The sequence below is a fragment of the Scomber scombrus genome, chromosome 21, assembly GCF_963691925.1.
Source record: "Scomber scombrus chromosome 21, fScoSco1.1, whole genome shotgun sequence".
NCBI lineage: Eukaryota > Metazoa > Chordata > Actinopteri > Scombriformes > Scombridae > Scomber > Scomber scombrus.
Genome location: NC_084990.1, coordinates 9,506,630 through 9,627,645, shown reverse-complemented (window position 1 = coordinate 9,627,645; position 121,016 = coordinate 9,506,630). Strand labels below are relative to the sequence as shown.

At 40.4% G+C, this 121,016-nt stretch overlaps 11 protein-coding genes across 13 annotated transcripts; 4 read left to right on the top strand and 7 right to left on the bottom strand.

The window, feature by feature from the left end:
• Positions 1 to 8,871: 8,871 nt before the first annotated feature.
• Positions 8,872 to 39,610, top strand: LOC134003209 (cytohesin-3-like). Its single transcript, XM_062442341.1, has 13 exons — positions 8,872 to 9,009; positions 21,896 to 21,978; positions 22,414 to 22,478; positions 23,722 to 23,788; positions 23,965 to 24,083; positions 27,678 to 27,758; positions 27,860 to 27,972; positions 30,817 to 30,965; positions 31,138 to 31,249; positions 35,619 to 35,695; positions 37,452 to 37,523; positions 37,658 to 37,812; positions 39,538 to 39,610. The coding sequence occupies exons 1-13, from the start codon at positions 8,991 to 8,993 to the stop codon at positions 39,608 to 39,610; spliced, it is 1,185 nt and encodes a 394-aa protein (XP_062298325.1). The 5' UTR covers positions 8,872 to 8,990.
• A 2,814-nt stretch (positions 39,611 to 42,424) lies between these two features.
• Positions 42,425 to 52,031, bottom strand: usp42 (ubiquitin specific peptidase 42). Its single transcript, XM_062442818.1, has 17 exons — positions 51,724 to 52,031; positions 50,046 to 50,295; positions 48,579 to 48,785; positions 48,294 to 48,404; positions 47,952 to 48,051; positions 47,234 to 47,301; positions 47,069 to 47,139; positions 46,840 to 46,922; positions 46,611 to 46,722; positions 46,326 to 46,466; positions 45,958 to 46,058; positions 45,574 to 45,736; positions 44,769 to 45,476; positions 44,590 to 44,672; positions 43,308 to 44,423; positions 42,875 to 43,170; positions 42,425 to 42,780 (listed from the first exon to the last, which is right to left on the bottom strand). Exons 2-17 carry the CDS (start codon positions 50,284 to 50,286, stop codon positions 42,707 to 42,709), a joined length of 3,675 nt encoding a protein of 1,224 aa, XP_062298802.1. The 5' UTR covers positions 50,287 to 50,295; positions 51,724 to 52,031; the 3' UTR covers positions 42,425 to 42,706.
• A 320-nt stretch (positions 52,032 to 52,351) lies between these two features.
• eif2ak1 (eukaryotic translation initiation factor 2-alpha kinase 1) lies at positions 52,352 to 62,486 on the bottom strand. Of its 2 annotated transcripts, none has more exons than XM_062442949.1 (15): positions 62,123 to 62,486; positions 60,256 to 60,423; positions 60,002 to 60,138; positions 59,573 to 59,616; positions 59,380 to 59,479; positions 59,199 to 59,279; positions 58,997 to 59,090; positions 58,830 to 58,878; positions 57,888 to 58,248; positions 57,563 to 57,671; positions 57,239 to 57,345; positions 53,637 to 53,751; positions 53,452 to 53,531; positions 53,053 to 53,286; positions 52,352 to 52,733 (listed from the first exon to the last, which is right to left on the bottom strand). In XM_062442949.1, the coding sequence occupies exons 1-15, from the start codon at positions 62,271 to 62,273 to the stop codon at positions 52,608 to 52,610; spliced, it is 1,956 nt and encodes a 651-aa protein (XP_062298933.1). In that variant the 5' UTR covers positions 62,274 to 62,486; the 3' UTR covers positions 52,352 to 52,607. The 2 variants fall into 2 exon arrangements, with proteins under 2 accessions (XP_062298933.1, XP_062298934.1); XM_062442950.1 differs by lacking the exon at positions 62,123 to 62,486 and adding an exon at positions 60,664 to 60,764.
• Positions 53,925 to 57,228, top strand: LOC134003687 (ankyrin repeat domain-containing protein 61-like). The gene is made up of 5 exons (XM_062442951.1): positions 53,925 to 54,626; positions 54,942 to 55,036; positions 55,400 to 55,571; positions 55,910 to 56,110; positions 56,516 to 57,228. Exons 1-5 carry the CDS (start codon positions 54,444 to 54,446, stop codon positions 57,143 to 57,145), a joined length of 1,281 nt encoding a protein of 426 aa, XP_062298935.1. The 5' UTR covers positions 53,925 to 54,443; the 3' UTR covers positions 57,146 to 57,228.
• A 703-nt stretch (positions 62,487 to 63,189) lies between the features above and the next one.
• Positions 63,190 to 68,954, top strand: pms2 (PMS1 homolog 2, mismatch repair system component). Its single transcript, XM_062442154.1, has 15 exons — positions 63,190 to 63,410; positions 63,721 to 63,863; positions 63,968 to 64,054; positions 64,126 to 64,228; positions 64,325 to 64,508; positions 65,222 to 65,389; positions 65,654 to 65,751; positions 65,844 to 65,943; positions 66,031 to 66,115; positions 66,208 to 66,360; positions 66,466 to 67,363; positions 67,612 to 67,779; positions 67,871 to 67,971; positions 68,096 to 68,265; positions 68,548 to 68,954. Exons 1-15 carry the CDS (start codon positions 63,397 to 63,399, stop codon positions 68,689 to 68,691), a joined length of 2,616 nt encoding a protein of 871 aa, XP_062298138.1. The 5' UTR covers positions 63,190 to 63,396; the 3' UTR covers positions 68,692 to 68,954.
• Positions 68,955 to 69,146: 192 nt separating this feature from the next.
• On the top strand, positions 69,147 to 75,329 carry rsph10b (radial spoke head 10 homolog B). The gene is made up of 18 exons (XM_062443193.1): positions 69,147 to 69,298; positions 69,513 to 69,588; positions 69,838 to 69,906; positions 70,109 to 70,282; positions 70,382 to 70,467; positions 70,556 to 70,676; positions 71,007 to 71,183; positions 71,362 to 71,673; positions 71,757 to 71,946; positions 72,028 to 72,136; positions 72,401 to 72,480; positions 72,652 to 72,803; positions 72,964 to 73,068; positions 73,458 to 73,640; positions 73,835 to 73,894; positions 74,072 to 74,162; positions 74,459 to 74,675; positions 75,254 to 75,329. The coding sequence occupies exons 1-18, from the start codon at positions 69,147 to 69,149 to the stop codon at positions 75,327 to 75,329; spliced, it is 2,430 nt and encodes an 809-aa protein (XP_062299177.1).
• A 184-nt stretch (positions 75,330 to 75,513) lies between these two features.
• On the bottom strand, positions 75,514 to 82,055 carry dlgap5 (discs, large (Drosophila) homolog-associated protein 5). Its single transcript, XM_062442024.1, has 19 exons — positions 82,034 to 82,055; positions 80,872 to 81,119; positions 80,500 to 80,684; positions 80,080 to 80,148; positions 79,929 to 79,968; positions 79,741 to 79,833; positions 79,552 to 79,650; positions 79,327 to 79,401; positions 79,181 to 79,215; positions 78,858 to 79,081; positions 78,558 to 78,731; positions 78,212 to 78,300; positions 77,837 to 77,997; positions 77,624 to 77,725; positions 77,269 to 77,521; positions 76,540 to 77,180; positions 76,277 to 76,442; positions 75,893 to 75,936; positions 75,514 to 75,748 (listed from the first exon to the last, which is right to left on the bottom strand). The coding sequence occupies exons 2-19, from the start codon at positions 81,113 to 81,115 to the stop codon at positions 75,641 to 75,643; spliced, it is 2,802 nt and encodes a 933-aa protein (XP_062298008.1). The 5' UTR covers positions 81,116 to 81,119; positions 82,034 to 82,055; the 3' UTR covers positions 75,514 to 75,640.
• A 708-nt stretch (positions 82,056 to 82,763) lies between these two features.
• ccz1 (CCZ1 homolog, vacuolar protein trafficking and biogenesis associated) lies at positions 82,764 to 93,457 on the bottom strand. Of its 2 annotated transcripts, none has more exons than XM_062442025.1 (17): positions 93,307 to 93,457; positions 90,908 to 90,980; positions 90,721 to 90,817; positions 90,502 to 90,599; positions 90,095 to 90,188; positions 89,873 to 89,953; positions 89,730 to 89,777; positions 89,489 to 89,572; positions 88,558 to 88,733; positions 87,809 to 87,890; positions 87,625 to 87,686; positions 86,444 to 86,555; positions 86,057 to 86,090; positions 85,754 to 85,871; positions 84,347 to 84,505; positions 83,441 to 83,589; positions 82,764 to 83,317 (listed from the first exon to the last, which is right to left on the bottom strand). In XM_062442025.1, the coding sequence occupies exons 2-17, from the start codon at positions 90,919 to 90,921 to the stop codon at positions 83,262 to 83,264; spliced, it is 1,464 nt and encodes a 487-aa protein (XP_062298009.1). In that variant the 5' UTR covers positions 90,922 to 90,980; positions 93,307 to 93,457; the 3' UTR covers positions 82,764 to 83,261. The 2 variants fall into 2 exon arrangements, with proteins under 2 accessions (XP_062298009.1, XP_062298010.1); XM_062442026.1 differs by having other exon boundaries at positions 83,441 to 83,568.
• Positions 93,458 to 95,076: 1,619 nt separating this feature from the next.
• Positions 95,077 to 97,878, bottom strand: pvalb9 (parvalbumin 9). The gene is made up of 4 exons (XM_062442231.1): positions 97,818 to 97,878; positions 97,106 to 97,238; positions 96,129 to 96,238; positions 95,077 to 95,102 (listed from the first exon to the last, which is right to left on the bottom strand). Exons 1-4 carry the CDS (start codon positions 97,876 to 97,878, stop codon positions 95,077 to 95,079), a joined length of 330 nt encoding a protein of 109 aa, XP_062298215.1.
• A 3,765-nt stretch (positions 97,879 to 101,643) lies between these two features.
• pvalb3 (parvalbumin 3) lies at positions 101,644 to 103,047 on the bottom strand. The gene is made up of 4 exons (XM_062442131.1): positions 102,987 to 103,047; positions 102,384 to 102,516; positions 101,871 to 101,980; positions 101,644 to 101,778 (listed from the first exon to the last, which is right to left on the bottom strand). Exons 1-4 carry the CDS (start codon positions 103,045 to 103,047, stop codon positions 101,753 to 101,755), a joined length of 330 nt encoding a protein of 109 aa, XP_062298115.1. The 3' UTR covers positions 101,644 to 101,752.
• Positions 103,048 to 107,605: 4,558 nt separating this feature from the next.
• LOC134003046 (parvalbumin, thymic-like) lies at positions 107,606 to 109,766 on the bottom strand. Its single transcript, XM_062442153.1, has 4 exons — positions 109,706 to 109,766; positions 109,399 to 109,531; positions 109,042 to 109,151; positions 107,606 to 107,781 (listed from the first exon to the last, which is right to left on the bottom strand). The coding sequence occupies exons 1-4, from the start codon at positions 109,764 to 109,766 to the stop codon at positions 107,753 to 107,755; spliced, it is 333 nt and encodes a 110-aa protein (XP_062298137.1). The 3' UTR covers positions 107,606 to 107,752.
• Positions 109,767 to 121,016: the final 11,250 nt, after the last annotated feature.

Sequence of the window (121,016 nt, the reverse complement as noted above, 5' to 3'; positions counted from 1 at the left end):
TTTACAAAAGTATTGCATTAGAATTACATGAATTTCCTGGAGACTTACCTTAATTCCAACCATAACCACTGCTTGCTTAAACTTAACCCCTGACCTTAACCACTGACCCGTAAATCAGTATTTTACCTATTTTGCACTTTTGCAAAAGCCATCCCCAATCAACTCGTGTTAAGTCTCTATTGTCCCCCCCCCCATACACACACACACACTAGTAACCTTGACTCTGGATTATGTTATTGGAGGATTTCTCAAGCAAACAACACATTAATGGGATAAAGTCACAGCTAAATGGGGGGTAAAAGCAGTGGAGAGAGATTAATGAAGGATAAACAGGCCTGTCACCGGCACATCAGGGAGGCTGTAAAACACAGCGGTGGGAGTCTCACCACAGGACCTCTGGATGTCAAAGACATTAAAGGGAGGCTCTGCACTAAGGAAGGAATCACACATACTCAGGGGAAAAACATATTGTAAAATTTAGCAAGTCTTAAATGGTTTTCACAAACCTTTGACATATATAGTGCTACAAAGGTTGCACTATAAATGTCTGCAGGAAATAGTTACAAATAAATTAGCATTTGTCAGCCCTCCATCTACTGTATTTTCCCATCACATCACTGCTGGTCAGCATTTTATAAATTATAACTAGTTCCTCTTTTTAGTGCAGTATATCTGTGTTTGGCATTTGCTATCTTTATTTTCCATGCTGCCCTACTGACATATTTATTAATTTAGCCATTTTTCTTTTTAATGATGCACCTGAGCACAGTTTGGCTACAGTTGATTTGGTCTCTTTGAATCTATCTTCAGTGTTTCATTTTAGCTGGAAAACTCATCTCAAAGTGTGTCTTGCCAGGCCGATTTTACATCTGAAAAATGCTGCTTTAACTCTCTTTTAACTTAATATGACCCAAATATGTAGCATGTTTTTGTGTGATTAGGTGACTTATTTTTTATGAGCCACTTAGATTATTTTGTACATTAAAGTGGTAAAAACATCAAAGCCCCTGAGATATAATTCAGACAATCAAAGCTCTATACTCTGGTGACAACTGAGGATGGCATAATGTACGCAGACAATAGTCAGTTTAGTCATTTGATTATTCCAATCCTGGCTTTCTTTATGTTCAATTGGAGATATTTTTTATGCCTTTAACATCCTGTTTTTGAAGAGAAACACAGGAGCTCTGAGTTTGGTGTTCTCATGATGTTTTTGGGAGAATGATTGGAACAAGAACTTCACGTCAGCAGTGGGAGGAGTGGGAGGAAAGAGGAATTCACAACCACTATTGTTGACGGCTCACCTCCTGCCTCCTGCCTCCAAATACATCTTCCCTCAAACTGCGGTTCAGAGAGTCATTTCATCACATTATGTACGACCATTAGTTCTCTAAATAATCACCAAGATTTAATTACCCCTATCACGGCACTCTCATTTGCGTGGGAGTAAGATTGACAGTCTGCAGGCAATCAGAGCTCAATGTTCTCCGTAATGGGGAGTCCACCGGATGTCCGCTATCACATTAGTCAAGAAGTAAAGTAACGAGAGAGGATTCATAAAATATTGCCTAAAATTCATCATTTCAGCTGAACTGAGCACATAAAGCAGATGGCTGAGCCCAGCTGAGGCTTTGGCTTTTACATCGCTGCTATCTCTGGTTTCCACATGATCAATGCAATCCTATATACAGCAGTAACAAGATCCTGTAGATAACTAGCATTGCTATGAATCATTCAGTAGCTCAAACTGTGACATCTGATGATTTTCTTTTCTGAGAATTTATTCGTGGAAGCGAGTCTGATAAGGTCGCTGCAAATGTGCGTCTCTGATCTGATAAAATGAGTTTCATAACAATGACTTTTCATGTCACAGCTGCATGAAAGAATAACATTTTGCCATGCATGGAGACCTTTCTGTCATACACACCTACTCACTGTATGGCACCTCCACATATAGCTACACTAAATCTGTATATATGGCGTCATTCACATGATAACACAATGATTTAAAACTAAAAATGTCTCAGCTATGGGATTTAATTCTTTTTTTATTCTTTGAAAGACTGCCTCCAGATGCTCCCTGCAAGCTTCCTTGAACCTCTTACTCGACTGCATGTTGAGCTTTGACATAGGGATGCTTTCAGGCAGCTCTGTGCAGCTTGTTTATTAACCAGTTGAAGCAGATGTGAAGCTCCCTAAAAATAAACTGCACTTTTGAAGAAGTCTTCACTCTGCACGAGCAGTGGCACGCAGCATGTGAGGAGCTTCACCCATTAGTCATTAGATGAGAGGGGACTTCGACGTTATTACTTGTGTCCAGTCCCATCTTGTTACAAAGCTTTGCTTGTCTGATGACAAAATGGCTGGCACTCTGGCAATCAGACATTAGTCTTTTTTTTTTATCAGATTCGATCAGATGTAATGGAGCTGTGAGGTGAGTCAGATGCTGCTGTGGTGGAGGTGATTGGAAGTTTCCGGCCGCTGGGTCAAACAAATGCAAAAGGCAGCATTTTTCTCCCAGTTGTCCCACACATTTCCTTTGTCCTCCCACTTATTCTGTGTGTGTGTGCATGTGTGTGTGTCTTTGTGTGTGCGTGTGTGCATGTGTTTCTCTTTCTCCAGTTTCTTTTCCATTCTTTGCCTGCTTCACTCTCTCAAGCATTGTGAGAAAGGAAGTGTGTCATATTACTTGTGTGTTTGCATTAGCAGGAATGTGTGTGGGACTGTTCCTGATGGGTTTCACAGGATTCCTCAAAAACTGACCAAACACTTAATATCTATCCTCTTGAGCTTTTGAGTATGTTTTTCCTGGATCAATACACATTATTTCTCAATTAAACTCCCAACAGAAAATCTCAACAGTCATAACCAACAGTACACTTTCCTATGGGATAATCAAGAGCTGTGTTTTAAATGACTGTCAAACAGACATATAGTGTCTATTTGGAGGCTGTGCTTACTCTACGTGGCCAGGTTATCTCACTGAGCATGACTCAGACTCTTTCATACAGTCAGCTGAAAGTCAGTTGTTTGGCACAACATGTACCTCATTATAACAGTATGGGTCATGAAGCAGGTTAGTCCCCTTATAACATTGCTGTAGCCAGGACATGCGCTGGATGAATCCGGTTCCACGCAGCACACAAGGTTATTTCCTTGATGAGTGCAACAAAAGTTCGGGGCATGAAATTTAGGATGAGGACATCAAAAAATGATGAGGTAGTGTGCAGAAATGTCATCCAAAAATATGTTAGGACAAGAGACATCCTTTGGAACAGATCAGGGTTGGGGTTAGGAGGTGTTTTAGATGTGCCTTTGTGTGACGTAGCAGGTACAGTACCAGTCAAACATGTGTACAGACTACATATTTGACTGCTACTGTACCTGCATGTCTCTGTTTATAGTAAAAAAATTTCCAAGAATGCCTTGACAATAACTCAGGAAGAAGATCTTGTTGCTCTTGATTAGGGGTTTAATTTTAATCACAGAGTAAATGTAGCAGCAACGGCAAGATTTTTTCTCCCTGCTGAAAATAAAGAGTCTTCAGATGCTGAAATTAATTAAGGAAATTAGCACTGACTCTACATCGCAGCTGAACTGCATGAATCTCAACATGATGTAACATTTTCTGTGATTGGCCACTAATTCATGGGGATTAGAAAAACACCCAAATAGTTCTTTTACTCTACATTTTAAGCTATGATGGTGTTTTTTCGTTACAGGCAGCCTAATATGAAGCAGGTTTATTTGCCAGTTGAAGAAAATCAGTAATTTTCCACCATCTTTTTTTTTCTCCGAAAGATAATTATTATCAAATTGATATATCAGCCTGATTAGCCTAACCCCCAGTCTTACATGCATGTATGCAAAACACTTGAGCTCTGTGACCCTCACTGCAGCTGACATAAACACAGCACATGAACATGGTCGTCCTTAACCACCCAGCAATACTCTGGGTCACTTCATCCACTTCCTGGCTCTATGCGTTACATGTCTTAATGTTGCTGACATTTGCTGGCTTGTAGGAACCCGCTTCCAGTTAAATATGGAGCATACCCCCCCCCCCCCCCCCCCCCCCCCTGCTGGCATGTAAATGAGGAAAAGATAAATATAACTACATTTCAGTGCAGGCAAAGATGATATAAGACTGAGGCCAAATTTATGGTTGCATGCAGAGGTTGACTCTTACAGTTTTTGTTCTTTTCACTCTCACAAGATATTTTCTGGCATACAGCAAGTCCTCCGTCATTGGAAAGAATATGCTTCATATCCAAATGTTCCTAATCCTGGTACACATTGTGACCAGCAGATGAATTAACTCCAGTGTTCTAGCGATTACAGGGAAGTAATTAAATTGAATGATCAAGAGAGCTTTCACTAAACTCCACCCTGTTGGTTCCACTCAAACTGGAAGTGGGGCCTCTTCCTGTGCTGGTCCGGACATCTGCACTTAACACAGGAATTATTCCGAAAACTGACGGCCTTCACTTCCATTACACACTGACTGTATGTGAGGGAGAAAAATTACACATGGTAATGAAGATTTCATGCGTCCAATCAACTTCTCCCCTAAGTGTCTCTGCGAAGACTCACATGAAACCCACTCTGCTTGGTTGCTGGCTGCAGGCGGGGCTCTGGGGGCGTGAGAGAGGGATTTTATAGGCACATGCTGCAAATTAATTGTAACTACATATGCTGTGGAGTCGGTTTTTGTTTATGCCTGGGGCATTTTAGAAAAAAAAACAACCATGAATTTTCTATTTTAGGAAAGAAGGGAAAGTTGGTTTGACAGTATATGCTTTCATCCATTTAGCATAGAACATTAACAAGTGTTCTCATCTTTATGTCTCCTTACGGGTCAGTGTTTGTATCAGTGACATGTGATCACATCATAAGACTACCGCTCTTTTTTGGACACTGAGTTAATCAATATTTAAAGGCAATTAAGCCATGTCAACTCTTTGACTTTTAACAGTTTGATCATTTGACCATGCAGGCTAGTGAATTTAATGTGTTGTTGTATACTTTAAACACTGGAATATAAAAAGTATAACTATAACATATGGAGTAATAAATAATAAATCTGCCTTTTCACAAGATACATTCAAAACACAAACCTTGAAACAAATTAAATTGAGTCGAAAACTGAAAAAATGTTTGTTTCTTGGTTTATAAAAGACTGCTTTTTAGATGCAACACTACAACCTTTATGAGTATGTGTATGTGTATCTGTAATTGTATTATATCATAAGCATTTTTTAAAACTTTTTTTTTTGCTTAACCCATTCCAGTAACAGTGAGGTCATTCTGTGTAAGAAACAATGGATACATGCATCAGGTGTGTCGGTCTGGCCGTGCTGCCAGTAGACTTTGAAATCAGGAGACGGGTATTGTGATCGTACCATAGAAAGAAAACTAAGAGTGAGACTCAGAAGTACTGTACAATTTCCCACTTGTTTCCCGTACTTGATACATAACAGTTGAAGCTTCTGATTGAAGAAAAGGAGAATATGACCAATTCAAACTGTCATTGTGTAACTCACAACAAAAAGCCTGTATGGTGAAGATTTAGCATACATGTTAAAATTGTCCCCTTGCAGGAGTTAAAATATATGAGTGAATGAATCTATCTTATTCAGAGGAAATTATGAACATATTGCACTATCCAAAGTTTAGGCTATCATCACAAGTTAAAATCTTACATAGGCCACCTTTAATCTATTCGCATTGATTACAGTTTGGATGCAAATACATCAACTACAGAAGGCATTGTTATTTAATGTTACCTAAAATGATATCTAGTTTTATTTTTATATTATTTTATATTGTGCTCCTGTAGTGTGTATCCTAAATTAGGTTGTGTGGAATCAAATTACCCTAAACTAAGAAAAACTGCTCCCCCTAATTGGTTAATTTTGTTATGCCAGTAGTAATTATAACAGTTTATAATTACACCCTCAAATGTAAATTTAAAGTGACACGGGTCAGATCACATTTCATAACACTGTGAGGGTGGATGAGGGCAGGCGGATCACATCACTTCCTCTTCTGTAACTTTCTTCCATTGTCTCCTGCAGTTTGACACAATGAGTCCTCAGCACAACTCCCTTCCTGAATGCTGGACTGCTTGCTGAGTCCTGCCTTCATGTTCCTCCCCGCAGCAGATCAGTGCTGGTGTGTGGACCTTCCTCCCTGGAAAAGCCTAAGTGAATCATGAGCTCACACGGGCAGGGACAGATGGGAAGTGCACGAGCCGGATTCCTCTGACCATCAGCCTTCATCGTCATACCTGCATCATCAGTAAGGGATGAAGGGTGTGAAGACAGAGAAGCATTTTTAGATGCTGCAGTGGTTTTTTGGAGGGCCTTTTGGTACAGTTTAACAACAGCATGTATTATAGTTGGGGAATACAAAATGAACAAAACAATAAAATCATACACACCCAAAAACACCAATTAGCAAAGGTCTAAGGTTAAAGGTTTAGGAGTTAAAACAACTACAACAGTACCCTATGACCTCATTGAATTTAAGAGCAACTACACACAGCCTGAAATATTTAATGTGTTGAAGAGAGTCTCTAGATTACAGATGGTTCCACTTCTTTGCTTCTTTTTGCTGGTACTGTTGAGAGGTTTTCCTTGCTTGTTCTCTGTGGTAATGATGTAGTCTACACTGACGTTTGACTATGTCCGCAGTCGGGTTAGGTTTAGTTCATCTTATCCACATACAATTCAGGCGCTGTGTCCTGACTTGTTTGATATCTTCAATTTAAATCACAAATCATGTGCTATGAGCTTCTTTAAAATGCTACATTGAGATTGAAAGTTCATCTCGCCACAAACTGTCCAGGAGCATTCAATCGTATCACACAGCCTTCTTCAGCAGATGCAGTTGTTTGGTTGTCATGCTAATGTTCTGTGAAATGTTGGATCCATGAATCAATGAATCCATGACATCAAATGGAATAAACTAAATGTCTCATGCAGCATTTCTTACATCTTAACAAGAGGGCCAAAGAATTCTTCAAGCATTTTTCTTTCAATGAATTTTCTTTTTTTAGATTCTTGTTTTTCACATTGTTACTATTGGTCATTATTATTTCCTCCAGTAATAGCAACATTTTACCTTTTAACTGGAGGCCTGACAACATTGCTTCATCAATTAAGGCGAGCCACATGAGTGGCCAAACAATCGATCAATCCACCCCCAGTTTCACCCAGTTATATAAATCAAACTGGAAATTAGGTTGAACAATTGATTTACATTTACAATGGATGGGCTGTAATTAACATTTGCCTTTATTTTAAACATACAAATAAGTTGTTTACACAGTATCCTAAAACAGAGCATTTATTTAAGATGTGTTTATTTACAAGATGCCCTGTTTAACTCCTCTGGAATAAAATGTTAACCCAGCAGAGATGTTTAAACACATATAAAAATAATCTGCTTTCAGTGATAATTTGTGTCTAATATGGATTTTCCACCAAAAAAAGCTCAGTTGCCTTGTTAAAATCCTTAAAATAACACCAACTCCTTCTCCCTCGCTTGAATAATCCATAATTTATAAATATGCAAATATATTTTATTCAGTGTTTGTGCCCTGGACCATGACTGGCTCCAAACTAGTCACAGATCATGCACATAGGACATGTCTTAAACTGAGATTTTCCGTGAGCACAGACAAACTTTCCACTTTCAGCAAATGAATGCGAAAAGAACAATAAACCAAACGTGTTTTTGAGTGGAGGGAGACTTTAATGTTCTTAAAATTCTTCTGTTTGTCCCTCAGGATAACAAAAATGTTTTCCTTCAAGACCAGAGCTATACTAAGGACAACAAGGACATATTCTCAAGTGTGTGTGTGTGTGTGTGTGTGTGTGTGTGTAGACCAGGTATTCCTCATGTAGTGGGGATTCACCTCCATTATGGGGACAAAAAGCAAGTTCCCTTAATGTAAATCATACATTTTCGGGTAAAAAGTTAAGGTTAGTTTAAAATGATGGTTAGGCGTTAGAAAAGTAGTGGTTATGGTTTAGGTAAGAGCAATTTTCCAGGAAATGAATGTAAGTCAATGTAATGTCCTCTGAAATTATGCAAGCACAGACTTTGTGTGTGTGTGTGTGTGTGTGTGTTAGGGTTTTTTTTGGTCTATCATAGGTTAATTTTGGAGACAAATTTCAGACTGGTGACCAGTTGAGTGGGAACAGCTTGTCCAATTGGGAAAGAGCTTATTTTGGGTCAGTGGTTAAGGTTAAGATTAGGCAAGTAGTGGTTATGGTTAGAGTTAGGGTACATCTCCAGGAAATGAATGTAAGTCTATGTAAAATTACCATGATCTGATGTGTGTGTGTGGTCTGTCATAGGCTACTTTTAGGGGCATATCTCAACTTGTCAAATTGGGTACAAAAACTATGTCCTCAATTGGGAAAGAGCTAATTGGGCCAAGTCTCCAGGAAATTAATGTAAGTCTATGTAATGTCCCCAAAGCCAAGAGTGACCATGATCTGACATTTGTGTGTGTGTGCGTGTGTGTGTGTGCGTGCGTGTGTGTGTGTGTGTGTGTGTGTGAGTTAGCAGGGGAGGGGCTTGATGACGTAGGCACGGTTGCAGTGGGGCCAATGTGAATGCAGACGGAGCAGCTGAGGATGGAGCAGAGAGGGAGAAGCGCCGCCGCTGTCTCTCATCGCAGCCAGACACTTCTTTTAAAACATCCCAATCCAAATTAAGGACCTCCTTATAATTAACAACCAAACAGCGGCCTCAGTTTTTCCCCCCATTTTTTTTCTTTCTCTCTTAATTTCACCGCTGATTTCCACTTCACCCATCTGTCTGTCAACCCACCGCCGGCTTCAACTGTCTGTCAGCGGGGAAAGCAGAGAAGACAATCCCGTTAAAAAAAAATCATCCAGAAAAAATAATACATTTTCCTGGAAGCTTGTTGCCGGACACACCTTCTGCTGGACTACCCTGTCACCGCTACAATCAATATGGATGAGGACAATCACGGTAAGCCTGTTTTTTCCTTTCCCCACATTGGTTTCCTTTCCCTCTCAGCCCGTGTGCAGGGATGGATGGATGGATCATGGATGTATGGATGATGTGTGTATCTTAGGGTACGGATATGAGGGGATAGCGGTATTTCAGAGATGGGATGTTATGCTTTTTGCAGACCTACAGTACATGTCATGATTTAAAACCAGCTTCGTCATTTCCATGCATGAGAGTCTGACCATTCCTCTCTCCTTGGAAATGGTGAAAAACAAAAACACTGCATTTTTTTCTTATTCGTTCATACACCTTTTCCATCTGTTTGATGTCTTGCTGTGAGACTTTGAAGTTGCTCTTTCTAGCCTATCTGGTTGAAGCCTGCAAACTGGTGGAAATTGATAAGATAGCTGACTGGCAGGCATCCATATGGAGGGTATACACTGCAGACTAAAAAAACTAGTTCATATTGTTATATTACATGAAGTTTAATAAAACTCACTGTTGATATAAAATAAGCCATTAAAACTTGAACATAAGCTGCACATTTCTGCAAAATATAGAACTGAATGCTATACATGTGGCAAAATATCACAGAAAAATCACATTGAATGAACAAATTAGAATAGTAGAAACATGAATATTAAGAGAAGAAATGCCCTAGAGTATAATAAGATTGCATATACACTCTTTAGTCATATTAAAACTGGTGGTGGAAGTATGATATGTTCACATTTGGTGACACAAGCTGTAAGTGTCTTTCTTAATGTAAAAATGATGATAGAAGAGCAGCTCAAATAAGAAAAGTGGATATTTTTCTCATACCAGGTCCCAGACTGTGTGATGCTGTGATAAAGCTGAATGAATTGAACCTGTACAGCTGCATGTGCAAGCCAGATTACTGCTCACAGCCCCCCGTATCAGTTATAGTATGATAGCGTTAGAACACACATGCAGTATACCTCTGAGCTGATAATCCAAACCGCCCTGTGTGCCGAAGGCCTTGAAGGCAGTGTAGTGTAAACAAATGGCTATAGTCTGATAACGGTTTGTCAGTTAAACGGTGAGAGATTAGCCGAGCCAGAAGAGACCCTCACCTTAACTTCCAAGTTTTTTCCCTACATCCGGAACCAAAAAGCTTTCCTTTGAATTGGAATGAATGTGGGAATGACCCAGTTTGACCTGTGCCATTTAGCTGCGTAAACGGGTTAGTGTGGCAGCAGAGGCCCATCCTTAAGGAGGAACTAATATTGTGTTTCTGCCATTATTAAGGCTACACGAAACTATTATTATAAATTGTCAGAAAATGGTGAAAACATTGGTCACTGTTTCCCAAAGCCAACAATGCCGTCCTAAAATGTTTTCTTCTGTCACAACAACACAGTCCACAACTCAAAGATATAAAGATTCCATAAACTCTGCAGTGCATATTCATGATCCCCAGAAGATGAATCCCAGGGTTTTTGGTGGCCGCTGATATTTCTTTTGGTACCACCTTTTGGCAGAATTTGTACACATTGTAGAAATGTCACTGTGAAACCGGCTGAGCATATTCATGATCCAGTGGGGAAGAACCCTTTTCTATTTTGGACTCTCACTGAGATTTAGTCAGGTAAAAAGTCAACTTTACACAAACAGCATCTCAGTTGATCTATTTGAGGTTTTAGTGCAAGGCTACAATGTGTCATCTTGGTCTAAATTTGACCTGTAACGTCTTTGTAATCTAAACTATGGGTCGTCACTGGGGGTCATATCATAACCATGAAGGTCCTCTCTAAAATGAGTAAATCACATGTGCAACAAGCGTACCGCCCCTAGCTGAGGCCAGTGAGAGAGATACCAGTTACCTCATCATGTGACAGGATGCCAGAGAGGCACGCTGCCTGTCTGTGATCAAACTGGAGAGGTACGACACAAGCACGGAAAGAATACGTGTGCAGTATGAATTATTAAAATAACTTACCATAAATGTTAAACTAATTAAGAGCTCAGCTCTCGCCCGCTCACTCACACTGTCAGCCGCCTCTGGCTGTTTTGCACGCATCACTTAACATTGTTCACATGCACACCTTGATATGCTCCTATCACAGCACTTAGAGCTAAATCTGTCTCCACCACTGCTGAAGTCAAAGTTACATCTTCATCAGGAGCAGCTTGGAGCAGACTGTAACAGTGTAACATGTTGGGAGGGGTTAGAAGTTTGTTGGTTTGCATATCTGCTTCGAAGTCACAGTAATTTAAAAATGCCTTTTTCTCCATGAGTGTATGTTCCCCTATTGCAACACCTTTGTCCAAAAATTTGTTTTTTCTTGATTTAATGTCTATAAAATCTTGTGGACAGGGTATCTTATGGAATACAATCCTAGATTTTGGGATGACATTTCCGCTCAATCAAGTCTTAATCGAATCCCTAATCATGCTTGATGTCAAAAATCATGTGACCACGTATGAATCTCATGATGTCAAAGCCATTTCTTGGTACCTTTCAGCCCTGAGCCTGTTGTAGATTACAGGTGTACATTGAAGCTGCTATAATCAGTGATTTTATATGATCAATAGTTGCTCATAGTGACAAATCCACAGGGAATTAAAAGACTCCCCTCAGCTCAACGGAGTGTTGTTGCTACGTTTAACTCATTCTTTAGTTTTCTTAGAGCATGCAACTTTACTGTTTTGGTTTTATTTCAATGCGTTGTCTCCAGACACAGCAGACAGCTGATGAACTACTGTGGCTACCTGCCAAGCACCAAATTAACACAGTCAGCAACTAGCTGATGAACATATTCATCTACTAAAGATGCAGATATTTCTCTCAGGAGTTGCTAGAAACCTAGCAAAAGACAGTGAATATTGGACTTAAATTGTTGTGGGGGTTCACACACAACTCTAAACGAATGCTAATGTTGCTCCATATCTGCTCAATGTGTGTTTGCTAACATATTTTGTTGTTGCATCATCCGCAAAGTGTCCAAAAAATGATTAAATGCAGGTTTAACAAATGTTTCAGTTAAGACTTGAAGCAGGATTTGGTTGATGTTAACAGATAAAATCAACGTTTCTCAAAAGTGTGGCAGTACTTTGTTATATGAGACAGACCTCACCATCATGAATTGATTTTAGAAGCATAATTCCTGTACAGACAAAAAACAGAAAAACAGAACGGGATAAAAAACCTTTCAGGTCTAAAAGCTGACATTTCATTAATGTCAATAATGGTGTTGTTGGAAGGGGAAAGGAGAATCCTGCTGCACTCATACAGTATTTCTTAGATACACTTTGCTACACACTAAATTAAATTGTAAATTCTGCACTGGCCATTGTTTGTGGGGATCAGCTTGTAGTATGGGATTCATTTGTACATTTTACTGCATTCCCTAATCAGAGTTGGCGCTTCTCTGCTCAGTTCACATCCCACAGAGCAGACAGGGCCAGGCCTCAAAATGGATGAAAATCAGCAACAGGCTTGAAATCCTAAGTGTTTTTATTACTCATGTGTCTATTTTTAGCCTCATCGTATAGCTGGATGGAGAAGTGGAAAGAACACAGAAGCAGAAATTGGCTGGGAAACAGTTTACTGAGCGTCTGGTTGGTGGCCATGAATTTTAACACTTGGATTTCTTCAAGGGATTAATGTAGGCTGAGCAAACTGCTGTTTTGGGAGTTAGGGGTATTAAACTATTTAAATGAATAGAGTTCACATCTTAAAGTCTGCTTTTACCTTTAGAGCTTGAATGAAGCTGTCTGTGATCCCAAAAAAGACATGTTTCATATCTGTGTTGGAGCAGGTGCCAAAAATGTGCCAAAATGTTTGAGACGTGACACTATGAGTCAGTGTGGTAATAATGCGACTGACTCACAGTGTCAATCAACACTCTTCTCTCTATCTGACCGTGGGAAAAGCTTAATGGGAAAGGCCTTTCCTTCAATTCTTCTATTCTCTTTGGACTGAATGTGTGGTGCTAAAATAACAAATGGTATCTGACTGCAGCACCACTGTTTTGTCTGTAAGGGCCTTTTAATGGTGCACACATGGCTGGTGTCTGTGTGCTAAATCATAAGTACACACCTTGCTTTTGTGATTGTCTTTCCCTGGCAATGGAATATCTTTCTTTTCTTTTCTTTTTTTTAAATCGCCTTTCTTCTCTGCATTTTCTGCAATCATCTCCTCAAACCTAATGGACATCTGACTGTATGCAGTTGTTTCATATCACGTTCACCCCAGCAGGCATGAAACCCAACCTGAGCCGGCTTTTGGAAAACCTGAATCAACACACTGTACAGTATGTGTGATTTCTTGGCGTCTAGCACTGCACTTCTGAGGGGGGATTAGATGGTAAGAAGGGGAAGTTGGTGCGATTAGGGTATGGTCTTTGTTGTGGCTGTAGGGTGAGTGTGTGGGAGGACCTCAGACAGTCACTTGGGGCGAACTGTGGCTGCTGTGTAACCCTGGGAGACTGGCTAGCTTATAGTAAGTGGTTGGTTCTGAATGGCGAGACAGCAGCAGATCAGAGCTCAGACAGCTGTTTCTCTCCTTGCATCTGGATGTTTTTGCATAATGTCGCCCGGTAGATATGTTGGAGAACTGCATGTAGAATCCACGCTCAGGTAGAATGCATTAGAGCTGAAACTATTAGTTGATTATTTGAGTATTTGATTAACTGAATTTAAATCAGCAACACTTTTGAGTGTTATTTTCAAGCAGGAGAGTGGTATTGATCTTCTCTTGGCAAGAAAGTGAATAAGGATATTTCACCAAAGGTAAAAATATTCCTTAAAAGCATTTGACTGAAACAAATACCACTAACAGTTAAGTGCATCCAGCTGTAAGTATTTTTTCTTTGATTTTTATGTGAATTTCTTTTTATTCACCTACCTGCAGAAAGAATTTCCCTTTTGCTACAAAATATCGAGCTCAATTGAATTCACCACTTTCCAAATGTCTCGCAGCACTTCAGTAGCCTGAAATGAACGTCTGCAGCGGTTTAGACAAAACATGTCTCTTATGTGTGTTGACACAGATGCCAAAAAATGTGCTAAAATTTACTCGTCGCAACCTCGCTGGTTGACCCGGCTGCCTGGTTGTGTTGTTTAAGGGCTTAAGAGGGGCGGGGTGGGGGATTTGGAATGAACAGAAATTAATTGACTGCCAAGATTATGGGTTTTGTGGTGCAACATTAGAAGATTAAACATACAGTGGGTTATACCACATGCAACAAGACAAACACAGACAGTGCTGGCGTGTGATGTGCAGAGATTGAGCTTGTAACAAACTGCACTATTTAAGAGTTGAGACTACATATGGACCTGATTAGGAGAGAGACTGAGGAGGCTTCCCAACATGTTCCCATCACCATGGTAGTGTGTCTCTGTATGTGAGTGGGAGTGAGGGTGGGCAACATGACATTGTGAGGCAACATTTCTGCTGTTGTGAATAGAGGTACACTTAGCCTGGAATTACTGCTCCGAGCTGTCGAGAGGGGATCTTTTTAAGTGCGAGACGTAGAGCAGATGGGAGACAAAAGGCATGGCAAATTAAATGAGCCTGAGCTGGAGAGCAGCACAGACAGACATTAAGGGGCGGCAGAGATGTACTGCGTTCGAGTAATCTGCACCTAATTTAGGTGTAGAGAGACTTTAGAGAAAGCAGGGTCTAGCTGACCGACCGTACAGACAGGATGAGGGGGTGGGTGTGTTTTTTGGCTTCTCGCTCGATAGAAATGGGGAACCACACCCACACCGAGCTCATTCTCACCTTAATAAAATGTCCTGGCACTCTGTTACTTCATTTCCTGTACTTTTTTTTTTTATGATCAAGTGACTATTTTTCCCTTCTGTTCTGCGTCAAATGGACTCAATGAGAACAGAGCTTCTTTTAATACAGAAAGTGTTTGATCCAGCAGGTAGCCATGAGAAAGGTTGATATTTAACATGATCCATCCATACGGAGCGGTAGTAATCTTGAAGCCAAGATCAAGAAACATCAGTTACCTAACCCTGGCCTGGCGGGTGGTTTCTATAGCTGTTTTGATCAAAGGTCTCACTGTGAATGAGATCGGGGTGGTCTGCTAAAGTCCGTGTTTTTGCAGGCGGGCGCACAACCATCACAGGAACATCCTGATCCTCAGAGCGCAGGATTGCAGGCAGAAACAGAGTACGTCCTGTTCAACAGTGCTGCTCAGGTTTTCAGTTGTCACCATTCCAAATTCACTCACCTCTCGTCTTCCTGCTGGTTTCTGCAGCATCGTTGGATTATAGCAGAATTGATTTGCTCTCATTCATTGTTGCGAGGAGATTGAAAAGCACCGAATACGGATTTCAAAATTGTTCCCAAGCTAGATATCTATCACAATAATGGAGGCGAGTGTGTTCTTATCAGATGGAGGATTACATTCATTCTGCTTCCTGTCAGTCACACGATGCTCGAGGAAACCGCAGAGAGTGTGTCACCTTACAAAATATATGGTTATGTCCATGTCTTCCTGCTTTTTAAGCTGCAGCTAACAACAATAAAAACAAGGAAATGCGAATTTATGGCTAAGTTGGCTGCTCAATGAGGCTGTGAGCTAAATGCTAACATGCTCATATACCTTTATTTGAGCATGAAAAATTATACCCGCCTAAACTGTTAGCAGGTAAAAATGAGTTTAGCATATTAGCATTTAAAGATTAGCTAGTCAGCACTGAATACAAAGTAACCTACAGCCAGGGCAAAGGTATTACAAAGAAACCATTGCTAACATTTACATTTAAATTAACTATGTAACTAATTTAAGAAAATTAGTCAAATTTAAACAGAGTTGATTTGTATCTGGTTTCCCCTTCTAACCAACCACTCAAATACCTAACACCACAAAAGTAGCTAATTTATTGATGTGGCTACATAGCTAAGAGTAGGAGCAACCATCTTGGAATAATGCATGAATACTTCTAATAGACACAATTACATACTAGATATAAAGTATATAGTCTAGATTGAAGGGACTGCATTTATATAGCACCATTCTTATCTTCCAACCACTCAAAGTGCTTTACATTACATGTCAACGTTCACCCATTTACTCACACACTCACACACCGATGGCACAGCCTTTGGGAGCAATTTGAGGTGCAGTATCTTGCCCGAGGACCATTTAACATGTGGACTGGACTTTGTAATACCAGTATTCAGCCCCTTTTTTGCTGAATTTGAAATATTCTAGCTCCTTGAGAGAATAAAAGAGAAATGTATTAACGTAGGGGCTTTTACAGTTTCACTCCAAATTCTATTAAAACCTGGATGATGATATGACATTTGTTGTAATGAGTGAACAGGGAGCTGACTCGGGCCCTTCACTCAGCCTGTGAAAGCTCCTCATCCTGCTGGGATGCCAGAAGAAACAGCATCCATCTCTTTCATTCTCAGGCTGATCAAATCATCAGATTATGGTTACTTTGGCTGCCAGCATATGGCAGTGAAAGCCCTCAGATCTCATTGGCCGCATTCATCGAATCAAATATTGACATAGTGCTGATGCTGAGCAGATGTGTGATATAAGAAGGACATCGTGTGCGGACCACCTCCTATGCAACCACCCTCACTCTAATGCACTCACAGCAGGGGGTCCCTCCCCAAAACAGCAGATTAACCGGAGCAATCAGCGCGAGGGCTCTTCAGCTACCCCGATCCCCAGATTCTCCTCGTGACCCCAGAGGTAGTCAAAAACTAGAAGCCATATTATCTCCCCAAATCGCTCTTCTCACGCAAGGGGGAGGACTGTTGTTACTGAATTATTACTGAGATATACAGACTACAGTGTTACAATACAGCATATCACACAGGCATTTATACCACACACAACGCAAATGTGTGCTTTGACAGGGATTTATAGAGGGAATGTTCTGCATCAGAAAAAACGAGTCCCTTGTGTAGCAATAATCTCACATAAATAAATTTCAGCTCAGCTACTCCCCATACCTAATTAATTGATTATTCAACGCACACACATCAGCTTTTTATGTGGTTCTTTTTTTATATAATTGCTGACTTGTAGGATTGTGCTTTCTTCTCCTCTCTCTTTTGTTCTTTATCTCTGCGCTGTGCAGTGTTTAATGCACAATATCAATAAAGTTATGTTGGAAAAAAACATCTGGTACACACCATTCAACCCACAGAAAATTAACCACCAGCAATTTTAATTAACAATGAAGTGTTTTTGTCTTTTTTTGTTCAGCAAAAATGCCAAACATTACCTAATCCCAGTTTTTCAGTTGTTAAAATTTGCAGCTTTTGTATTTTTTTGTGATAGTAAACTGAATATCTTTGGGTTTTGGACTGTTAGTTGGACAAAAAAAGCAAACAAAGATGTATTTGGGCTTTAATAGCTTAATCGAGATTATAATTGGCAGATTATTCAACTGTGAAAATAATAAGAAGAGACTTTGGAATAGTTTATTTGAGAAGTTATGAGTAACAGCAGCCATCATTATAGGACGCTGCAGATGAACTCTTTTCAGATTCAATATTAGGGGGTAATAGAATAAAATTAAAGGTTTACTCTGAGCTGTTTTCATCATTAAATATCACCTTCTCCTAAGATGTTTTTTACATGTATATACATGCCTGACCTTTAACCCTGTGTGTCATAATCTCCATCTCCTCATAATGTCCCTTATGGGGACGTCCCAGCATTCCCAGTTTGTGGCTCGAAGCCAAAATTCCTCTTCAGACAGCTACACAGACTATCTGCGGGCACACTTGCTGTCACTGCATTTTATCCAGCCGCTCCGAGCCAAAGTAGGTTAAAGGCAGGCAGGCAGTGGCTGGTCGGTGGCAACATCTGCGTATATGCTGTTATACATCACACTTCCGCTCTAACAGACTCGCGTTGAGCTTAAAGAGCGGCGGGGAGGGCGAGTGTGTGGGATTAGTGCCAGCTGGCGTTGGTGTGTATGTGCTCATGTGCGGTTCTGTGCGGTATGACCCAGGCTGTAATGCAGAGAGTGTTGTAGACTACAGTTAGAGGGGATTGGGGGCGGCGGGTTCCAGATTAGAGTCTGGATCCAAAGGAAGTTTCAGCAGCCTTTCCCGTGTCTTTGCATGTGTCCTAGTGTGCTACGGGGCCAACAGGAGTAACAGGGTTATCTTTTTTTAAAGCTCATCCACTTTAAAATACATTACAATGGTTAAATCGCTAGTTTAAAGCCAGTGGATCTGGACAAATCCTCTCTTACTCACACGAGTCGCTGAAAACTGGGACCGTAGCCAGTGTTAAGTGAGCGTGGGATTTTCACTCTGAGCTCCACAGTATGTGCTCTTAGTACCTTGCTGCTTTTTTCTTGCGCAACTTGTATGAATTCTGGCTTTAGGGAAGACCTTAATAAGTTGTCAAGGCCTGGAAGTTGGATTTCTGTCCACTCCTGAGACTGGTGAGGATTTTTGCATTCCAAAGCATCCCTTGCATTAGTTAACATGCCATTAAAGCCTTTAGTTCCAGTGGGTGGCCGGTGACAGTTGTTAGTTTTGGGTGTGAAGAGCAGCAGGGGATTTACTCCTAAAAGTAGATTTTGAGGGATTTCTTTTTTTGGGGGGGGGGATCACTCACTGCAGTCTCATGTTCTGTAGTCCACATGTTGGAGTTTAAACCCTTTGGACCCTCTCAACCCCCCGCTTGATAGAGTGGAGTTCAGAGTTACAGTGAATTTCCTTTAAAGGTCACACAGGGTAAAATGGATTTTAAGTCTGGTTTTCTGCACATTTATCTCACACACAAATTGAAATCAGTGCCTTGCCAGCTGTAGCTACTCCACTACTGTACAAACTGACCCTCGGAGAGTCTGCTGTTTACTATGAAGCAATGACTCACACCATAATTGATTTTAGTTGATTATCATTGAAGCGTGCCCGTGTTGGAGGTAGTGACTCCCTCTGTGCTTGTAGAAGACACTAAACTCATTTCCTGAATGAATCACACTGAAGTCCACTGGGGAAAGTGTGTTAATAATGTAATTGGTGGACCACCTCTGTAGCAAACCCCCCCCCCCCCCCCCCCTCCTACTGCCACTAAACAAGATTATTCAGAGGGACAGTAATGTTGGTAGTACTGAATTCTATTATCAAATGTGTGGCTTGAAAGACATATATTACCGTAAGATCCAGTAAGAGAGACGTGGATTGGAGGATAATGGCAATGCTCTGCCATTAGTGGTGGCAGGCTTTTATTAAAGAGAGCATCCTGTGCTTTTCATTCGATTTGTAATCAATTAAGATTGTAATCATGCACATTGTTGCAGCCAGTGGATTTCTCCATTAGCTAATGCAAAGCCTCAGGCAAATGGAAAAGCTGTCTGCTGCTTACACGTCATCTTTCACTGAGCAACATGGTCAAAAAGACAAAGAATTGTACTATTTGGGCTCCAACTAACATTTTTTTCTTTTTAATTTCTCTGCTTATTATATTGTTTGGTCTAAACAACAAATAGCTTGTTTTGTCCATGCAGCAATTATAAACCCAAGATCCTTCAATGTATTATCGTAGAAAGAAAACCATCAAATACTGTATACATTTGAGAAGCTGAACCCAATTTATTTTTGGCATTTTTGCTTAAAAAATCACAAATATCGATATGAAACTTTGTGCTTAAACCTTGGGTCAAGACGCGTCATTCCTTAATTTGACCTTCAATATCAACCCTCTAGCCTTTGTCATGATGTGAGCTGGTTGTGTCTGAGTCAAAAATGTTGACTTTTGATTTGAATGCTCTCATTAGCCCAGTTCCTCATTTTAGGAAATACGCTTTTCTCGGAAAGCACATAATCGTACTTTCCAAGATGTTGAACAATTGCTATAAATTTGAAAACTTAACTTGCACAAAGACGCTTATTTCCCACAGGTTTATGTCGCTGTTTTTGAGATATCCCTTTAGGACAGAAGGACACACACAAGCACATCCCTAACTTTATTGTATGTAGGCCAGATATTAAGAAAACATTGCTTAAGTAAAATATCAAAGAATTAAAACAGACAGTTAAAGGCTTTGAATCTTTTTAGGAGCACTAATTGGCTTTAAAGCCACAGTCACAGTTCTCACAGTTGTTGCATAAGTGCTGCGAAGTAGCCAGAGGTTAGTGCTGCTAATTAACGTCTTTATTTTCATACTCTCAGTCACTGTGCACTCACATCCCCCTCTGTTGTCTATTAAAAACTTGGCCCACAAAGGAAATCCCTCAGCTGTGTCTCCCTCTGTTTACCTGACCCTCATCGCAGCGCTTCAGGATTACATGAGTAAGTTAGGAAGCAGCTTTTGTCTCCCCGTTAACATGAATACTGTTTATAACAATACTTTACTTCCCTGAACGCTACACTTTTTCACAAGCTGTCGAATTAAAAGTGGGACCGAATGCTTCCTCTTGAGCCTGGTGACCTTGTTTTACTTTAATTGCCGCAGCTTCCCGCCTGCAAGGGAAAATAACAAGTGGTAGGGTTTTTTCATATCTCTCTTTCAGCAACATGTAGGCCCAAAGCTGCGGCTGTAATATTAGATGTGCCATTTTCCCGTTGAGAGATTTGAGCTTTCTTTTTTTTTTCGCCTCTGAGCTGGATTAATGAAGCGAGATTGCGCGGGCCCTCTCCAGAAAGATGGAGAAAATTGAGAACTAAAGTGTGAGTGGGAGATTGAAACCAAGAGAGGGAGAGGAGAGGGATACAAGATTTGAAAAACAAGATTCAGACCGAAACACTGAACTGAAAACAAGTCATCCTCTCCTCTTGCTCACATTTGCCCGGAACCCTAAAACCCCCACGGCCAGTAAATCAGGGTCGTAGGCTGTGTTAAATTACCATATTCACATATATGGTAGAAAACTTCATATGGATTGGTTTTATTAATAGAATTATCCCCTGGGCCAAGTGGAGAAGGAGGGAAGGGGCAAAGTACTTTCATGTGGAATAATTAAGACCCTTTGCCTTCTCTCTTTCTCTGGTTAATTAAGATGAACACGCAGGCTCTTGATATGTGTTGCTCCAGCTCATGAGTGTAAACGGGTATGAACAGTACGGACATGTCTCTACAAATATTTTTCCAATCTCAAACAATGTAGCTGCTTTAACTCCTCTTATTGGAGACAGGCAAGCTGCAGCATATCAAGTGAACTCTAATGAATAACACAAATGGGAGTTTTGGAGATGATTTAAAGGCAGATTTGACCATTACTGTGGAAACTCTTGAGTTGAGAAAGAAAGAATCTCAGGTGAAGTTTGAAAACCTTACAACAGCTAGTCACAGAGCAGCAGATTACCTAAAAGTCATTTTTAAATATTTTGATCTCAGGTTTATAGTCAAGTCGTCTAAAAAAAACGGAGAAAACAAATCATGATATAAGTGCAGTTTCAGGCAAGTTATAAAATGCATATTCAGTAAACTAAACATTTTGCAGAGTCGGGCTTTTTTTTGTGCACACATGTGCCTATGAAAGAGAAAAGAGTGACAGAGTGAGTACCCACATGCAGTTATTTTGGCCGACTGACAAAAAAATGTCCCTAACAAGTTAAAACCAAACCTACGTCCTTGCTCCAGCTCAATGCGATTAAAATAGTCACTGCAGCAGCAGAGCAGCAGCAGCAGCAGCAGCAGCAGCAGAGCAGCACTCCTGTCACTTCACTGTATGAAGAGGATGAATCTCCAAGCTGATTTTCCACCTCTGCTGTGAGCTCCTTAAGAACATGCAGATACGAGATTGGATTTATGGCTCACTTCTGTTTTCCCTCATCTTTAGCAATCCTATTACTTTGCCTTATGATCTTGGCTTTTTTTTTTCCTTTTTCTTTTTTTTTTTAACTGTTGTGCATGGAGAGCTGAGCGGAAGGAGCGATGTGGACTGTACACGAATGAGAGTTAAGACGTGCTGTGTTTTCTCCATCATGTGTTTCAGTTCCTGAGGACCTGTCCCTGGAGGAGAGGGATGAGCTGTCAAACATCCGACGCAGGAAGAGGGAGCTGCTCGACGATATTGAGGTCCGTGTGTGTGTGTGTGTGTGTGTGTGGGTGTAGATGCTGGTTTCCATGTTTGTACACTGAAACTGCTTCATCTCAGTAGGTGATTATTATCAGGGGGAATGTAACTCTTATGACAGCCTTGCTTTCCTGATACTGAAACTGGAAACAATGAATCATTTCAAAACACACTGTAGACTTTCTATGTCTACAGTCTAAGTCTGAACTTAAGTCATAACCTTTATATTTTTTGCCTATCTATCTACTGTAGGCGTATTTGCATGCTGTAAATGATGCAAATTGACATAATGGACTTCTATGCTAATCCATACTCACAAGAAGTGATGAATATTCCACCGCTTATACCGCACATCATCCGTTCCATTTCACATTGTAAACCCTTTTTTTAACATTGGGAGATCAAACCAACTGCCTGTCTGTCTGTCTTTCTCTCAGAGGTTGAAGTTCGAGATCGCAGAGGTGATGACGGAGATCGAGCAGCTGACGTGTGTTGGGGAGAGGTAAGCTTCTGAAGCCAAGTATCTCCCCAATACAGTTTGCTTTATTGATTCAATTTATAAATGTGATGCGTAGAACTGTAATTTATACATAATTCTATTAATCAAGACTGCGTGTGTAGGGCTTTGCATGAACTTTAATCTACATCATGACATGTTATCTTATTTACGTGGAAACCCAATAACAAAGTTTTAGTAAGGACAGCTTTAAAATGTTGTTTTCAGTTTTATTTTCATTTTATTATATTTTATATGACTGCTATTAGGGCTGCAACTTGCCAATATTTTCATTATCGATTAGTTTGTTGATAATTTTCTGGCTTAAATGTCAGAAATGATGTGATTAAATGACCAGCAGTCCAAATCTCATTTTTAGAGGCTGAAAACAAGCGATTATGAAAATAGTTGCATAATCCATAAATGAACCATTACAGCTCTAATTGTTATTAAAGCCACTAGTATGTAGCAATGTTTCTTTGTATGATGGCATACAGCTTTCTTCAGTGTCCAGTTTGTAAAAAAAAGATCTACAAACACAAAATAACAACGATTTCTCTTCCTCTATCATAGTTAGGTAAGAGATGTCAAACATTACAAAGGCATTTTTTGTTGTGAATGACATCGGCTGCTGAGTCTGCTTTACATACGGATGAAGTAGACTCAGCTGGACAAGATGTGACTTTAAATTGTAGCTGTATTAGACCGTTATACCAACCAGATCAACCTGTTTTCTGTTCATCCACACAGAAATATTGACTACTGTTGGGTAAAATATTAACAGCATAATTATATACAATATACTGCATATAACAGCCTGGCTAGACAGTGTGTGCTGTGTTCTCCAACTGACAGCTGCATAAAACAAACAGTGTACAGCGAAGGTACCCTGTATAAATCAATCAGGTGTTCTCTCCGTGTATAAATCATTGTGTGTCCACACTGTGTGCTGTTTGTCACTGAGATCATTACACTCTTTATCACCTGCGTTACACAAACACATCAGAGGTCTGTCTTTTGTTGGGTTTGTCTGCGTGTGCATATGTTTTTCAGCTCAGAATCAGGCATGACCATATGATGTGTTGAACAGATGTGGCAGGAAGTAATCTTCCCAGTCGTGACTATAAATAAAGTGTATTTGTTGTGCTTGATGTTTAGGTACATGACAATCTGTGGCTTTCGGTGTTGTTTAGGGCGAATGAGTGGATTCACCTAATTGAATCTCCACATTTACGCTCATGTTTTCCAGTAAAACATCCCAGAGAAACAAACAGATCGCCATGGGCAGGAAGAAATTCAACATGGACCCAAAAAAGGTAATGTCTATTTTTCAATCCTGTAGCAGCCTTATGTTTTCGTCACAAACCACCGCAGCCTTCAGTGCATCTGTTAAATGTCTGTCTGTTCTCAACAATGAAAAGCTGTCATTCTCCATCATCCCCTCCAAGATTGAGCAGCCAGACTCATCCTGTGATCTCCTTCTCCTCTACAGGGAATCCAGTTCCTGTTGGAGAACGACCTCCTTCAACATACTCCCGAAGACATCGCTCAGTTCCTCTACAAAGGCGAGGGCCTCAACAAGACCGTTATCGGAGACTACTTGGGCGAGCGGTGAGTCAGAGCGTCTATCAGGCTATGAGACAAAGTCTTCCTTATATGAGATTTACTTCCCCTCTGTGATTAGAGGAGGAAATTATGAGCTGGATTTATTGATTAAAGAAAGCGAACATGATTGACCCAGCCGACATGAATCTTCCGAGGCAGCGTGGGCGTCTTGTCGCAGTCCAATCGTTTGGACTTATAACCGGTAATAAAAAGACAATCCAGCTCCTCACATCTCAGGCCAGACTGATGGATAATGGAGGAGGAGGAGAGTCCTGCAGCAGTGACGCAGGGACTGTCTTAGATAGGCGGAGGGCTAGTGAGATGGATAGTGTTATCTGAAGGTGAGATGACTTAAACATGTTTGAAGAGGCCGAGGCGAACAGGGACAAAACTCACTGAATCAAATACCAGGAAAAGGTTTAGAATTATAAGACACAAAACAGCAACGTTTAACTTGATTTATCATTTGTCTGTGTTTCATTTGAAAAACATTATTTGGAAGTGTACTATTAAAATGAAAATGAAGTCTCATTATGTGCAAAATAATCATGAATTTCATATGAATTTCATTTTACATTAAAATATTCATCTATTTTTGCATATAAAGTTCAACCATTTTGCTCCTTATTATCCTCAGTTGATCTAGCACAGAGCAATGATTCAACCTATGTTCAGTGTATCCTGTAATTATTAGTCCTTATACATGCTGTCCTGAATGCTCATTGTGATACAGTAACGTATGTCTTTCTACAGTATAGACTCTATTTAACAGGAAGTGATGCATTTTAGATTTCTGCCAGCAAAACTGATATTTAAGGGTTTTTAGTTGTTGTTTTTTTGTTTTTGGTTGTTTTTTTTGCATTTTGCCTTTATTGGACAGTGGGCAGTGAGGAGGTAGAAAGGAAACAAAGAGAAAGAGAGACGGGTATGACGTGCAACTAAGGCCCCTCGTTAAAGGTCCATTTAATCTGATAGAAATATCCAAGTTTCAAAATTCAAAATGTTTTAAATAATTCTTATACAGATATGTACAGAGCAGGACATTTTGAAGTTGAAAAATAAACTTGTCAATGCTCTCTCTTGAACAAACTGTAAAATGATGAGACTGTATATTAATGATCTAAGATATCACCAGCATTTCTGTACTGCAATTTGTTATTGACTGATAGTAGAATGTCTGCCAAAAGCTAATATAGGCTGGAATGTCAGCCTGGCTAATTTATCGATCTTCATACCAAATTATCAGCAGAACATTCACACAAAAAAGAAATCACAGACTAGCTTTCATTGACAGATGGTCCATGGAAAGTAACACCTCTGAGCATAGAGAATTGCCATGAAGGTCCGTGCCAATGCCACGCGGACCCAACATTTGTGAACACGTGGACTGTAAGCATTGCAAGCGCACCAACAGCCTATGTGCTGGAAATGCAAACAGGAATGTCTTTCTTTTCTATTGTATGTATGCAGCTGTCACTTTTTCTTGTTGTTCAGCAACATACAGAAACTCCTCAGCTGCATTCAGATTGAAAACAGTCCTGTTTAAAACAATACCAGGGGCTGTGTTGGTGTGGTCTTGTTGTTTAAGTGCTGGTGAGAGAATGAAATACGTTGCAGCAAGTCTGCTCAGAGTAACAGATTATTGCTTCTAAAGGCTGATCAGAAAAACACTGCACAGTTAAGCAGCTTACTTTTACAACTCTGGAAAGTTATCATACTGCAACCCTGTTTACTTGGAGGCACATGTGGAAAGTGTCCACAAGACAACAGTTGTATGCAGACGTGGAACACAGAAAGTACAAATTGTCCTTAACGCGCTAATATTGTTATAAACTATAACAAAGAAGAACATCTGGTTTGAACGTTGAAGTATTAATACCTTACAATTTTTGAATACAGGGACTATAATCAAATGTCAGTTTACTCACTCGGATGCTGGTTTGTTCATTGTTTGGTGAGTTGGAAAAGTTTGCTCTGCAGGCTCTGTAGAAACTCACATGACTTGTGTTTGGTCCTCAAAACAGGAACAATGAAAAATGAAGCAAACACATTCCATTGTTTAGTAGTTGCAGCTGATGGTGTATCTGGAGTTGGTGAACGGGTACACTGCTCACACTGAAGCCTTTGTACCCCATTGTTTTTGCCATGTGATCGCACCTAATTCGGCAGGATTTTGACTGGTGATAAAAGAATATTAGATAAAAATTTGGATGGCATTTTTATAAAATTGATTTCTTAAAGTACCAAAAAACAAACAAACTAATTTTTTTTTTTTAACTCTGCAATTTGTTTGATTTGGATAAAAAGTCTTGACTTAAATAAATAGCTTTTTGACCTTTTAATCCATGCAGGAAATCTCATCAACTACACGTATTATCTTCCTAGCTGAGAAAAGAAAACACACATACACTCTCTTAAGTAGGCTGAAGGTTGGAGGGATGGGGGGGGGGGGGGGGGGGGGGGGGGGGGGGACTCAGGGGGCTCCGCTTGTTGGCAATAGGCTTTATTCACGCAGGATCATCAAAGAGGCCACCTACCTGGTGGAAATCACACTAGACATGGGCTGCGGGTTTACGCTCAGTAATTATCACTAATTGAGCTTATGCAAGGAGCAGGAACCTATCATTACATGCTGAGCAGAGAAGGAGATGAAGAGGGGGGGAGAAACAGCAGGAAAACAGAGAGAGGGACACATGGAAAGGAGGAGACGGTCGAAGAGAAAGAGAGGAAACGGCTCGAAAGAGATGAAGATGGATGGAGGCTCTTAAATTACACCATCAGACAGTTTTTTGTTTGGCAGCTCTTTTATTGTTCCTGTAGAATTCAGCTTTGTTTGTCACATACAATGCAAGTTTCATTGTGATAAATTTACTTTTCGCAATAACCTTCTATATAACCCTCAAAGGGCGTGATTCATTTCATTTGGCTGCAGACGACAGTTCATAAACACTCATTGGACTCCCAAGACGTCATCCAAATAATCAGAAAATGTTATTACCAACTCTCTCTGTACTCCTCTCAGCCTCCACACAAAAAAAACAGTCTGAAAAGTCTTGGTTTCTTTTTGAACAATCCGCAGTATGAAGGTGATGCAGGATCAAGATACTGGACTCTGATGTACAAACAAACACGATCAAGAGAAGCTGTGACCGCAGCCTGAGAGCACACTGTTGACTTTTTCCCTTCCAAAAATGCCTACGATGGCCAAACAAACCTCAGACAAAAAGGAGCTTGTGTGGGTTTGGTTTAGCTGTTTTTCATCAATCCACCCCCGCTCCCCCCCCCACCTCAGGGTGGAGAAATGCTCAGCACCGGCCAGCTGTTTAAATTGCTTCCAGACTCATCATCCAGTATGAATACTCGCACAAACATGAGAGGAATGCAGGAAAAAAGGAATGCAGGTTGAGAAATGCTTTTATGGAGGAAATATGGTTTTCCACTCACCTGCTTTCTCAGTTTGTGTTGTGTCCAGAGGTATTTTACATCTTCTCTAAGGGGATTCTCCGTTTGGGTCTTTGAAAAAAACAAAACAAACCAAAAGCTTAAAGAAAGAATAATATCTGATTTTCTAATTCTTTCTTTTTTTTATTTTATCACCAGGGATGACTTCAACATCAAGGTGCTGCAGGCTTTTGTGGAGCTGCATGAATTTGCAGACCTCAACCTCGTCCAAGCACTACGGTCAGTTGAATGTTGAGACCAAATATGAAGCATTGTTCAAACACAGCTACGTCCTAACTGCTTGTGGCGTCACAAATGAAATCCTTTTTATTTCTCTGTAGGCAATTCCTGTGGAGTTTCCGTCTGCCAGGTGAAGCTCAGAAGATCGACCGTATGATGGAAGCGTTTGCCTCACGGTATTGCCAGTGCAACCCTGGAGTCTTCCAGTCAACAGGTCAGCCTCACTGCTGAAATGTTGTCTATATTCGTATGAGCAAAGTGCGAAATCCAATATGTTGGACAAAGTCACTGCGCTGATATGTAGTCGTGCCAACAGAAATACTGCCTGAGGGATCTGTTACAGGACGCGCTGAGTCCTGGCCTGTTTTGCTTAATGCATTTCAATCATTAAGCCATAAGAGTTACTGTAACTAAGGCTCAATGAGAGATTAACCAGATTACAGTAACAACTACGGGTGGGGGGTGTTTTATTGAAACATTGTATTCATGAAAATAAATCAGAACCACAGCACGCCTAGACTACAAAGCATATCAGGCTATTTCTTGTAGCTTTTGCAATAACATTTATAAAATAATTATGAACTAAAACAATTAGGAAACTTGAACTTGAGCACTGTGTTGAAGGGGATATTTGAATCCATTTTAATTGAATTCACCCAGGAGCGAGTATTTTCACTCTCAGCGATATGATGTCATGTTCATGTCTTGTCCTTTCCTCATGCGGACACATTAGGGAGATGATCATTTACAACAAAACAAAAGGTTAAATGCTAATTGCAAATGCTGATGCGCCTTTCAGTACTGTGGATAGCGCCACTCGGATGTGCCAATACACTTAAATGCCATTCTTGCAAGTCACTGCACAATTCAGCTCTATGTGCAGCTCGCAGCTTAATAGACAATAATGACAACATGCAATGGCAAAATGTGCTGTCATAAAAATATATAGGCTACAATGTATGGCTACTTGTCAGACTAAGAAGCAGTCTGCTTTGATGATGGACGTCTGTGGAGGGGACATCCACAGCTTGTCACCTCTCTTTTACCCACATCTCTGCAAAAAGCAATGATGCTAATGATGTTTTTAGATTTTTTTAAATAAACTTTTAAAAGTTTTGATCTATTTTCATATGGTCTATTGGTAAAGCAGCATAAATCACTGTGAAGGGGATACATTTTTGTTCCCACCGGGGATAAAAATAACTCCAAATCCCAAATCTCACCCTGACTGAACAGATCATAGCAGCACATGAGTTCAGAGTAAACAACCGGCAACAAACATGAGACATGCATTATTCAAGAAGACACAACCTGGCTGAGTGATACACAGACTTGTGATAAACAAAGTCTGCAACTACAACAGTCAGTAAATAATTAAAGAGGTCATAGAGCAAACTATTGCATGGGAGATTGTTGAAGATGCATATGGTCTTGTGGTGGGAATGGGATACTTTGAAAAGGTACACAGAGCTGTTATTTATTTATTTATTACTTTTTAGAGATATGTGTTTTTTATACAGACAACATACAAGATAAAAGGCTCTTAAATGACACGACTCGTAAATGTTTCAGATTATTTATTTTTCAGATGCTGACTTTGCACCCACATACAGTAGTGCATGGTTCTTTGAACTACAAAAGAATCAGAGTTTAATGAATAAAGAGTTCTTCTTTTCTTCAGTGGTCTCATAAAGTCTCATGCACTGAGGCAGGCATGCGTGTTTATGTGTGTGTGTGTGTGTGTGATAGTCTGTGTGGGTGTAGGGCAGAGCAAAGCAGCACACAGGAACATGTGCGTAGCAGTAGTAACACATTGAGCCCTTCAAAAAAAAAAACATAAAATGAGCAGTGATCTTTAATTATCTTTAATTTCCCTCAGTCCTTCATTATTTTCATCATTTTTTTTTAACTTCACTGACATTCCTTTGACTGTTACCAGCACCTCCTGCCCCACACTACATCCTGTGTGTGTGTGTGTGTGTGTGTGTGTGTGCAAAGCTCCTCTCTTTTAATAGAGAATGTGTGTTAGTGAGCAGACAATAGGCAGCGCAGGACAGCCAGGACCAAAGTGTGTCAGTGAGAGGAGACAGATAGAAGGGAATGAATGATTCATTTACACGCAGCCACTGGCCCGTGTGAGTCTGAACATTAACACACAGTGGAGAGACTAAAGTCCCCTCCCCACTCACACACACTGTTTCTTTCTCTCATACCACACACACACACACACACACACATACACATACATATACAAAACGATTTTGTAAAATCCTGACTGTCTGTGTCTGAAAGCTTCTCTCTCAAAGAGAAAAAAGCCAAACCACATATCTTTTTCACACCCACGATTGAAGAAATTCCTTTAAATCAATTTTTAAAAATCTACATTTATCAGAATTAGGGCTCAACTACCAACCTTTGCTACATACATAATAGGAATACAGCGAATAATTACATGTGTAATAAAAAAAAATAACACAAAAGTTCATAATAAACACGAATTATCACGACATGCTGATGACACCATGTTATATGTACTGGAACCTGAAAATGTTAAACCAGACATGTCAGAAATTAACAGTGCTGTTTTAGTTCCCTGTTTAATGTATAAAATAAATGACCCTTTCTTAAAATAAAATAAACTTTTTTTCAATTTTGATATGTATAAATCTTGTAAGAAGTATGGTTAATGTGTCCTATTTATGATCTTGATGGGCAGCACAAGTTATTGTCTGTTATTACCTGTTTACCATTTATGCTTTGTTCTGCATCATTTGTGCTACTCTCTGACCTCATTTAGGCCATAATAACATGTAATCTCTATCTGGATGAAGACATTAAAACATTAAAACACCACAGAACTCCCTACATTAACAAAGTAGAGGTAGTCTATACAGTTTGGACAGTAATCAACTATCATTTTTCAAATAACGTTGAAATGTAGATGTACAGTAGATATAATCCAGATACAGATTGCGTGTTAATACCAGGTGTAAATGGGGTTTCTGTGGCAGGATATGCACTTTTTTAACCCATTTTATTGCCTTACTGTTGCTTTCAGATACCTGCTACGTCCTGTCATTTGCTATCATCATGCTGAACACTAGCCTACACAACCCCAACGTCAGAGACAAGCCCCCTGTGGAGCGCTTTATCTCCATGAACAGAGGCATCAATGAAGGAGGAGACCTGCCAGAGGAGCTTCTCAGAGTGAGGATTTGTTTATAATGAGAACGTGTATAGTGTATAGAGTGTGTGACTGCGTGCGTGTGATGATTGATCTCTGTGACCGTCCTGTCACGCCTACTCCATACGAATGAGGCTTTTTTTCCTCTCCACCGTTTCCCGGTTTTATTAACGGTTTTGCCTCCCCTGTCTGCAGAACCTTTATGACAGCATCAAAAACGAGCCCTTTAAAATCCCAGAGGATGATGGGAATGATCTGACGCACACGTTCTTCAACCCTGACAGAGAAGGCTGGCTTTTAAAGCTAGGTACGTACATTCAGAGTCACTAAATTAACTCTGACCATGTTGATTTATGACAGCGGAGCTACAACATCGGTTTGATGGACAATATGTTGTGTTCTGCATTTCCCTGGTGATTTGTGTTTGTGTGTATGACTTGTTTATGATGGGCGTTCAGGTGACCGTGCTGGAGGTCGACAGCAGTATTTGTATATCTCCTAAAACATTCTGGAGGGATCTTTAACTTTATACAACACAATTATGGCAGTTGATATGCAGTACCGTTTTTTTACTAACAGGAAATGATGGAGCTAACACCAGTTTCTAAACAGACAGCTTTTAAAAACCTTTTCCAATGATTAGGGCTTCAGTTTCACCTGCTTGCATAACAGCCAGCGCAAAGTAAATCTGAACCAGGGTTTTGCGTAGAGTTCAATGTCTAAAAAAGCTCTGCCGGAGAATATAAAGTGCTCCACAAAAATCAATCGTGACACAGGAGATTACCAGTTACCGAGGGAGAGCATTAAACATTACATCATGCTTCCAGCACACCTATTTCATGAGGATGCTTTAATGAATCTCACTACCAACTCACTGACAACCTCTGGTGTGACCATGTGTTAGGTTATTGTCTTTATTTCCTGTTCTCTCTGGCAATTCAGCCTGAGCTGTTGGCCATTTGCATCACAGTTTTTTAGCTGTGAGCTCTTAGTTTGCACTAATGCTGGGGAATAAAAACTGTCCGTTAACACCAGACTTAAATACTGAGTGAATTTAGGACACGTGTTGGCATTTTAAATTATAGTCTATGTTCATTTTCACAGTGTGAACGTACCACATACTCAGGACCCCTGCTGGCTAATTAGTGAACTAACAAATTAATTTAACAGAGCTCATCATTTCGGGCCCAGCCCCATTTATGCCAAGAACGTGTCAGATGAGGTTGCTAGGAGATCTGTGATGCAACTGCTAAGTGTCTTTTCTGTCCTTGTCCTTTATCTCGTGACCTCTCCTCTTTGTTTCTTTGCCATATTGTCTCTCCTTACCTCTCCTCTCCTCTCCTCTCCTCTCCTCTCTTCTACTCTCTTTTAAAGCATGCTTCTTTTTGTGATTACACTTTCAGCTTCTCTCTCTCTGTCTGTCTGCCATGGTGATTTTTGTGCTCGCTGTGTCTCTCAAATCCTTTTGTGTTTTTGTTCCTCACTCCCTCTCTCTAATCGTTCGCCCTTTCACCCTTTGTTCTGTTCTTTCACTCTGTTCTGTGATGGCTTTTCCTTCTTAAATCTCTGTATTAGGAGGTAGGTATAACACTCCTTCCTCCTCCATCCTCCCGGTTCATCACAGAGTGCCTTCATAACGGCGTTGGCTGCCATTATCTCTTTAGCACACCGGGCCCCTGAACATGCTAGTCCCCTCATCTACAGTAATTGGCTTGTTGTATCAGAGCTGTTAATAGGCAAATAAGTTCACCTCATCACCCCATGGCATCGTGAGGTGATGGGTTATCTCTTTCAAAGGCAAGACGGGATGTCTTCATCATTATGCATGTGGGTCGGTTGCTTTCCTCTTTTGGCTCTAGAGGAGGCCAGATGACGCAGAGGGCACGTTTCAGTTGGTGCATGCACATAGCTGAGCGCTAACTTTTATCACAAGATGCATTTGCATCATAAAGATAACTGTTCACCTCATCAAACTATAGTGCCATATTCCCTTTATTATCCTGCCTCTTTTTCACAAGTATGTACCATGTATGTACCATATTTAAAGCCTAGTTTCACTGGTAAATCATGAGTGAATCATCCAGAATCATTTAAGCCACTTATTTGGAAAGTACATTTCAGGTGAACATTTAATTTATCATCTAAATGGTTCACAGTTAACCTGTAGAGCTTCAATGATTAGTTGACTAATTGATTAGTCAATCGACAGAAAATTAACCACATCTAACAAATGTTTTAGTCATTAATCAAGAAAAAATGCAGAAACTTTGCTGGTTTTGGCTCAAATGTGAAGATGTAATGCTATTCTTTGGAATACATGATAGCCGTATTAAGTTCCATTCATTTTATATTAACGGTTCTTCTTAGTAATGTGTGCACACAGTTTACAATGCACTAGATAACTAAAATGACATCATTACTGTTACACTTCTATATAGTTTTAGACTACTGATTTAAATGGGAAAACCTGTCTGATTACTCATGTTTGCATCACTCCATCATAAAACTGTATAGAGTCACTTCACTGCCACATATATAACAGTTGACACACTTAGGGCTTAAAATCTTAAAATATAAGCAAGTGCACAAAATCACCTAAAACAAAATCATCTGCAAGCTTAAGTAATATTTTCCTGTGTTGCTCTGACGTTCCTGAAAGAAGCTGCCAGGTCACCTCATGTTCTGTACCATTAGAGACCGCCCTGTGCGTCATACAGCTCCTGTGTAGCCATCTGCCAGAACATGCAGTCATGCTCGAGCTTTCAGTGAATGGCCTTCTTCAGTTTGCGCTTTGAGAATGTGTACCTACTTACCTACCTACTGCTGCGTAGCTGGTCATGCAGTGAAATAACGGACATCTTTGCCCCCTTTTTCATTTTCCTGCTTCTGTTCCTAACCTACAGGCCTCAGTACCTCCTCCTTCTCCTACTCCTCCTCCTGCTGCTGCTGCTCCTCTTCTTCCTCTGCAGATCCTCCTCTCTCCTCCTCTCTTGCTCTCCATGCCACCAGCTGCACTTGCCAGATCAGTTTAAGTCCAGTTTTACCCATTAGTGAATTCCACGCTAATTTATACTCCATCAGAGGAGACCCTTCACAATGAGGGGAAGATTTTTTTTTAAATTCTCACAACACCGCCACTGTAAACCAGACAGACTGAGATTGTCACTATGTCATCTTTACATGTTATCACCAGATTCGGCCTGACTGGCTTTTCTCAGTAAACGGAATTTCAAATTCTATTAAGAATGTTAACTGACATCTGATCAATGCTAAATAAGACAAATGGCCGGTCAGTGCACAATATTGTGGCTGTCCGGCCTATGAGGACTTGAAATTCATCCAATAAATAGGCCTAACCTTTAGACTAAATTACACTGATGGGGAACATTTTTCATGGAAATTAAGAAATAGTAGACATTTTACTCCCTTAAACTTTTGCACAATTTTGAACCATCCCACATTGGTTTGCACTCCCTGAATGTCTCTAAACATAGAAGTGAATGATAAATCTGAATTAGAAATACACACACATAGAGAAACTAGGAAAAACAAGGAGACAGCCGTAATAAATGTCAGGTTTGGGATGAAATGGAACATATGGTTGAACAGGATAAACAACTATCCATCCTGCCATATGGTTGACAGTAGCACAATAAAACTTTAACGAACTTATGTATTTACCCAACAACTGCAGACTCTTGTTTAAAATGCTCAGGCCAGTTTAGTGGGTTAAACACAGTGGAAGCATCTAAAGGTAAACATGTCTCATATATAATGTAGATGTTGGATTTTACTGTAGCCAGCAGTATAGAATAAAAATGTGGGTCAAGTGAACATTACATCAGTAACGGCTGCTTTGTGCACAAACTGTGAAGTCAGCAAACACGCTATTATGATGCACGCGTTGCAGACTTTGCATTGATATCAGCCACATTATGTTTTTCTCTTTTTTTGATTACATAGGTAAATTGCTCATTGCGTCACCGATGGTGTAATTAACAAAAATCCAATAATCCCAATAATCTACTTTTATCTGGTGATGCAGACAGATGGAGAGATTGTGTCTCTTATAAGGAGATTTCCTTTAAGAGGAAAATGCAACTCTTCACTCTTCCAACTGGCTTTTCAGTTGGTTCCTCGCATTGTGTATCATTGTGTTTTTTTTTTTTTTTTAGCATGACATTAAGAGTTCAGATGTTTAAAAGAGAAGACACATTTTTGGATTACTTGCTCCAAATCCAAACCCTCTTTGCAACAATCATAAGTCATTACATTTTTCTTCCACTGGTTTCTATTTTTAACATATCAGCAAAGAATTTCCTCAAGTCAGTCTCATAAAATCACTCCCTCTGAGTCGTATGCGGTGTGTACATGTGAGGGATGTCTTCTCCTGCAAGTGAACACAGGGTTCCAGTGTTTTGACAACCTCCCCCTCCTCACCCCTCATTCCCCTTGCGCTCGCCGGGGCCCTCAGGCATCAAACTCTTGGGACTGGGAGGGGATGCTGGAAGGAGTATCCAGCCTCTGATTGAGCCTAATAATGCAGAGAGCTGATGATCAGAACCAGATGTGGCACGTGGAGCTGTGGTCTCCTGTAGGTTAGCCTCTATAGCATAAACACTGTCACCTCCTCAGTTTGAACTCAAATACGGTGCCCCTTTTTTTTCTCTCTCCAGGCGGCAGGGTGAAGACGTGGAAGAGAAGGTGGTTCATACTGACCGACAACTGCTTGTATTACTTTGAATACACAACAGTAAGTAGTCAGATCAGATGCGTGCTTATTGACAGCCTGAACGGACTGCATCATATGTACATGACAGCTATATAAACTCTTTCTTTGTTGCAGAGTATCCACAAAAACGCATTTAGATTTAGAGGATTTTAAAGGAATAGTTTCACATTTTGGGAAATATGCATGTAAGCTTTCCTGCTGAGTTATTTCCTAAAAATGTTGAACTATTCCTTTAAGAACCCGGCTAAAAATAGTTTCACATTTTTTAATTATTTAATCCAATATTAGCTTAGTGTGTAAAGTAGCTGACATGAAAGAAGTGTGACAGGATTGTAAGTGAAATGGACGGACGGACACACACACACACACACACACACACACACACACACACACACACACACACACACACACACACACACACACAGAGCTATAGAAAGAGGCAGGGGTCTTTGCCTTCCAGCTCTGCTCTTTGACAGATGCAGCCCCCTTTGACCTAAATGAACTTCACTCCAGCAATTAACATGAAGCATCATGGGAAACATCTGCAAAATCTACAACACACATCTGGCCCCGCTAAGCCATAAGCCAAGTGTCCCCCCACAACCCGCTGTGAGTCCCCCCCATGCTCCACCCCAGCACCCTGCATCCTTATTTCTGAGAAGACCCCCCCCCCCATGCACACACACACACAAATGTAAATAATCACACTGCAGACATAAGTGTTAATGCAGCACACACACACACACACGCACACACACTAAAATAACAAAACAAGCATTTCCTCCCCCTGCTGTGCCCCCTCATTAGTAGGAAGATGACAAGCAGGACATAAGGCTGTTCCTCAAGGTCCCCCCCAACACACACACACACACACACACACCACCTTACATATGGCCCTGCAGACACAATGCCAGTTGCTGGAGGATGGAGAATGTAAGGTTATGCCTCCCTCGGGTGCTGTACCCTACGTGACCAGGATGAACAAAAAGCAGTGTGCTTTAATCACCAACTTGATTTTGTACTTGGAGGATGTCAGAAGCAATATAAGATCACGGTAATACTTAAAATGAAAAGTGCTACATGTAGCATCAAAAACTTACTGCGTTACTGCATTGACTTTGTGCCATTAATGTCCTCATTTTTTCCATTTATAGCTGTTACAAATTGTAATTTTAGGTTGTTATGAGTAAAAAAAAGACCTAGCTGGGAAAATGGTCATGCTCTGTTGAAAAAAAAATAGTATGTCAAGTATGATGTAAATATAATTGTTCTAATGTTAGCAATGTGAAATGATATGTAGAAAATGAGTATTTTAACACCTCATGAGAAAAGAACCCTATACTCTGCTTTTCATACGATCCTTCAGCAAACAAGTCAAACAAAAGTCTACAGCCATGTTAACAGCTTCGTGAGGTTGTAAAAAAAATGGGAAAATCTATACATTATGACCCACATTAATTTATCAAAAACTTTATTCTTCTTAAAATGAAGATTTTTGACTGATGAAGCAAATTTGGGTTGGGTTTATGGCTCTTAAGTCTCAAGAAACCCTACTGTAGCAGTAACAACGACAGTGATGTGATGACGTCACATTAAATTTGACTATGATCAATTCATATTTAAAGAACAATGAATCCAAATTTGACATGTGATATTATCTCAAATGGATACTTTCTTCACAACATTCCTCATTGATTATAATTGATTATCAGTCCCTGGTGTGGTCTTCTCATTAGACAGTAGTAAAGAGATGTGTTGTCTTTTTGTTTTTCTTCAGGATAAAGAGCCTCGTGGGATTATTCCCCTGGAGAACCTCAGCATCAGAGAAGTGGACGAGCCCAGGAAACCTGTAAGGAGCAACTCCATCCTCTCCTCCTTTCTTTTAAATTCACATATAAAACATCACATTTGTAAAAAGCTAAAAAAAAAAATCAACACATTGTCTTATAAGATACTATTTTTTGCCTCCTGATGTGTTCCCAGAACTGTTTCGAGCTCTACAACCCCAACCACAAAGGTCAGGTCATCAAGGCCTGCAAGACAGAGGCGGACGGGCGGGTCGTCGAGGGCAACCATGTAGTGTACAGGATATCTGCTCCCACACCGGAGGAGAAGGAAGAGTGGATCAAATCCATCAAGTAAGAGATGCCGCGTTAGCGTAGATCCATTTACACTGAGAGGGCACTTAACCAATGTCGGGCTGATCCCATGTGGGACTTTCTCATGTCTGACCTTGACTGTGAGAAACCACACACCCGAGCACGCGCGCACGCACACACACTTACACATAGTGCTGTGAAAAAAATGTGCAGACCAGCACAAATACACGAAGGGAAAGCGCACACACACACAAACACACAAACACACTCTGGTGACTAAATGTGACTCCGTTTCTCACACTTCCACACAGATAACACTCAGAGGTGATTTCTGCTCTGCTGGATAAGCTCGCTTCCCTTTGATTAGGACTCAGCAAGCAAAGACAAACACACTGGCACACATGCACACGCACAACTTCAGAGGTGCGGTTCTGAGAAGTGTTTTGGCAGCCTTTTATATACACCCTGGTTTGTCATTTCCAAATGCTTCCTGGTTAACCGGGGGAGGAGCGTGTGGAGTTGCTGTTGTAAATTAGACCCAGTGGATAATTGATCAGCTCACTGGTTATCATCCACTCAGCTGCTGCTTCGCTGGCATATATGATCAATATCAGGGCAGAAAATCATATTACACCATCCCTTCCATTTGCTAATGATACTAAAAACTAACTTAGCATTGACATATGTGTATCCATCAAATGAAAGTAATGGGTTTTTGGATAAGTTAGTGGAAATCTTGTTCGGCTGAGGCAGCTTCACGTACAGTTAAGCTAATTGGAGAGACGAGAGAGGGGGCTCGTTTTATTCGGTTTGGGAGATTGTGAACAGACTGACCTTGAGATGACATGCTGCCTGTATTACATATTTCACACCCCTACCGACAGGACGCCTGATGCACCCTCAAGTGTGCTTGCGCAGGCCTCAGAGTGCTTTTACGTGTAAAAACACAAGTGTGAAGCGGCAGTGTTACAGGGTTTGTGTGTGCGTAATGTAAAGCCTCTTCCTGTCACTGCTGGAATTAACAATGATCACAGACTGGACTCAGCAGGACAGAGCTGCGCTGCTGCCTCGACCACACTCACTCATTTGACTCAGCTGCTGTGGCGGCAGACTGTCCTGTGGTCAGCAGATTCACACACACACACAATATATCCACGCTGCACCACCTGACTCATCGGCACGACTGGGAACTGCTCCTGTGGTAACTGTTACAGTCCAGGTCAGCGTGTCTACTGTTCTGCTGCTGGGAAAGCAACAGATTACTCAAAGTCACTCCCATCTTCAGTGAGAACGTTGGCAACGTGTCAGGTTAGCATAGCGATGACACGCAGCACAACAAGTTAAGCCGACTAACAGATCACAGCATTAAAGGAAAAATACACCCTAAAATGCTGGTTAAGATTTGAGAACAGCTCTGTATGGTCCACTCTGGTGTTTGTGCTCCTACTAAAATATAAAGGAAGCAGTTTTTTTTGTTGGATCTTCTTTTGTAGTTTGTGTTGAGGCATTGACTAATAGAGAGAAAACATTGAGGTTAACACACTGAGAAATGACTGGATCTTATCACAAACTGATCCATGTGTAAATGTGTTTTGCTTAAAGCACCTACAGCTGTTAATTAGAGCAATTTCACTGGATAATGTGCAACGTAAGGTGATGAATGATTTTGTATGAGTAGTCTTGACAGTGTGTTTGTGTGTGTAGGATTGAACAGTTGGAAAAAGCCCATCACTGATCTCTTTCTTCCTGTCCTCTTCCCCACAGAGCAAGCATCAGCAGGGATCCTTTCTACGACATGCTGGCCACCAGAAAGCGGAGGATAGCCAATAAGAAATGATGATCGCCTGCGTCTTCAACCGCTTTCCACTCTCTGTGAACAGCAGAGTCCTGGTGTGGGTGGGTGTGGGTGTGTGTTACCGGGGAGTCTTGAAGTCCTCCCCTTTGTTCTTTCAGGGCAGGAGGACATGCAGCAGACACAAGTGGGAGCTTTTGGGACTGAAATAGATCTTTATTCCTACCTGAAGATTGTGCTGGTTTTATTTAAACCGGCATAGACTGAATAATGAAGCCTCATCTGGGTGAACAGACTAGAACGAACTGTGTGCAAGCTTGATGATAGCAAATAGACTGAAAGGAGAGGAGAGCAGATTATTGAAGCAGCAGCCATGGCTGGAATCATGGCTGTGCTGATATCGCCCTCTGCTGGACACATAAGGAAATACATCTCCTGTAAATGCAGGGTGGGGACTTGAAACCTGATTATCCCTCCTCCTCCCTATCAGGCATTCCACTCATCCAGACTCCCAGATGCCAGTCAACATTTTATTACCTTGACCTCACATGTCCTTCAACAACTGCCAACACCAACTATGTTTTGTAGTATTCATGTAGCTACAGGAAGCCTCAAGCTTATAAATCAGCTGGTCTGATGTTAACCCCTCAAGTGACTGCATCTGTATGCAAACACATTGAGTTACTCCAGAGGGGAAACGAAACCTCAGCTCCTATATTTCACTTACTCCTTATTTCTTCTGAAGACAAACTGGCCAGCAGGTTGGGAAGTAATACGTCATATATATTGAGTGGCCACAGTTTTAAAAAGCATCCTATATTCATTCTGTAAACTGTCATTTTTAAGTATTTTATGTATTGAAGGTCCACCTCTGTGATCAAATTCATTTCCTTTTGTATTTATTTTCTTAATTTCTTTAACAAAAGCGGCAGCCCGGGATTTACATTATGCATGTATATTATATAATGTACATACTGTTGGTTTTTTTCTTTGTTGTGTTTATGTAGCATGTAAATCATTATGGCCGTAGCCTATACCCGTTCATCTTTTTTTTAGTTTAACAGCTAACAGTTTACAATAGTGGAAGAGGGAGCTTGTGCGACTCCTTATGGAGCAGAAACCTCCTCACATGGTGTTTATTACTGAGGATCAGATAATACATGATGTTATATGAAAGTAGGGCTCACTATGCTGAGTATAGGAAAGAAAAAGAGGGTTCAAAATACCCTTGAAAAAGGTAAAAAAAAAAAAAAGATACTGGAATTTTCAGAACTTGCTGACTGGAATCGGAGCCGTTTTTCCCAGACGGATCGAGCCCAGTTGATCTTGGTTTGGGGGAAACGGCTTTTGAATAATTTTGATGAAGATTTTGAATAAAAATACATGCTGATCAGAAAACAGTTGTGTGCACGTGAACTCTGTGAAAAGAGCTCGACTCACCGTACTTACCAGCTCTTTGGTTATTTCTGACATGGAGACAGTGATGTGAATGAAGTATAAAGTGAGTCGAGCTAGAACTCAAACAACTACAAAAGGATGTGTATGTAAATAAAGCAGAGTGCTATCAGCGTCCGTCCGTCTAAATGTATCTACATCTTCACATAACTGTAGTGGAAAATTTGTTCAACAAGTGGCTTGATTACAATCAGTCCACTCTATTTATAATATATGATACAAAGGCAGACGGGAGCTTTTCAAAAATCCCTGCCAACTTGTCAGTCATCTCAAAAATCAGCATTTTTCATTCATTTCATTACAGCTTGTAAACAAAGACCAACAACAAATTACAATTTCTGACATTAAATGTATTTTAAGGCTTTTTACCTTATACAATGTATAAATTCTGACATGCTAAACTAAAAAGGTATAACAGCAGTTTCTCAACTTCGGTCTAAAGTTGAAAACAAAAACAAACCAAAAAAGCAATCCATACTCGTTATTTGACTTTTGTCCAGAGAATATGGTCAAAATGAACATGTTTTTTTTTCTAAAAACAAAAGCAAAAAAAAAGAAACAAAAAACAAAAAAACCCAAAACATCTACTGATAATCCTGATGCAGGATTTTTACGTATAAAAATAACTGATAGTACAGTTCAAAATTAAATTCACAGTATTCCTTATGACGCTAGAAGACACAAACTGTATTTTTCATTAAAAAGCAAACACAAATGGTCCACAGCCATGATAACAAATTTTTGATGCTTTTTTCTTTTTTTTAACGTTGAAAAAGAAAAAAAAAAGTAAAATGATGTGTGAGGAGAGAGAGTGAGTGAGTGAGAGAGGCATGATTCAGAGGAGAAAAAAAAACCTCGGTATCTGAGAAAAAGTTTAAAACTTACAGAGTGAATCTTAGGCTTCAGAGCGAAATGGAAACAAACAAACGATAAAATTAAACTGGGAAATGTCCTCAAGTCTGTCCAGGGTAACGTGGAGGTAACGTGCTGCTGCCACTGCACTCATCCGTCTCAGTTTGTGAATAATCTCCCTCCGTTAGTTTGTCCGCTCCCAGTGGGATCAAAGAAAACAACAACTCAAAAACATTGCAGCTCTGTAGATATGGTGACATCTTAAACCTTGCAGCCAATACGATGCCTTCCAGTTCTTCTTTTTAGGCAACACGTTTTGTTTTTTTCCCTTTGTTTCATTCTTTCGTGAAACGGGGTGGATATCCACGATTGATGTTAACAAGTTTTCAAGTCCTGAGTTCCACTGAGCAGCAGTTGAGATGTTTAAGCTCCAGGCTTTTTTTTGTGTTCATACAAGTATATATTAATATTTGTCATTGTAAATGTTCACCGGGTGAAAGTATTTTAACCATAGTTAGGAGAATAACGGCCAATAAACGTCTTTTAAAAAAAAAGAAAAAAAAAAGAAAAGTTTTCGAACATTTAAAACACCTTAGTTGTGGTAAAAATACAATATATCCCCCAATGAAGAAGCACCACGTCAAAATATTGTCGGTCATTCCTCTGCTGTTGTTGTGTTCTGTATCTCAGAGTCTGAAATGAGAAAGAAGACGTTCTACATGCGGTCTGTTTGCAGTGCTGAAACATTTGTGCCTATAAGAAATGTTCCCACTGTTTAGCGCTGACAGTACAAGAGCATACTGTGATAAATTATTAAAGGACGCCCACTCACAGTCAGTGTTTCATGGTACTGCTCAGGCCAGCGGAGAACCCGTGGGAGTTTCCATTGGTTCGGCTGTAACCGTTTCCTGCAAAACAGAAGCCAAGCTCATGACTGACGACGCTCCACGGCAGCGTTTATTTCTGAAATCTACTGATTACTTTATATTTTTGATGTCGTACCTGTGTATCCGTTGAGGTGGCGGTGTTTTGAACCGTTCTCCGTGGGTGAGGTGTGCTGGGAGGAGATGAGGTGATCGCTGTTGCTGTCGGTGTAATCTGTGCGCCTGCGTTTTTCCGGAGAACAAGCGTCGTCGTGTTTAGAGTTCTTTGTGTCGTAGTATCGTCGCTTGCGGCTCTCCCTTTCCTCGCTGCTTCCGGCCTTGTGGCTCGGGGCTGAGCTCGGGCTGTGCTGCCTCTTCTTTTTCTTCTTCTTCTTTTTTGTTTCGGCGGCTCTGTCTGAATCCACGTCAGAGCTTCTGGGGGGGAGAAGGGAAGAAAAACAACAGTGTGATCAGGTTTTCTAGCTTTATAACCTGCTGTGGAGAAATCGTGAGGAATGAATTACACACAAAGAAGTTGGAAGCAGCATGGAGGTAGAGATAGCGTCACTCACCCGCTCTCATGGTGTCTGTCTTTATCCTTCGACTTCTTCTTTTTCTTGCTCTTTTTATGTTTTTTAGCGTGTCGGGCCTCCGAGCTGTCGTCCCGGTCTTTGCTCAGAGGAACAGAAGTCCTCTTGTGATTTTGATCTTCTCTGTTTGAAGCGGATCCAGATGTGGAGAGAGGAGCCCGCGGGGGTGAACCCTTGGACTTGGTGGATGTTTCTGGCATAGCGGAGGGCGAAGAAGTCTCCTCTTTTGCAGAGTGATAGTCCCTCTCCCTGCCGTTGCTCTTGTCCTTCGTCGTCCGAGAGTCTCGACTGTCCTGCTGCCACCTCGAGCGACTGTGAGACTCCTCGCGGTGGGGGTAGCCGTACCCCCTCCGCTCACGGTTCCGGTCATCTCTGTATCGTTGGTGGTGGTTGTGGTGGTAATGGTTAGAGCACCTGTCTCGATCGCGCTCCCTCGGGTGGTGAACGGTCCGCTCCCAGCGACGCTCGGGCTCCCAGTCCTTGTAGGAGCGGTCGTGAGTGGGCAAACGATCCCTGTATGAACGATGATGGTTGTAGTCTCGGTACTCTCGTCTGTACCGGTAACGATCGCCGTCGTTGTCTCGCTCCTGACTCCTGTCCCTGTAGTGTCTGTCCCGGTCTCTGCTCCAGTCAGAGGAGTACGGTCTGTCTCTCTCCCTTTCTCGGGAAGATTGTTTTTCACTGCCTCTAGAACTGGGATTGGACTGGAGCTGCTCTTTAGCATCTGTACGTCCTTCGGTCCCCGCTGATGGACTATTGGTCTGCGGTGGATCCTTCGCTTCATCCCCACTGATGCTATCCTTCTGCGGAGCTGCTGCACAGATCCTGGTGGAGCCGTCCGGCGGGTTGGATAAGGCCGCGGGGTTGCCGTGATGTGCCGAAGAGGAAGCGGGTTCTCTAGATGCGACGGGATGGGTGTCGGTAGCGGTGGCTGTAGGCGGAGAGCTGACGGCAGAGGGTTCTGTATGCTGAGGCGCGGGATCGGACACAGTTTTAGTCCTTGTGTCAGGAGTGGAGAGGTGCTGGCTTTCACTGGCAGCAGGCTGGATGCTCTGAACAGAGTTGGCCTGGGCTGTGGCACAAGTATGAATCTCTTTGCTGGAAAAGCAAAAAAAGGGAAATGAGCGCATAAATACCACTATACTTAACTTTTAGGGTGCAGAATGTGAGGAAAACTTGACTGTTTTTACACAAAAGTCATTGTGTCAACTTTTGTGTCAACTTTTTGGCAGCTCAGAGTTGCTAATGTTAATGCTAATCTCACCTTGTTTGAGTATGGTTGCTGTCTAGTCCATTAACAGCAACAGTAGCCTCCGAGGTCAAACTGCCATTATTACTACCAGAGATCTGAAGAGAAAAAAACAAGACATGATTATTCATTCAGACATAAAACTACAGGGGTGAGATCAATGTGATAGCAAAAACACAAAACATATAATTTACCTTATCAGGCGTATTGTGTCCATTGACTTTGTGGTGTCCATTATGATGCCCATTCTGGCTGGATTTAGAGACGCCATTGGTTGGTCCGTTTAAACCGTTTCCGTTATGGTGCGCTCCTGACTCCCCGTTGGTGGCTTGAGGGGCTTTATCAAACACGTCGTCTGTTCGGTTGTTTCCGTTGAGGTGAGACTTGGCTAAACAACCGTTATCCAGAGTGCCGCAGTTCTCCTGGTCCGATTCCTCCGAAGACTCTTGGCCGTACGGCACCAAAAAGGACGCTCCGTTCCCTCCAGGGTGGTGATTCCCGTTACTGCAAGACGCACTGCCGTTAACGTGGTTAAGCTGACGCGGAACAAAGCGAACGTCTGAGGTAGACTGTGAGGAGGAGGATAAAGAGCTAGAGGAGGAGGAGGAGGAGGAGGAGGAGGAAGAGGAGGAGCAGCTGGAGGAGGAGCTACTGGCAGAGGACGGCTGGCTGTAAGAGGACGAGGAGGACGGGCGGTTCTGTTTGCCTTGTCCGATGAAGAATGATAGCTTCTGGCGTTTGTCGTGGTCTGGGATCACTGTGGGCCGGCTGATTGAGTGGGAGATGGAAGAGGAGGAGCCCAGACCGTGGTTTGGTTTAACCACAACACTGTTGCTGGTGCTGGGCTTGGAACTGGTGGGGTAGTCCCTCATAGATCCATTCCCGTTAACGTGGAGAGCGCTCTGAGGAGGAAACAGAGAGGACAAGAGAACATGTTTTGATTGTCGAGGTCCAACATTCAGTCATGTTTATTCACTGATGTGGGCAAGTGGGCAGTACCTTGGTCATGTGTGGGGGCAGCTGGGGCCCAATGAAGCCAATGTTGTGGTGTACGGTGGTGTTGATGCGTGGTATCACCACCGGCCGTGGAGACGACTGACCAGGGATGGCTGGGTTATGGCTCATGTGGCTGTAGTCCCCTGTCTTTTTCACATCACTGGACCTAGAGACAAGCGACACAAGAGATGGGGACATTAGCAAACATTTTAAGTGATAAAGATTTTAACTGTTTTTAGAACATATTCTCAACAAAAAAAAGGGGGAAAACAATAAAAAGCTATCATTATCATTTTTTTGGTTTTTTTTTACACAGATTTGGAAATCACGCTATTAGAATCAACAAATGACAAAAAACTGATTAGCTGCTGTTAATGGTGTACTTACTTGATGTAGAAAAGGACATAGGCCTGCTGGTTGAGAACAGACCTGATGTCAGTGACTGATACAGACGAGTCGTTCATCTGATACCATTGACCGTTGCTTGCCTGAGAGACACAACAGCAGGATTAAACACTTTAGCTCAGCAGAACAACAAATATAACATGTAAAAGCTTTGTCATACTGATTATAAAAGAATTATATTATCTTATATACACCCCTAAGTGTTTTTATGCATTCCTATCAGGAATTTTAAAGTGAACTCTGTTGAAGTGACTTGTCGATGTAGTAGTGAGATACAAATGTGTGCATGTGTACTTGGCAAAAACAGTGTCCTGGTAGATTAGAACAGTGGTCTGAAGCAGTGCCAGTACCTTAATATAGCAGAAATAGTGTCCAGCATGACAGCTGAATCCAGAGTGGACCAGCACAGCATACAGCCCGTAAACCTGGGGCTCTCCTTGGGACTGAGACATGAAGGCCCGCAGATCCAGGTACTCAGGGTATTTCACATCCTGGTTACCAAAGAAAAAGCTGATAAATATCAAATCGCACATTATCAAATATTAGCTTAATAGTAGCACTACATTAAAACAGGAGGGTCTTGCCTATGGCTGCATCACGTTACTGGACACTTTAATCTACATGTGTCGTGGTACCTTTGTGATTTTGCCTCCACTGAAGTTTGCAAAGCGTTTGAGTGAGAGGGTGAGCACATTGGCGCTGCGGTGGATGGTAAATCTCTTTGAGGCTGTCACCATTTTTTTGCACCTGAGGGAAACAAGTTAAAAAGAACACTTAAGGAAACAAGTAAACTGACATGAAAATGAACAAATTAAAAAGTGGTTCTTTCATGTCGTCTTTTGTACGTGAGAAACAACATCTTACTTGGTGCATTTGTAGGCGTTTTCTCCGTCCAGCTGTTCGGGCTTGACAAACTGCTCCAGAGCCTTGGAGACACTGGGAGCCGTCTGCAGTGAGAAGAAAATCAATTTTGAAGTCTGGTACCGCTCAAATTTATTTATTATTAACAAAATCTGATATAAGTTATTTGGTGTTGCACAAAAATAGAAATGTATCAGACTCACAAGAGAGGACAAGAATTTTGTCTAATTACCTTAATTTCCAGAGTAATATCCAGAAAAGGGTCAAACGTATCAGAGACTGCTTTGCAGTTTAAACATTTAACTGCAAAAGAAAAGAAACATTCATTTATAAGTCTAGTCTGTAAAGACACAAACATAACATGAGCTGATGAAAATAATCAACACGAATCATTTACCTCTGGATCTTAGGTACCCGCCAAATACTTGATGGATGAAAGTGGTTGCCTGCGTTTGCCTGTCCAATCTGCCACAAAGATGAATATCGTGAGGATTTAAAAACAACAAGCAAAAAGGGCAGCGAAATAATTTACTGCTGTCTTATTAATCCAAACAAACAAACATTAGTCATTTTGTTACAGAAGAAAAATGTCACTTGACAGACTTTTGCTTAAACAAGTGAGAAAATATACAGACTGAAAGGCAGGAGTGAGACAGGAAGGAATTAGAGCAGGTGTAATTAGTTGAGAGGTCACCTTTTAGTGCAGACGAAGAATGGACTTTACACTTGTGGTTCGTAAAATCACTTTTTAAGAGTCCTCTGAGAGCCACAATGGACAGCACAGTTGATCTATTATTAAACATGCCCTGCTGTACTTTAAGTTAAAAATGCATGGAGGCTTCATATTTGTATATTATCTATTCTGCAGTGGTTCTACACTGATTTCATATATTTCAGCAGAAAAACACAAATATTTAAAAGCATCTACTACACATAGAGATCATGCAGGCCAATGTAGAAGTGTTCAACAGATCAGGAGAATAAAATGTCATGAGCTGGACTTCAGCCTATGGCCTACATTAATATCAGCTCATATTTCCTAATAAAACAACAGATATTGTCTGACTGCTTGTGCGTCATTTCAGATACCATACACAGCTCAGGATGAAACTTACTTGGTTCCAGGTAAGCAGGACTTTTGCATAGCATCCACTGTGTACCGCAGGAACTCATGGGCATCCTCCTGGCTTCCATAGCGGAAGTGCTTTGCAATCCCTGCGTAGGAAAAACAAAACAAACCACAAAGCTGAAAGATGTGGAAGCTTGATAAGTGATGATTCATTTACAAGTAGATGTTAAAAGTTATTTTTAAACAGCAGAAGAACTCCCACTAGCAAGTTTCCCTCCAAAACTAAAAAAGGTAAACAGCCACACAGCGCCTCCTGTCATTCATTTTAGGTAAACATTTTGAACAGGGGCACAACTGCAATGTTCTGACTATACAGGTGAGCACTTACTTTTGAGCTCATTGAGCACACCGATGGGCTTAATGACATTCCCAGAGTTCGCGAAAACCTGAATGATGTGGTTTTGCATGGTGCACATCATACAGAACCCCGGCTCGTGACCTGCGGCAGGGACAGATGGGCAAAACGTTGGTGAGTAAGACGTGAATCGGGCAAGAACGTGACTCAAAGATAACACTGATGTGACCAAGATTTATATGATTATTATCGCATGACTGTACAATCACACAAGAACTTCTTTTAGTGCAAAGAAGCACCGTGAAAACACAGACTTACATGTTTTAGAGTGCTCCCTTGTCAACATGTAGTTGGCAAACGGAGGCGTGTAGGTGAGACATTGCAGGGCTGAGTTAAGGAAGCAGGTGTTCCCCATGTTCTGCAGGCCCGCACCGATGCGATGAACCTGGGTCCACTTTAGGTTGAGCCGATCGGGAGAGAAGAGGACCTTCTGGGGCATGTCAATGCCGTCACCGCCGCTTATCACTGGAAACACAGAGCCAACATCAATACTAAAATTAGCTTCAATGTATTTGCCAAGTATAGTACATCAACAAGTATGTGTGTATATGCTACACTACTTATTAAATACATAGAGGCACAATGTGAAGGAACACCAGGAGCGCCCACGCATATAATAAACACATACACGTGATTCTGATAACAGAGCGAGACTATAAAACTCGCTGAAGGAGAAAACAAGACAGTTTGCTTTCTCTTTTGTTTCTGCTGAACTCTTCAGGCTGCTGCTTTTTATATCAAAACAATTGCGTCACGAGCTAAAGTGATTGATCATGCTCTCACTTCAAAAATGGCTTGGTTATATAACTGGATGAATGAAAGTAAGAGCAGCAACACAACACCCACCGAACTGGTTGTGTCACGCTCGCGCACAGAAACAGAACCAAAAACTTTTTTTTCATCAGAGCAGATTATTGATTTGTATTAGGCTTGGGCGGTATCAATGTGCCAGGGTATTTAGAAATCCTGAAGGGAGAATTTTCAATACTGCCAAGAATACAGATGCTCCTCTTTCTGTTAAACTGATACGGAGACGCTGTATTGAGGTGATGTATTGTAGTGGAACGGCGAATGTGGCGACTGCGGGTGCTACGACATCATTAAATAATTGCCACATATACATTTATCTTGAGATGACTTCTTCAAACCACAAAAGCATCTTATAATCCACGTTATTTTATTCAGCTGCCCGTCCCCACCACCACGACCCGCACACACCATCTCCGTTCAGCCCACAGATGTGTCGGATCTCCTGTGGCATCTCCAAGTCTCATCGGGTCCTCAAGCAAGAATCTATAGAAGAGGGGCTCTTATTTCCTATCTATTCATCACTCTATAGGACATAAATATTTAAAGTCCACATTAGACACACGACAGTGGAGGCTAAACAATGTCATAGTTTTACATTTTTTTAAACACACATACCATCAAAATACTGAAGCTAAGAAAAAATAGATGCTGTCCAAGCCTAATTTCTTGCCTAACTTGCCAAGCCTAACTTGTGTAAAATGAACACAGATGTCTTATTCTGTGAATAGGATTGATCTTTTTCCAGTACATCACCATCAACAGCATTAAATACTGGTATTGGTCTTAAATGCACATCTAAAAGTGCTGCTTTATAACACCTTTGGACATACTTTACATGTGTGCTTTATTGCTATTTAATTTTTTGCACGCTTTAAAAAATGCATGCACTGCAGCACGGCTGATGAAGGCGCCTACCTTGCTCTTTGGGCCGGTCCACAGAGGAGGGTGTAGTGTTGTAGACGGCAGCTCCAGGCGTCGGGCCCAGGCAGCCTCCTGGAGCCTTTAGACGCGGGGAGTCACTAGGCAGGGTGGGACCCATCGCCCAGCTGCTGGAACAGCTGCCATCCATCCCCACGTCTCCACTGGTGAAGGGGGATCGCTTACACCCGACTGACTCGTGGTCAGACTTTTCTGAAGATCTGTCAACTATGGTCATTGTTCATTGCTGTAAGGGGGGGGGGGGCAGAAACAAAAGGATCCAACTTCAGGAATAGCAGAAAATAAAGATTTGTTCACTAGTCTTGTGATTTTCAATTCTGTTGTCACTTTAAATGCAGACACTTATAAAAGTACCACACAATGTAAATGTCTGGATCTTAAAGAGGCTGTATTCAATAGGAGTGATTAAAGTGTTTTGTAGACTGCTCTAGATGAATGAGCACAATTACTTTTTGTTGTTGTTGGAGACCAGACTGCCATACCACTAAAGTTTGATTACATTACAGTACATATGGATTGCAAATACTCAGTACCATAACCAAAATATCATTATTTATTTATCTATGACAAAAAACAGACAAATACACTGTAATATCTGAATCAAACTGTTTAATAAACTGTCACAACTGTAAACTCAAGATAGACATCAAAATAAACACACGCTCTAGCAAGCCGTGACTAACCGATCACACTTATTTCGACTGCTTATATAATTATTTTCATCAGACCTACCAATAAAAAAAGCGGTGAACAAACCAAAGCAGGGTCTGTCACAGATTTCACACTTATCCTATCTACAAAGCAAATGAACCTAGCCTAGCTCTTGACAACAGCCATTTAAATGCATCCCGCGCGGAAAGCTTCACTGAAAAACAAACGTCAGAAAACAACACAATCCGTTACCTTCAGCTTTCAATGAGTATGTACTGTATGCTCAAATCGACCAACTTGTGAGGGCCGAAGTATTTAACCGCGCTAAAAGTTGCTAGTTTAAAAACCTGAAGGAGGAAATGTCCTGGTCGGAAGCACGTTTGCACCAGCAGCTGTTCCCTCCCACCTGCTTCGGCAGATGGGCTCACATTGGCTAACAGACGGCGGCTAGGCCTTTAACACGCAGCGGTGTTAAACTTCAACAAAACACGCGTTAAAACCTCTGTTAGTCCTTGCTGGAGGATGGGAAGGGGAAACGGAGAACCGATTAAAAACCCACCTTCTTCACCGATCACCGGGGCACAATGTCTGCGGAGGAACACCATGGAAACGGAGGACGTAACACACAGCTACACGGCGCAGCTAACGTTACGTGCGGCGACATTGTTGCTAACCCTGCTAACTAGCTCGGCGCGACGGAGGCTAGCTGACACGGCGGAGAGCCACACAGCCGCATTTACAAGAACGTCGAAGAGCAGTTTTCGACTCCAGTTTGGAAATAAAAGTGATTTATGAAAATGAGCGGGGCCCCGAGTAACGCCGAGAAAAGGAGGGGCTCGACACCGGCGGCTGTGTGCGCTCACTGCGCTGCTCTCTCTCCCCCGACATGACAAGAGGACCGGTGTACGGCTACTACAGCTAATCTGAGCGGCCCAGGCCGACCAGAACATGACCGCTGTGCACTTAAAGCGCCATTTGACCGTAAAACCAACAAAACACTCACCTGGAATCTGTTATGAATACAGTAATAGCGGTTGTAAATCCATTCCTTATTTCCAGCGGGTGTCCGGCGGTGAACAATGACGTAGCTAATTGCCCCACGGGTACATCCGGGTACCTGCGATGAAACGAGGTCTCTGATTGGCTCATTCCGCCGTTTCTCTGTGTGGAACGTGTTTCGGGGAAGATCCGTCGCATGTACACACCTCTGACCTTTGTGTACATGATGTACAACCGACACTGTGTGCTTTAAGCTCACAGAGATTAACTAGCGCGGCTCTGCTATCTTGTTTTTGGCCACACAGTTTTGATTTGACAGCTGAGATTGCTGCATGCGTAGTGAATTGCCCCTTTATGACTGGATTATTGAGTATTTATAAGTTCACCAGTGCATTCCCTTTGGCTGTAATTTAAACTCTAAACTGCTGTCAGCATATGCCAAAGACATACAGAAAACTGCAACAACAAAGAACTGTTGTGTAATTGACCCATGTCCCCATAAAACCAAATGAGACCAGGTAGTTTTCTGTTTGCCAACAATGTTGTGGAGTCTTCAGGATCACGAAAATTGGTTGCAGCTGCACAGAATCACAATACTTACTGTCAGTTTGTTGAAAATGGAATAGTTACAAAGAAACATCTAAAATTGTCAATAATCACATATTGCTTCTTAGAAATCCCACGTCATAGCAGAAATAGGCTTTATTTAACAGCTGTTTAAAGATAAATAATTGCACCTTTACTTCTAGGTGCACAAGATACACTCAAATGCTCACTCACACACACACGCACGCTCTACCACTTGTACCAAGTCAGTGAAATATTGTACAACAGTGGCTGAGTAAATCCAAGTTTTGACAGTCTCTGAGGTGTTTAGAGTTTCAAGGCTCAGGTCTTGTCTGACTCAGAGGAAGGGACTGTGACTTGTGAGCTCTGGAGCTGACTGATCTGTCTCCTAAGCTGTATGAGCTCTTCCTCCTGTTCTTCAACCCTCCTCTGCAAACCATGGATAACCTGATGGGGGAAAAAACACAACTCTTCTTATAATGGGCCTTTAGTGTGAATGCTAATTAAGTGTTCCTGGAGTGTTGTGTTAAATGTTTTATACATTTTGCACTTGTGTTTCTTGTTTATTGAGTTATTTGCAACCTTGTTACTTTAGAGTGATACATATTGCATTGCCACACATAATAAAATGAAAGCTACACATTTTAAATAACAATAAATGGAATTTACATTTGCTTTCATAAAGTACTTCATCTGTTTAAATTGTATTAAAGTAATTCAAATAATCATTTCTAGAGCTAAAATACATCCTTCCATCCTTCCATACCATGTCTTTACTGCAGAACAGTTCACTCTCTAGAAGCTGGCTGGCTGTGGGCCGAACACTGGGATCTTTACTAGTCAGCCTCATGATATACTTGGCCAAGGCTGGCCATCTTTGGCAGAATGAATCTGGGATTTTTCCCTCTCTCAGGTCCCCAAGGGTCACTACCCGCTCCATCTCTGTCCCAAAGGGCTGGAATAGCTCAAGAGCCAGCACTCCAACACTGTACATGTCTGACTGGGAAAGCAACACATAAAGTTTAGAGTTATATTCAGTAGAGTTGTTAAAACTGTCATAGAGGAAATAATAAGGAAGTAATGTAGTTAAATGATATAACAATAAAGTTGATATATGATTAACTGTAGCACTAAAATAAACCATGTGTATAATTAAAAAGTTTACCTTTGAATCATAATGGGAGCCGTTCAGCTGCTCTGGTGCAGCGTACACATATGTGCCAACACCTGTAGTATGCGAGGAAGCTGCAAAATACACCACACCAGACTTTAAATAAAATAGCACCACCTACAGGCCATTCTAGATGGTGTTTAGTCTTGAAAATGAAACGCTTTGAGGTATGGTGTTACCATTGCTGGGAGAGGTGGTGCTTTTATGTCCCTCCATTATCATGTCCCTGCAGGCCAAACCAAAGTCCCCGATCCGAATGAAGCGGTCATGACCGTGGAGGAAAATGTTTCTTGGCTGTGGAGGAAAAAAAAAGAAAGAAAGAAATTAAATAAGGTTTCATACAATATCATGTGTATAATGTGTAAAGGGGCACATTATACACATGATTATACCTTTAGTGTAAAGGGGCATGTGTCCCAGGTTTCTGCATGTGAGATTATAGTGTTCCATTTTATGCCAACCAATTACAATGTTGTAACATTACATCATCAACTAAATCTTACAGGATGGATACTCTATTCTCTTTTGGATATATTGTAGATTTTTCTCTGCATTTGAAACAATAGATTGTCAAAGTTAACATGGTTACAAAAGTAAAAAATATTGTTTTTTCTTGAAAGTAAAATACTGGAGTGTCACCAGCACTTCAACAGCTTGTAAACTACCCCAAAGGAGGGTGTCACCAGTCCCCATAATTGGCCCCATGCACACCAAGAAGTTATCAGCTGTAACAGGAAGGCTGTACATCACAACTGAAGACGTGTACCTATATAACCCGCATGAGGAAATCAACACCTTACAACCAAAAACAGAAGTAGTGGCTGACAACACCAAGTCGGAAGTAGCCTTTTTTTTAAAATTTTCCCTCCTCAAACTGTCAAATTCTCTGAGATATGTGCGCTTGCCTCGACAAACCCGAACAACCAGCTTTGAAGCACTTTGTCAAAAACTAAACACAGACGGCAGTGAAGCTGTGATGCCTGGTCATGCTGGAGGAGGACAAAAATAGTGAAGAGAGGAGCGGTAACATTACCATGTCATACGACAATGAATTCCACACTGCTGTTATGGAAGAAGACCTGAGATGTATTGAAGAAATGTCAAAAAAGTACGGCAGCAACGTTCTCATCCAAGTAAAGGATTGTTCACCTGGAAAAGTTTTCTTGAAGGTAAATGCAACAATGCCAACACTATTGACAATGTTACATGTAAGTTTAACTTGACAGAAAACACTGTCACATGGACTAACATGCAGCTGCTTATATATCATAATATTGTCAAATCATACACAAATGCATACAGACAACAATAACCCCAAGAAGCTCAGTGATTACTCTCAGCTGTTGCATGTTTATATTTCAATGCAGTCATTCAATTTACCGATTTACCATACAAAACATAGACAAAGTATATAATGTAGAGTTAAAACTACAAACTGTTTGTGTTTTCTGGTATTTTACTTGTCTGTGCTTGCTTTGCCTTAGGGGCTTGCCATCCTTCCACTTCATTTGGCTGCTTCATACAGAAGAGTACAGAGTATGCAGAGCCTGCTGTCAGCGGGGGCAGACCCCGAAATAAGGTCTGATCGAGTACACAGACGGACGAGAATACGGATATACACACTGACACATCGCGCACATACTGCAGTATTATATGAAGTTTTCTTCAGGATGTAAGACTCTCATAATATAAAAAAGTAACCTAAGTAAGAGTCGTTGAATTAAGACTATATCAGTTATAGAAGTTCAGCTTCAACACAGAACAAAGAAGAAGAATTTCCGCTGACTTCAACACTTCAATCTAATTTCCTGCAAATTCCACTAATGCAAAGTCACACTCAGCACATTGACACAAGCCACTGGTTCCTTATATGTCTAATAAATAGCTGACAGGTCTCAACACCACTTCCACACCAGTTTCACCATCTCTCCCTCTGCTACAGGGACCAACTCGGTCGAACCACGCTGCACCTGGTGATATCCACGTGGCCGAACATCCTGACTTCTTGGCTAAAACCGGGTTCCAAGTTCCAGACTGCTGTGATTAATGTACGCAGGCAAGCAGAGTCCTGTTTGCAGCTCCTCTGTGAGCACGGGGTTAACATCAGTGCAGAGGTGATCGTTTTTTCATACAACAGGTCAGCTTGTTATGTGCTAATGTAAGCTCCTATCTTTGAAATTCAACAAGTAGAAGGTATACTCGGCAATACCACAGGTCGCTCACTTCCCACCCCTTCTTAAAGGGAAAGTTGTAATATTGTATTAAATTGTCACTATTTAGTAATCTGTGGTGCTGGGTAGATGTATACGATGCATGAAAGTCTGATATAGAATAGATTCAAGCATAAAATGTGAACTTTTTAAAAAAAAAGATGCTGAATAATGCATCTTTATCCTTTTTTTATAATTCCACTTGAAATACTTCTCCTAAGGTGTGTGTTTCTCGTCTCTAGGTGGAGGGAGAGAGCCAGCAGACAGCTCTGCACCTATCAGTAAGCTACGCCGCTGTGTCTGCCATTCAGATTCTGGCCAGCTACGGTGCTGATGTAAATGCTGTGAACAGGGGGGGGATGACGCCGCTGCACATGGCGGCTGGGATCCTTCATAAGGACATTATAGCCAGCTTGATCAGGCAGGGAGCAGATATCAACACGGTAAGTGTTGATCCTCCTCCGGGGGTCTTTTTTTCCTTCCCTTTTCTTAAAATTTCACAAAAAAGCAACAGAATAGAGGTTCTCACAGCCATGATGTTGTGTCATAGCAGAAAAAGCACAGGTGTAATAGTTAACATTAATAATGACTGTATTCCATGACTTACTTGTATACAGAGCCATTGTTAACAATATAAATAACATGTGCTTTTCCTTCTATAAGTCATAATGTGCTGTAAAAAAGGTCTTAGAAATAAATTTTAAAAAAACTTGTAAAAACACTCCTTGTGTAAAAACCTAATATCAAAAATAATATTGCCACTGAAATGTTTTAGAATCTGTAAAACTATTGTAAAGTCCAACACTTGTCCAACACTAAAGTAATGTAAACTCTTGACTATTTTCAAGGGAGTGAAGCACTCTGGGAATACTCCTCTGCACCTGGCTGTCGTGGCAGTGGCTATGAAGACCCGTAAAACTATGGAAGACGATATTAGCTGCATCTCTGAGCTGCTGGAGCGGGGGGCCGAGCCGGACGCGGTGAACAACGACGGAATGACTCCTCTGCATGAAGCGTGCAGCATGGGAAACACAGAACTTGTGGACTTGCTGATGAGGTACGGAGCAAACATGAATAAGCTGAGCAGATCGGGAGAAAACTGTCTGTTCCTGTTCCTGCACCACAGGTGTAACGTAAGGAACGGCTCTCTGCTGGTCAAACTCCTCAACCTGACTTCCCCGCTCACAGTCTACAACCAGGACGGCCACCTGCCCTCAGCCTTGACACTACCATGTTTCTTCAAGCAGAGAGACCAGCTATTAAAACTCACCCAACAGCCAAGGAGGCTTCAGGACATTTGCAAGAGTGATATTTATCTAAAACATATCCGAGGAAAGAGAGAAGAGTTGAGAAAAATATTGCCCGAGAGGCTGTATGACTTTACATTTAATCACTGGGAGAATATACACAACATCTCCTTTGTGACAGATGAGGAAATGGATTCTTTTAATGATGTATTTAATATCAGGTCTAGTTGACGCCTGTATGTGTACATGTGACTTCAAAAGCATTCATTAAGCTACAAAAATCTTGCACATGCTAATAAAATCTGATCGATCAAATCACATTACCTTCAGATCTCTGTGCATCATTCCTTTGGAGTGAATGTACTCCACCCCTTCAAGTATCTTCCTCAGCAGGTTGACGGTGTGTTCTGTATCAACACATCCATAAGGACCTGAAAATATAAAAGAACAGAGTTATTAATTAACTAAATGTGCTTATTACCTCAGAACTCATTTAAATATATGAAATGATCTGACTGAATATAATTAAATGAGCAGAGGTGACAATCATTTTTAAATCACAAGTAACTGATGAGCATTCACAAGTTAAATAAATGTAATCTGTATTGGAGCACAATTTTATTAAATAGATGCATGTGAAACAATTACATCTTGGTGTTTGATCCTCTGTGGGCTTGGTGTTCCTCTCAGAGATCCAGTCCTTCAGCGAGCGTTCACACAGCTGCATCTGGATGTAGAGCATCAGGTGGAACTGTACCTGCACACACAGGAGAATGAGAACTTCAATTTGTTCTTCTTTCTTTAAGTGCAGATTCCATATTCTGTACGTATCTTTCTTTAAAAGAATACTCCACTAATTTAGAATTGGAGTTCCCCTTTAAAGAACATTTTGAGCAATTAAAAAAATGTGAAACATGTCTGTCTAACCTTTTAGCAATTTATTTGAACACCAAAAGCTTCTTTAAACACATACCTCTTTAAAAGTCTTTACTGTGGGTATGTCAATGCAGGAGTTGTTGTTCAGCTCAATGCTGCTCCTGCTGGATCCCTCCTCTAACAGCACTGAAGTGTCCAAATTCATTGCAGGACATTTGGAGCTCTTCTTGGGAGCTTGCTTTCCCAGGAACACACAGGGAACGTAGTTCTCTGGGAGGCGGCGCATCGTCTTCGGACACAGCACCTGGCCCTTCTCTTGTGCAGGGACTAAGGCCGTGACAGGATTGCTCTCTATTGGAGGCACTGTGGCACCTGAAGCAGTGTCTGATTGTTCTTGACTGCGGCTTTGAAAAACTATAGAGGAGCCTGTGTCGCTGCTGTTAGGGCTGTCATCAGAACTGCACAAAAGAGGGAAGAGACAGTTTTAATGTCATTGTTCAAAATTATTTTTGTACAATATTTGTTTTATATATATATTTGTCGCAAAACTGTGAAATATTCTCTAATATACTCTAAAACACCCTTCCTGAAACAATACTTATGTGTGGTGATCAAAATTTGCTCTCTCACACGTTAAATGAATTTAATATGTATTTTATCAAAAAGCACTCAATAAATGTAAGGCCAGTCAGGAGAGTTTAATGTAAACAGGCAGTCTTTAATTACCACATCTGAGAATATTTAATATGTGTTGTTAACCGAGACAGACCATTACTTCATATTAATGTATAGCTATATATTTATTTTCTTGTATTTTTTTAATTTCGCAGGTCTCTTATAGGATTTCTGATTGGCTCCCATGATTTGCTATGATTTGCATTAGAAAACAGCAATCCCTCACATACTGTTATACCTAACTTTTATATGTGAAGTTTTGGTCCTACTATTTCAAAAAATGACCAATCAGTGAAGAAGGTGACGATTTCAGAAGGTGACGATTTCAACTTATTCTGGTGTTACTGTTTTAAACTGATCTTACATGTCTTGTAGTCCGGCTGATTCCAGCGCAGGCAGCAGAGACTCAGGATCTGCAATAGACACATTTTACAAATAAAGGTTGACTTGATGAGAACAGTATTGTCTCATCAACCTCAGAAAACAGCATCAGTTTCAGCTCTATAAACAGAGTAGCAGTGGAGGACTCACGTGCCACAGGCTGAACATGTTCCATCCATGCAGTGTGATAGCCGACCACACTGACATGCTGCAGGCTGGACAACACTTTGACTTCCCTGAGCACCTACAGCAACATCCCAAACAAAACAATTTAGCTAATTACAGCAGATGTGTGTGTGAGTGTGTGTGTGTGTGTGTGTGTGTATTTTGACCGATTACAGATGATACTCACCTTTATGCAATCTTCCTTTGAGACTTTTTTGATAAGAATTTTCTTCACAGCATAATATTGTCCATCCAGTTTGTTCATAACCTACAAAATGATGTCAAATATAACATGATTGAGTTGACCAATTGAACTGTCATTTCTTTAGAAGAGTGACTTATACAATGGAGCAAAACAGGTGCTATACCTTAAAAACATTTCCATATGATCCTTTCCCAAGTCTGCAGATTTCTTCAAACTCACTTAGATAGCGTGACGTCTGCGCTTGGAACAGTCCCTCCTTAGGCCTGTGGGAAGGCAAAAATCAACATTTCTCACACGATAGTCCAATATTTCATGGATGCAACTGGACATTAAAAAGTACTCAAAGTAAACTTTACCTTGCTGCGACATTGTGTGTGTTTGTGGCCTGAAGGTGGTGCCCCTGTTGAATGAGACAAGAGTAACCACATTGTGGAAATGACAACAATGAACTGACTTCAGGTCACACAGAGGAGAGACGGGTCTGACACATAGGGATGCACATACACACATAGAAATACATACAATCAAAAACCTACATATTGCCTTACTATTACAGTTTAGCTCAAATGGAAAAATCATGATATATGTAGTAAATCTTCTATATCATATCATATTATATCACAGAGAATCCTAAACAACTGTCATATAAGGATCATTAGATATACTCACACGTTTTCTTGATAATTTGATATTTTCATGCAAATACTGACACCACCAGGTGTTACCCAGTTTACGAACAATACCAAAAGCTCCTAAGTGTCATGCCAGCCATCGTGTTCACTTACCTGTGGATACAGCGAGGAACTGGCAGCATGTAGCAGCTCAGTGAAGGCCCGGTTGTGCTGGAGTCTGACGGTGCTGAACTCGTCACTTACGGCCAGAGGTGAGAGGAGATTCATAGCAGCTAAACGCTGGCCAATGACTGTCAGAGGGGCAATAATTCATTTTAAATTACATCATATTACATCATATGAATGTGTACACTAATTCTAACTATGAAAATTCACAGTCAATTCCAATGCAATGTCTCAACACCTACCTTTAAACAGCATGCGAGAGCGTGCCGGGTTACTCTCATAGACAAAGCACAGGTGCTCCAGCAGGGACCCCAGGAGAAGGTGGTTGGGAATTGCTGAAGCGAACTCTTGGATGGATGGGTATTGTTTACCAGCCATCAACACCTCACTGGTATTATCTGTGTCAGAAGCTGAATGCACACAAAAAAAAGGCAAAATGAGAAAGAGGAAGCAGTGATGAAATACTGAACTATAAAATAATTCACTGATTCTGCATGATTCATTGTCAAGTCTTGTTCTTGTATTTTTTTTTTTTACAATGAAACCTCCCCTTAAGTTTAGATCATATTTGACATTGTTAAAGTCCAAATAGAATACTAATTTCACCAATACAACAATATTGCTTCTCTGTAGAATTGCAACTGTCTTACCTTCTTCAATTACTTTCGCTATCATTTCAACAATGTTTTTTTCTCCTAGGTCCATTTTTCTGTATAAAACCACTTGTGCAATATTAAGCACCCAGAGCAGCACTGATCATGATCCTGTTCACCTTCAAGGCAAAAATCTTGTTTATACATAAGGGGGCGTGCACAGCAGTAACGCTTATCTGCCTGGCCCAGTGTACACCAGACTCCTCCACCTACAGTAGACTTTATAAACACATGACCAAGCAGAGGAGAGAGGCCCATGTGCCAGAGAAGGACGGCAGGGCGGTGTCATCTAACAAATTTGCCTGTCACTTCTATACTCTCATTTCATCATACTGCAGTAGGTGTGAATTTGATTTGTAGTATTAATTTAGACAACAATTTAAATATGTTAAGCATACAAAGAGAACAAGACTTAAGTGTCAAAAATTACAGAAATATGATATATTTAACTGTTAATTGGTTGTGAATATCTCATAAGAACTATCAAGTATCTGCCCCAAATCTGTAACGTAAATTAGTGGTGTGTAAACTGCACAGCGTACAGCTGCAGACAGATGCTGCCTCTTGCAGAAAATGTAATAATATTTTTAATAAATGTTAAAAGTTCAATATACAACATTCAACCCCACCAGATGTCAGCAAACAACTATTTGTAATGTAAAGATAAAGATGGCAGAGTAACGGGCAGAGGATGATGTCACACTTCCTCTGTGTGTGCAGTAATCCGAGCCTGTCTGTTCTGTGTTTTGATAGCTGGTGCATGTAAGTGCATGAAAGTTCCTCCCATGGATATATTAAGAAAACTGAATAAAGGAAGAGCGCAGGGCTTGGACAGTCATTTGATGCTACTGGGCCCAAAAAGACTTGAAATGACTCATTTCACTATCAGACTTTGATCCATTCAGTCTGATCACATGTCGGAAGTCTAGAAGAGCTACACGATTGAATTATTATAGAGTAAAGACACACACATTTGGTTTGGACTGAGATGTTGGAACTAGTGCGACACCTAGTGGAGCTGAATGTCATATATTGCAACTCTAATACCATTCCTAAGTATGGAAACCCCCCCACAATATTCAGATAAATACTGACCAGAAGCACAGGGTGCAATGGCTTGATCCCATTGCACCTGCACAAATATAAACTGGCATGCAAATTCAGTGTCCTATCTGTAGACATGGATGTATTTCACAGCTGGAGAAGTGGTAAGAGGGGGAGAGGGGGTGGGGGTCACGTTGGTATTCGCATGGCTTATAATACCTCAATTACGCCCCTGCCAGTTTATGAAGTCAAGACTACCCAACAAACGGCACAAACAATTTAAAATCAGACGTGTACTGATAGCCTATCACTGTGCTCAGTAACATTGGATAACCACAAACAGTTACTGCTGTTTACTTAGTTAATGTTAAAGGAAGCAACATTTAAATACAAGAAGAAAAAAGCTGCTTACTGTCGAACTGTACTTCATCATCCTCTTCATTAGACAAATTTATCAGGCTGCTAACCTCCCGTCTCTTGAAGGGTTTAATCAAAAGGTTACTACTGCTGTCGGAAGACTCCGACAGCCGGAGTCCGCTGTTTGGTTGTGTCGGACTGTACATTTTTCGAGGTGAATTATGATGAAATAACTAAACCAACCACTTATTTTCAAACGCTGCCCAATTTCACAACAGCTACCCCATACTTGACGAAAGTTAAGTAAAGATACTTGTTAGTTTCCTCGCCTCTAGTGTTTACATCGCATGAATCTGTCAGAAAAGCGCTGAGGAAAGCTCTCACAAGTCCCACACGGTCTGTCAAGTCAACTGACGGCCATGATTGGATAGTGGAGGGACCGTCTGACAATAGGTGGCTGAATTACAACAAGATTTGTCAATAGAAATTATGCTTTAGACAAAATTACAGGCGTATACGCTTATGTATGTTGTATTCAAAAAGAAACACAAACATTAAAGCTTCGCTTTATTGAGCACGGCCCTGGAAAAAAACAGATTGATTCGTTTTGTATAGTATGGGGTACTTGCACACGCACCCTAACATAAATAGTCTGGTTGATTTGATTGGTCGTGTTAACTCCATCTCGCGAGAGTCATCATTTTCACCCAAACCATGATCTCTCCCTTACCCTAAAAAGTGTTGTTGTGCCTAAACCTAATCGGACCATAACCACGGTGTTGTCACACCATAAAATGTACTAACATATAATGCACAATGCGTACAATGAACAAACAATGCTTGAAAGTCTCGCGAGAGTTTCGCAAATCCAGGGTAACCATGAGGACCAATGTGATGACGAAATGCCTCAAAGTTTGAGGCAACAGTTTTGATAATAATTATTGGTTTACGACAATTTCATCCGTTTAACATATCTGTCAGGCTCATGTGTTTTGTGAGTTTTCTGTTTGACTTACTCGCCGTTTTATAGTTTTGCTTTTAAGAGTCAAACTGCGCAGTTTTGCGCACGTGTGACGCGCGCGAACAATCTGCATACTGCGCGCGGCACAACTTGACTTTTGTGTTTACAACACAGGCTGTACGCAGTCTGTGGTGTACAACGTGACTTCTGCATTGAAATTTGAATACTAAGATGTTAAAAAATACCCAGCTATATGTGACAAAGACAACATATTAGCTGGTGTCCCTTCCTTTCTGTTTCAGATGAAGTTCCACATCAATATCTGAGGACGTAAGTGACTTCCAGCTGAAGCTTTTCTCTCTCTGAAGATGTCTGATGCTTGGTAAGTTAGCTGCCAGAGGATTTAATTAATTTGCATGCAAATATGTTATACACCAACAACGTGATACACTTATTATAGGCTACTGGGCCAAAATAAATACTAGAAAGATTATTATAACAACAAACGTTTTTAATATAGATATTTTTGGCACATTTTGGTTTATTTTCCATATTATAAACACTTCCTGTGCCCTCATATAAACAACCCAGATAATGCACAATTTTAAGAGCTTACACCATCTGAATAAGTATGAATTCAGCAGGAGGTGAATTTTAACATTGTTGTCAGTGAGTGTTTGCTTTCTCCTCAGCAGCTCTGAACCCGCTGGAGCCATAAAGGCCATCGACAAGCACTCAGTGCATCAAATCTGCTCCGGACAGGTGGTGCTGACTTTGGCCACGGCTGTCAAAGAGCTGGTGGAGAACAGTGTGGATGCAGGAGCCACCAACATTGGTGAGGAAAGATATACACTACTTTGTTTTACCTATAGAGGGTAAACATGATGTTGAGGTTTTCTGTGAAAAATGTGTTCAGCATCACATAATTGCATGTTCCAGATGTCAAGCTGAAGGAGCATGGAGCAGAACTAGTGGAAGTGTCAGACAATGGCAAAGGAGTCGAAGAGGCTAACTTTGAAGGACTGAGTAAGTGTCATTTTTGTTTGTCCATTTTGTTAATGATGGCCCACTTAATCTTTTTCTTGTCTGTCTCACAGCGCTGAAGCATCACACATCAAAGCTGAAGGATTTTTCAGATCTCATCCACGTGGAAACGTTTGGCTTCAGAGGTGAAGCCCTCAGCTCTTTATGTGCTCTGAGGTAAAACACTTCAACAGCCACATATATTCTTCACACAAACTTCAATAACATGTCACATCACCTGCTAAAGTAAATTCCCTCTGACCCCGGCTCCAGTGGCCTGAGTGTGGTGACATGCCACGAGTCCCGCCAGGTAGGGACCAAGCTGGTGTTTGACCACAAAGGTCACCTGGTTCAGCAGTCACCTCATCCTCGGCAGCAAGGCACCACAGTCAGCCTGCAGCAGCTCTTCTACACCCTGCCTGTTAGACACAAGGAGTTTCAGCGCAATATAAAAAAGGTCAGTCAGTAAAGGATCATTGTGGTGTTTCTGCATGACTACAAATCACATATAAATCCTGATAGTTTTCAAAAGCATGCCAACGTTTGTCCAGCATTGTAGGCAGTCATCAAAGCAGTAATCTATAACAATGAATGTTTAGTTAACACGTTTTGTCAAGGTACCTTTTTACTGCATGGTAATGGAGAGGTGGTCCAGTCATTTTCTAGTGGGAACATTGAATATTTCAAAGTCAGCTGTTCAAAAGAAACCAAATTCAGATCATAAAACTGCTACCTTGTTTATTTCTGCTGAGTTTGATTCTTATGACTATATATATCAGGTTGTGAATGTAAATATAGGGCAGCAGAAAGTCTGGGATGTCTTTTGTAATCCATGCTTTCAAATGTATTGTAAGACTGTTGTAACATACTGTAACCTTAAAATCATGAAAAGTTCAGTGTGATGGATCATTAGGAAAAATTCACAGACATGATGGTTCCAAATTGTGATTCTGGGCCCATAAAATGCATATATTGAGATGTAAACACCTATGATGTAAAGTTCTTCTTATATATTATGTTATGTTGTATCTTAAGCTGGACATAACTTGTAATGTCCTTTATCGCTCTGTATCCTCATACTGTTACTTCAAAGCCAGAGATCAGCAGCTATCTAAAATGCCTACGCCATTCATCCATAATGACCATTACTTAACTGTTTTGTCTTTTCAGGAATATACCAAAATGATACATATCCTGCAGTCCTACTGCATCATCTCTACAGGAGTGCGTATTACCTGCTCCAACCAAACTGGGCAGGGAAAGCGCAGCACGGTTCTTAGCACTAGTGGCAGTCAGAGCATGAGAGACAACATAGGAGCTATATTTGGACCAAAACAGGTTGGAACAGTGATTTAACATTTTTCCCAGCTGCTGTTCATTCACATCACTCTGGGATTTTTCAAAATGTTGCCTTGAACTAAGTAGAATAACGTTGCTTCTTGTTTGTTAGGTTATCTTATTGGCATTTCCACCCATCTTGTAATTCTCCAGATAGAATAAAAAAGGCTAATTGCTTCGTAAAGTTGTATTATTTGGTCTGCCATGTGTTTTATTTCTCGGTGTGGTTTCCCCTCAATTCAGTGTTCATTGTTTGTTCTGCAGCTGCAGAGTCTTCTGCCTTTTCAGCAAGTGTCCCCTACAGAAAATATTAAGGAGGAATATGGACTCAAGGATGAAGAACTACCCAAACAGCTTTTTTCGTGAGTGACACAATTTAATTGAATCCCAATGTCGCCTATGCAGACAAAGCAAAGCCGAGTTTCTCCACTAAAAACTCTTTCCTTTTTGGCAGCATCACAGGGTTTGTGTCACGAGGAGATCACGGTGTGGGGAGAAGCGCCACAGACAGACAGTTCTTTTTCATCAACAACCGACCATGTGATCCCCTTAAGGTAATTCATGTGTAGTGCATTAAATGGGAAATGTCAAGGCAAGGGTTCATATTTTCATCCTAACCTTTGCCTCTTCCCACCTTGCAGGTGACCAAAGTTGTGAATGAAGTGTATCATATGTATAACAGACATCAGTATCCGTTTGTAGCCTTGAACATCGCTGTCTCCTCAGGTAGGAAAATTGCCATTAATCAAAAGCAATTATGACTGAATCACACTGTTAAGTTTTATAGTAAACAAGTGTTTTTGGTTGTTTTATTTCAGAGTGTGTGGATGTAAATGTCACTCCAGACAAGCGGCAAATTTTCCTTCAGGAGGAGAAACTCCTGTTGGCTATTTTAAAGACTTCTCTCATCAACATGTTTGATGCTGGAGTCAATAAGATCAGCCTGAATAATACACCTATACACAGCAACAGTAAGAACAAATCATTATAATTATCCAGTATAACAACAATTAAGACATTTCATAAAGAGATGTTTAGGATTATCCAGTGATTTATTATTTTTGATCTGTCTATAGAGGCAACGTCAGCATTTGAACTGTGTCAGGTTGTCCCGTCTGATGAGAACATGCCAGAAACCGGAGAGGACACAGAGCCGTTGATTCAGAGCCCAAAGTCGTCCCTAAACCTGGCTGGCCTTAAAGCTGCTTTTTCAAGTCATCTCAGCTCTAATTCTGGTATGAGGTCCAACATGTCAAAAGTGGCAAAAAGTGGCCCAGCTCAGAAAACACTGCAGTCCTTTTTTAAGAGTCCTGGAAAACCTCCTACGTGCAACCCAAGTGTAAAATCTCCTATGAAACCCACAAGAGATGTATCGTCATGCTCACCAGTGAGGAAGTCAGTGCTAGATGGGTTCAGGTACGGCAGGGTGCCGTGCAGCGATACAGACTCTGAGAAAGATATCGCTCTGATCAGTTGTGACTCCGCTGCAACACCAGACAGTCAATGTTCTGGCCCGGAGTTCAGTACTCTTGAACTGATGACGGACACACCCAGTGTAAAAAACAAATCATTCGAAGACACATCAGATAAAAGTCACACAGTTCCCGAAGACCCAGAATTCCAAACTGAGCCGAGCACTTCCACTGAGGACAACACTGTGAGCCCAGACGCCAAGAGAGCCAGGAAAGACGATCTACATTTCCCCACAGAGAGTAAATCCACCACTCTTTCACACTGTTCAGAGGGATCCTCCTTCTTTTCCTCTTCCTCCGTGAACGTAGATGCTCCAGTCTGCGTACAGAAGAAGACGGTGCCTCTCCAGTTCTCTGTACAGGAGCTAACAGGGAAGGTGAGGAGGTTGCAGGACTGGCAGAAACAAAGGGCCAGTGAGGAGCTGCGCTACCGACGCTTCAGGGCCAAGATCAACCCCGGAGAAAACCATAGTGCAGAGGAAGAGCTGAAGAAGGAGATCAGGTCAGATATTACCAGTGAAATTACCTTTTTATTTGCCCATTTACTGCCAAACAGGTGTACTTAGCACTACTGCTGTCTATTTTCCACATCATGCTGCGATAAGCTTTTCATCCACCTTTCCTTAACTCTCATTTTTACATTTGGAAAATCAAATTCAGTTAATAAATCAAAATCAAACAGATTTCATGAAAACAGTGTTGTAACTAGTTTTTTTGTTTATTTCAATCATCTTCCTTTCATCCTGATAGTAAAGACATGTTCAAAGAGATGGAGATCATCGGTCAGTTTAACTTGGGCTTCATCATCACCAAATTGAACTCGGACATCTTCATGATAGACCAGCACGCCACGGATGAGAAATACAACTTTGAGATGCTGCAGCAGCACACGGTGCTCCAAGGACAGAAACTCATCGTGTAAGAATCTAAATCTGGATGTCTACATACATTATTGCATTGTCATGTTTGAAATGACCTTTTGAGCGATGCTTTTCCTTTGTGTTTGCAGCCCTCAGAAACTCCAGCTCACTGCTATCAGTGAGAACGTACTAATGGAGAACATTGAGATCTTCAGAAAGAACGGCTTTGAATTTCTGGTTGATGAGGATGGTATGAATGTTAAACTGAATAATCATGAGTTTATTGTGGATTTCATATCATCTTTCTCATCATCATGATTTCCCAGTCTGATGATTACAAATACTAAACCAACATTTTTTCGTTGTGACTATAGCTCAGGTGATGGAAAGGGTAAAGCTGGTGTCTCTGCCCACCAGTAAGAACTGGACATTCGGTCCCGCTGACATCGAGGAGCTAATCTTCATGTTGAGTGACAGTCCAGGAGTCATGTGCCGACCATCCCGCGTCAGGCAGATGTTCGCCTCCAGATCTTGTCGGAAATCTGTGAGTTAGTTCTGATGACGAACTCAAGAATTCTCAGATATTTATACAAACCAATATTGGGCTTTAGGTGGGAGTCAGCACTCATTATTAGTGTTGTTAAACTTGTAAAAACGCTGTGATGGTCCTTTTAAAATATCAACCTACCATAAGGTTATACAGTTTTATTATTGATTAATTAAACCTTTTTTACTAGCTTGTACTTTGGCTCCTTCAGATGTATAGTATGATGTTTGCTTCCTGACACAGCGTTTGCCTGTTGTCTGTGCCCGTATCTTTCCTCAGGTGATGATTGGCACTGCTTTGAGCACCAGCGAGATGAAGAAGCTAGTGGTTCACATGGGGGAGATCGAGCAGCCCTGGAACTGTCCTCACGGCAGGCCCACCATGAGACACCTGGCCAACCTGGAAATCATCTCACAAGACTGACCGAAGGACCGAAGGACCTGGCTGAGGATCTTACTTTACACTAATAATATGTAACTGGACTGTGAGTTCAGTCCATTTGATGCCTGTGGACACTGTACATTTTTTTGTTGTTCAAATATTTGACTGAGCAGGCTTTTTTTTATTATTGTTTCATTGTCTGTTGAGATGTTTTCTTATTAGTTTATTAGTATGTTGTATCAGAATTTTATAGTTTCTTATATTTAGACAGATAATTATAAGAAAAATAAACAAATAAAACAATTGCCAATTTCCTGCCCATTTGTCCTTTTTGACTCAGCAAAGTCGCCGTAGTTGAAAGCGTCCTTTACCGTTGCCATGGAGACGATCCTAGTTGGCGTGTGGGATCTTGAAACAAAATGACTGAAGGAAAGGAAAAGAAAACCTCGATGAAAAATTATGAACATAAAAATGAGGAAAGTTGTGAAAACGCAGATATGAAACAGATAGCGAAAGAAAGAGAAACGGTGAAGTTAATAAGCTGCTCTGCGAGGTTAAAACTGAGCTCATTGGATGTGGAGGAGGAGGATCAGCCCGAGGATGATGGCGCTTATCAACTCCCTGCACTGTTTAACTTGACCGTACAGAGGTAAATCTTCACTCATTACATTCATTAATAATACATTGGGAAAGAAAGTAGCGCTTCAACACTGGGGTTCTCAGTGGAGAGCTAAACCGAAAATCCAGTGAGTTCTTCCTCTGTACAACTAAATCTTAAAACTAGTCATGAATTAATATTAAAAGGACCCCTGATTGCTGGACTGGTTGTAGCTGAATTATAAACTTTGGTTTCTGATTGACAGATTTGAAGGTGAAACATGTGACGGACAGCTTCATGGTGAAGGTGTTGCCTGTTATGAAGGAGACCATGTTTACAAGGTAACAACAATACATTTTAGAGCCAATTAGAATATAATTATCAAGTATTATTTATTACAGTAAACGATACTTTACCAACTTTTTGTTGAATATTTAATAATTGTCCATATACGTCACTGCCAAATTTGCTATTTAACCTAAAACTGACAACACATTTTGAAAATCCTCCAGAAATGAATTTCCATTGCTCTTTGTTCCAAAAATGTGTCTCAAATAAATATAAATTCTACAAAACATGTTCTTCTGAAGGGCAAGTTTTCTATGGGACTTATGGATGGATCTGGTGTCTTCACATGGGCAGGCGGGTTGAAATATGAGGTAGACCACATGAATTGTAAAACATACAATTGTATTGTAAATCAACTTAAATCTAATTATATAGCTTGTTCCTTATATTTCTAAACATACTGTACAGATACACACATAAGAAATACAAATAAAATTGAGTATAGTTTAGAGTGATAGTTTGATCAAATACTCTGCAACATCTTTAAGTGAATTGAAGTTTCTTATCCAACAGGGAGAGTTTGTGTGCAACATGCCGCTGGGTCAGGGCACATACACCTGGCCAGATAGTAGCTCTTACAAGGGGGAAGTTTACAACGGTGTTCGTCATGGGAGTGGTACCTACACATGTGCCAAAAACGGTATGTCATACAGAGGGCAGTGGCATCAGAGCAAGAGGCACGGAAAGGTAGGACCCACCGATTTATATCTTGTATGGTCCTTTTTTTTTTTTTTTTTTTTAAGAATCTTGTTTTATTCTTCAAGATTGATCTCTTTTTTGTGTTAGGGTGCAGTCTATTATAACCAGGATAAGACTTCATGGTACAAAGGAGATTGGGTGAAGAACAACAGAGAGGGATGGGGAGTGAGATGGTATGTATGAGCAGAGTGCATTATTACCTGTTGCACTTGAACTTGTAGTGTAAAACCTGAAGCCGAAGTGACGTCTGTTTCCTCACAGCTACCCTTCTGGTAACATTTACTCTGGTGAGTGGAAGAACAATGTAAGGAATGGAGAGGGCACGATGAGGTGGCTGAAACTGGGACAGCGGTATGACGGCCAATGGCAGGATGGAGTCCAGGTATGAAAGCAAATCATTAAAGAAAATTTGGTAAATTACCTTTCCATTAAAGTTGAAAGCCCACTCTGGTTGGTAGGGCCTCATAGCAACTTATCCTGTTGAATTATCTAATCTACTGTATCCCTCTCATATCACACATCTACATATCCAGCTGTTAATACTCAAAAATAAAGTTTAAAACATGCATCAAAGAGCCTGTGCAGCCGAAGTGTTACAGTTTATTCACTTTTTCAAAGACCTTCTGGTAATTCCAGGACAAAACGAGGCTTTTAATCCTACTTTGAAGCTAAACTTGATTTATGATGTTGTTGTGAATCACTTCTGTGGCAGCATGGACGAGGCACACAGACCTGGATCCTGAGGCGAATGGATGGATCCCAGTACTGCCAGAGCAATCAGTACACGGGGGATTTTGTTCGGGGGCAGAGGCATGGAAGGGGGAGCTTTTCCTACGCCGGCGGAGCGATCTACGAAGGAGAATGGAAGAACGATAAGAAACACGGACAGGTTAGTCGAATTAATATGTACAGCATTTCAAACTCGGTGCAAAACTCAAAGGTGTTGTTTGTTGCACCAAATTCCAGGCTTTAATTCAGTAACGCACATTTAGTAATTTAAATGTCATTCAAGAATGAATATGAACACACACATGTAAATAAAAGTGACTAGTGTTGGTGTGTCTTAGGGAAAATTCACTTTCAAGGATGGGCGTGTTTTTGACGGAGAGTTTGTGGACGATCAGATGATGACACCCAACTTGTGTGGAAACAGAGCTCCCACTCCGCATGGTAAACACCTAGCTACTGCAATATTAAAAACTGTCATGATCAATGATGTTACAGTCCGATTTCTTTTCTTTACATTGTTGTATCCTGTCACAGGTGTAGTTCCCATGTCAAGTGAAGATGTGTCCATACTAGGACCAGACATGAGTGTGAACATTGAGCGTCTTATGGAGAAAATCCCTGAGAGAAAACGTGACGCTGAGCGCAAACAGGTCCAAATCCGCCAAATACTTGTCCCCAATATCTTTATTTTCACCCCTCGTTCTAGCCCTAACACTCTGGTTCATGTTAACAGATGGAGTTTGTGATGCTGAGGCACAACAAAGAGCTGAAGTCTATCTACAGTTTCTACAGCAGACTTGGTCACACTCAGTCGCCGGATAACACCTTCCTGCTGTCCCGCATGCAGCTGTGGCGCCTGCTCAAAGACTGCAACATCCACCATCATGGCATCACTCTGACACAGCTAGACCTTTATACCAGAGGTGAGAGGGATAACCAGATTGACAGCTTCATAATGAAAGTCATTTTGGATGCTTAATGCTTTTACTCTCTGTGTGTCTCAGAGGATGCCGCCCCAGCAGAGATTCACTCTCCCTTCACTCCCATGCTGCTCTGTAGGCTCCTCAGCTGCCTAGCGGTCGCAGCCTATCACATCTACCATAAGGACATGGTGTAAGGACAAATCTAATTTGTAATCAGTAGCGGTTTAAAAGCTTCTATCTCTTAATTATAAAGTCTTTTACTATGTACAAGACATTTTAAACATTATCCAGTTGGGTTTTGAAAAGATTTGAAAGTCAGCTAATTTACTCCAACTATGTCTGAACTCCAATAACAGTGGAGTTGCAAGGTTTTTACTGCCGCAGCAAAAATAATGCAGTGAAATAAGGCGAATATGAAATTATAATCCACAGAAAATTTCTTCTCTTGTTACAGGTCACAAAAATACCTTCTGGCTGCCTGCTTTTCCAAACTGCTGACGGATGACATCATGCCAAATGCTATGATTGTAAAAGGTGCTAACAATATAATAATGTTGCTGCATGCACATACGCACCTGTATTAGATAACAGAAGAACCTCTGTGCTGATTTATTGCAGCACAAGCTCTCTGATGGTAAAACCAGTTAGGACTTCACGCAAAGTATTGTTCAGAAGAGCTCATTAACTATAGCTGTGTTGATCTAGGCTTCCTGTTTAAGCAGCCAGAGTGTAGTGCAGCGGTGTCTGTGAACTACTTGAAGAAGTGCTGGGAAGTCTATCAGGCTTACTGCAGGGTCAGCGCAGCCCCCAGAGATGACCTCACCATGACCTGGAGGCACCTGCTGTGGATGTTCAAGGTATAGCAGAGTAGGATGTGACGACATATAATTTTCCCTATAATGATAATGATTTTGAATTAAATCTACATCAAATAGCTGGGGGAAAAAACCCTGAAAAACTATTGCAAATATTTAGTTTAGCTTATAACCATTGATTGGTAATTCTTCATCCTGCCAGGAGTTCCATCTGTTAGACAACAAGCTGACCACAGCGAGGTTATTAGAGATCATCACTGCAGACAGCCCTGACCCCAGCGACCCGTCCTCTTGCCTGGATCTAGAGGTCTGCCTACAGCGTAACATCAGATAATCCATTCAGTTCAGCTTGTGCTGCCCCCCGTCTCTGGAACTCCCTCCCCCCCGACATCAGGAACATTAACTCTCTATCCATTTTCAAATCCCGTCTAAAAACCCACCTTTTCAAACTTTCATACTCACTTTAATTTGTCATCCACCCTGCAGTTTCTGATTGTATTTGTTTTTATTGCACTTACATGTGTCCCTTTTGGCTCTTTTAATTGTTTTTTATCTGATAATATTATTGTAAGGCGACCTTGAGTGCCCTGAAAGGCGCCTTAAAAATAAAATGTATTATTATTATTATGTCTTTCATCGGTCAGTACGCGTTGGCATTCATCTACTGATTTACTCTTCCTGTTCTTTGTGCCGCAGATTACATTCCTGGAGTTTTTTGAGGCTCTTCTTGGCTCTGCCGAGGTGAAGTGTCAGCAGGTGTCTGGAGGCCTGGAGGAGAGTCTGTCCCCATCCAACACTGAGGCAGAGGCCACAAGGAATTCCCCTAAAGAGGAGGCCAGTGAGAAAAACCTGCCAACTACAAACAGCCCTCCTCAAACGGTCAGATCCTCTCTCAAGCCTCTTGACTTCTTATCCCTGTACCCATCCTGCAGTTATTCCATCTGATCACCTGTAAAGATTACATATTGTGATTAATTCATGTTTGTTTACGTTTACAGAAATACATTCATTATTAGGTAAAGCTGCCAGTTATGTAAAGATAAACTCACTTTTCACAGATTTCCCCTATCCAGACAGCAGCTCCAGTGAATTCATCCGATTCTCCTGAAGTCTCCAGCCCCAAGTCAGTAGAGGTTAGTTACAGACAACGTAGTAAATGTCATTATATGCTCATGCTGAACCAAAATGTATGTTTTATTCCTCTTTTAGAGATCTTACATCCACATTTATGTGCATTTTTTCCTGTATCAGATTTTGAAGTTGTAGAAAAATGTTTAATATAACTACAACTGTATTACATCTGGTCATAGGCAGAGAGATCCAGTAACACACCAGAGTTATCTACTGCTCAAGACCTGGAGAGTCAACAAGAACCAGGGCATCCAAAATCTGAGTCTGCAGGTTTGTTGGTATTTCATTCCAGGTTCTTTCTAAAATATACATTATGTTCAGAAAATGAAAGTGCACATTAGATTATTTGATTACTTGTAGTCGTGCATACTGAGTAGGCACTTATGGTATGTATCTAGATTTTTAAGGTGTAAAAGTTGTGCATATTTCATCACGTAATATTACATTAAATCTTTAACCCAGAGTTGTGTAAAAGAAGTGGTTATATTATTTTAAATCAATGTTGACCAGAAAGGTGAAAAATAATCTTCCCACTTATACTGTAATATTTATCTTATTTCCACCAGAACACACAGGTGAAGGACAGGACGGACAAACCAAAGAGGTGGAGGCCAAAGACAGCCAACTGGAGCTTTGGATCCAGAAGATCCATCAGTTCTTCATCCACTTTTTCTTCCCTGCATTTGACCATCACCAGTTAGTGACCAGCAACATGAAGGAGGAGAAGCTCCGTCAGGAGGCCCAGAGACACATTGCTCTGGTTAAAGCCCAACAAAGAGCCAGGTAGTCTGCTTGTAGCAATTTCTAACCTTGATTTATTTATACTTTATTTTAACTCTCAATTGAAAGCATTATGAAGTCAAAGGTTCAGTCTTAATTTATAAAAGTTTATATGGACTATATCTTCATCAAGATTTAACAAGGTAGTAGTTTTTTGTCCTCCATATGAGAATATTCAAGGGAAAAAATTAAAGTCAGCATTTCTTTGATACATCTGTTGCCATGTAGAAATAGTTTGGATTGGAAAATATGCAGCGTCTATTTGATTCTGGGTTAGTTTAACTCAAGTTTGACAGTAACACACCAGTCCTGTTTTTTCTGTGCCTCCACAAACATAACTACCAGATTGGTAACAGATTTTTATAATATTGGATTTTTAAATTTAGTAATGAGAGTTCAAGACATATTTGAGTCATAAATACTGCCATTAGAGTTGTTAACTGTCTCTCAAAGTAGCTTTCATTCCAATTTTATCTCTGCTTCCTGGATATGCACCATCTCCACCAAATCCTCTTACTGATCCTGTTTTCATATTGATGTGCAGTAAACATTGTTGAGTGATACTGTCTGTTGTGTTACAGGTTAAAGGTGCACTGGGAAGCTGTTGAACGGCAGGACAATAACGATGCAGTAGTGGAGGCAACAGAAAAACCCTGATTAAACCAGTCAATGTGTACATCCACATGCTCCAAAAAGAAGGAAATCTGCAGAGCCTTCACAACTGCAGTCAGAAATAAAAGCATTGAGTGCATCCTTTAGTCTGTGTGTGGATGTAAGTGAAGACCAAACATTTCCTTGTTTTAACTAGAACTTTAATTAAAGTTTATGGTGAGAACACTATTTTCCAGTAATCTAAAACAGTTGTTCAAATCACGCAGATATATCTTCTTTTCTTTTCTTTTTTTCAAAGGGAGTAACAAAAGTAGTCAATACAATATAACATTTAAAAGAAAACTCGTTGCTGGACTTTAAGAGGGAGGGGTGAAGACCATGAGGTCATTTGGACAGACAGACTGACGTATCCGGTCCTTCAGGTCTGGGGTGAAGAGAAACAGGTCCGACTCTGCTGTCTGGGTCTAAAGAAAAATACAATGAGAATATTCATCAATGATAAGTCTGCAATAAAGACTTTTTTTTTTAAAGTGAAGAGTCTAGTAATTCATTCAGTGTGGATTTAAACATCAACATTTGAAAGTGAAAAAATAGGGAAAAACTTTAACCTGTGGTGACTGAGGAGTTAACACCGAAGACACTGCTGGTAGTGCTGGGGTGACAGTGAGATTAAAACCGTGAGTTAAGACAGCAAAATGTGAAACACCAGTTCAAAATAAACATGCCAGAAGCAACCTCAGTGTGCTTATTTCCACATAACCAGGCAATCACATTTCCTTCTAAAAAGTTGCAGTGTGCAGGTCTGATGTTTAATCATTTACATTTAAAACTACTACTACTCAAATTCAATATAAATTCTATTTTTCTTGTCAAATTTCAAAACAGAGATCCTGCCTGCTGCAACTTTAACATCCATGAGTGTTTCTGAGATGCAAACCACAGGTCTATGCAATGTGTGTGTGTGTGTGTGCATCTACGGGCATCAATCATACCTGCTTCTTCTCGAGTTAGCAGATCCTCATATTGACCTCTGGGGCTCTCCATTTCCACATCCACTGCCATGGGTGATAGCGTCTCTACGGCGACGGTCTCCCTCGGTGACAGGCTGCATCTCTGTGAAGACTGTAAGTAACGATCGAAGTCAAACCCTGGAGTTTCCTGGAAGCACAAGAGAGAGCAATTTGTTTATTGCAGAGCTCGAAGAAACGGTCACAGCTTTAAACGGCATCCTGGTGAAGCCAAAGTGATTGTTTACCTTAAGGACTTCACTTTCTGGTGTGTGACACATGGACTCTTGAGCCACCACAGCAGGAGGCGAGGACATCACAGTGGGGGAGGATTGGGGAGGCAGGCAGGGTGACAGTGTGAAGCTCAGGGCTATTGAGCGCTCGGGAGTCTCGCTGACAGGAGGAGGTGATTTACATGGAGAGAGAGAGAGTCTTGGGGAGAGAGGGATGTCGGCATTAACAGCCTCAGCTGGTTCGTCTTGTTCCAGGACGACTGAAATGGATGGAAGCGGACACACGGGTATGGGTGTGTCTGATTCAGGAGCTGGAGAGGTGCTGTCCTGCGTTGAGAGTGCAGGGTCTCCCTCGGGCTGGGGGTTGTCTGAAGACACTTCCTTGACAGGTGAGAAGCAATGAGAGACATTTACAGCATCTTTTGGCTGAGGTGTGCCGCGCTGAGAATTTGGCGCTTGTCCGGGAGTTTGGTCGAGGGTGAGACGCAAGTGAGCGGGAGTGTGGACGGGCCTAGCAGGAGACTCGTGGGTCTGAACGGGGGTCTGTCCCAGCGCGAGGGATCGTCGAGTGACTCTTCTAGGGGAGAGGTAGCTGGAGCAGGGAGAGGCCTGAGGCAGCACGGCGGCACTCAGACGGCTGGATCTCCTCGCGGGACCTGCAGACAACAATATACAACATATGTTTCACCAAACCCTGTATCTCAAGCACCACGGAGTTCATTCTCTGAGTGGACGTCCTCTCACCTGCTGGTCTGGATGGACTCTCCACCTGGAAGAAGCCTCCGTCAAAGAGCACAGTGTCGGTCTTTAGTGGCTGTGCTTGGGGTTGTGGTTCCTGGGGGCTCGGGTCGGGGTCGCCAGCAGCAGCAGCAGCCTGCGCAGCTTTCTCTGCCTCTGCTGCCTGCTGTTTGGCTTTCATGGCCGCTTTAATGGCAGCCAGGCGAGACTTTGCTGCTGCTTTGGTTCCCGTTGGCTTGGCGGGAGCAGGTGCAGGTTTCTGTCAAGACGGGACCAGGATATGTAAGACTGTGTTGCACTTTTTGTCCCTAAATATATTACTCTTTTAAAAACGAGAAAACTGTTCCTTCAATGCCCTCACCTTGACCACTTTCCTCTGTCTTGGTGGAGGTTTGTGCTCCTCCACCCAGTCTCGCGCCTCCGCTTCTTTGAGCGCGCCAAACTTCTTGTTGACATCTTCAACCTGAAAGAAGGCAAGAAGAGCATTTTAACCCAAACGCTGAATACAGTTATCCTTCTAAGTTTTTTGTGTTTCATGTTGGAGACCCCTGTCCCTCTTCTGTGAGGCCCTAACCTGGTAATAAACCATGTCCCAGAATCCCTGCAGGTCGGTGCATGTGGTGATCTTCTCTCCCCGGCCTAGGTCGCAGTCATCCACCAGACCGCTGAACTGTTTGAAACGCTCTTTCATCAGCAGCCTCGCCTGGCCGACTGCTGTGCGCATGCGGTCTCTCACTACACACACACACACACACACACACACACACACACACACACACACACACACACACACACACACACACACACACACACACACACACACACACACACACACACACACACACAGATCTTGAATTACTATTGATCAGATGGGGACTTAAATCATTTTCACTATTAGGAACACCACTGTCTTCAGCTTAAAAATACAGTCACTGGTAAAAACACTCACTTTCTTCTGGGATGGACTCATCTTCCACTTTAGGCTCCCACTGAGCACACAGAGAGTTCAGACTGTCTGTCTCACTGACAATTTGAGATCTGAACAGTATACAGAAATTAGATATAAATTAAAAATAATATTCAATTATACACACATTTCAAATACACGTTGCAGCTGTATTATAGGACAAATAAATCTGTTAGTAGCAGCAAATTGATTAACAACATATACGTCATAATTCATTTATCAAGAAAAACTTGATACCTTCAGCTTTTTAACTGCTAATCAGACAATACATTTGTAAATAAAGTAAATGTGAAACAACAAACTAATTAATAAATGACTGGTATGTCACCTGAAGTATGGCACATCATGCTTTGATTCCAGGGGGCTGCCTGGAGTTGGTGAGCTAGCAGTGGGAGATGGACGAGGAGGACAGCGCAGAGGAGATTTAGGGGAAGAAGGCTCACTTGGCTCAGCCTGAGGCTCAACATTGAACAAGGGGACCGGGGGAAAACTGAAGCTGGGGCTGGGTAGGAAGAGAACAGATATAGAAAGTATCATCAGCTGACTCAAGTTTTATTCATGCACATTTTTCAAGAGGCTATGCAAGCAAAAATGAAAATTGGTTCCTTATCTTTTAAATAAAACAGACCTTGGTTTAAGAAATGCGTCTGCTGAGCGAGGAGTGAGAGGCTGGAACTTGAACAAGCCGGCAGGAGCCTGGAAGACAAAACCTTGAGGAGCAAATGAGGACAAAGAGGAAGGATCCTCAACAGGGACAGCGTCAGCTGGAGCTTGGTCCACCACCATGTCTACCTCCTCAGAACAGGGCATCGGACTAGGAGATTTTTCTTCTGTCTCCTGCACCTCTGGCTCCTACACATAACAGAAACAGCAAAACTGATTCATCAACAAGTCACTGGAAGTGGTCACAGTTTTAGACACGCTGCATGTGACACTCACAGAAATGCTTACCTCTGGCTCAACAGGATGGACAATGTTGACAGTTGCTGTATATTAAAAGGACAGATATTAAAAAAAACTGTAAGAAATCAAACAATTGTACATGCTCACACGGGGAAAAGTTAAACTGGTGAACATTGGTTGACGTTCAACAATACCTTTACAGTTCCTTCCTCTGCCAGAAGGGGGGGCCGCAATGTTGACAAATGCTCTGCTCCTTGTGGTTCGTACATCTGACGGATGGAAAAACATTAAACAATATTAAAGAGTGATTTTCTAGAATATTACAGTCTGTCTCTGTTTGCTTTGGTGCTTATATCTCTACTAGTGGTGTTGCATTTTCTCAAACACTGCTTAAACTATTTCTTTAGTTCAGCATGTACCTGCAGACTTGTCCATAGGTTTGTCTTTCACTGCAGGAACTGCTGTAACAGGAGGCCTGTTGACTGATCTGGTCGACGCAGCTCGTACGACAGGCTCCACTAAGATGCAAATAAGGAAACACAGTAAGGCGGATCAAACTTGATAGCTGGTCTCGTGGTCGAATTATGCGCAAGGATTTTTCTTCTTACCTGCACAGACTGTGGTCTTGGTCACAGGTGGTGGTGGCGCAGGCTTGACTGAGGCGACCCGGCTCCTGGTCGATCGTTCTGCAGCAGGTGGAGCTGTATGTAGGAAGATTAGGGAGGTCAGATCTAAAACACGGTGAGCTGAAGTAGAAGCTTCATTTAATATAAAAAAGGACATGCAGTTCATTTACCATTCTTGGCTGAAGTATTTTGGTTCTGTGTCTTCAAAGGCTGTGGACATTTTGGCAGAATGAAAGGCGATGAAACAAAGTTATTGTTAGCCTTTAGTGTTTTGTGGAATTTCTGAGAAAATGATGTTCAAGACTTTAAAGAAAGTGGCACCTTCTGCTGCTGTGTTTTCATTGACCGGGTAACTCTGGTGCTATGGGATGGAGCTGTGCTCACTTTATTCTTGAAGACAAGCAAAAAAGACATATTGACCATTGGAGACATTTATCATTACAAGTGCACCAAGCTACAAGGAGGTATCCAACTGCAACGACTCATATCATCAAAGAAACAAAAACAGGATGGTAGGGGTGTAATTTACAGGCAAGGGTTTCTGAAGGCTTCACCAACTTAAATTTTAGATTTTTTTATTACATTTTTATACCACAAAATATGCAATTTAATATCTATTAAATCTAAGACTTTTAAATACCTAAAATCAATGTTTTTAAATACTTTTGAAGAGCTGCAGACACCCTGACAGACATATTTACAGTAAATAATGTGAACCAGTCTGTTGATGGCCTTGCTCACCTTTGCTCTGGTTGATGCACCTGGGACCTGAGGCAGAGGGACAATGGTATCGCTGTCCTTTGCATGAAACAGGCCAGTCTTAAATACATCTTTACGCCCCTTTTCTCTCAATTCCTTCTCCTTCTCAAGAGCCTTACGCTCTTTCCAGCGCTCAAGCTGCTTCAGCCTCTCCTCTGCAGCCTGACCTGTGGAGACACAGGTGTGAAAAGGAAGGAACAAGTTAAGCTAGAATAAAAAGGTAGAGTTACCTGATCATAGAATGTTTTTTCTGAACAAATGGCTCTAAGTTGTGTCCATCCACAAGCTATTTTGTCTTGTTAATGCATTCAAGGGAAATGTATAATGAGGACGTGCTGGAAAATAGAACTTTACTTTTAGCAGGCTTTGCATTGTTGATTGTTTTCTCCTGAATGATTGACATGTTGGCTATTGCCATGGAGGCATCCAGGGAAGAGATATCCATTTCCGGGAGCTTGTCCAGCTGCCTGCGTTTGTTCAAAGCCCGTTCTCGGTTCTCCTTCTGGGACTGAGACTTTCTGCGGGACATTTTCACCCTCAGCATCGACACACTGGTGTCCCGCTGGCGCAGGTGGGAAAACCGAGAATCCATGTTCATGTATCTAGTGTAGTGGGAAAGAGGAACGATGGATGATGAATTATAGGCATAGTTATTACATGTATTGAGGTGCATTTAGATGTGCTTGTAGTTATGACAACCGTCTCAACAATGAGAAACTAATGTTAAAGTGAAGTTAAAAACGGAAGTTGTTATGGAAATCAATCTATTTCATCTGTATTGTGTTTTAGTCAGCTATAACAACTCTACTGTACCTGGGAAGGTTTTAACTGACTTTTGTTGTCAATAAGGCAACAAAATGTCACAATGTTGATGACAAATGTCCATCACAAGTAGGAAGCCCCTCTCAAAAAAACATAATGGAGACGTGACAAATATTTAATCAAGTATTTAAACTATGCACTTTTTCCTCGTTTAAAGATCATTAAGTTACACGACTTGTCGTGTTTCTGAAATGTGAATAAATGATGGTTTTTTTTTGTCATTGAACATTTGTAACTTAGCCAAGAGTAACTGATTTAACGCAAGAATTAAAAGTCCAAAAGTCACTGACATTACGTTTAACAAACCTTAGTAAAATGAAGGACGAACAGGGGCAAAAATGTACCTGAACATGAGTCACGTTGTAACCTTTTGTATGTATGGAGAAACACTTTCGACTATAATTAGACCATTTAAGTATAAAAATAATAACAATTTTACTTCAACCACGGGTTGTAACTTAGTTAACTTTGACAATAAAGTCCATAAATAGTGTATTTAAAGTATAAATGTAATATTAATTTAATATTTAGTTAGCGGAAGCACTTTAAACCAAAGAAAGGTTGGTTGTTTTTCTCCTGGTCGTTTGAAGCAACAGGAGCGACGAAACAAGCTAGCGTTAACTGTTATGTTAGTAACCAAAGCTGTGAACCAAACCAACTGTTTAGATAATTTATGATCACACATCCACTTTACCTTGCTCTTTCCAAAAAAAACACGACTAAAAAAAATCCTCCTCCTGAGCGGCCGGTAAAAATAAAAACTGAAATTACGACGAACAGACGGACTCTCAGCCCTGCTGCCTCACAACAATCATGGCGGGTGAGTTTTTGAAATTCGTAAGCTAACGCTGATTGGCTGCAATTCGGACAAGAATGGATAGCTCTGATTGGTTCTTCTCTCCAGTCTTGTATGTGTCGACAGCTGTGATTGGTCTAAAATAAGAAGCAAAATGTAACACTTTGTGACTACTCACCTTATTTGTACTGATTTTGTTTTTTGTTTTGCCAGGATTTTCAGTCCTCACATAATAACAATAAATTTATTTTTCCTAATATGTATGACATAAAATGTGTCTCTTCTGCTTCAAATTACAAGGCTAGGCTAATCAGTGCCAGTCTCTATTATAATAAATATGGACTGTTTGTTTTTGTCCACAAAAAACATATTGACAACCAGGTAATATGGGTTGGGATACAATTTATATATAAATCAAAGCTCTTAGGCTATGGTATTAAAGTTAATTTTGCTCTGCAATGTTAATGCATTGATAGATATCACCTATCATGAAAATATACCAAAAGAGTGGCAACGCTGGTAGAAATTCTGGCCCTTTAACAAAAAGTCAGTGAAAGGAGGAACATGTGAATGTGAGTCACCAATATGATGTGTCCTTCAATAACAAAAATACATGACTTCTGGCAAGTAAAAGTACTTCTTAATTTATTTAAAGTTAGTGGAGTAGTTTACAAACCACAATTCTTTTGACATGATGACATCTTATTTTAAAACTATCACTGATCATCAAAGAAACCTGGAGTAGACTGTTCTGTGCATGTCAGTTTTTAAATTAATTTAAGACATTGTCATGATGTGTTCACTGAAAAAAAAAAGCATGAACAAACTGTAATTTTGTAAGAAATCAAAATGAACATGTTAGAATCCTACAAGTATGTACAAAGTAAATGACAGAAAATAAAGTACATGTACAGTAAAAATCTGGATTTTTACACTTAATTACAGGAGAAAATTACAATTTTGTAGGTTAAATAATAATAAAAAAAACTTGGTGAGAAATTCTTTAATTTTTCTTTTTTTTCCAAATTTTTACAATGCAATTATTGCATTACGCTGATGCTGTCATGATACCCTGCAACACTGACAGTTTTTAGTGTGGTGGAACAGTCTCTGTCTGTCCGCTCCATCAATCCAAGAAGAAGATGTTGTTGAACTGCGTCGCACAAAGCCTCTTAACCTCCTCTGTAGTAGAGAAAAGACAAAAGGGCATAAAGGGTGAAGGGGGAGATTAAATATCAAGGCAGATTGTCGACTGTGATGGTGATGACATGGATTATTACTGATGGCCAGGTGGTGGAGACATACCGTTCACTTCAATCAGATTGGCGTTCTTCTGATTCAAGATCACATACAGCTCTCTCTGGTCTGACTTCTTGCCGACTACCCAGTAGTCTGTCATAGCTTTTACGATGATTTCTTCATCTTCATCAACCCTGGGAGGTAGACACAAAGAACTGAGCATCATCACACAAAGGCCACTATCACACACACACACACACATATATATATATATATATATATATATATATATGTATAGCAGGCATATCAACTCTACTTCTAAGATTATGCCTTTGCCCATACAGACCACAGGTTTTTAGCCTAGTTAATGCTAAAACACAGCAGGGAATCACATGTAATTACCTAAAATTTAACTAAGCAAATAGCACTGTGAGTGTGTTTTGAGTGTGCAAAGGTAACAATCTAAACACCACCTGTGGGAACAAAAAAGGAACTGATATTGATACTGGAATATATGCTATAAACGTCAGTGCCACTGCATGTTCCACAGACTGAAAAAGGGACTTTCACATGACCACAGTCTCATGACTTCTACAAAGGAAAGCGAGTTCCCAAGAGCATCATATTATCTATGAAAATGACACAACTGTGCTGATATCTGCCGTATATGAGTTTTACACATTTTCTTTGCTGAAATATCAGGGTTTGTGAAATCTGAAAACACTTTACAGCTGCTGTTTGGAGCGTAACATATAAAAAATGCTTTCTCTGGCATTCTAGGGACACTTACCAAAGAGCTTTCTGTAGCTATAACTAATCAATTTTTCTCTATTTTTTCAACTGTAAAGGTCAACAATGCCACCAAGCTTAGCCTGCTGCTGTTAAAAGAAAAAAAACTCTTTTAACAAATGTCCGGAGGCTTCTGGTAAAAATAAATATAATTTTACTAAGCTTATGTTATCTCTGCTCTACCTGGCAAAGTCACAGTTGATGTCTCCCAGGATCTTCATGAGGTCAGGATGAACAGAAGTGAGGCACACACTGGCGGTCTTCCTCATGTGGATGGTGCTCTTCTCTGCCAGGTTCATGTGGTTGAAGTAGATGAACTTAAACTGGGGCTCCTTCTCTGGACTGAATGAACACACAACACAAGAAAAGACACTTTAAACAAAAAAGTAAAGCAAAAGTAACCAAGGAAGTATCACCTGCAGTCACCTTCAGGGCTACATTATCTTTTAAAGTTTATTTACACTTCATTAAGGTGACCAGAGAACACAGTTAGTACTACAGCTTACCTGAGAACAGCACTATACTAACGTCTCTGAAAGTATGTGTGCACACTAATACAGGCCGTACCACATATATGCTGCATCTAATTATTTACAGTTTTGCCAGGCCAAATCAGGACACAGACCTAAATGCCAACTGAGGAATTTGGGGCTGTGTTTATTTATTTAGTCGATTCTTCACTAGAGTGATTAAAAAAGGAGCCCATCAAATTGTGCGTGTCAGGTAGTCCGGTCTTGGATTACGGGCGAGGATGAATCTAAAGCTAACTGGTGGGGTTAAAGGAGAGCAGGCCTGGATGCCAGTCTTTAAAGCAACACTGCTTGAGTTACCCCTAAGTAGTGCCATGATGACATCCAGTGAGATCAGACTCTCCTCTCTCAGTGCCAGCCAGGCGGTGTTAATACAAAGGAGTGACTGCCAACTGATGGCAAGCGACATGGCTACGTTAATCACCACAGACATACAGTACTAAACTGTACTAAACTGTGGAAGAAAATGTTATCATCAGACAAACACACCGATGACACTGATAGTTAAAAGGAAGTAAATCATTTCGGATATTGTTTCCTGTCCTTTCGCAACATTCTCTGTGCTTCTCCATAATACTCTGGAAGCAGTCTTTGCCTTTATTAAAAGCATTGAAATCAATTTACTGATTAGTTCACAATTGCAAAGTTTTACAATAGAGAATCTAGAATTTACTTGAAAAATGACCTTAAATAATTAATTGTTTATTAAAATAGTTGCAGATTTTTTCTGTCAATCAACTAATTCATTAATAAGATAATAATAGTCAATATAAAAGCTGACTTAAATGACTCAATCTGTAAATATTGCTGGTTCGAACTTCTGAAATGTGAGGTGAGGAGACCAATTTTCACTATTTTTTAACATTTCATAGACGCACGCACCTCTTACTGCAGGGTGGTAAGTTCACTACCTTAAGTGTAACATTCAAGCCTTAAAATTCACCCTACGTTATCAGTAAAGTGACACACCTATTAAAGCAGAAGTAGAAGAGACTGAAACGAGAAGACACTGACTTCACAGCAAACTGTGAATTAGGAGATTAGTGGATTCTCAACTGACCCCGATATCCTGCGGTTGATGGTGAACTGTTCACATATATCCGATGCCAGCAAGGTGAGCTGAGGGCCCACCAATCCGTCCAGCTGCTCACAGAACTCTCTCGTCAGCTCCACAGAAGCTGCAAAGAAATGGTGGAAAGAAGAAAGTCAGCCATTGTGGGACATGCATTGGTTTAAAAAAAGTGATATTTAAGCTTTGAATGCACAGTGAAATGGTCAAAATATTATAAAATACCAAATGTAACAACTTTATTTAATGAAACTAAGTAAACACCATCAAATAAGTAGGTGGGTGGACACTTACCACTGATCATAAAGCAAGCTGCGGCACTCATCGCCTGGAAAAGATCAGATCAGCGAGGGTTAAACGCAGAAACAAGGTCACACAGGTTGGAAATTACATTAATGTGATGATAAGCATCATGGAATGTACTTCATTATTTTAAAATTTAGCTGTTTAATCCCAAAAATCCATATCGTTTGATAGAGCGGCACAATTCATAGTAAATCTATTGTTCATATATGAAAAGTCAAATCCTCCAGTCACAGATTATAAAAAGCATCCTAGATGAATGAATAACCACTTGGAGCTATTTTAATACATTAAAAATAACTGTATGTGTATGAATGAATCAACAGATTAAGTCTACACTCTTTCACCACACAGCAGATCATATTTACTCAACCTCACCTTATAGACGATCAGGTGCAGTTCCTCATAGCCGTCCTCAGTGCTGACAAATATTTTAGGAAATCGGAATTTGGCCTCTGGATCTTTAAGATTGGACGGTCCTGTCAAAAATCTGGAGAGAACAGAAGAAACATTTGTTACACCCAGCAATATGGAGGACAAAACTAACAAAATTCTCATTATTTTTGCTTTTATTGTCTAAGCTGCCAATATCACAAGAATCCATCACCTAGGAAGCATGAATATTCACCAATACTTTCTAGGAAGTCTGTTTATTATATTTATGCCATGTCGGTTTGACATGAAGGAACAGTCAGGAGATTACCAAAATAGATGGGAATCATCCTCTGAGCACCAATATCAAATTTCACAACAACATCGCAAGTAGTTAAAATATCTCCGACTGAAATGTGAGGCGGACGGAAATTAATTTATTCTGTTCTGAAATAGATCAGAGGTTGTTCATTCCTCCACGATTGATCCGAAAGATAAGACGACAAACTGCGAACAAGGAATTCACTGTTGCGCTGTTCATACGCTGGATTCCAAGGATGCCATGTTGCAAGAAGTGGGAACATTTTAATTAGAAGTGTGACGCTTAGTACATTCATCACGTACGATGGCTTACTTTATCAAACTATTTGTTTAACTCTAACCCTTTACAGATTAATCATCATGTTCTAGTGCGTCTATAGATAGATCACCAGGAGTCAGTGTTGAACTACTGTAGCTGCTTCTGCTTCACCTTCAGGCAATTTTTACTTCAAGCATGAACACAGACGGTGAGAAATCGCTGAGCAAACTCTTACATATGTACACTGAAACTGAATTGATGAAAATTTTTCCTGAGGCTGCAGTAACACTCTACTCTCTGCTCTCCTGCTTGAATAGAAAAGTGTTAGTCAAGGGAGTCACCTCCATATCGAATTTGGTTGACTGCAAGCGAAGCTCATTACTATCCGTGGGGTTAAAATCACATGATGCTGGCAGAGGAACATGCATGCATGTATAAGCCTTCACAGATGCAGAGTGTCTAGCAGAATTGAATACACTTTCTGACTAATTGACAATACTTCACTGTCATATTAGCCATGACATTAATTAGTAAACTGTGAAACAAAATCCGTCTTTATCCTGCCTTTTGTTGAGGAATATACAGATACAGGGGTGCAGGGACTTACCTCCCATAGTGCAACAGATTCCCTGCAACTTCCGGCCTCAGAGGAGAGTCCCTGCCAGCCAGCTAGAGGAAGAGCGAGATGAGAAAGAATGAAAAAAGGGGAAGTTAGAAGTCTTCACAACATCCATCTGATTTTCAAGAGGTTTGAGATCAAGTGTTTAACCTGACACCAAAACCACCCTCACCTCTGGTTCAGAGTGTCTGGGGAACAGCGAGGTGGTCAGGTACTTGTACAGGATCTTCATGTCGTCTTGTTCCAGTCCGCTCCTGCAGCGCAGAGTACAACTTTCACACTTCACAACATACACTGCAAAGATAATTGTCTGTGTGCTTTAAATTGAGTTTTTGCATCACGAGCCAGATGTTAAAACAAGGTGACTCACGGCGGTGATTACTTTCTAGCGCAGCTGTACACACACTACAATGAATAGTCCAGAAGCAGAGCATGAAATCAGATGATGCAGCCGCTTAATTTGGACGGTAATTAAAAACAGCTCTCCTGTTGTGACGGTTCACAACAAAAGATCGCTCGGCTCTCGTGTAATTTCATTAGCGATCGTGCAATCCCCCGTGGTGCTCACGCACTGAGACGGGTGGCTGACGGCGCAATTAAAAGGCGAGTGGCATGTCAGGGAGCACATAAACCACAAAGAGGATTACAGGTCATGTTTAATGCCACCTGTGTCTACCCAGCATGCCATGATGTGTTTTCTAGGTGCCGATGCTACCATTTTACCCTGGTACAAGGTTGCAAATATGTTTAAGATGATATAAAGTTGTGGCCTAGTACATGCTATATATAACACATTAAAAAACACAATAATATCCTGAAATTCTCTGTATAAAAAGGATCTAATAACCCCTGTGGTATCAATTAACCAACTCTGATAGAATGGTGGATTTCACAGATGAGAGCAAAGCTTTGGGTGTGTACCAGATAAGCTGGTCATTGTACAGGAAGGCTGTGTATTTGATCAGGCTGAGGCTCTCCTCCACTCTGTTGACAAATGACTGGATCTTCAGGTACGTCATCTTGTCCAGCGGGAAGAAGCTGATGCCCCCAAATACGTCCAGCAGGTCACAGGACTGCAAGTGGAGAGTCTGCAGATACTGGAAACCCCAGTACACACACACACACACACACACACACACACACACACACACACACACACACACACACACACACACACACACACACACACACACACACACACACACACACACACACACACACACACACACACGAAAGCCCAAAAAAAACAGGAGACACAGGAGAAGAAAAGGAGTAAGGGGTTAGTTTACCCGCCTACAAGTGCTTGCTTACAGTGCAATAAAGAAAACGGAGTAAGAGCCGGAGTCTGACTGACTCGCTGTGGAGTCACTGACATTCAACCTCTGATACGCACACCACCGCCTCTCTCTCTGTCGTTGGGTTACAGTGTGGTCAGGGAAGCCTGTGTAAACCTAAAAATGGCATTCCCCGATTAGAAATCAATCTTTTATACTTTTACATATGTGTTGATGTAAAGACCTGCCAGCGAGGTGACAGCAGCATGAAGTGAAGACAGATAGTCTAGGCCGATCAGGAAATCAGGCATGACCGCAAACATCCTACTAAAAACTTCGCAACGAAATAAAAACAGTCAGTGTATGTTCAAACATCATCCACAGCATAAACATTGGGAATATAGGCAGAGCCCTTGTGATAACATTTACTTTAAGGCTCGACTGACTTTTTATTACATGGAAATGAATCATGATGTCAACGAAAGGCAAATATATGTTCAGTGTGCGGAGAAAAACGATGGAGTGTACCGGAACAAAATAATACAAATATTTAACTGTCACCACAGACAGATTTTTACCCTGTAGAAGAACTTTTCAAGCTTCTGGATGAGCAGCTCCACTCCGCCTGCTTCCATTGCTCTGCCAAATGTGCCGTTGAAGAGCTGCAACAAAAGCAAAATAAGATTGTTTTCACTCTCTAACTACCTTAAATTGGTAGTCTGACCACACAAGTACATTAAGGGAGTCATTAAAAGACTTTTAGGAGAGGACGACTCATTTGTTAGATGGACCACAGATCCAAAACATACTGAAACTCACCTTGTACATACTGTAGCATTGTCTTACCACCGCACCATAAACAGTGTCCTACAGAAGCAATGAGTCATAGTAAGTAAAACTTAAAATTGACAATATTAAAAGGAAAGAAATAATAATGTGGATGAGTATGTCTCAGCACTCACGAGTATCTCCTCTTCCTGATATTCTACCGTGGGAGGTTTACCATCTTTGTTTGGTTTCTCGATCATTGGGTTTCGAACCACCTGAGGAAGAATCACAAATGAATGATTAAGGAGGTGAAACTAAATTACATTTCTAAAAACAAGTCAACAAAGTCTTGACAAAAAGAGTCAATAATGAGCTAATGTACACAAAAGTAATGTACGTGGAAGCATTTAAGATACCATGACTATCCAGAAACTGTCCTCAGGCTCAAAGAAAAACTGCCGGTTCTTCTGTGTGTGCAGGGATTTAGCTGGTTTTGTTGGACAGAACGTCCTGGAACAAAGAAAACACAACCGTCAAGAGATGAGACACACCTAAACAAGACGATCAGCTCCTTGTTTAGCACTTTTACAGACATTAGACGTGTATTAGCGTGTATCTTATTGCATCATTTCCCTATTCTGTTACGCCTCAGGTTCAAAGAATTGCAAAATATCTTTGTTATTACACATTAAAGAAATGCTCGACACCTTTAAATTATGCCAAAAGCCTTTTAAAGTCTATTGAGAGGTGAAATAAACACAGGTCACCCAGTCTGTAACATGTCAGGGGTCAAAATGTTATAGCAGCAACAGCAGCTCTCTACCTGGTGAACTGTACAATGGCTTCACAAAGGCCCACATTTCGGATCTTCTCGTTCTTCTCCACATCACTGGGGTGGTAAAACAAAATCTTCTTCTCTTCCTGCAAAAATACACCTTGCATTAGCAATTTAATCCCGCCCCCAACAAACTTGTTTTGTAATATTAACTACAGCGTTCCGGTGTAAACTATGTGCTTCTCTCTATCTGGGAGTCATGCTCACCTCTCCTTCCCGAGGTCCAAATGTGGGATTATAAACGAAAAAATTGAGCAGGGATGGTGTGTACTGTTTCTCTTGCATTCCTGATGCCATTCTGGGACTGTATCAGACACAAAGAGAGAGTTGATAAGCAGATAAACATGTGTAGAGCTCTCTCTCAGGTTACAGCCTTACATCATCAGTGGTTTACCTAATCATCAGCATTAGTGTAACTTGTGTCTGGATTTCCTCTGCAAAGACAGTTTGGTTGGCATGCCGTGGGCCTGCAGAATGAAGACAAATGAACATCACACAGGGTAACATGACACACGTAGAGATAATAACAATAACTCAATTTCCATGCACACTGAGTGCAGTTGATGTGCATCAGATTGAGGTTGGAGGAATGTAAGATATTTATGAAGTGGTGGGAAAAAATACTTCAAATATTGTATTAAAGACCATAAAATATACATTCAGGTATTAGTTTAAATGATCAGTAAAAGACAATACAATTCAACACAATCTATGCCCTCCAAAGTGATTAAAGCGATTGATTTACAACATTTCTTCCTTTAAATTAAAATGTTTAACCTTCACAAAGGAGTTCTGGCTCAGTAACTTGGGGTGCATATATGGGTGAATCAGTGTTTTCCCACATAAATCTGAGAGACTGTGGTGGTCAAATGCATCATTCTGGTGCACTCTGAGAGCAAAATTAAGAGGTTATATCTATATAAAAAAATAATAATAATAATTGTGCTCTAAAAAACTTAGTGCTATAGTAATTTAACTACTGGTTGTATAGGTATGAATGGTGATGACACACCCACAAAGCATGGGAAATAAATTTTATTAGTTCATAAATGTTCCAAACAGACTAATGTCCATATTTCAGCTCTGAAACAAAGAAAGCAGAAGTGATTATCCAAGTTCCACTAGTTCAATAGGGCTTTGCTGAACATTTTGGAGAGTGTACAGACATGTTGGGCTCACTATGAAACTGTGGTGGCACACATTAGACTATGGTGGTCCACCACAGTCTATATGATTAATGGGAAACAATGGAACTATAAAGGTGCTCTTTCCTTTGAGCAGGAGTCTTTTTCTAATCAGGGAGTCAGTCTCACCGAGTTTAAAATGGATCATGAATGGTATCATTTTAAACTCATATTGAAACAGTCTTAAAAGAAGGATCAGACATGTGGTCATGAATGATCTTGTTCCAGTAATTGTGTTTTATGGTAATTTGTATAGTATCACTGGATTCGGTTTGTATGTATTTAGAAGCTCATCTGGCTTTTGGATATGTGTTTGTGTAAACATGTTTTGAATGTATTATGTGAAGCACTTGGAGTTGCCTCTTTGTCGAAATGTGCAATACAAATAAACTTACATGGCCTATAAATACTGCAGGGATACATAATGGACAGTATATAGAATGAACCAACAATTTCCTCTTTCCATCATTTTAAAGAGGTTGACTCATGTGTCATCAGTCCATGTGTTAAAGGGCTATATCTGTTTTATACACAGCTCTTTCTATACTGAAGAGACAGAGAGAGAGAAGGAGAGAGAGAGAGAGAGAGAGAGAGAGAGAGAGAGAGAGAGAGAGAGAGTGAGAGTGTGTGTGTGTGTGTGTGTGTGTGTGTGTGTGTGTAGTACTTCAATTATATTCTTTCAAATTTCAAGTTTCACAGGAGATTGCAATTAAGAAAATAACCAATACTCATTTTAACAAATGGGCCTTTTAACTTTTACTCAGTGAACATTATGAACAATGTTTGAATGCTTTGCGGGTCCAACTACTTTCTACAGTGTTGTGCGGTTAAACCATAACTATAACATTCCATGAAGTTATCATATGTCTACCATTAAAATCTTAAGGTGTCACTTACATCATGTGACAATAACACAAAAAACAATTAGGCATCATAGTGAAAGAAAGATAAGGATACTGTTAACATGGGATCAGGACAAAGGGCAAAAGTCATAATAATAAACAGAGAAAGGAGGTGACAAAATCAGATATCTTTAAATAGAAAAATCTTTAGGGCATACTAACTGCGTTAACTATGACTGTATTAACTGTTACTGTTATTATCTGGATTTGATGCAGTCTTATGTGCGTGCAAATTAAATTAAATGTAACTGTATGTGCACATTTCTTAATGTTTATCAGTTGGATACGACTCAAAATAGGGTTAGGGTTAATTCAGATGGGGTTGTAAATTCAATCATGAACAGTTTAGTAAAATGAATAAAGTGACAGTGTGTTGAACTTTCTGGTTTTTGTTTTATAGTATATTAGGTGCGTTTGTTTTGCTACTTGCTTGACATTTTGTCGCTGTCACTGTGGACATAACGCCATATTTAGCCTGTGTAAGTAAGCTGAGTCGGTGTCTTTACACAATAGCTCCAAGTTCATGTGTTTTTCTACATCATTATTTAACTGTGGCTCCCTCGGAGAGCTAGTTTAACCACTCAGCAATAGGTCAGTGTGAACAGTTAGCTGATAGCTGGCTCTGCTAGCTGCAGAGTTGTGCTCGCTGAGATTCAGAGATGAAAAAAAACTCAGTGAACCGAGAACAACACGACGGTAACACTCACCTTACCGAGCACAAACCCCCACTGTGCAGCTGTCCGTGGCTGTGGAGTGCGTAAATAAAGGTAAAAAACGAGGAAATGAGATCAATGAGAGGAGATGCCGCATTATACTTTACATTATTAACTTCCTGCTTTTGACAGCGCGGTGTCACAAGTTAAACTGCTCGGGTTGAAATCCATTTCAGGCCAAAGCAAAGGTTCCGACTCTCATACAGCATAGTTGATAAATTCAGTGTATAAAATGAGTAACACATTTTAACTGAGTGAATGCACTACTGCACGTGTATTTTGTAATTGTATGAGATTATATGTTTGTAAAACAATGCTTGGTTAAAACTGTACATGGTACATTGTGTTAGATTTAAGATACACTTGTTTATTTTTTGTCTTCATTGTAGAATTTTGAACAAATTCCCACCATAATTCTTCATCTTTAATCAGCTAAACCATTTTTTGGTCAACAATTTCACTTTTTCCTGAGCCTGGTCTTGTTTCTTCTCGATTTCATCCCCCTGCAACCCTGTCCTGTAACCTATTTGGTGACAATGACACATGATATTGTGAAGGATATTGCTTCAGTCGCTGCCTATCAAAACATTATTAACCCATCCAGACTTTTGCACCAAAGATTTTGAGGTATCTAATGAGAAATCTTAAACCTAGGTCTTTAGAGTAGTTATGAGTGATGAATAATAAACATGAGGTCAACTGTCACTGATGTGTCTTCTATTTCATGTGCAGGGCAATTGCAGCTGGCAGACCTGAGAGTGATATAGGTCTTTTTCACACAGATATTTGGACTTATAGCTGGAAAAGCCCAAGTGTTACTGATATCATTTATAACATTAGCCATGACAGTATGACAGTAGCCAGCATGTACAATATCAGGACGCTGAAAATGAAGCAGCTAAATGGAATATATTTGTGCTTTTCCTACTGCGACATGTCAAAATGTCATCTGGAAAAAGGTATATTGAGAGTCTCTGGTCTTCAGTAACTTAGATCTCCACATTCAGTCCATCGCTTAAAATTTAACACACACGTACTCTCACACCAATCTTCATTAAGCAATCTTTTCTTTATAGAAAAAATCCAATCCCTTTAATAGGCTTAGCAAGCTAATACAAGCTTTAAAATAGTTTATTAAGAATATTTTAATAGATGACCTATAAAACATTTTAAGTATTCATGAGCCGTATTGTCACCAACTTTAGTCTGCACTTAGTAACTGGATTTAAAGAACTTCATATGAAAATACAATATACACCATTATCATGACATTCTGACTTGTCCCAAGTGGGGAAAAAACAATCCAAAGGTGAATATACAGCTTTTTGCAATTCAAATTTTCAGGAAAACTATTGACATGATGTTTTATCCCCTGCTCTCTTTCATGTTGTTTACAGTATATGAACAGGGAAGTCACATATTATTGTTGCACATAACACTTTCTTTATCTGGAATGTGATACGAGGAATAATTTTAGAGGGATTTGTGCACCCATGTAATGATTTTTAATAAGCAATAAGAATAAAGACACAATGGATGTTTACACATGTTTATTCATCTCATTCATTGTCAGAGGTCAGGTTTGTGCGGATAGGAAAACAAGGACCAACACAGGTAGAAGACAAATTAAAAACATTTGTCTTTAAATGGACAAAGGGTCATTTAAAGATAATGAATGCACTCTATTAGCTGGGTTCAGAAAACTCTAGAGGTGGGGAGAGGACTGAAGACTGTAAGACTTGAAGCTCTCTTCATCTGCAAAACTCAGGACAGGACCATAGTCTGGAATTCTGTAGAAAGATGAAGCACATTGAATCGGACATGAATCACAGAACCGTTTTCCATTGACATTCATCTGAATGCAGAATCTCTACATCTTTTATAGAATTTTGAGTAAACACTAAACACTGGAAAATATAAAGAAACACAGACTGAAATCATCTTCATTAAATAGTCCAAATCCTTGATCCTATTACATAAGGCAGCTAAGCTCAGATAGTTCTGCTAATTGAATGATGGGTAAAACGGGGACAAATAAGCAGAATCCGGAGGTCATGAGTCTGAGTGTCAGTACAGATGGTTTCTACATGGCACTATGTTAAAAAAAAAAAAGTCTATAACACCTCTCTGTGGTACATTAAGCTGTTTTTTTTGTTGCTGAGAGCACATCAAGTACAAACAGAAACATTCAGCTTTGAGCTCAAAATACAGGCTTAACCAAACCTCTTCAGTGAAAATACTTAACTTTCTCCAGTATTTTAAAAAGAAATGTTCATTGTCAGAAATAATTTTAATAGTAAAACAACCAAAGATTTGACTCTACTGATTTTGCAGTAGAGTCAAATCTTTGGTAGTTTTCCAAGAATACTTCATATCCACATAATCAGCACTGAAAACTACAAGCTTCAGTATAGCCAAACTGTCCTACAAATATTCCAGGATGAGCATCTCTGAAGATAGATATTATATCAATAATTGATTTAAACCTTAATGAGCAAACACCACAGATTTGAGAATCACCTAAAATGACACCACTATGTCAGCAGGTAAACAAACTTTTTGCTTCACTAGAAAAAGGGAAACATGCCAATTTACGGGTAGCATGAACTAGCATTGAATTTGGTCAACTTTAAAAATCTATCCTCAATAACTTCTAATGGCTATAATGCATGTTTAGTAAGTCAAAATAGTGCTAAACTGGATGAAATGATCTATTGATACATTCTGTTTCTTTGAGATTTCAACCAACCAATGAGATCATGTCTGCTTGCATCAAGAGTTTGTTCAAAATACATTCAGGGAAATCAGATACTGACCCTCTACTCCAATTTTGCCATCACTGTCATCATCAGCCGCTGAGATGAAGCTCTTGGTTTCTGCATCAGTCAGTGTTCGTGCCCCAGGGACAAACCTCTGCAGGAAGAACCTAGACACACACAAACACAACACACACACACACACACATTTTTTTTTAAAAGTACTGTGTGTATTTGCTGTAATTAATTGACTGTTATTTCACTGTTGACTGAGACATGCAGAGGACACAGACACATTACCAAAATTAGACAGCTCAAGCCAAGCTCTTATCACACGACAAAATAAAGGTGAATTAGATAACACAAACAGACAGCTTAATGATGCAATCCTTTTTAATTCTGCTGCGTGCTTTGTGCAGTAAACCCTCTCGCACAGATGCAAACACAGACGGGTGACAAATTAGTGGAAAAACCGGAACAGGCCTGCTTGACCCCTTCAGTGAGGTGATTCGGTAGCCTTTTGCTGGCATGGTCTGGGTCCACTTGTCCCCTTAGAGAGAAGGGTCACTGCAAATCATTAAAGTTGGCACGATTAATCACCTTTATCCTATGATGAAACATTTCTATCCTGATGGGAGTGGTCTCTTCCAGGATGCCCCTGTCCATAGGGCACGTGCGGTCACTGAATAGTTTGATGAGTATGAAAATGATGTGAATCCTTCACAGTCACCTGATCTCAACCCAATGGAACACCTTTGGGAGACTGTGGACCAATGTGTTGGACAGCACTCTCCACCACTGTCATCAAAACACTAAATGAGGGAATATCTTGTGGAAAAATGGTGTTCATCCCTCCAGTAGAGTTTAGAGACTTTGAAAATCAGTGCCAAGACGTGGTGAACACCTTACTGAGACACTTTACATTAATTTGTCAACCGTCTGTACATATTATACTAAGCTCTGTAACTTATTAAAACTCTAGTACATCCTAACAATCATGCTGTGATTGTGCATGATTGTGTTACGTTTTTACACACTTGAGCTCAGACTCCTCGATGTAGCCGCTGTTGTCATCATCGAGCATCTGGAAGACGTTTTTGACCTCCTGGGGCGTCTTGGAGGAGAGGCCACACAGCTTGAAAAACTTTTTGTAGCAGAATGTATCCGGAGCTGGAAACACATGCAGTTACATGTGAAATTTGGTTTTAAAAAACACACATGCAAGGACGGGGTAAGCGCTGGCCCTCGAGTTTCACCGGGTTGGGAGCTGATTTGGAGATTAAAATAGCGTGTGGCTGCTATCCAGGTGGGAGATTTTCCACTCCTGTGTTTTTGTTGAAGGTTAGCAGACACATGCCTCCATTAAAACAAACAAGATGATTAAAAACCGTTTCAAATTTGGATTTCATTATCTTTCAGTTGGAGCTGCCAGTGGAGAGGATACTGAACAATATCGGAAATGGAAGATCTGAGAGCGACCAAATGCAACACAGATTATGAGTTCTCAATTGCGGATCAGGATGATTGTGTATTTTTTTAATCAAAAATGTACATTTTCTTCAGTTAGCTTTACTATATATACTCTATAGAGTCCATTATGGTATTATCATAATGTTCAAGTGTATTCGGCCTAATTTGCTGTATGTGTGTGTGTGTGTGTGTGTGTGTGTGTGTGTGTGTGTGTGTGTGTGTGTGTGTGTGTGTGTGTGTGTGTGTGTGTGTGTGTGTGTGTGTGTGTGCAGAAAATACCTTGACAGTCCTTGATAGCATTTTCAATGGCTTCAGCTGACAGGATGGAAGTGAGAGACATGTTGGTCCTGTAGGGTAAAAGAAAAACTAAAATTACTCACACACAAACATGCGCGCACACACACACACACACACACACACACACACACACACACACACACACACACACACACACACACACATTTCTCTCTGTCAGGCACACATTAGGTGTTTCCTCACCTACTTCAGGCTTTGTGTTTTGCTTTCAGTCCTTTTCTGTGTCATGCTGGATTAACTGCATGACACACAAACACGCACACACCAATGCACACAGATGCACGCACACACGCGGGCGCTCACACACGTACGAGCCAACTTTTTTTATCTCTCCCAGGCAAACATATTAGGTGTTTCCTCAACTACTTCAGGCTTTGTGATTTGCTCTCAGTCCATTCCTGTGTCATGCTGGATTATGTTTTTTTGTATTTGCAGATGCATCTAGGTTAATATTATGATCCTATCAAAACTCCACTACTGATTATTTGGCAAATATGACTTGTCCAAAAGTAATGAAAATGCAGAGAATCAGTGAAATCACAAATTTACATGTACTTTGGCCAGTGTAAAAAGTTATACTGCCAAAATATTTCATGTATTCTGCTTTATAAATCCATGATTATTGTGTTATGATCTATTCCTGATGCTATCTGAGCAGATTTCCCCCAGCAACTCTTTATAACTGAGGCTATTTGCTGCCTTTTCATTGCATAATTGGGTTAGCTGTGCAGGATAATTGGCAAAAGGGCTTAATGAAAATGAATGGTGTGGGGAGAGGAGCTGAATTTTCTATTTAAAAAAGAAATATGTATATATACATAATATAATAATAATAATAATAATTATATATATCCTACTGGGCTTGTTACAGCAAATTACCTAATTTGACTCATCCACACCTTAATTAATACATATAAATAAACAATAACATAAGACAAAGTTAAAAAAAAAAAAAGAAGAAAAAAGAAAAGAAAAAGCAAAACAGCCTCCCCTGCTCTCCTTTGAGCAATAATAATAATAAAAATAAAATACATAACTTTTCTGAACACTTGTTCTTTCATGTCTGGTGTTTTTTTAAATTAAAATTCAGATAATTTAATGACTAAATGACTTCTGTCTTGTAGGAATAACTAAATGTTTGGTCTTTCATCTCAGCTTTTTTTTCAAATTTTTTTAGTTTGGTTTGAATTTAGTGCCAAAACTATTACACTCTAAATAACACATTTCTGACAAGCCCAAAACATTTCTAAAATCCCTGCAAAGATTCAAAAGAAAAGAAAAAGAAAACTATGGTTATACTTTTAGCTCTGCGTCCTGCCAAGCTTTAAAAGAGCAGGTAGATACCACACCTGGCCAACACCTGTTTAGAAAGTGTCCCTGTTCAGCTGCGAGACTCACCGCTGTTTTCTGGGTTTCCTCTGTCTTCAGGTCCAAAGCAGCAGCAGCAACAGCAGCAGCAACAGCAGCAGATAAGGCTTTTGTGGGCGGCTGCTGACAGCTGGCTCAGTCTTATATACGCCTGCGTGGATGCGCTGACGGATGCTTGAGTTTCCAACCTGCCCTGGGATCAAATTTTCCCGCAGCAAACCACCTCCTTCTCGTGTTGCTCACCTGCACACCTGTCCATTTAACCTTTACTGTTTATATCTGTCACGGACTGTCCTTCACTCCCAACCTTACTGTCATAACACTATGGCTTTTGTCCAGTCAACTTTTTTCCTGTGTTACATGGCTCTCTCTCCCCTCCCTTTCCACTCTCTCTCTCTCTCTCTCTATCTCTCTCTCTCTGTGCAGGTGCGTGTAAAAGCTTATAGACATCTCACATTTAATCAGGCCCTTTTTTTTCTCTCTTTTTTTTTGGTGAATAATCTCCTAAATTCAGATGACTGCAGTGAGCAGCAGGTCATAAATCATCTTTGACCTGCCAGGGGATTGTTATCCTCATCAGTAAGCTTACATTATGCCCCACACAGATATTGCACGCTCTGTCAGTAAAAAGAAATAAGGACTCAAAACCTCATTATTTCACTGTTTTGGGTATACTCCACTGACCAATAAACCTGCTTTACAGGTTGAATTTTTTTTGGTACTTACACTGAAGTGATAATGCTTAATGTTGAGAGTGTAAAAGTGACATTCTTCACTGGTGGATGATGTACTTCCCTCACACTCTGAGGGATGTAAAGTAAAAATGAAAAAAGGAAATGCTTGATGGAACATAATCCTGATTATGCACTAAAAGCAGAACTGGCTTTCCAGTAATACACATCTTCATCTAAAAATCTACTGACAGAAGAGGATAATTGCAAAAAATGTTTTAGGAGGTTTACAAAATATTTAACTTAAACCCAACTCATTTTCTGTTCACTTGTGTGTGGCATGCTGGGTCTCTCTTCTTTATTACGACAGTTTTCATCTGGAAATACTGTAACTGACGATCTGAGTTCAAAACACACCATGACAAACTCAAATTTAAAGTTGTGTGAAGGTGCTGCACCTGGTTACCATGACAACCGGCCACTCTAAACTGATGAGTTGGTTGTCTTGCAAAGACCTCCCTGTCAAAGCAACTGACACAGCAGCGTCTCTGGTGAATCCAGTCAGCACTAATGGCATTAGCAGAGCAGGGAGGGGGGGCTTTTTGTAACGAGAACCAAGGGAATAAAGCTCATTATTCTTCAAAAGTTTCACATGCTGTGAAGCTCTGACTTATGCTTTTTGAGTGACAGGGTTTTTCAGTGGTCTCACATCTACTAGTTATACTAAAACATGAATCACCTAACTCATCTGAAGCCTAGAAAACAATCTGTTGTTTTGAAGCTTCCAGGTTTGCAATCTAAAACCCACTGAGCATCTGAAAGCCTTGTGACTTATTGACAGATTGGAGCTGCCACCTTGTGGTTGCTTCACATCAGTGCAGAGCCATCTTTAATGACGCAATAGGGAATTAAAGATGCACTGCTCACTGTATGAGATAAGAGCTGGATTAATGGAGCAGGAGTTTAGAATCTAGATTAAGAGGTTAAATCTTATGTATTTTACTCTGCATCACATCACCACAGCTGGGTGAGTCTTCCCCCTAAAGTCCTTGTAGAAGACTATTTCTAAGTGAAAAAAACTGAAAATGTATCATAATTTGTAACCAATGGTATTTTGCATTAATAATGGGTTCTGACGAATGCACTTAAGATTTGCTTAAAAGAAACAGTTTTGCTTAAAATCACTTAATGTCCTCTTATGAGGTAAATTTATGGTTTTATACATAAAAAAAAATAGTTATCTTTAGGTCGGATTTATTTTGTAAAATGTGTTTCCTCAGGTAAATCATCTTCTTTAATGTAAGAACTGAGGAGACCACAGAAATGGCTAAGTAGCGAGACCAATTCCTTCTCTTTCGTGTCAGCTGTAGCAACAGGAAAAGAAGAATTCTCATACATTTTTAAGGAGGCGTTGCATAAAAACGATTCTTTGTGATTTTCTTTGTTTAGTCACTTCACAACCAAGTATTAAAGACCAAGATCAGACTTGTGTTATTGAAAAAGAAGCTTTATTGTTTTCTCATCGTCCGTCCGTTTCCAATAAAAGTGCATGATCACTTGATTTCACACTAAGCAAAACTCACATAGTTAAAACGACGACAGAAGTGAGAGAGAGAGAGAAAGATACAAGTCAGCCACGCTTTACACTTAGTCAGGTACATTCATTGTGGACAGCAAAAGGGGGTGAGTGCGACAAGAGAGAGAGAGAGGGGTTATCACTTTGTTGTGTGGTTGGGGAGTTTAAAGCTCAATTGTACAAAAGTGGAGAGTCGAGAGAGAGAGTGAGTGGGAGAAGAGTCATTTCTTGGCTCAAGTTGTTCCTTTAGAGTATTGAAGTATGATGTTGGTCAGTTCATGTGTTTATGCCTTGACCAATTCAGCAAACTCTGCAGAGACAGAGAGAAAGAAGAGTGTTAAAAGGGTGTTGCATTCATAAATTCATGAGTCAGGGGTCAAGTTCCTCGAGACATTTTCTCACCATCAATTCCAATCTTGCCATCGCCATCAGCGTCACCGGCCTTGAGAAATTCCTGGGTCTCAGCATCAGTCAGAGCCCTGGCACTGGCAGAGAAGTTTTGCAGGAACAGCCTGGAAAAGAGAACCAGAGAGAAATACTGTGTTAAGATGAATATGCCTTTATTTTTAGAACAGAAACATGCCTGTGAATATTTCATCAGCTTGATCACTTGTGTAAAGGTAATCTCCAAAAGATCGTTTGAGATTTCTCCCAGTTAAATTGATTCAGACAATAAAAGGTACTTGATTGGGCAAAACAACTTCAAGCTGGCTATAGCTGTTCTGTTTTTTCCTCTACTTTTTGTCACCTTACAACATGAGATGCCAGAGGAGGGAGCATAGAGTTACTCCCAAGGAGAACACCCGGTAGCCCGAGCTCCTCGGATGCTTTGAACCAATGACATCATTTTGATTTCCCTGCGGCCAAAAGAAAGATGATCCCTACGCTACAAGGGCTCTACCAAAGGGTGCTTACTTCAGCTCATCCTCCTCAATGAAGCCGCTCTTGTCCTGGTCAATGACGAAAAAGGCCTTCTTGATGTCATCGGGGGTCTTGGCAGACAGGCCGACCTTGACGAAGAACTCCTTGTACTTGAAGGAGTCGGCAGCTTTGAAAAGACAGAAGAAGAGAGGGATCATATCACATAAACTGAAATGTGTTTTGCAGGCACACTGGTTAGTTGCTGTTGTTTGCGCCAACCCCTTGCTCTGACTGTCATTCATTTATTTTAGCTTAACCTGTTAGGTTCTTTTCTTACATTGGCTATACTGATACATATGAGAATAAGTTCATCCTGCTAATACATATAGACATAACATTAAAAGCAGATTTTGTATGCTTTTTGCACCATTAAGAGTTGTGGCTGGATCTAAATAATCTTTAAAAAGATTATCCTGCAATGTTAAATGCAGAAAAGATGCATCCAACTCACTGTAATCTGGTAATGTGATTCTGCACTATAGCAATGTAATCCTTCAACAAGACACACAAGCTGCAGATTTTGGTGTATGGTTTCTATAATCTAGGCTTTCCTAAGTTATAATGCTGCACTCTGTCATTTCCATCATGGGTTTTTACCTTGGCATTCAGCAAGGGCTGTAGTGATGTCAGCATCGGTCAGAATTCCTGCGAATGCCATTTTTAGCTGAGGGAGGAGAGCAAAGGACAAGACATCAATTCATCAGGTCAGTTATGGCAAATCAGACAGGGTAAAGCAATTTTATTTTTCATCTAAGCATGTTATCTGTTAAATTCCCTCACTGCACATCAGAATACAACATCAGAGATACAAAGCTAATCTTAGTTATTTCACAGTCGCTCTCTGTGAGTATTCCTTTCTGGCAGCCCCAAAAGACAAGGCACAGATGATCAGAAAAAGGTAGTCCAATCTTTCAAGCCCTCCTAGACAAAAGATCCTTTGAAGCTGTGTCGATTTGGTTCCTTAGTTAATCCAAAGCCAAACTCTGAGCTTCTGATATTCAGAATATGGCCACGTGGGGCCCTTTCTTGATTAATATCCCATTGCATGAAGTTGAAGCCCTGCAAGTTTCTTTGGCTCAGGCGGTAGACTTGCTAAACGTCTGGAGCTCCTCAGTGAAACTCACCTTATCTTTAAGGTTATCTCTAAGACTACAGAAGATTCGCTCAGATGAATCTGCTCACTGCAGTGAACTCCTCAGCTACTCTCACAAGCTTATATACCTTCACTCACCCGAAATCTGATGCATAGACTATGTAATAGACACTGTGTGCAAAGCAGTCAAAGCAGTCGGTCGAAAAATGTGTCCAGTAGACAGAGCTGTTCTATTTATATGTACATAAATGAAGTTGCTTAAATGGAAGGCTAAGTGTGGTCCTATGCAAAAGTGCTTAATATTGCATAGGGCTAATAATATACGCTGCTGATTTGGTTGTAGTGTACTCTGTGGCCATGTAGTGCATCGTGTTAAACTGTGGAGCACAATATGGATAAAAGACTAAGGTAAAGCTTTATATTGTGTACGGCTGTTATATCAAATAATCAGGTGTAAACAGGTTTATGGTACTGTAGATGCTTATTCTGTCATCAGTCAGGTTTGTGTGATAATGACACTGTTTTTGCCTTGCTCTTATAAACCTAATTTAATGTTGAATGTGCCATAATATCAACTGTTTAATTATTATATAAAGTAATTTTTAATAGTCAAAGCCTGAATTGAATCTTAGTTTCAATGTACATATCTGTAAAACATATTATCTGCACATCTTTTATGTCTTTTCAGATGGCCGACTGTACCTAAATAAAGAAATTATGAATGAAATGCAGTGTAATAGTTACAGATTGTGTAACCTGTAGTAAAGCATAAGTTACCCTCTGTGTACATTAACACCATCACCAATGGTGATTAATGACCCACGCGTGCCCTCTCAACCGTGCAGAACGAGCCTGTGCGTAATTGGCATGCGTAAAATGTCTGCAATGACTTGGCTGGCATTCCAGTGTCAGAAAGGTCTTGTAGCAGTGATTGATTATCACAGGGTATGATATGTTGGTAAACGTGGATGTATACTATTACATTTTTAAAATGTCTTCATGTGTTTAGATATTTTGACACAGGTCATTACATGAATTTATTCAGCATTTCTCTGTTCTAGCGTTTGGCTTCATGGCAGCATTTGTGGACACGAGACTGAAACAGTCTGAAACAGATTGGACTGAGATACTACAAAACAAAAAACAAAACTTTAGAAATACATAATATTTCCACCAACTGCTCTTATTATTTTTATTGACAAATTGATTCACTACTTCTTTTATTACTCAAATTCGGCGTATTTTTGCCTAAAAGTTGCAAACCTGCACTGCGGAGGGCAAGTGCCTAATTTCGGATGTATTCATATAAGGTGAGTCTTTTGTCGAAGGGTGTACAATTAGGAAATATAAAAACTTGAAAACAAAAAGATAATGGGATCTTAAAGTTTTCACCATGTGCTACAGTAGCAGGGAAGGGTTTGATTGGACGGCACAGAGATTAATTTACGTTAATAGCACATCATCATGGTCCGTTTACACGAAGCTGAGGAGCAGCTGACATCTGACACCCAGACAATCACACAATTTCTCCTTATGACGGCGAAACTATATGTGATGCTATTTTTAGGACACACCGAAAGTTGATATCATCTGCATCAGCATCATCATCATTATCACCGTTATCATCGTCATTTTTTTCTTCACACTTTAAGTGAGGCATCCCGTGGTTGTATAATGACTTCTCACACTGCAGAAAAACACTGACATTAACTGAAGAGAAGGTGTGGGGGTCTTTCCATGTCCATATTTGCTCTGAATGGCTTTTTTCTGAAACCTGTTATGCACCTACTACACGTCAGGTGGCAGTGTTGAGATGGTCCGGTGATTATTGTGTTATATGAATTATTAATATTTAAATATCAGCACATTTTAATTTCCTGTACACATCTTTTACCAAACCTATACAGAAAACATTCTGTTTTTATCCCTTTAGGTAATTTAATTACAGTCTCAGTTCCTGCTAAACTCTTTTCAGTTTGAGTATCTTGTGTAATTGTCTTTCATTTCAGTAGTTTCATGTGTGTGTTCTTTCCCCCGCCAGAGAGGTTACTAACATTGTTTTTCTAACATTTCACTCTTTCATTCTTCTTTGTTTCAAATCTTCTTAAAAGCTTTGTCAAACTATAATCCTATGGCCTTTAACATTTGCTGTGGTCAAGTGAGGTCTCTCACCTCAAACGACACAGATACTGTAACTATTCTTGCCCTACTTCAATATCAGTTTATATTACAAATATCTCACAGCAGAAATGAAACCCAACAAGCTATGATATTAACTTGTGTAATTCAAGACAGTGGAAAGCGCTCCCCATCATTCTCTCCATCTCTGATTTAAAAATGTACATTTGTGAGAAATACTTAGAAAGCTAAACCTCAATTTTAGTAAGACATTATAAATATCTAGGGCTGGTAAATAAACTGGAATTACTTAAAAAACCACAGATCTGACCACAGAAGCTGCAGCAGTTTTTTTGTGTGTGTTTGTGTGTGTGGACTACAAGTCGACTTAAATTCTTTAACACTTCACCTGAGAGCAGATGTTTGTTCGGAAATACAAACAGCCCGTATTCCCTGTCACTTTGCCAGCAGCAGATTTCCATCTGAAGGAAATTTGCAAATAAATGTGCCTCATTGACAGAAGTCCTGTAAATGTGCTGGCACAGAAACTTTATCCTTCACCACAGCTAATCTGCTGGGTCACTGAGAGCACTCCTCGGGACAGAGCTGCTGAACCTCTGCCAGACACACTGAGTCTTCCCATAACAGTTTTCACAATGGCTTGCCTCTGATCCAACAGTCTGTGTCAGGACGGGCCAAAATCCTCTCTGTGTACACCTCACCGCATCTGCTATTCACACCAATAAATGTCAGGGTTGAGAACAGGGAGCCATAAATCTGGACTACTAATTTAACGAATCCTGTCCTGACAGGAGGGAATGCTAAAGCAAAAAACATTTTCTTTCTAAACCAAAAGAGGAATTTATTGTGTCTTTATAGTGTAAATTGTCAATGTACAGAAACATTATTGGTTACAATACAGGGAGTTAAAGTCCTTGTGTGACACTCAAAATGCAGGTAAAAACATTTGTTGTCAAAGAAGAGCAGGATTGTGCTATTCTTTTAAGACAGGGAAGTCAGGAACTAATTTTAATTTCAGAAAATCTCAGATTCATAGAAACCTATTGTTGATGATATTGGTGACATCCATAACTTAATTTTCATTTTTCTTCCATATGAGTTTAGTATACTGAAGTCAATGTTCTTTACAAAACATGAATAGACCCATTTACTGTATGCATGGGTATTGTCTCTTGCTTCATTTAACTTTTTTGTTCAACACTTGGTCTGAACAAAAAAGTAAAACTATATACAGAAAATGTTCTTAAAGTAATGCACAGATTGAAGACAGAGCAGAAAGATGGCCATGATGGTGGCCATAGAAAAGCAAATATGAAAACAATATGGTTGCATCTATAAAAGCATTAAAAGAAAGTGTATTAAATGTTTTGTACATGTTGTCTGAGTGTAAACATAGACCTCATACCAAATTACTCTAATCTAAGGTGTGAAAATGAGAAGGCTGCCAGAATGCCAAACACTTCATTTGCACAGCGGAAAGTTACTCATGTCGCTTCATGGGGAAACCAAAGCCTCCCAGCTGCTGGACAGGCTGAACCTCTCCCAACTCTCAATATAACATCATAACATGACGCACATGAGAGAGTTCATGTTGATACGACTCTCACTGGATGTAAACAGGAGAAATCATACCTCAATATTTCACGGACTAAAGTATGTTTATTCATAAACTTGTCTGTTGGAGAAAGACACATTATGATTATTTTATTACATTTTGTTTTACAATAACTACAACATGTTTTACTATTCTAAACCAGTGGCCCTCAAAGTGGGGTCTGGGGATCCCCAGGGGTCCTTTAGGGGACTCCAGGGGGTCCCAATCTAAAAGCAGAATAATATTTCTTTTCACTATAATCCCATCCATAAGTATCATAATGACAGAATGTATGACTATTGTGGTCTCATACACTTTCTGTAATAAAACATAAAAAAGCAAAGATGTTATCAGATGGGGGACCCTGGGACAAAATCTGGTGGGGGTCTAACTTGTGTCAGTTTAGGGGTCCTTGGTGTGAAAAAGTTTCTAATCACATAAAGTCTTTAGAAGTTATTTACTGTAGCTAACCAACATTATAAATCAAAGTCATCATAAGATCATCCTACAGCAAAACATCTGGGGCTCATGCAGGACTTATGAAGACTTGACCATCGCAGAAAACTCTGAAAAAGAGAGAAAAAAACAATATAATTTGAGACATATTTGGATTCTACTCTTCCTAATTCTTTTGCTAAAATTATCTTCCAACTACAACACATTACAAACATAACCTACAATTGTAAGGTGTGTAACTCTAGTAGTTGTAGCTGTATTTTAGTTGCTTGACAACAGGTGAAGAAAAGTATAGAAATGAAAGAGTGTTAACTGGAGACCACTGCATAGCCACTGAATCACCATTAACAGCTGTGAGTGAAATTTTGATCTCCAGTGGAAAATAAAACTAATTTAATTATAAGAACTAATTCATCACATATTTTATAATTTAAAAAAATGTTCTTAAATTTAAGAGAGCTCATACCTTGTGCAACATGTTTTAGGGTGATTATAATGATTTAAGTATGTTACACCACTTTTCCTCTTTTATTACACTCTTCAGGGGTGCAAATTAGGACTGCAGCTAACAATTATTTTCCTTACCGATTCATCTACTGTAAATGTAAAAATTAAATGTATTCAATTTTCTAAAATATATGACAATGGGAGACAGTACATTTTCCTCCTCTGAGAAGCTCGAACCTTCAAAACGTGTATTTATTTATTTTTGTTTGTTTGTTTGTTTTTTTGCTGGAAAAAATAACTGAAACAATGAATTGATTATAATAATAATTGCTGATTAACTAATGTCTGCTGAAATTCATTGTTTGAATAAACAACAAAAATAAAGCTGGTACTGAATTTGTTCGCAGTAACACTCCATGCATTTTATCGTATGCACTTCATTAACAATGTTTGAGTAAATCTTGAGTATTTTCATGTATCGTAATAATGTGAAAGATTTCACACACATAAACTTAACTTTTATCAAAACTTAAATTACAAAATGAATGTTTATTGAGTAGATAAGAGAGAGATGTTGCTGTAATTTTTAAGGATGTGTATGTTAATTAAAAAAGAAATGTATGGCATATATCTGATTGGCTGTTTCTGCTCATTGCATACATTTAATTAACCTTGATTTCCAATCTACACTGTAAGTAAGCAACTTGATAAATGTGTATTATTCCTCACATTCAGCAAAAACATTTTTACTCATACATCTGCAGTTTAGAATATACTTACTTATAATTAAAGTACAGGTCAAAATACAGGCCATTATCACAATCACCTCTCAGTCTCTAGTTTCTTCTTGCTCAAGAGGGCAAAACAAAAAATAAGGTGCAGACCTCTACTCAGCTTCTATGGTTTACCCCCCTCAGCTTTACCTTCCCAGCCGATCTTCCCATCACCGTCCGAGTCTCCCTCCAGCAGGAAAGCTCTGGTCTCAGCTGCAGTCAGGGGCCTCGCTCCTTTGGAGAAGTTCTGCAGGAACAGCCTGATGCAGAGAGATCAGGGAGGAAGTGCCGCAGTTATTGAACGACATCAAACACATAAATGACAACAAAAAAGAGAACAATGGGGATAAACATGTGAATTTTGCTGCATTTCATACTGAAACACGATACTGCAGGTCAAATAATACAGACAGTATCAAGCTGTTGACAGGTTGGTGAAATAAAGCTTGATACATTAACTGAAATAGATACATAGACATTCATATCAGGCTTTGTATCAAACTCAACTGTAACTCATCCTGTTCTATGAAGCCACTTTTGTCCTGGTCCAAAATCTTAAAGACCCTCTCAATCTCTGTTGGAGTTTTCCTGGATAAACCCACCGTTCTGAAAAACATCTTTGAGCTAAATGAATCCTTTGCTGAAAGTAAAATGACATAAAGAAGTGCAAATGATTAATAATATTAGACAACCTGTGTTTTAAAATATCATGCAGCTACAGTAAAATGAAGAAATAAAGGCCTCACATCCTGGCATTAGAGCAATAATGCAATATATAAGCACTCATTTTCATCACACATTTTCATTTCCTCACCTTTACAAGCATTAATAGCTGAGGTTATGTCTGAGACTGATAGAAAGTCAGTGATAGACATGATGATGGAGAGTCTGTTGTGATCGATGTTGCAGCCTGGTGCAATATGTGACTGCTGATGAACAGAAAGAGACAACTGGTCACAGTGAAAAAGCTTCAACCCCCAGTGTCAGAAACCACCAGTGTCCTTCTGTCCACTGTCACCTGCAGCTGACCACTTCAGCCATCAGTGTGTGTGTGTGTGTTCGTCTGTGTGTGAAAGAGAGCCTGAAAGACAGAGAATCTTGGCATTGCACAGCTTTTGTAAAGTGGTTTCCCCAGGGGTCAGGGGTTATAGTGGATTCAAATCTCCCAAAACAAATCCCATTCAGATTGCACCTTTCTGTAAACAAAATGGCAGTTAGTGAGATTATATTTGGTGCATCTGAAGGGAACCTGGCTGGCCTGTGTTTCCTCTACACTTGTATTTCCAGCCACAGGCTGCATGTTGCTGCCTGCTCGTGGTCATCCCTGGCATTGTTTCCGCAGGCTGTAAACATCCTGTTATTCTGGCCCCTGTCACTTTCAGGCTGTGCTCCATGGAGATGTCTCCACTCATAGTTGTCTTCTTCCCAAATGCTACATTTAGCATATGAAGAGCTCTATTCTCAAACGAGTGAGTGTTCCTTTACACATGCTCTAGTCTAATGTTACTGGGTTTTTTTAATGAAAAATAATGAAAACTCTTTTTAGTTTACATCATTATATATAGCATTTTACCAACTGACCATATTAAATATTAGCCACCTCTTTTACAATTCACTTTAAATGAATCATACAGTGTTTTGGCAAGCTACAATAGTATTGTAAGTTGACTCAGTTAAATAAGTGACAGTTAGCAGTCACTGGATGAACATATTCAATAACAACTACTCTCTACATACAAACTAGTTTGTATGGTACAACCTTTTTAACTTATGTTGCAGCTAGACTAGGTTTGAATTTCTGGATGCAGTTTTTTGCAGTGTTAATCAATGAATAATGTCCAATGTGGACATATAAAGGACTTTAGAACTAAACATTTGTATTATTTGTCTACTGATACCCACAATCTGCCAAGCTAGGACATTTTTCAAGAATTAAACTCTTTGCTACCTTTTTATTCTACCACTGCTGGATGCAGCAATTGGGCATTTTCTAATTCTATACAGGGGCTTTAAATGTATGCGTTTCAACACTGGCTGAAATTAAAAATCTTTGACGGTTGAGAGTCCATTTTGTTTTTTTCATACTGTGTATTCTTGATGATCTCATTATGTCCCATTAAACCTGCCAGCACGAACTAGTGTCATGCATGGATTTTTTTAATAACATAAATCAGTCAATGGGAGTCTGTGGAAACCACCTGCTGAGGAATTCTCACACTTGCAGGGGGCTTGGCAGTCTGCGACCAATATGTACAGGAAACAGCATGAGGTTAGTTGGCAAAGATAAAGACTTTTGTTCTGGTAAAACACACATTCCTCACAATATCTCCCAAAGACACATATGATCACTTTTGTGTGACTGAAATGCACCCTGTGTAAATTCAACTTCTCCTGCTTGTTAATGTTGTTATAATTTGCAACGCTTTATTTTTCACTATTTCAGTCCACATATGTCTTTATGGCTCCCATGTGTGAGGGAGTGCAGTTACTGCGTCACACCGGCCCTACCAGGCAGCACGTGTGGGCCCAAGGCCTGGCCAGAGTGACGTGAGCCTGGTTTCCTCAGGATGGACGGCAGTGAGGCCTGTATCAGCCAGAGGGGCAGAGAAACGACAAAAACATCCTCTGCTCCCCCTCACGTACCTGCCCCCCTCGGCCTTGTCCCTTTCCACGCTCCGATGCTTGTTTTCAGGAAGACCAGGCTTCCTGTGTGATGGAGCGCTGGATGAGAGGAGGAAGAGGGGGATGGGACAGAAAGGAAAAGACAGACACAGAAAGAGATGGATGGTGATGGGTTGACGCTCTTGTGCACGTAGTGATTTGGGGAAATTTGTTTTCGGCAGACTGTTATATTCTTTTGGTACAGTTTCAAGTGCAAGCAGCTGTAAGGACGTCTGAGCAGCGTAAACAGCGTAAACAGAGAAGCGTACAAATAGTTTTGGTGAGTAGAAAAATCTTTGATGATCTTTTTCTCTTTTTCACCTTAGAAAAGTCTTGTCCCTAGGTTACAGGGAGTGGCCTAACCCGCCTGTTGGTTAAGGTTGAGACAAATAAACACATTTTGTGTGCATATAGAAGTTATATTGAGACTTGAACCCAGAGTTTTATACTTTCACGTGCATGATATACAATCTTTCCTATTTAGTTCTTGTTTTTCTTCTTGTTTTGGGGAATACTGAGCAATAGGACAATCAGCACAGGACATAGAGGTAAGTACTTCATGAACAGTCTGTGTCTCCATTTAAAGATGTGAAGTTTGCTTAGATTGCGTGAGGAAATAGAGGTAGAGTGTGCTGTTCAAGGAATCTTTGACATAACATACTATAGATGCATTCACACATATTTTCTTTAATGTAGATTAACTGTGTAAGGCTTGCAGAGTAGTATCTCTCATTTCAAATAATTTAATAGTAGTCATAAACATCCATCATAAGTCGCTGAGCTTTATCATGTAAACAGATAAAAAGGCTACAGCAGCATGACGGCTTCACTTTCTGTAGAGTCAGTTTGTGTTGTGCAAATGAAGTTCAACTTTCCTTACAGAAAAGCAACTTAGTTCTCTGAAGGATGGTGATAATTGGTCCATGGCTGTAGCTTCTAATGAGCAAATGATGACTTGCTTTCTGACCTTTTCTTCAAGTGAGTTATTGTTGTCTCTCTATCGTAGTATTTGTTTCACATGTTTCATTTACATCTCTCCTTATTTTTGTTCTTTCCTTGGTTGCTCTCTTTAATAATTTCAGTGACTTTTGCATGGAATAAAACATCTCGATAATAGATTTAAAGAGGGTTGTTTCAAGTGGTGGCGTGGGTTTGATCCCTGGCTCCTTCTGTTCCTATGTCGACATGTCCTTGAGCAATTTCTCCACAATCGAGCTCCGTAAATATAATGTTTGCTGTTGTGAATACTTAGCTTAGAAGAGGAACAGGAGGAACATGAATGTAAACATAAACACAGGATGGGAAATGTTGCCCAGATTGGTTTTTTTTTCATGGGTAATGTATGGGAAAACTCCTTATCCTGCCCTGATATTCATTATGGCCTTTAAAGGATATGGTTGGCAATTGTCAACAAATCTCATGTGCAGAGCCAAACCAACAATAAACTCACCCTACTTACAAATGTTGCATGTATCTAAAACCTGATATATGATATTCCTCTGTGCCATAGACCTCCGTTATTGTCCAAAATCACGTCAATGAGCCACACCATTGCTCTGGGGGACATGTTCCTCAATGGCTACTGTAGTTTGTTTAGAAACAGCTCTTAAGACTAATAACAGTGATCACCTTTTCAGTCTCAGGAGAGTAGTTCCGTAAAAGGCCAACGCCACTGGGCATATACAGGAACAGGGTTCTGTTCACAAAGCATTGCTAGCTTGTTGTACATTATAATTTTCTCTAAGAACTTCATTATAAAGTCAAGAGGTTGTGATATGTAGCACAACAAGCTAACAAACCTTACAAGTCTTACAAGGAACTACTCTCCAGAGAGTGAAAACATGATGGCTTTTATTAGTGATTGGAGTGAAATGAACTACTGTGACAATCTTCATGGTGAGGGAATGATGCAGCAGTGTGGATCATTAACATGTTTTTAATCGTTTTTGGACAACAATGGAGGTCTATGGCACAGAGGAATAAAACATATCAGACTTGGATACACACTAAAGTAGGTAAGATCGATTTATTGTTGGTTTGACGCTGCACAAGAGATTTATTCACAATTTAAAAAAAGGAAAATCACCAGCCATATCCTTTAACTTTCACTGTGAGGACAGAATAAATACAAAAGATGTTAAGAACAGCATGTGTCGGATTACAGATTGTGACTGAAAGATTGCCTGTGCAGCAGCTGTCATGCCTTCAGTAGAAGTTGTGCTGGAAGCCATTTGAATTCAAATGAATGATAGCGTCATCGGGACTCAATGTACTCCAGCATGCTAAAGTAAATCTTGAAGTACCACTGTAATGTCTGACATGATAGGCTTCTCAGTCAGACAGAGAAGAGAGGCACCCTGTTCATCCATGAATGCATCCCTAAAGAAATGGTCGCTCCTCCTTTTTCCTGGGCTCAGTTACTGCCTCGTCTATTTCTATCTAACCAGCTGTAGCGAGGGCCAGTGACGCTCTCAAATTCAGCCAAGATACCTGCCATTGACACAGTCTTTAAGCTCCATCCACCATCAATCCCCCTCCAGTCGATGGCCTCCCTCACAGTTTTATCCTGCTCCTCTGTTTTGGCCCTTACCCACATGGTTGCTGTATCGCTGTATATGTTTGTTTAATCAATATAAAAAGTGTTGTCGGGCAACAATCAGGGAGTCCAGGGAATTACTGCTCCTGGCCAAGAAATGGTTCACTACATAATCACCTGTAGGGTGAAAAAATGTTGTTTTTACACTTATTTTGTACAGATTCAACAAACCAGATACAACGTGTAAATCAGTGAGAATCTGATGGCAGATAATGTACCTTTGGACAGAGCCAAACTAACTGTTTCCCTCTATTTCCAGTCTTTATGCTAAACTTGACCACCTGTAGAATGGTAAAAATGTAGTGTTTACTTTTTTCCCTGGACGGATTAAACAAACGAAACCCAATGTCTAAATAAGTGAGCTTTAGAGCAGATGGTAGGCAGATTTTTTTACTCCTGGTAAGAGCCAGGCTAGCTGTTTAACCCAGTTTCCAGACTTTATGCTACTAAATTAATCTTCTCATCTAACTCCTACCAAGAAAGACAATAATTTCCCCAAAGTTTTCCTCTAAAGTGGACAAGTATCATCATTAGAGTGTTCCAGCCTTGGTATAATCCATCTCTGTTTCGTATCTGTTTGAGCCGTAACTAAGGATCAATTCCGACTCATTACATTTTTGATTTAAATGTGGTTGCTGCTGTGCAACTGGATCAGGGCCTGATGAATACCAGCCAGCTTAGGATGCAAGTGATAGGATCTGCGCTGGGTTAGTGGGTGGTGTGAGGTGGGGTCAGGGAATACCCTGAGTGTCTTTGAGGGGAGGAAGGTGGGGGCTGCAACGTAAGGTGTACAAAGATGGTTGTACAGGATATAGAAGTTGAAATAATATATGCTGATATATTAAGAAGCTAATATCTTTTCCACAATCTCTCTCTTAAATCAGACAGGTCTACTCTCTATATAAAAGTGAGAGCTTGACATGAAAGCATAGTGTCCTGTTTCCTGTTCCTATAGCATGAGGTAGTGTGATATACCCCTGGGCAGCGCCTGGGTCCCAAATAAAGATATTTATGTATATTTCCAATGCCACAGGGCCCTGTAAACCTCATCACATTTAAGATTAGCCGCTGAAACAGATCTGCTCTTATCTGATCAGGGTTGTGTGTAAGAAAGAGCTCTGTCAACAAGCGCTCAAACTCACCTCCATAAACACTTTAAACCAGTCAGGGAATCCCACAGCTGTCTCAGCCTTTACATGTCCGAGTACGTGTGTGTGTGTGTGTGTGTGTGTGTGTGTGTGTGTGTGTGTGTGTGTGTGTGTGTGTGTGTGTGTGTGTGTGTGTGTGTGTGTGTTTGCCTATGTGTGGGTGTTTGTACAGGTCAGAGGTCATGGTCAAGCTTTTCAACACTTTCCTGACCAGTCCTGACATACAGCAACTGTGTGTTAACTTTATGTTATTGCTGATATATCATTTTGCCCTGCTAAGCTGCTCCCTAAGCTGTGGTTTGATTACAGGACGGGATGAGGTAAGCGCTTACATACACAGTTGCATTCGTTGCTCAACATTTGAAACGGCACAAGTGCAAAAACAGAAGTGGGCCTGCATGAAATGACAGACAGGCACAGGTCTTTCATCACTGGTTTTAGCAACAGGCTGATATAATAGTGTAGTGTTAAATACTGTTGCCTGTTGCTGTAGTATGTTCAGTAACACGCAAGTTGTACAAGCGTAATCAAAGACACCAAGGAAAAAAATCGAAAGGGGGAACGCGAAGGGAAAAGGAACGGGAATAGAAAGACCTTTTCATTAAAAATGTTATACATTATTTTTTCCTGACAAACATCTAAATTTGTGTGTGTTTGTGCTTGTGTGTTAAATCCTTAAGTCATATTACCATCACTCAGGCAAACTGCTGCACTCTACTGCCTCCTTATGGTTGGATGCTGCAATGACATGTTACAATAAAAGGTTTGAACCAAGCAAATGAGTGGTAACACTGCTTTTTGCTGTTGTGTGGGCAGATTTTTCTACTTTTTTTCTAGCTCTGTGATTATCTGTATGTGCAGGCTATACAGAATAATACATCTGTCCTACAAATCAACCAATATTTAGACTGTTCCCCATTTATGTATGCAGTTGTCATGTTTTATTAAACATAGCTGAAAACTCAATTTACATAGTATATATACTGAATACAGACATGGCTTACAATGAAATACATGCTTTCTTTAAATTACTATCCTTCCACTGCCACTCAATAGGGAAACCAAAACAGGAAATGCACTAAAAAAAGTGAACTTATCCTTCAATTCATATTCCTTCAAGTGCCTGAACCTCAGATCTTAGGATGTTTCTCCTCAACAAAATGGTTCATCCTTTTTCTTGAAATAATAAACTGTAAGTATCAAAATGTCACAGTTAATCAACAAGCCAAGAGCTTCATATTAAACTGTAACTGTAGAAACTGTGACTGAACACATTATACATCTAATCTGATCATAAAGCTCCCGCAAATATACTATGAAACTTTTGAGTGCTTTTTTTCACACATGTATTAATATTTTCTTTGACTTCTGTCAGCAGGATCGTATTTGTATACATAAATATTTATTACTCCCTCTGTCATTAAAATGGATTTCATATGGTGTTTGGTGGAGTAATAAATGACCCGCAGTAATCCATGTTCTTAGCACCAGGAAATGAATAAAGATAGATTTACCCCCGCCCAACCAAATCCTCCCACCAACAAAGACCCACCCTCCTTACACAGACTTCCGCTTGTCTCTCTCCTCCTATCTCTTTCTCTCTACACCTTTTCATACAAACACATGGTCCCCCTCTTTTACACTCACACCTCCCCCAATAAGGAAGTGGCCTTGGCAATAGTGGTGCTAGTTCAGATGGGCAGTGTTCCCATGTCTGGACTGGGGAAGAGCAGGTGTACTGCTGTCAACAGAGGCTCATAAATACTCTGAGATGGATTATAGATTCATGTCATCATATTAAAGACACTTTTAAGACTTTTAAGACCTTTGAGACCCCATAATCTACGCCTAAGAGAAAAGTATTTTCTCCCGACAAAGGGGGAAGTTTATGGCATTCACAACCAGATGTAGAGCCACATCCTTTCTTTTATCATTGTAAATTTAAAGCCTGCAAAAAAGTCACTCATCTTCTTTTACATGCTAATGTTTTTAAAGCACACACCTTGAACAAATATGTACACAATGGCGACACATTTACCACTCAGTATTTTGTTATTTTAGTGTCACATTTCACTCCTTCCCTGCCCCTCTCCTCTGCAGCTCTGAGACCCTGCTGTGTCCAAATAAAGGCTGCAGACAGCACCACCGCTGTCCTGACTGCATGTTTCATTTTCCCATATTACCCGCAGTGCATGGAGCATGGTCTATTTTGCATGCTCGGAATAAGCCCAATGATATCCAATTACCCTCCTCTCACGGATTGTTTGGTGTCACTGCCGGCTGGATGTGATGATTCGGCGCCTGCAGTGTAAAAGGATAGTTCCACAGATCTTCTGGCATCCACTGTGCACGTTACAACTCAGTCAGAGCAGTAAGCTATACCTGGCCCAGACCAATTAATTAAAATGTTCAAACTTAAGTGTCACCACCTTGTACTTGTCCTCACCCTCTTCATCACAACATACACATTCTTTATTCTAGTTCAAAAACTGTTGGTGCACGTGAGGTCAGGTTTCCCTGTAGGCTGTAGTGAATTGTGGGGACTGAGATATTTCTCAGTGAAGATGAGACATCAGAAGACATGACCAGAGAGTTGGCTAGCTGAATCACTGGCTGCTTGGAAACCAAATCTACCGTCTTAATGCCTTTCAGCACACCTCTGGTTATCATAGCAGAGTGGATCAGTGGAGAAATGATAGGCTCAGTGCTTTATCCTCCTTAAATAAACTACAGCAAGTAATAAAATGCATCTGTTAAGCCTCCTAAGCTTCTACCCAGTCAGTTAAGACTGAAACTGAAGATGTATCAGTCATTGATCTGGCATTTGGGTAAAAAAATTGTTGAGATATCAGATCATGAGCAACTCAGATGGGTCACATCAATCACAAGTGAAAATAGAATGTGAAATTGGATGGAACGAGCTTACATTTTGTGCCAGTGTGGAAGCTATCAGCTCAGCAATCGTATCACATCCTCACATGTACTGCTACGTCCAGTGAAAAAAGAGCCCACTATTGAGACACTGTAGCAGCCAGGATGCCCTGGTTGACCTGATAGGGGCCCATGGGTGCAGTGCAGGTCGCTGGGTGAAAGCATGCCCGGGAGGATGACTGTAGAAGAAACTCTGGAAACACCATCTGTCCATCTCTATTTCTCTTTTCCCACCTCTTTTGCTACAGTGCCTTTCTCTTCTCTTTCATTTCTCCTCTCTTGGGAACCAGAGATGGACTGAATGGTGATATTGTTGTCTCCTGGGAACAATATCCTGATGCTGTCTGAGTGTGTAAAACAGAACTCCAGCATCAGTGATTTTGTTGCCAGGGGAAGGACTATATCAGCGGAGAACTTCCTAACAAATGTGGGTGTTTGCCTCAAACTTAAATGATGATGAATAATATAACAGCACAAAAGTACAACAAAGCAAATGCAATACCAATCAATGGGAACAGTAGTATAGGCGTAACATTTATAGTTGTGGTGCACAAGTGACAGCAATATTTATATTACTATTTGAGTAAGTTGTAATCGTGGCAACAGTTGCAGAAAACTTAACATGTGTGTGTATGTACAACTGTTTTATCATTATTATCTTGTACTCAATTTATATTTATACATTTGGAAAAGGGGCTTTGCTGCAGTTCTCTCCAGATTCTGAGGCTGCCCGCTACACTGTCCATAACCACTAGATGGAGCTAATGTTCACAACCATGCACCAAAAACATGTATGTGGCCTCCAACTACAATGAATCCCCTTATGACCCATGGAACACAGGCTTTGCTTCACGTGTTGGCAATTGTATTTGAGATGAGATTTTATTTTTTATGCCAAACAATGCACATGTTCTATTTAGTAAACCAACATTTAACTACAATAAAATTAATTCATTAAAATATTGTATTAAAAAGTAAAAAATATTACATCCCAAAATTCAAAAAGATCAGGTCAGATGTTAAATCATAAAATATTATGGTTTTGCACTGAACTCTGGTATCGAACTCAAACTGCATGATATTCAATGATACAAATACGATGAAATGCAATGATTGGGCGACTACACCTAGATCTAGTTTTTACACCAGGCAGAATGGAACAACTAATTAGACTTTTTTTGATAACTTAGAATAATAATAATAAATAACCAGTAGAATTAGTTTTTTCCCCCATTAAGTTTACAATACTGGAGTTTACAGTTTGCACTGTTGTGCAGTATGTGAAGGAGTTTGAAAGAGGCTTCAATTGTATTCCACAATTCAGTATACGAACACATGCATACATTATAAACAATTAGTAATGATTTTATAAATGATTAACATTAGTATAATATATATAATATCTTAAGCATTACATAGTATGTTTAATCTCCAGTGAATCCAGTCTTTGGGTATGTTATAATGTGGTTAACTATGGAATGCTAGGCCACCTGCTGACTTATAAAACTTATTTTTTTCAAAAGGTGAAGATCCAATTTTGAAAAAAATGTTTCATCTGATATGTCCAAATCCAATGAAAGACTGTGTAAAGTATATGCACCAAAATCATCATCAATGTAACAGATGCTAATTTTACAACAATAACCACACTGATGTTAGCATAAAGAATACTATATTAAAATTATTAAGCTGAATCTGCAGTAACTGTTACTAATGCCAGAGTGACATCCAGACTGCTGTTTCATCTACCAGCCAGGCAGCTGTGTTACATTATAGCAGATAAGTTATTGATCCCCATCTTGCGCTATGCTGCTGCTGCAGAGGCCAGCAGCCTCCAGGAAGTATCCTGTACATGTGAGCTCTTTGTCCTCTTTCCGTCCTCTCATCTCTTCCTCTCCATCACTCTTCTCTCATCTTCTCCGATCTAATCCACCTTATTTGATTTCCCCCATCATTCATACAGTTGCTATCCCGCCTGACAACCTCTCCCCCACCCCCCCTTTTTCTTTCTATGCATCTCTCTGTCTCCTCTCTCTATCCATACGTTCAGCTTGTCTGTTTCGGTGCCCTCGATGAGCTCTCTGTCCTGCAGTAAAAGCCAGAGGAATGAGCGGGGCTCGCAGAATGCAAGGTAGGAAAACAAATATGCATGTCATGCATGTTGGACGCAGAGAGATTAAGTATGTTGCAACACATTTTGCAGAGTCATGGTGCAGCAAGATTTTCAAAGTAACACATATCAGTTGATAACCATGTCCCTGTCTGTGTTTTTGCAGAGTTAAAATACTTCAGAGGTGGAGCCACAATGGTGATTTCATTAGACGGTTTGAATTGGCTTTCTAAAAGGAGATGCAAGAAACGGTATCATTTTGATTTCTATTACTGTCCCTGATGCTCTGTGTGTTCTGAGAGTGTAGATGTTTGTCCCTCTCTGTGGGGGTGTAAAGGTTGTCTGTTTGTGTGTTGGCTGCTTGAAAAAGTCTTTATTATCTGTCCTCCACCTGTTACACAATGAGGTGTTAATTTACCCGAAACAGGGCAGATTATGGGCTTCACGGCCTGCTGCATACGTGTGTGATTTTGTGTGTGTGAGACCATACAGTAGGTGTGTGTGTGTGCTCTTTTACATCCTTTACGTCACAGCTGCTGTGAGTCAGCTCCTCTCTTCCTTTCCTGAGTCACTCATCCTGCAGTTGCTTGGCTACTGAAGAGCGGTGAAAGTTTCCTATTGCGTCTTTGTCTCCGTGGATAGATGGGCCCCGATATTTATTCAGGCTCAGGAGTGAGTG

Coding starts and splice junctions, on each gene's coding strand:
- eif2ak1 (XM_062442949.1), bottom strand. CDS start 62,273: ATGTACAGTCCGACACAACCAAACAGCGGACTCCGGCTGTCGGAGTCT. Junction 60,139..60,255: donor CTCTCGCATGCTGTTTAAAG/GTAGGTGTTGAG, acceptor CCCCTCTGACAG/TCATTGGCCAGCGTTTAGCT. Junction 59,480..59,572: donor ACACACAATGTCGCAGCAAG/GTAAAGTTTACT, acceptor GCCTTCCCACAG/GCCTAAGGAGGGACTGTTCC.
- pvalb9 (XM_062442231.1), bottom strand. CDS start 97,878: ATGTCTCTCACTTCCATCCTGTCAGCTGAAGCCATTGAAAATGCTATC. Junction 96,239..97,105: donor ATCGAGGAGTCTGAGCTCAA/GTGTGTAAAAAC, acceptor GTGTGTGTCTAG/GTTCTTCCTGCAGAGGTTTG. Junction 95,103..96,128: donor TGGCAAAATTGGAGTAGAGG/GTCAGTATCTGA, acceptor ATCTTTCTACAG/AATTCCAGACTATGGTCCTG.
- LOC134003046 (XM_062442153.1), bottom strand. CDS start 109,766: ATGTCTATCACTGACTTTCTATCAGTCTCAGACATAACCTCAGCTATT. Junction 109,532..109,705: donor AGCTATTAATGCTTGTAAAG/GTGAGGAAATGA, acceptor TTTTACTTTCAG/CAAAGGATTCATTTAGCTCA. Junction 107,782..109,041: donor TGGGAAGATCGGCTGGGAAG/GTAAAGCTGAGG, acceptor TCTCTTTTTCAG/AGTTTTCTGCGATGGTCAAG.
- usp42 (XM_062442818.1), bottom strand. CDS start 50,286: ATGACCATAGTTGACAGATCTTCAGAAAAGTCTGACCACGAGTCAGTC. Junction 46,467..46,610: donor GTGGAGGCAAAATCACAAAG/GTACCACGACAC, acceptor TTTGGTAACCAG/GATGTGAAATACCCTGAGTA. Junction 45,477..45,573: donor TGCCCCCACACATGACCAAG/GTACTGCCCACT, acceptor TTTCCTCCTCAG/AGCGCTCTCCACGTTAACGG.
- dlgap5 (XM_062442024.1), bottom strand. CDS start 81,115: ATGAACATGGATTCTCGGTTTTCCCACCTGCGCCAGCGGGACACCAGT. Junction 80,149..80,499: donor GTGCATCAACCAGAGCAAAG/GTGAGCAAGGCC, acceptor CTTGTCTTCAAG/AATAAAGTGAGCACAGCTCC. Junction 75,749..75,892: donor TAACTCCTCAGTCACCACAG/GTTAAAGTTTTT, acceptor ATTTTTCTTTAG/ACCCAGACAGCAGAGTCGGA.
- LOC134003209 (XM_062442341.1), top strand. Junction 27,759..27,859: donor AACCTCGTCCAAGCACTACG/GTCAGTTGAATG, acceptor ATTTCTCTGTAG/GCAATTCCTGTGGAGTTTCC. Junction 31,250..35,618: donor AGGCTGGCTTTTAAAGCTAG/GTACGTACATTC, acceptor TTCTCTCTCCAG/GCGGCAGGGTGAAGACGTGG.
- pvalb3 (XM_062442131.1), bottom strand. CDS start 103,047: ATGGCATTCGCAGGAATTCTGACCGATGCTGACATCACTACAGCCCTT. Junction 102,517..102,986: donor AGCCCTTGCTGAATGCCAAG/GTAAAAACCCAT, acceptor GTCTTTTCAAAG/CTGCCGACTCCTTCAAGTAC. Junction 101,981..102,383: donor ATTGAGGAGGATGAGCTGAA/GTAAGCACCCTT, acceptor TCTCTTTTCCAG/GCTGTTCCTGCAAAACTTCT.
- ccz1 (XM_062442025.1), bottom strand. Junction 84,506..85,753: donor ATCAACCGCAGGATATCGGG/GTCAGTTGAGAA, acceptor GTGTTCATTCAG/TCCAGAGAAGGAGCCCCAGT. Junction 83,590..84,346: donor ATCAACTGTGACTTTGCCAG/GTAGAGCAGAGA, acceptor GATGATGCTCAG/TTCTTTGTGTCTACCTCCCA.
- LOC134003687 (XM_062442951.1), top strand. CDS start 54,444: ATGCTGGAGGAGGACAAAAATAGTGAAGAGAGGAGCGGTAACATTACC. Junction 55,037..55,399: donor GGGGCAGACCCCGAAATAAG/GTCTGATCGAGT, acceptor CCTCTGCTACAG/GGACCAACTCGGTCGAACCA. Junction 55,572..55,909: donor GGGTTAACATCAGTGCAGAG/GTGATCGTTTTT, acceptor TCTCGTCTCTAG/GTGGAGGGAGAGAGCCAGCA.
- rsph10b (XM_062443193.1), top strand. CDS start 69,147: ATGAAACAGATAGCGAAAGAAAGAGAAACGGTGAAGTTAATAAGCTGC. Junction 73,641..73,834: donor CAAACAGCCCTCCTCAAACG/GTCAGATCCTCT, acceptor TCCCCTATCCAG/ACAGCAGCTCCAGTGAATTC. Junction 74,676..75,253: donor AAAGCCCAACAAAGAGCCAG/GTAGTCTGCTTG, acceptor GTTGTGTTACAG/GTTAAAGGTGCACTGGGAAG.
- pms2 (XM_062442154.1), top strand. Junction 65,944..66,030: donor GACCATGTGATCCCCTTAAG/GTAATTCATGTG, acceptor CCCACCTTGCAG/GTGACCAAAGTTGTGAATGA. Junction 67,780..67,870: donor CAAGGACAGAAACTCATCGT/GTAAGAATCTAA, acceptor TTGTGTTTGCAG/CCCTCAGAAACTCCAGCTCA.